General features: G+C 39.2%; 3 protein-coding genes across 3 annotated transcripts; 1 reads left to right on the forward strand and 2 right to left on the reverse strand.

Moving 5' to 3' along the window:
* Window positions 1–21297: 21297 nt before the first annotated feature.
* On the reverse strand, window positions 21298–57661 carry spred2b (sprouty related EVH1 domain containing 2b). The gene is made up of 6 exons (XM_084391158.1): window positions 57219–57661; window positions 35733–35910; window positions 35332–35500; window positions 34066–34130; window positions 22946–23086; window positions 21298–22179 (listed from the first exon to the last, which is right to left on the reverse strand). The coding sequence occupies exons 1-6, from the start codon at window positions 57242–57244 to the stop codon at window positions 21523–21525; spliced, it is 1236 nt and encodes a 411-aa protein (XP_084247284.1). The 5' UTR covers window positions 57245–57661; the 3' UTR covers window positions 21298–21522.
* A 4314-nt stretch (window positions 57662–61975) lies between these two features.
* On the reverse strand, window positions 61976–77024 carry actr2b (actin related protein 2b). The gene is made up of 9 exons (XM_084391159.1): window positions 76879–77024; window positions 73667–73777; window positions 69540–69755; window positions 69049–69121; window positions 68776–68912; window positions 67255–67404; window positions 65264–65409; window positions 64900–65032; window positions 61976–62791 (listed from the first exon to the last, which is right to left on the reverse strand). Exons 1-9 carry the CDS (start codon window positions 76924–76926, stop codon window positions 62621–62623), a joined length of 1185 nt encoding a protein of 394 aa, XP_084247285.1. The 5' UTR covers window positions 76927–77024; the 3' UTR covers window positions 61976–62620.
* An 866-nt stretch (window positions 77025–77890) lies between these two features.
* Window positions 77891–105479, forward strand: phf10 (PHD finger protein 10). The gene is made up of 13 exons (XM_084392284.1): window positions 77891–78013; window positions 78408–78514; window positions 79140–79253; window positions 80376–80506; window positions 80669–80752; window positions 81075–81217; window positions 83016–83165; window positions 85068–85177; window positions 85350–85500; window positions 97634–97777; window positions 102459–102567; window positions 102855–103043; window positions 105209–105479. The coding sequence occupies exons 1-13, from the start codon at window positions 77945–77947 to the stop codon at window positions 105292–105294; spliced, it is 1587 nt and encodes a 528-aa protein (XP_084248410.1). The 5' UTR covers window positions 77891–77944; the 3' UTR covers window positions 105295–105479.
* The last annotated feature ends 33392 nt before the right edge of the window (window positions 105480–138871 follow it).

Raw genomic sequence — 138871 nt, forward strand, 5'->3', positions numbered from 1 at the left:
TCTGCTGAATTAGCAAGGCAGCGCTGCTATTAAAATCAATTTTGTATCTTTAATATGTACTGACAACCAACCATATATATATAATATTATTATTATTACTATTATTGTTAATATATTATCAATTAATATTATTCAAATTATCAATGTTTATATTGTTCAAAAGTTTTAAGCTGGTAAGATTTTTTATGTTTTTGAAAGAATGATCTTCTGCTCCCCAAGGCTGCATTTATTTAAATTTATAGTTAAAACAGTAAATATTTCGAAATATTATTACATTTTAAATGAGCTGTTTTCTATTTTAATGTATTTCAAAATGTTTTTTTATTCCTGTGATCAAAGCTGAATTTTCAGCATCATTCTTCAGTGTCACATGATCCTTCAGAAATCATTCTAATATGATGATTTGCTGCTCAAGAAACATTTCTGATTATTATCAATGTTGAAAACAGTTGTGCTGCTTCATATTTTTGTGGAAATTGTGGAAATCGGTTTGTCATTTAAAAAGGGGGATTTTTCATCTTCCCATAGGCTACTCTTGATCCCATTAAATACGAAAGAAAGAAAGAAAGAAAGAAAGAAAGAAAGAAAGAAAGAAAGAAAGAAAGAAAGAAAGCCAAACGGTGGCCTATCAGATGGAGTATCTCTGGGTTTGTGGAGTGATTGAGGAAGTAAGCCTGGAGGTGCGTGTGTGTGTGTGTGTGTGTGTGTGTGTGTGTGTGTGTGTGTGTGCTCATTACTGAAGCTCTTTGATGTGGTGATCACTGTGGAGCTGCAGGAATTCCACACAGATGTTTCCTGGTCTCCACGGCAACAGCAGAGGTGGATCAGACCCAAGGACACCTCGCTGCTCACTGCCTGTCTTACGACAAAAACAAAACTTCTCAAATATAAGATTAGACGTAACATCCTTTGTGGTTACTATGCAATTCCTTTTTATTTGTGTAATTTCGTAGTTTTGAGGTCTTTAATAGTATTATAACATGAAAATAGTAATAGTAAAGACTGAGTAGGTGTGTCCAAACTTTTGACTGGTAGTGAAGATCAGTTGTTCATATCTTAGATTAGTTGTATCATTGACTGCAATGCTGAAAAGATCAAGAAAGAATGTAAATACACTCTTAAAAATAAAAGTTTTAAAAGGTTTTTGCAGCAATGCCATAGAAGAACCTTTTTTTTTTTTTTTTGGTTCCCCAAAGAACCAATCAGTGAATAGTTCTTAAAGGGGACCTATTTTACCCATTTTTACAAGTCTCAGGCGTCCCCAGAATGTTGTAAATGTCCATTTTTGAGTGGAAGGAAAAACGTGCTGTTTTCGTGCATGTATCTTTAAATGCAAATGAGCTGCTGCTCCCAGAAGAGGGCGGAGCTTTTGTGCCTTGGATACTCTGCCAAAAACTAAAATGTCTGTTTGGTTTTGATTATCATCTCTATCGCTGTCACTCTCGCGTGACATTGCAGTTCTTCATCATCATGAAAGTTTATTATCTGCATGTGTTTTAAAGCCACATCAGTCTAAACTTCTGGTTTTCTGAGCGCACACACATCCAAAGCATCCGCACAAAAAGCTGGCTGTCAGACGGAGCGTCCCGTGAGTATTTAACTAAGTTCTCTTTCACGTGTTATTGCACTTAAACTATCAAATACACACTAGGTCATGTCAAAAACACACAAAGTTCACATAAACACAGTCGGTTGTGTCTGTGAACGTAAACAGCAAGTAAAGAAATCACATGTGTATATTAGATCTGTGTATTAAAGTGACAGTAGAGTAATATGCAGTACCTACTGCTGTATATGCTGTTAATAAGAATCAAACAACTAAAGAAAACCAGAAGATCACTCACTGCTCTTGATGGAACAACTTTAGTAGCTTTAATAAAGCTGCTGTTAAATGCTCTGGCAAGGAGATAAACATGGCGGACTGTGTACAGCTCATTTAGGGGAGGGGCTAAGCTAATAGGGCAAAATCCATCAGCAGTCGTGGGCGGAGCCTGCTCCAATGTGACATCACATTGGAGCACATTCCTTAATGGATCATTTTTGAGACATTGTTTCAGATTTATGGGGAAAATAAACAGTTTTTTTTACCACAATAGGATGGTTGTGTACACACACTTTGGACACATAAATATGTTAAAAAAATATATATATATCAAAGTGAAATTTGCATAATAGGCCCCCTTTTTTCTTAGTGCGAAGAACCTTTAAATAATCTATAAAAAAAAAAAACTTTTTTCACTGTAAAGAACCTTTAGTGGTTCCATAGATGTTAAAGTTTCAATGCTAATAAAGAAGCTTTATTTTTAAGAGCATAAAGCTTTTTTAAGCGATTGACAAGCAACAGTGTGGAGCTCATTGAGTCTGAGATGAGAGAGAGATGAGAGACTGTCAAACACACCTCCCCTCGGCCTCAGGGGGTCCGCTTGTAAAGGAAGGAAGGAAGTCATTTTCAGAACAAAAACAGAAAAGGCCTCTGGGAAAAAAAGAGGCCATTTGTGCAAAAGAAAACAAAGGCAGATGGACAAAGAATAAGGAAATGTAAATGTGGCATGGGATAGAGGAACCGTCAGAGGAAGAGACACAATATCCGTGCCTGGAATAGAGACAGAGGGGAAACATTTGCTTTATGGGCTGCTGTCACACAATGCCTTCCTCGTGCCGGACCACCAACACATGGGCACAGCGGCCCGACTTAGACCAGTCCACTTCCTGATGGCCATAACGGAAAGGGGAACTTGCTTGCACATTTATTTGGCTCTCCAGAACTGTAATTAACCGTTACAGTGAACAAAACACAAGCTAAAATATATATATATATATATAGGAAATTATAAATAAATTAATACACATAAATTATACTGTTTTATTTATGATAAAATTATAAATGAAATACATTTTAATTTATTTAAATAATTTGTAATTATATATATTTTGTAACTTTTTTTTTAAAGATAATATAACAATATTTAGCTGATCAGTAGTACATGTACATTCAAATAAGGATATATGTGAAAATATATGAATCAAGGAATTTTTTAACTATTTGAATGTACATTAGCTAATGATTTCTTATGCATTAGCAATATAATAATGCTTGTTAATGTCTCTAATGAAAGTAATTTAAAAATGTGACCCATAATGTACTTACCAAGAAAAAAAAAAAAGTATATATATATATATATACACTCACCGCAGTTGCTTCAATGCATTTAGGGGTGTGGTCCTGGTCAAGACAATCTCCTGAACTCCAAACTGAATGTCAGAATGGGAAAGAAAGGTGATTTAAGCAATTTTGAGCGTGGCATGGTTGTTGGTGCCAGACGGGCCAGTCTGAGTATTTCACAATCTGCTCAGTTACTGGGATTTTCACGCACAACCATTTCTAGGGTTTACAAAGAATGGTGTGAAAAGGGAAAAACATCCAGTATGCGGGAGTCCTGTGGGCGAAAATGCCTTGTTGATGCTAGAGGTCAGAGGAGAATGGGCCGACTGATTCAAGCTGATAGAAGAGCAACTTTGACTGAAATAACCACTCGTTACAACCAAGGTATGCAGCAAAGCATTTGTGAAGCCACAACACGCACAACCTTGAGGCGGATGGGCTACAACAGCAGAAGACCCCACCGGGTACCACTCATCTCCACTACAAATAGGAAAAAGAGGCTACAATTTGCACGAGCTCACCAAAATTGGACAGTTGAAGACTGGAAAAATGTTGCCTGGTCTAATGAGTCTCGATTTCTGTTGAGACATTCAGATGGTAGAGTCAGAATTTGGCGTAAACAGAATGAGAACATGGATCCATCATGCCTTGTTACCACTGTGCAGGCTGGTGGTGGTGGTGTAATGGTGTGGGGGATGTTTTGTTTGCACACTTTAGGCCCCTTAGTGCCAATTGGGCATCGTTTAAATGCCAGTTATTTCAAATATTATTTCTCATTTTCATTTAATTTAAGTTGAAATACTAAAATAACTACGAAAAAAAGTAATAAAAAACGATATAGCCATATTTTAAAAAAATTATACAAATAACAAACAAACAAGCAACAAAATTACTACATCTGATTAAAAATAGTAACAAAAACTATAATAGTTTAATGATTATATAATATCAATATATGAATATGGATGCCCAATTTTTTTGTCTCAAAAGAAAATATATTACAACATGCACTTTCCTAAAAAGGGCATCATATCTTTCCTTCCAGAGATGTCAGGATCATTAGAGATGATTTTAGCTTTCCTGGTATTGTATAAATGCAGTAAGCATTCTGTCTGTAAGTGAGCTGAAGAGTATATTTGTAGACACTGACGATCAAGTACTGCAATCAAAACGACACAATGGATGCACATGTAAATACACACACGCTTCGAACTGTGCAAGAGAGGCTGAATGGAGCTGCGCAGAGGACGGGGAGTATCATGTTCACATTTGTTTCAGATTTCAGCCATGTAAACAAAGGGAGGCAGGCAGACACGCTGGGGCCCGTTTAAATTAGGCCCCAATAAGATCTGTCGATTCCACAAGCCCAGAGCCTCTCGCAAAGCTCAAATCGAATGACAAGCAGCCCTTTGATGGTCTCCGAGTTTGGTCTCTATAACAATTATTTTTGTTTTAATAATCATTCCCTGGTTTGGGGCTGGAAGACACAGCAAAACTTTGGTGGAAGGGAATGGAACCCTTACACACACACACACACACACACACATTAAGGGAATAGGGAGCAAGCGCTCAGATCCAGCAGGGTTTCTCCGGTCTCTTCTTGAGCCCAAGAATGATATCATGCATTCTAGGGAGTGTGGGAGAGAGTTAATGCAGCTCCGTCCTTGATTTGCTCCACTCAAAATGAATGACCTGAGAGGCACATCCATTAGTAAAGAATGTGTGGCTGTAAAGTTTGGTTTAAAGGGGTCGTACAATGGGGAATCCAGTCTTCATTGATCTTTTCGGAAAAGAGTTTCTGACTGTAACTTTCAGAAACAAAAACTTCCTCCTCTGTGAAAAATAATTAAGCTTTAAAAATGACATGTTCTGAACTTTCGCAGCAATGGTGAGTCATGGTGAGTCATGGTGAGGCGATGAGGAGAAAGTCAAATAGATCAAATTGTATAAGAGCATAGTATAAATATAAGAGAAAAGTCCATTAAATCTTGTGCTGATTTGTCTGTGTGTGTGTGTGTGTGTGTGTAGCACCTTCAGCTCTGCAGTTCCCTCCAAAGAATACAAATTAGAAAAGAGCAGTTGAAGTTTATTTTTAGTAATGTCTCTGATTATTTTATGTTGCAGCAATGACAAGAAAGAACAGTTTTGTGTTGCTTTCAGTGAACTGTTCTTGAAAGAACCATTTTTTCTTAGTGCGATTTTTAATAATCTGAATAACCTATTTCTTGGTGAGTAGCCTTGGTGAGCATAAGAGACGTCTTTAAAAACATAAGAAGACCTATTATGGTCTTCATTATGCGTATGTTTTTTGGGGCTCTACTAGAATAGGTTTTCATGCTTGAATGTTCAAAATAACACCTTGCGTTTTACATATTTGACACTGTTGCAGCTCCTCTCCTCAGTCTGTCAGTAAAGCTCTGGGTTGAGTTTCCCAAAAGCATTGTTTGCCAACTATGGTCACAAGTCCTGTTGTTACCAACATAGTTCATCGAGTCGATGTTTCCTCCCAGACAGCAACATAGTGTCCACATGTACCAGATGTGGGCCGGATCTGGGCTGACAATATGTTGCTGTCTGGGATCCAAAATTGCATACTGGCTGAGTACTACATTTTAATTTAAACTTACTTCACGACCGTTTAAAAAGTATGTTCTATATAGAATGAATGAGTGTAGCATCTGAATGTAATCTGGACTTACTACATTCGCCATGTTGTCATTATCATGTGAACGCTTGACCTCCATTAATAAATCCTCTCCCGTGGCCTCATGGGACAGTAAAGTGTTCCTCCCTGGAAGTAGCAAGTCATCCGAGTACTTTTCGAATACTATATAGTAGGGATGTGTACTAATTCGGACGCAGCGACAGTTCCAACTAAGATTCCCAAACACATCACAAAGTTGTTTGGTTGGAACGACAATTTTTTCGAACTGTGGTTAGATGCATAGTTTCTTGTTTGCATGACATGTGGACTCAATAAATTATTATCTTGAGCAAAATACTATGGGAGTTAAACAGCGAGTTACGTCGTTGTACGGGAAACGCACCCCTGTTTAGTTCCTGTCTCTATTAAGCCCCTCCTTCTGAAAAGCGTAATGTGCTCTGATTGGTCAGCTGTCAGTGTGTTGTGATTGGTCAACCGTTTTAAGCGTGTTTGGACATTTTGGTCACGCCTCTTACCATAACCCCCTTTATTTTTGACTATGCCTTGGATGGGATTTATTTAAATCAGGAATATAGTGACGTGTTCATTCGCGGAAGAAAACTCGAGACTACAATGGAGGCGTTTCAGGGAGTTCGGAAACAGTGCGCACTGATATAGGAGTGACTTTGTGCTTTGGAACTTTCCAGACCTTTTTCATGCTCAAACAGCAACATTACATACTAAAGAAAAAGTTTGAAACTTACAAGCCTGATAGTGTCCAGTGCATCTAACAAAGAGAGCGCTTACAGAGAGCTTATTAAATCAGCACATGGAGACAATTACTCCCTTTGGGCTGCAACTTTCATCAGGATCTGGACACTTTTCACTTCCTTTCCATGGCAACAGGCTGAGACGGGCCTCAGTAAACAATCCCAAAAGATCTTATTCAATGGCCTGTTTTTACAGCTCAGTGCACAGAAACAAAACACGACTGCCACAGAGTAACCTTATGTTGAGATGAACTTCGGATGTTATAACTTGAGCTGCCTAGCCACGCAAACTTGCTGTTGTACTCTGATCACTGGATATGTCTCGGGTCATGAAGCAGAGAGCTTTGTGTTCGTCCGACGTGTGACCCGGTGCCCAGTGGGAACGATAAGAGAGGCAGGCCACAGCGGAGACAATGCCCACTTTGGCTTTTCCTCAGCTGGCCGGTGTGAGAAAGTGGTCACCCCTCCCTGTCCAGGCAGAGGATGTGGAGAGTCAAAGCTGTTATCTGCTCACAATAACATCCTGGTACATGTACCACACTGTTCTGTCCAAGGGAAGTTGGATACAAATAAACCTTTTTTTTTTAAACGCCACAATCAAGGACTGGGGTGGAGGGTAGTGACCGTAAACATAAGAAATATTTACGAAGGTCAAAAGTACTTCCATAATTACTTCCAATCTCATCAGTATCTAGCCAAGACACATTTTATACGAAACTGTAGAAAATTGTGGCTAAAGAAAGAAATAAGATTTTTTTTTAAGACCATTAGGATTTTTCACTGTAACATTATTATATACAAAAAACAAATATACACTACATTTAAAAGTTTGGTGTTAGTTTATATATATATATATATATATATATATATATATGTATATATTTATATATATTAATTCATACTTTTGTTCAGCAAGTAAATTGATCAAATGTGACAAAGACATTTATAATGTTACAATATATATATATATTTTTTTAAATGTCGTTTTTTTTTACTTTATATTGATCAGAGAATTCACAAAAATATTAAGCAATCCAACAATTCAACATTGCTAATAACAATAAACGTTTCTTGAGCAGCAAATCATCATAAACTATGATTTCTAAAGAATCATGTGACACTAAAGAGTGGAGTAATGATGCTGAACATTCAGGTTTGATAACAGGAATAAATGACATTTAAAATATATTCCAATAGAATATAATAATATTACTGTTTTACTGTATAAATGCAGCCTTGGTGAGCAGAAGAGACTTCTTTCAAAACCATCAAAGTTTTAAACAGTAGTGTGTATAAAGATACTCAGTAGATTTTTAGGGGGGAAAATTGTGTTTCTTAAAAAAAGGCTTGGTTTTCTTCATTCAAATGATAATTTCCTATGTTTTATTCTTGTGCTTTTGGGGTGAACGTGGCACACGCATGTTTTCATGAGATTCACCGGACTGGGAAGTCGTCCATGCAGTGAAGCTGATGATTAGTGCACTGCCTGATGAGTCCAGACAAGACCAGCTGTATCTGCGCCTGAACGACTCTAAAAACAACACCTACAGCAGGAGACAAACAACAGGTGCAGAAACAAGCCCAAACAAGCAAACAGGAAAGAGAGAAGCAGCTGTGTGACTCTAACTCCAGACAGGAACCCAGAGTCCAGAGAGAGACACACTCGTCTTCAGACTGACTGCGGTCGCACAACAACAGGAAGGCACATTACTGGGGTTTGCAGCTCGACAGTAGCTTAAAGGGACACTTCACCCATTTGCATTAAGCTTTGTATTGTTAGAAACCCAGTCATATATTATAATAAATGTGGATTTTTCATCCATTTTTCCCTGAGATGGGAGAAATAAGGATTTAAGTGTTTTACTTCCTGCTTATTATGACGTAAAAATCATCATTTTGCGTCATAATAAGCAGGAAGTCACATTTCATTGAAAAGTGTAGAGACTACAGACACTCGTTCCTCATCTTTCCCAGGGGGCGGGAACCGCTCACGCTACAGGCCTATTACAGATCAGTGGGTGGGACTTGACTTTCTGAAACTAAAAGCAATATCCTCCATCTTGTTTGGAAGCTAAGCTAACAGGCGCTGTGGAGACAGATGTAAAGTTATGACAATAGCGGAGGAGAGTGCTCAATATGATATAGAGGAAGAGGATTTCGGAAGTCTGATGCTTGAATCAGGTGTTTGTGGCTACCTTTACAAGCCGCATTATAGCGAAGAGCAGCCGAGGCAGAAGACCTGCCTGCCGCGGACGAGGAGCCCGGACTGGCTCGGGTTAGGGCGGACTGGTGGCGCCGGTGATCTCACTATGCAACTACGAACCGCTACGAACACAGAGATAGAGTCCGACTGTGGCAAAGAATTTCAACAATGACAACTTCTCCTGGATGAAATCTCTGAATCAGACGAGGACACGGACGTTTGTGTTGTGAATCAGACGAGGACACGGACGTTTGTGTTGTGAACTATCCTAGTTTCGCACCGCATCTGACTGAACATCCAGGTAACGTTACAATGCAATAATTCACCACTTCGAAAGAAATACAAATGAAGAGTAATTCACTAATGAGTTCGCCAACTAACTAGACATTTTGTGTGAAATTAATTTCAAGCTCTGGTGGTAGCTAGCCTTGTAGACGGAAGAGTTATTTCTCTTAGGCAGATATGCGCTTTCTGGATTAGTGGGAGTGGCTTGCGCAGCTGTGCAATGTGGTGCATTGTGGGAGTTGGTGTCTTTCATACAAATGCGTCCTGAAGTTACTTTCTTTCTTTCCTCGGCCAAGAAGGCACCAAATTCAAAATTAATTTTACATTTCGACTACATATATGACCCACTTTCAATAAAGATCAATGTTCCCATGGGTGAAGTGTCCCTTTAAATGAATAATTCCCACAATTATAAAATTTACTCAAAGGCATATGACTGTTACAGATCTGCCAGGCTCTCTCACCAGCCAATCACAGCGCACTCTCTCACCTGAGTTCTAATCACACACACCTGCACCTCATCATCACCCTCAACACTACCACTACATAAACACACACTTCGCATTCATCATTTATACGACGCTGCATACGACAATACCATTGGCTTAGAACGTTTCATCCAACTATCCGTCCGTTTTGCCACTGGTATGCAGTTTTGAAGAACACCAGGGTCAAACACCAACCATCTTCCTCTGCCAACCAGAGCACCTCAGCACTCCAGAACCAGGCAACGAACCAACGCAGGTAGACTCTACCCAACTACCGTTTACAGAGGGGCAGAGGCGGCTGACCCTGGGGCTATGTCTGTATTGTGGTGCTGCGGGGCATATCATCACTGCATGCCCCATTCATCCTCCACATCCCATGGTGAGTGTATTGAATAATAAAAAAATAAAAAAAATGTGTGCACATCCCACCTTCTGGCAGGTGCAGGACAAAAGGAACTTACTGAAGTGAAAAAAATCTAATGTCCGCAACACTCCCATATTTAATATAAAGGCAATGCTGGGTCTTCTTCAGGCAAATGTATTGAAGAATCCCATCACCAATTTGAAACCACTCACTACCACTGTAATCCTTACTGCTTCAAATGTTTCTCTCCAATTTCATGCCCTCCTCGACTCTGGGTCAGCCGGGAATTTCATCTCCGGAAACCTCTGCCGCCAACTCAACTCGCCAACTCCTGACGACTGCTACCATCAGACGACCTCTGTGCCGCAAGCATGGTAAATGGACTGCATTTATATAGCGCTTTCAACAGACCCATGGCCTCCAAAGTGCTTTACATATTGCCTCACATTCACCCATTCACTCATTCATACATCGACGGTGGTGTCAGCCATGCAAGGCGCCATCCAGCTGGGGTTAGGTATCTTGCTCATAGACACCTCGACAGGTGGAACCGGGGATTGAACCACCAACCTTCCAGTTTGTAGACAACCTACATGAACCACTGAGCCACTGCCGCAAGCATGTTTGATATAACGCCGGTCCCATCAAGCTACAAGTAGGTCTGCTCCATGTAGTGTCCCTCCATCTCCTGGTTCTGGAAAATTCCACCGCTGAGGTGATCCTAGGGCGAGGCTAGTGTAGCATGATCCCATCATCTCGTGGAAGACCGCCGAAGTCCTGAAGTGGGGCAGGAAGTGCTTTCCCGACTGTTTCCCTCTGATTCCTTGCCCTATTCCAGCCCCGGTCGAGGTACTCCTGGTGAACTCCACCTCCATCGAAAGCCCTGTCGTGAAACAGTCAGTCGACATCCCAGCCTGTTATGCCCCCTTCTTCCAAGGTTCTTCCAAGGATGAGCAGACTGTGCCATGGCCAAGAGTCCTCGTCACCTACCATCTGGCACACTTCTACCGCTGCCCGTTCCCAACCGGCCATGGTCACACCTAGGAGTGGACTTCATGTCTGACCTCTCACCTTCTGACGGTAACGCATGCTCCTGGTGATAATTGACCGATTCTCCAAATCCTGTCGTCTTCTCCCCCCTCAAGGGACTACCCACAGCAATGGAAACAGCAGAAAAAGTAGCCATTTTCAAGAAACTGCTGAAGACACATCTTTTTCGGCAGCACTTGATCCATTAAACACTTTCTCTTCTATTCTATATCTATTTATAAAAAATGCATGTACTGTGTTAGATTAAACTGGGAAGGGTCATAGCACTTGCATATTGTTGTCCTGTTAGTTTAACTGCTTCTATTGTTTTCATTTGTAAGTCGCTTTGGATAAAAGCATCTGCTAAATGAATAAATGTAAATGTAAACTCCTCCAATCACGTTTTCTGATATTATGGACTCCCAGAAGACATAACTTCAGACTGTGGACTGCAGTTTATATCCAGGGTATGGAAAGTGTTCTTCTCTCTCTCCTGGGTGTGACCGTAAGCCTATCATCCGGGTACCATCCGCAGTTGACCGAGAAGGGCAGACCGAGAGGAAGATCCAGGAAATTGGCCGTTTCCTACGAACCTTCTGCAGGGCCACCAAAACTCTTGGAACCAATTCCTAGGCTGGGCCGAGTATACCCAGAACTCCCTACGTCAACCGACTACTGGACTCACTCCCTTCCAATGCATACTCGTCTTCCAGCCACCATTGTTCCCGTGGTCTGGGGAACTGTCCAACGTCCCAGCAGTCGACTACTGGTTCAGAGAGCGAGAGGGTCCAAGAGATCTTGGACTCTCTGCGTTGTGGTGGTATCGTGGAGTACCTGATAGATTGAGAAGGCTATGGACCTGAAGAATGATCATGGGTTCCCAGAGCCGACATCTTTGATCCCACTCTACTGCCTTCCACGCTGCTCATCCCAATCGTCCAGCACCCTGTTACAGATCTGCCAGGCTCTCCCACCAGCCAATCACAGCGCACTCCCTCACCTGAGTTCTAATCACATACACCTGGATCTCATCATCACCCTCATCACTACCACTACATAAACGCACACTTCACCACAGTTCACCATCCGGTCTCGTTCGTATGATGGGGAAAACTCACCTTACAACGACTTACCTGACTTCTCCAGCAATCTTTCTCCAGCCTCCACTCCAGTGTCATTCCCCAGCGTCTTGTCTCCATTCTTCTCCGTGTGATTCCCTCTGTCTCAAGTCTCCAGCGATCCTGCATTCCATCCTTTCACACCTTGATCTATTCATCCACATTCCTGTAAGAAGATACATTCCATTTACTGCCAGCACCACACTCTCCAATTCATCATTGCACTTCCCACTCACCTGCTTCCAGTTCACCTGCTTAGTTGTTGTCTAAATAAACTTCCTGATTGACTAATCTGTCTTGTGAGTCTGATTCCGTAACAATGACTTTTTGGGGTAACACTTTATTTGATTGTGTCTTTATTCCACATGTTACATGTAGGCTAGTTATGATAGTAATAACTATAAATTATGCATAATTGCATGCAACTAGCTCTAAACCAAACCCTTATCCTAATCCCAACCCTATAAGTACATGTAGTTAATTACTACTACTCCGTACCTAAATGTATAATTACACAGTAATACAGACACCTTAAAATAGGGTCACACTATATTAGGTATCTTTAACTACTCTGTACTTAGATTAATAATAATAATTGTTTGTTACAATGTACTTATTGTGTTCACGTATTGCAAAACACTTTTATACAGGTATGACGTCAGAACTTGACTATACTTTGACGTTTTGTTCTACAACCGAAATTACAAACACCCATAGTGATAAATTTTGAAGCAGTTATGTTCTTTTTTGAAAACATACGTTTTTAATGAGTAGATGAATAAGGCAGCTTGGAGTGTGAGTGTTTGCTGTGTACATTATTTGTGCTCTAATGTTTCTATTTACAACGTGTTTCTGCAGCAAGAAGCAATGTAGCCAATCACAGACATATCTGTTGATCTCTTGTACGCAGTGGCCAATCATTGCCTGGATTTAGTCAGAATCCACTCAGTTTTAATTCAGTGCTGAGTTCCGCACGCTCACGAATCCTTTATTAACAAAGTGTAGACGCAATGTAAATAAGAGATTCATTATGCAGTGTAGACAACTTCATTGATTATAAATGGAACTTTGTGAGATTGCGATAAACTGAGATGAGTGACAGCTTTTTAGTGATCATAATGGGAGCACTCACGCTTTTGAGGCTATATAACCCTTTGAATAAAAGTTTTGTTTTTCATTCTGCTAAGAGGACCGACGGTCAATTATATGCAGCAATGTTTTGGAAGTTACATCTAGGCTTACGTATAAATACAGATTCGCCTTTTGAAATTGACATGCAGTGATAACCATAGCACATAAATATGGCACGTCAAAATAGCTACGCACCAACCCTTAAACACATACCATGGGTCTTTCGTGACCCAGGACGTCTTTCACTTCCCTCCTCATTAATTTTTTTAAAGTTAGACATCAACCTTCTTAGTATTCTTCAATCAATTCATTATAAACAAAATAACAAGAAAAGAAAATGACAAAAGAATGCCTGTTTTCACATAAAAAAAATTTGTAAAAAATGTAGGCAACAAAAAATGTTGTTAATGTGTAACAGTGGAATTATATTTCTGCACAATACTTAAACAATAATTAAATCTTTGATGACAGTGCAATTCACCTTTATTCCAAAAGATGGCCATGTCTGATACACAATGATAAAGTGACGTTTCACTCATAGTTACTGCAGGTGGAAAACAAAAGAATAGGAAGTTTCATTAACAAAACTTGAAATGGCTCAGTGATTTACTGCAGAGCAAGTACTGAACACAATCAAATATTACAGTGTCACTGTTACTTAATTGATGGTGGATCTGGTGAAGCTGTCAGTAATAAAAATATTGATTTTGAAGATGATGAAAATGTTTGAAAATATGTTTGAGATTGCGAATATCAAATTGAACCCTTAAGAAAATATGCTTTATTTTATTCTTCTGTAATTGTTACTCTAATATCAGGAGAGTTTTATATTATTGCGACAGGTAGAGATCCATCCGTGTCCATCCATTTCATTCGGAATGATGAAAATTAGTGCATGTAAACTACCTAGGAACTTTTAGTGGGCCTCGTATCCTAATCAGAATGCCAAAAGCTGCAGGCAAAAGGGCCCTTAGCAGAAGTAAGGAATCGCTTCCTTTCTTTTAAAGCAAGAAAAAAGTGACCTCATTACGAGAAAATACGTCTTAAATGTTTGCACATGTGGAGGCTGATGCTATTTGCAGTCACCAAGCAGCAGCAGGCCAAGCCTTTGGGGACATTTCTCTCCCCCTCTTTTCTTGCCTGATAATCGTCCATATGCTTTTTCAGAAACATCCTGAGTGAAACAGCTTAATGTCCTGTATGGCTTTCACATGTTTGGGCCGCTCAAAGACTTCTGGGTCCAGATGCAAGCACTGCAGTCACGTCTGGCTAGAGGCGCATTAGGAGCCGGGGGGAAAAGCGTCACAATTTTGATTGATTACAGCTTACAGAGGGCCAATGGCTGATTCATATGGGTGAGCTGACGGATAAAGGCCCGTTCCCATCAATACGCATGGAGGTCAGCAGGATACACATGAGGTCAAAGTCTAACGCCTGCTACAGACTGTGCGATTTCGGCAATACTATAATAATAATAATAAGAAAAAATAAAAATAAAAATCACACTTTACGACATGGATCTAATCAACTTGTGTACGACTGTACGAAGATGACACCTACTGAATCGTAGGCTACGACGCCTGTCATCAATGTCATCAGCATGCGCTAGTGGTAAACAAATAGAGCAAGATGAATCGCACTTTGGCAATTGTGGTTTTAGTAAGCGTTGAAAGAAAGAGGATGAAAGCGAAAGAGGAGAATATGGACACAGTCATGGCTGTAGGAAAAGAAGCCAACTTGGCATGACAATTTTGCAAATTGCGCTTAAGGGAAGTACTTTTAGCACCATGTCGCGATGATCAATACGCCATTTTATGTTGCATTTTTACTGGCTAGTCAGTAGACGTACAGTAGGTCGTAGCAGCAAACACACTGTGAGATGATCATGTTAAAAAATATATATATTTTAAGCAAACAATTCACCCTTGGCAGGGAGTTTGATTGACAGTTGATCTGACCAATCATAATCTGCCATCCGCCATTTTGTCTGACAAAGCAATCAGGAGAGTTATTAGATTAACGTCGAAAAGCGGTGTGTACCGCCGTCTTTTCGCGGTTGAAACAACATTCCTTCTAATGTTTATTCATGTTTATTTTATGCTATAAATTAACTAGAAGAAAGAGATGATCGGTTTACGAGCAGCTTTAACTGAGGCTCTACAGCGATCTGTCACGACACATTAAAGAGCCACAAAACGGTGAAGGACCAAATTTGAAAGTTGAGACTGTTTCATAGCAAAAGTAAGCTGGTCTGTCCTGTCTAAATCCTCTCTTCTCCGCTCTGTATTTTTTCACTGCGTGAGAACATGTTGTGTTGCGTGAGGCTTGTCGGACATAGCAACAGTAACTAAAGGGGGCGGGTCTTTGCGAACGGTCAATTCCTTGGCAAACAGCACAAATGTAGGCCGATCACTGGTTTATTTTAATTTTTATTGGGACCTATGACAAACATGTAGAACTGACACCGGCAAGAACGCCATGTAGTTCTGATATGATCAACTGGTATTTACAAAGTACTTTCTTTTTTTCCCATCTTTTCCTAAAAGCAGGAGCTACATTGATCATACATGTTAGAAACGATTAAAAAAAATAGAAATAAAAATGTACATCATACACTTGATATAGATTTTTTTTTTTTTTTTTTTTTTTGCTTTTTACAGAGGTAAAAATGGGGATTGTAAAAAACAAAACTAATCAATACAATAGGTTTTATTTCATTTTCTTTTCTCTTTTTTAGTATACAAGGAGATAGATTAACATGATGCTTCAGGCACTTTTTAACAGGTAAATGTGTGTAGTAGCAAGACGTTGCACCAGGACAGACGTTCATACAGAATGCTTTTGGTTAACGTTCCATTACCACAGATAGAAAAATAAAACGTAGCTCTTCTCTAAGCTTGGATGACATCGGTATTGCAGAAGCTGACATATTGAGATACAGAAAGGACACGTGGTGAATGAAGGACACAGTGACAGCTGACACCTCTCTGCGGAGGTTAGCGTGAGGACTCCAGTGAACCGACAGGGGGGCTTCTCCTCGTTCCCCCGAAAGTTAGACCAAACCACACAGCATGACCCCCACTCTTAAAAATGAAGCCTTTTACAACCTGAACCTTCCTTTGGAAGAGGTTTACAAGTTTGTGACCACATTGAATGTTTGTTTGGTTTTCATTTAAACCTGGAAATTTTGATATTTTGGAAAAGTAAACACAAAGAAACAACAGGGCAAGTAAAAGGGGGACCAAATCTTAAACCTTCCACTTATTCTTAATTTGATTTGTAATGAAATGTATTCTCCTTTTGGACCCCACTGTATGCACCGTAAGAACACAAAACTGCTTCATTTTAACCACAGGATACAAAGACTATGTTCGGAATGGAACACTAGCATACTACTACTTGAACACTGTGCTGTATACAATGTCATTTTTAAAAATAGTGAGTGAAACAGCATGCATTACTCCACAATCTGCCACATGATTACATCACGTTTTAGTCAGCAAGTAATACATTTAAATTAAATTTAATCCAATTTTGTGTAAAAATACATTTACTTTTGACAATCAAACAAGAGATTGTTAAAAACAATTGTGACTGATTTTCTAGGCCCGTTCACACCAAAGACAATAACTAAAGTTTAAATAATTGTTCTAATTATATGAGAATTGAGAGCTGTTGGGTTCTGAGAGTAAAACGCTGCATTCATTTTCTCCATAGGGAAATTAATTTTGAACTATAACTTATAAGAGAGACCTCCTGTGAGCTACGAGGTTGTTAATCGATGGTATTTGCTTTTGCTAAAAATGATTTAAACTTATTTTTAAAATGATCGTGTTTAACAGCGGCATTCCTGGCAATGCTGTACAGAAAATTCCACCAAAAAGCTTGTATCTTCTGATTGGCTTGGTTCATGGCTTAAAGCGCTTTAACAAAGACTTTTTTGAAATCCCTACAGGAGAAATGAATGGAAAAAAAACAAGCGTTTCATTGTGTTTCCCCTGTGACCTAGTTTTCCCGTGTGTTTGATTTAGTCAGTAGATTCACCTGTTGCCCATCTATTAGCTCATTTTTTTACAGTGTTGTTTCCCGTCGCTTTTTTTTTTTTACTATGGATCTGCCTGCTGTCCAGCTGCATTGCCTGGAGCAGGGAGACCATCCGCTGGAAGAACACACATGGGACTTTATCCAGCTTGAATGCCAGAAACACAGCCCAGATCGCGAGCGGTCCAAGGCACGCCTTCCAGCGGACGGTCCGAGGGAAGACTTCGACCTGAGGAGAGGACAGAAGGAGTCGTCGCCCCCGGAGCTTGAACCACAAGGTGTGTCTGGCCAGGTGTGTGGGCCTCGTGCATCGATGAGGGAGGGTTTGTGGAGTACGAGGGCTGGGAGGAAAGCCCCGCCAACAACCTCGCTGTAGTGGATGTGTTCACTATGGTCACTGGAACATTTTATTAAAGGGGGGTATTTGGTGACATTATTCCCTGGTTTTCCCAGTCCCCGCTGGCTCTGCCCAATCCTGAACTGCTTGTTTCCCTGCTGGTTCTGTCCAGTCCTGTATCTCCTGCGATCCCTTCCAGCCTCCTCTAACAGCCAGTTCCTCAGCCCAGTCTCCTCTGGTACCCTTCTGCCCCTCTTCATCTCCTGCACTGAAGTGTGTGGATCCGCTTCGGTGCTTCAGGCCACCAGCTCCGCCTAAACAACCTAAACCGCTCCACCAGGCCTTGGCTCCTCCCTCCCCCGGCTCCACCGGAAACATTCAGCCTTACGACTCCACCGGACTCCCTCGTCCCACCGGGCTCCGCCTCAGTCTTCAGGTTCCCGTGTTCCACCTCGGATGCTTGTTGCCGAGGCTCCACCTCAGCCTCCAGTGCCGGCAGTGTCGCGTGGGCTCTTCGGCTCCACCTGGGTCTCCATCTCCAGTGGTGTCTCGATTGGCCGTCCCCATGGTGTTGCCTGTCAAGTCTCCATCACGGCTCCTTCCGTTTTCGACTCCACCCTGGGACCTCGTCATGGTTGGTCTCTGGACCAAAATTTGGTTCCTCCTGCTCCGGGCTCCCCCTTGGCTCCTCCCACCCTCCACTCACTCTTGGACTTGTGTTAGACTCTGCTTTCTTTCACCCCGCTCCAGTCCCTCATCCTCCTCCAGAGCTCCTTCCCTCCTCTGAACTCTTTACGGCATGAGGACACGCCTTTTTTGGGAGGGGGCGTACTGTTAGGGTTATGTTTCTATAGGCTTGTTCGACTTGAACCGGCGCTGCACAGACCAATCGGTTTAAGACATCAAAGCACCGCGAGAGCGACTGAAAAGCATACGGAGCATCTGCTCGCTCTCGCTCTCGGTCTGTGCAGCGCCGGTTCAAGTCGAACAAGCCTATTGTGTTTCCCCTGTGACCTAGTTTTCCTGTGTGTTTGATTTGGTCATTAGATTCACCTGTTGCCCATCTATTAGCTCTTCAGTTCCTTTTGTTAGCTCTGTGTATTTGTGCCCGGTGTTCTCCCTCATTCTCTTTCCATTCTTGTCTATGTTATGAGTTAATAATTTTCTGTATGATCTCCAGAGTTTGTCATTAAATACCATTATTACTATTCGGCTTCGTAACCCGTGACACAACTATAGTGATGTCCACACCAACACTTCAATGCTAATACAGAGGAACAATATTATTCCAGCCAATGAGAATACACCCAAATTTGAAGTAAGTTGGTGTGTGGACACTAATATAGATTTTATATTATAGTTATCGTTCTTGTTGTGAACAGGTCTTATTCCAATATCATCCATCACAGTGAAAATGGAAGGTCATATCAACCACATTGCATTGTGGGATACAGTAGTCTGTGCAGATGTATACAACAAATTCTGGGAAATGTATTCACAGCATACAAAAGAAAAAAGTAAAAGTACTGCAGCAATAGTAATGTAGTATGCTATTCCGAACCAATCTTTGAGCAAATGATGTGACATCAAGACCTTCTTTGAACCTTTATAACGAAAAAGAAATTGGTTCTTGTTGAGAAGAGGTTCTGCAACGAACCATTAAAGAACCTTTATTTTTAAGAGCACATTGTCATTTGAGAACACGCCACCATTGAGAACATGGTTTTGAGGCTAAACGTTTATATAACATGAAGCATTTGACGCACATAGACTGTACATTCTTTGACTGTTCACACACAGTTTGAATATCTATGAGAGCAATGCTCTGTCAGTCAATGATTTATTCAGACAAAGCATAAACGGGAAGGTGACTGGTTAACCACATAGTCCTTCACAGGGGTGGGTGAGGTGATGAGACGGACTCCACACATACGAGCCGCCTCACGGATTGTACCATGCCATCTGACTCCCGCAATAACTGGAGCACATTTTTTTTATTCAACAGAAAGGCCTATCTATTGGGGTGTTATTTAATATTTTTTTTTGTTTTGTTAATACAATAGAAAAATATCTATTCACTATTTTCTCTTCTTTGAGGAACTGAATTGATTCAAGTCCTCTCAAAAGTTCTTTGAGACAAAATTAAGGCGTTAAGTTATTGTCATGAAGAAACTGGAGAACGGTTTGGCAAATGTCCCTCTATAAAGCACCCTAAAAATCAAGCTTATTTTTCTGTTTCTTTTTGTTTTTCTTAGAGAAAAGAACTGCAGCTGGAAACATCTTTGAGACAACAATTCCTTCTTTTTTATCTAGAGACCATAGAGGCAAATTATGAACCATCTTTCAGTAAGGGGAAAAAAATAATAATAGCGGTTTAGTGTTTTCCCTCGGTAGAATATCTCAAATCAAATAGGCAGCAAAAATCATTTTATTAATTGATATTTTTATCTTGTATTCCAGTAAAATATCAAAACAGTCCTAAAACAAAAAAATGACATGAGAAGCAAAATTGCATAAAGGCCCGGGTATACTTCATTTTCCGCGTTTTGCTCCGTCTTCTGCCTTTCAGAGTTTACTCCTTTGGCCACGAGCGCGGAAAGATCTAGTGGACTTTGTTTTCAAGCGCTCAAGTCACTGAAACATGCGTGTTGTACGTGCAACAGGAACGGCTGAGGTATGCTTTGGGCTTATTTTGTATTGACTTGTTTTCCATTATTTTTCCTATCCCATTGGAAAAGTTTTTCTTTCTTGTTTTAAGCATAAATCTAAAAAAACTGTGAGGTTTATTTTTAAAATCTTAAATTTAAAAAAAAGGTGGTAAAATTCAGATTCATTCTCCAAAAAAGCCTTATTTTTCACAATTTTGCTTCTCAAGTAAATCAAGTAATTTGTTGTGAGGATATTTAGATAAACATTTTTATTAAAAGAATGATTTTTTTTTGCCATTTAAGTGGTGTGGGCTCGCTAGAAACTCCTCTTTCCCATCACGGCTGTGCTTTTTTGCCCACGGACCGATAATTTCTCTCTATTTATTTTTTTTCTCCCTTTGGCTGGTGATTCAATTGACCGCGAAAAAATAAATATGACAAAAATAATCTTTGGATATCAAATATGCATCAACTCAAGAGCCACCCTCGCATCCAAAATAAGTCAACTCTACAAGGAAAATGTCCGTTATCTGAAGCACAGCTGTGGCTGTCGAAGGTGATTACAATAATTCGATTTGAAACATATACATATGAGTATACAGTATTTACATATACTCTGGATGCAGCTTATGTAAATTTGGCTTAAATATAATAACAACAATACTATGCTGTGATACAATGTTATCATTCCTTTACAACACGCACGCAGGCATCGACACACGCTCTCCCACAGACGCACTACAAATGGACGCTTCCAACTACAGGTTTAGTGTCTCGAGCTAATCTCATTGTTATTGTTCTGAATGGGTTAAAGGGCTCGGGATACAAATGCCAGTTTATGTAAGGACCTGTTCAGGAAGAGTAAACAGCTAATTCCTCCCTTTGCTGGCCACGAACGCAAAAACCGAAACAAGCTATTCAAGTTCTTGAAAAGTCAAATCAGTGTAAAAAATATAAAGTACCTGCATAAGTAATGCATGAAATTGAAGGCTCCAGGAGCCACCTGACAAAAGAGCCATTTCTTTCACACGGAACTGAGAGAAACATCCACAACAAAAGGGAAAGAAAAGAACATATACATATATATATATTCATATTTATAAAATCAAACCAAAAGAGAAGAGAATGTTTTTCAAGCCAGTTAAATGCACCAATTGTTTTCTGGAACCAGGAGAGACCGTGAAGTAAAAGCGGTAAAAGCTCCAACCGGGCCGTGTCGGTTTTGTCCGCTCCTGCCCTCCTCAGTGCTAGCGTTCCGAGGGGCGTGTGTTTAGGGATTGTTCGGGACGGGCAGGGGGTTCTCATCCGACGGCCTTGTGCTTTCCTCCGCAGCAACCGCAGGCCACGCCGCAGCGGTGGCACATGTGCAGCGGCGGGTAGCAGCACAAACAGGGCGCCAGCATCGACAAGCCCAGCAGGGCCGTCCAGCGAAGGCAGAAACGTTCCTCGCTGGTGTCGCACGAGCACGGGTCCGAGTAGTCTCCTTCCGGGTCGGACATGCAGTGGTAGAGCATGCTGTCGGCGCACCACATGAAGCTCACCCGGTGGACGCAGGTCCGAATGGGGTCGGGCGCGTCGTGGCACTGCCCGCGTCGGTTCTCCTCGTGGTTGAACATGTCCCGGCAGTAGACGCAGCGCGACCGCTCTCCGTCCTCTTTCCTCCGCTTGCCCTTGAGCTTGAACACCCGAGGCTGGGTGGCCACCACTTCACCGTCGCAGTGGCTCTTGAGGTCGCACTGGCTGAAGTCGGAGCTGGGCACGTAGGGGTAGTTGTAGTCGTGCTTTAAGGGTTCGCTCTTGGCGATCTGAACGTACGAGTCCGAGTCCTCGGGCTGGATGAACTTGTCCGGCACGGAGGCGTATCGGTAGTCCTCGTAGCCTGTGATCAGCCAGCGCTCCCGGGGGTTGATTCGGACGATCTCCTCATCCTCGAAGGGGAAGGGGTTCCTGGAGAACTTCTAAAAGGCAAAGAAGAATACAAACGCATAAAAGAGATGACTCTGCCCCTGTGATCATACATTCAAATTGAAGTGAGATATTGATGAGTTGTGAATGCGAGTCATCTTTTTTAATTAGCAGAATTGTTGAATTTTGTATGGAAAAAAGATGACATTTTATAATTACATAATAAAATTACAATAATATATATATACATACACACTATCGTTCGAAACTTTGGGGTCAGCAAGATTCTTTGTGTGTTTGAAGGAAGTCTCTTAAGCTCACCAAGGCTGCATTTATTTGATTAAAAATAACAGTAATATTGTGACATTTGATTTCATTTTTTTGAATGTATTGTAAAATTGAATGTATTCCAGTGATCACAGCTGAATTTTCAGCATCATTACTCCAGTCTTCAGTCACGTAATCCTTCAGAAATCATTCTAATGTAATGATTTGCTGCTCAAGAAACATTTCAGATTATTATCAATGTTGAAAACAGTTGTGATGCTTAATATTTTTGTGGAAACCCTTATATTTTTATTCAGGATTCTTTGTTGACTAAGAAAACAGCATTTATTTGAAATAGAATTATTTTGTAACAATATAAATCTATTTACTGACACTTTTGATGGTTAATGCATGCTGAATCAACAATTTACAGACACCAAACTTTTGAACGGCAGTGTATTTTAGTCGTGATGTACAGTATTAGTAATATTCATTCTTTCATGCAAATATTTACTAGGCTCCAGTTTGTAGCTATGACTCCGCGTGACGCACCTGATCCAGGCTGTAGCGCTCGGGCGGTCGGTACTGCAGAATGCAGCGATGCGGGTGAGGCTCGTAGAAGGTGGAGGTGGCCACTAGTTGTGTAGCGTGCTCCTTCTTCTGAGATGAGTTTGAGGAGCTGTCGGTGGCAGTCTGAAGAACAACAACAAAAAAGACAAGTTCAGACTCAAGACATTTGAAAATGAAAAACCATCATCTCCTGAGAAACAAGAGCTGAACACAGTACACGTACTGTCCAGGAAACTGCGGTCAGTCTTGTCAAAAAGACAAGAAAACAATCCTGATCATAGACAGGTGTTTTGCAGAGTAAATGCAGTTTTCCATGACATCATGGGCAAGTGGCATTGATTCACAGCTAAACATTAATACACCACACATACGGTCATACACTGCACATAAACACACATGCACACGTCAGTGCAGTCAATCCGACGTGACGTGGCTCAACTTCAGTGTGCAATTAAACCAAAAAATCAGGCCTCAGGCCGCAGGATCTGTAAAAACCTCTGAAGTCTCCCTGTTATTAGAGGGACTCAAAATTATTCCAGCATGCTGGGATATAGGCCATCACACACAAAACCATCAGCTCTGGCCTACAGAACACCTCAGTGCTTGTTCTATGTACCAAAATCAAGCTATTCTCTTTTTGTTGCGAAAAAAAAAACAACGTAATTCTGAAGTGCACCACTGTATCTAATGTACAACGTATTTTACATGTAATGAATGATAATGTTTTACCAAATGAAAAGGAAGCTATGAACATCTAGCTTTGCAAAATGAGTGGTGGAGCAAAGGGAAAAGGAGTGTAGATTCGCTCAATCGTTGGAGTGAACTGAAACTCTGAAACAGCCTGTCAGTAGAGGTCAATGGAAGCGGCCACACGTCTACGAACGTATGAACAGAAATGCAGGACTGGATCTCTTTGTCTGGGTGAGCTCCAGTGAAAAGTTTCCAGCCTGGTCGTTCAACACAAAACATTAGAATGGTGCAGACAGACAGCTGCCAGCGGAGGTGGGCTGAATAGACAGACAGACAGACGGACGGACGGACAGGCAGACAGAACGACAGACAGACAGAACGACAGACAGACAGACAGGCAGACAGACAGACAGGCAGACAGACAGACAGACAGGCAGAACGACAGACAGGGCGGATGGGAAGTGATTAGTGGCTGAGAGTCTGGACGTGATCCTTCCTTTGGCTGAACCGGATGCCTTCAACAACCACCTGCCAGGTGGAGTGCGAGCACACACACACGCACGCACGCACGCACACACACGCACGCACGCACGCACGCACGCACACACCGAGCTTTAAAAAGATATATGTGGTTAGAAGAACTATATATCGTGGATGTATGCAGACTCTAATGAAAAGCCCTACTAGAAAGTAAAACCTACTTCATTGGAAATTATACATAGCCTGCAAATTCTCAAAATGAGATCGGTTAAACAATTATAATAATTAAAAAAAAAAAAAATTTAAATAAACTGTAATTTTGAATTATTTTTATTTCAAAAATATATATGCCAAATAAAATGAGGAATATCCGACACATAACGGAGTAGCTGAAAGCAAAAGATATATTTTTTATATAAAATATGGCAAATAATTATGAGAATGATAAGAAAATAAGCAAACAAGTATGCAACCCCTAACAGAAGCAGCTGAAAGTGAGAGAGGTTTTATTTCATTTTGCATTCATCCATTTTCCAAACCGCTATGAGGAGGTGCAGAGATGCTGGAGGGATGTAGGCAGGGAAACATCCTGGACAGATGGTAAGTCCATCAGTGTGCTTTTATTTGAATGTCTTTTTAATGGTCTATGTTTAGGTTTTTGTTGAAAAAAATTATAAACAATAAAAAACAAGTTATCTCTAGCAATAGCATCATTTCAGGGCTGTAACGAAACTAAACTCTACAGGTCATCAAAAAAAGCAATGTACTCTTCGATATGTCTCGCCTAAACTCTCTCGATTTTTAGGAAATATGTCAACGCAGGAAAGAAAACTGTGTTCATCAAGCCATTCATGGGGTCTGTAGAGTCACTGGGATCAGATAATGCCGAGTTTTTCTATGTTTGAGACTAAACTCCAGCTGGGCGAGAGGAACAAGGAGTCTCCGGTGGCTGGCCGTGCCCTTACACCCTGGTCAAAACTCTCTCTCTCTCTCTCTCTCTCTCTCTCTCTCTCTCTGTCTTAGTCCAGCCTGGCCGGGCCTTGGTTTCCCCTTCGTGTTCATACAAAGACCTCAGAACTGCTGGCCAAAAATAATACAGGCGTCCCTCAAATCACTGCCAAGACAGCCTGAGCCGACATGATTTAAAAATACGTTTAGGAGGATAGCTGGGGCCGGACTGCTGGAGATAATTAAAAACACAGACCTTCATGTTTACACTGCCGTTCTAAAACACACCGCTCAAAAGCACTCAAGCAGTATCAGGCCGACAGAGATATAAAAACTATTGAGCTGCCTCGCTGTCTACTGTCTTCTAAAGCCCCGTTCACACCGCCAGCGACACGCAGCGACATGCAGCGACTTTCGGCGACAAAATGTGGGCGTGTCTAAAGACGCGCGGCCAAAGTTCAGAAATTTCAACTTTATGCAAATGAGAAGCGAATTTCGCGAGCAACAACCAATAGGAGGGACTGTCAGTGGAGCTCACGTCACGGTCTCGACTGCAGGCAAGACAGAACAGAGTTCAGGAGTGATTCGGTTCACTGTTTTATATGATTTGACTGTAGTGTAACCACATATATGTACATGGATATAATAAAATTATGCACGGAAAACAAATTGTCAACAGTCAAAATGTATGTTTGATTCGTACATTGATCGTGTGTTGTAATTGTGTGATGCAAGTTTAGCACTGCTGCAGTTTCCCCTGCATTATGTTGATTATTAGGGACAAGAAAATGTATTATCTGTCAAATTTGAATGAAGTTTTAGTAACTGTTGACAGTATGAGCGAGTTTAATTTGTTGATTGACCGATCGTTAATCTAGTTAATGATTTACTGCACCGAGCACTGCTGTGGTTAATATAACAACACTCTCCAACAGCATAAGATTACTTTTAAATCTTTTAAGCCTAATTCCTAGTCAAATTAGAATGATATCTTAGTTTCATATATGACAGCAGCATCCTAAAGATCCGACTACACTACATTTTCCACGTTCTGCTCTGTCTCGCTCACAATTAAGTGCAATCTTTCAAAAAACACACCATTGACCCTGAGAGCGGACTACGTAGTGTACCTTGTTCTGAGCTCTTAATCAGTTGCACATGCACTGTTGTTTTGCACTTGAGTCCGTGTGGCCACAAAAACTTAAGAAGTACTTTCACCAAATTACTTTCGACTTAAGAAGTGATTGATTTAGAACGCTCTAGGTGAACTAAGTAACTTTTTTACCTTAACCAAACAGTTTCGGAGTCATTGGAATAGTTAAATGACTTTTTTCGGGTTGAATGGTGGTCGTCTCGCACCCCACAAGCGCCTGTGAGCCGAACAACCACCCTTGCAACTTTGGGCCGGCGGGAAGTAAGGAAGTATCGCGTGATATCAGGTCTTGCGATGTAACGAATTGCAAAAAAATCTGCTAAAATTCTGTCATTATTGCGCTCCCTCACGCTGTTCGAACCCGAATGAAGAAGACGTTTTAAAGAATGTCCCATCTGCTTTGATGTCGTTGATCTACTAGCCTCTGGTATCTGAGAGTCGCCAACGAGTTCTTCGACAGTGTTGTCAAATATCTATTCCGAAGCTGTAGGGGGAGCTCCATAGAGAAACCTGCGAGCAAAAAGCGAAGAAATTCCCGAAACTGCATAGCGCTGCTTTAACATTGTAGATCTGAGCATAGTTGGATTTGCAGTGCATCAAAAGCTTTCCCGCTGCTCAGGTCAACCGCAAGCAATCAGATTTGATCGCACCAAATGCCCGCCAACAAATACTTTCGACTTAAGAAGTGAACGCTCTAGAACGTGCAAAAAGAAGTTCAAAATACCTGAGCTATAGTATACTGTTAGCGAACATCCGGATGCAGAGAGCGGCGTTTAGATGAATATGGAGCGCCAAAGAAGGAAGCGTTTACCCGCTGAAACAATCTTTTTAGACAAACTTTTCTTGCTTTGGCAAACTGTTTCGAACTCCTAAAACAAACTCCTGACAAAATTCGTTTTGGCTGTTTTTTTGTTCAAGATTATACCAGTTTATTGTTTATCGTTACACCAGTTTGTTCTTTGATTTCAAAATCAAGCATATTGTAGGCTTTAGTTCATTTATTCCACTAGTTTGATGTCAGCATGTTGCAAAGATATTACAACACTATAAGCATAAAATACATATTTTGCAAGACATTTTGTTTGCTTCGTCTGTCATCTTGGACTTAACTTTTTGCCTGTGAAATGCAGCATAAAAATTTTGCCTTAGTAGGCAACATAATCATGCAGCCTAATTTTTAGAACAGTTTTCATGACAAAAATACGTCTAATATGTTGCCTACATAGGAAGCTCACTAGATTTTTGAACAGAAACGAAGAACAAAACAGAAAAAAAAAAAAAGAAAAAAAAATGGCGCACTAAACTAAATCTCTAACCCCCACCACAAAATCAACCGTCTTATCGAAAAGCTCTAAAGTGTGTGGCGTAGCGCAGATAACAAGAGAGTTCAAAGGCACATGTGGCCCAACTCTGACTCAAAGGCATACCTTCCCAGCAGCAGAGCCGATGCCGGCCCATTAATGACGCGCAATCAGTGGCGCGGTGGGGGAGGGCGGAAAGATAATGAGGGGGGAGCAAAACTGAAGGGGAACTGAAGTCTTTTGGGTAATTTCACAAATGGGCCCTCCTTTATTAAGTCTGAGGCTGGCCACCCTGTGGCACGAAACCACACCAGACCAATCCAAACTGTCTGAGCAATAAACTGGCTATAACCGGACATAGCTTAATGTGGCCCCATAGGACCTACTGAGAGAGAACCAGCATAAAGAGCGCAAGAAAATAGAAGCAGAGGTCAAAACCAGGCCCATACATGGACCACAACTGAGTACAGGGGTCAGAAACAATAATGCAAGCCTTTAAAAACATGTGGGAAGGACCAACTACATAAGCAACAACAAAGTTGTTTGCATTGAGACAGTATTGACAAAAACTTGTTTTTTTCTTGTAAAATTTGCTCAAATTATGCTAGAATTTTGTTTCAGGTTACCTGGGTGTTGCAAGATGGTTGCTAATGTTTTCTGAGTGTTTTTAGCATGTTGCTATCCGGATACTAGGATACGAAGTACTAGACAGTGGGGCCCAATCCTGTTCCTGTTCCATCTGCAGAGTTCAGATCCAACCCTCATCCAACAAACCTGTCTGTAATTATCAAGTGCTCCTGAAGATATTAATTAGCTGGTTTTTTGATCATGGTAGGAGCTGAACTTAGCAGGAAGGTAGATCCCCAGGAACAGGATTGTCTGTTATTCTGTTCTCTACATTTTCTGGTCTCTAGATGGCTCGGGTAAGTCAAAGGGATTTATTCGGTTCTTGCTTGACTTTTAAGTCCAACATATTTCGCACCAATGTGTTTGTCCAGAAGGTGTTCAACACTGGTTCGGGCCGTCAAAATGGAAACAGATGAGAAAACAAAATAAACAATAAACTACTGGACACCACAACAACAAAAGGTGCCTGAGCTGATGAACGCGTGTGTGATGGAAACGAGTACAAAGACATTTTAATCGGTCATAACTCCTGGAGAGAAATATCGCAATACTGGACAAGGATGACTCGAGGCCATGTATTTGCATCGAAACTGAAGAGGACTTGGGCTTTAGAGTCAGACTCTTCTAACAGCAGTTGACCTGGCCAGAGGAACATGTTTTGAGGAGCTGCATGCGTTACAGGTTAGCAGTTAACATTGTAGATCTGAGCATAGTTGGATTTGCTGTGCATCAAAAGCTTTCCCGCTGCTCAGGTCAACCGCAAGCAATCAGATTTGATCGCACCAAATGCCCGCCATCGCTAAACGTGTGTGCGGTCAGCGTGTGCTCAACGTGCATGATTGATGCTATCTGGAAAGTGTTTTATATTCTGTATAGAACTCCAAACCACTGACAACAAGGTTTTCAGCTATAATTTCTCATTAAGACAATCCAGGGAGTGAAAAATGTGCTGGAACTAATTGAGTTCCAAGTCAAATTGCCTGTAATCAGCCACCTTGAGTCTTGGAAGGGCACCGGTACCTTTTCCACTGCTATGATTAGTGCTGAGAGCCTTTACGTACACACACTCCACATGCAGATGCCCAATCCTGCTAAGGACCGGAGAGGATAACAGAATAAAGGTTCTCTACCTCTTGCATAAAGAAGCATTGATTCTTTCCACCTCATTTTTTTTCCCCCTCTTCCCAGAAATGTTAGTCTTCCACATCCCACTTCCTCTGAGCATCCTCCAGGGCCCTGGCTGTGAGCGCTCTATACAGCAAAGCCTTATCCTGCTCGACTGCTGCACAGGAAGTTGTTTTTTGTCATTTATATATTTCCTCCCAACACACACACTACACAGCCCAAATTGTCAGAAACCCCACCATACTCTATTTAAGTATAAAGTTAAGAGTGTATTCATGCAATATGCAAGTCAAATACACACCTGAAACAAGGAAAAGCTCAAATTAGAAATAATTGGATTGTTCAACTAAAATAGTGCATGTGACTACACTATTACTTTAGTATCATTGATATACTATTCTAGTTTTTGTTAATATTTTGAATTAATATTGTCTGGTTTCATTTTAAGTATAACAATTTCCTATTGTTTCTTAACATTTTTATTAGCTTTGTTAAATATGTCTATATAGTTTTTATGAAGTTTACCGAGTGCACTTTTGGCACACATCCATGTTCGATTGACATTAGTTTACTTTGTTTGGATGATGTGAACGCTGTTCTTCGAACTCGGGTGTGCATTCACGAACTGAACCCGAATCCAACGAAAAATGGTGGTCTGGGGGATGGTTCATGTGAACTCCGGTACGGTTCGCTTCTTATATGAATGCAATAGTTTTACCGGATAGTTCACCCAAAAATTACAATTCTGTCATCCCTCATGTCGTTTAAAACCTGTAAGACTTTAATTCATCTTCACAACACAAATGAAGATCTTTTTGACGAAATCTGAGAGCTTTCTGCCCCTCCGTTGACCCTCTCGTAAAACTAATCCATATAAATTCAGCGGTTTAGTCCAAATTTTCTGAAGAGACACAATCGCTTTATATGATGAAAAGACTGAATTTATGGATTAGTTTCATATGGATTAGTTTTACAATCTCTTTATGAATATTTTGAAGCGTCAAAGTGGTAGTTGCGCAGCTGTCAATCAAAAATACTAATTTCCCTTCATGACTGATGACTCATCGTAGACATTATGACAATTTTGTCATGATGTAGGGTGATGCATTATGACCTTTGGAGCACTTTGTGCTCTCTACTTTGCCAATCAGTTCAATGTATGTGGTGACCTGGAAAGGCAAGTATTATAATTTTTTTTCATTTAAATAGTATTTTAATTCAAAAGTGTTCAAAAGGTAATTTACATTTTAGCATGAGGCATTGGTAGCATGTAACAAAGTGTTGCTAGCATGTTTTGGCAGGTTACTAGCATGATGCCAACCCCAATCTAGTGAATGTTTAACTGTAAAATGTTTGACAGGGAGTAGAAGAGTTTTTGCCCATATGAGCATACGTAGATGCCACATCCGACCACTCCAGACACGTCGACGCGCCGCCATCTTGGAACAGTCAGCATGTCATAACTCACAGTGAGAATCAATGATGCCACAACATTGGGATAACCTTTCACAGGTGAAAATGTGTTGGTTTGGTTTTATATGTACTAACTCAATATTACAAATTTTACTACTGAGATTTGCTAAAAAAAATTTGAAAAGAATGTTTAAAAATATTTTATTTGGAGCCATTCACCATGATAGTGTAAAAAAAAAAGGTTGCAACTTCCAAAATGTTTTCCATCTAATCCTGCTTAATATATCCAATTTTCAAAAGATACTGTTGTTTATCTGGTGAAATAAAATGAATCAACAATGCAATCATTTTTCTGCAGTATTATATATGTATATGTAATGCTGTGTATAATATTTGTGTGTATTGTTAAATATGTGCATAAATAAATACAAATAATTACATATTCTTTCTTTAGTTCATGTATTGAAAAAAAAAAAAAAATTACTACAATTTACTTCTTCAAAAGTTTTGAATCTGCTTTGTTACATTGGCAGTTTGGTTGAACTGACTCCATTTCAGAGCAAATATGCATTAGGTAAAAATGTCATTTCTGATCAGTTCTAGACTGACGTGCTGTGAGCACAAGCATCTCAAAACCATGCGTCTCAGAGCACACGGAAGACACACCCTGCTAAATGCCCAGCATTCAGAGACGCGAGTCCATTCCCTGATCTGAATGAGCTAAAACGAGCTGAGGTTAAGTATAGGTTAGCTCACGAGGAACCATCAGGAGGAATGTGCATCCCAGCAGAGGAACAACTCCCCTCGACATAATCGCCCCGAGCTGTAAATCCAGACCCGCATTTCTGCTGTCTGCGGCCACTTGCCTCGCACGGCAATATATGGAAAGGTCATCAACACCAGCCCCCCAACCCAACGACTGCGCCAACGACCTCACGTGGAAGTGCGAGTCCACTCGCTTCCGACGGCCGCAGAATGTGTGTGTCCTGCAAAACAGGTAGGTTTTTTAAAAAGGAACTGGCGCACGGCAGTAAATCTGGTTCTGCTTTCCGACGCGCACAAGAAGAGCATAAATTCCAGGACGGAAAGAAGCGTTGGATTAAGTTTCCTTTCAAGCTCGGGGTCCTTGGCTTAGCAGTCTACCCTTTTGGCCTGAAAGCGAGACAGACAGCGAGTGAAAGAGGAGCCATGAGGCTTCCCCTGTGCGTGCCCCCCCCTCCCTCCACCCAGGGCGACAGTAAATCAGGATGGCAGTTAGCTAGGAAGCAGCTGCTAATGATAGTTTTACTGGGGAGAGCAGGAAGTCTTCTCCTGACCCCGCCTGCTGCTCCTGGTCTCCTGTGACTGTGACAGTAAGTGGGCAAAAGGCAAGCGTCGGAACAGAAATCGCCACAGGAAACCGGCCTGCGCCGCTATCACGTCCACCATCTCACAAAACAAAGGCCCGTCTCTTCCACAGTGGGAAAAAATATCACAAGGCCTTTTCTGGGACACAAAACACACACACACACACACACACACACACACACACAAGCTGAAGGGAAGAGGAAGCTACTGAATATTACTTTTTAAAAACAAATATATGTCCTTAGTGGACAATGGCGTGAAACAACACGCTGATGCGTTTGGATGAGGAAAGCATGTCAAGAACATGTCTGGATCACACATGACATGAGGTGAAGAAAACACCACGAGCTAAGAGTTCATTCCCACACATTCATTTGTTCCCTCGTTTTAGCTGTACTATTTGCTCGCTCAATTTTGTTCAATCGTATATGCAGCTAAATTAAAGCAAGGAAACACATTAATACAATGTCCACAATTTAACAAAAAAATTTAAATAATGGAATAAATATATAAAGTTTTTTGCAATATATAAATATTTTTTTTTCTTCTGAATGTCTTATAAGGGGCTTTGTAATATTTCACTCCAAAATCAGAAGAAAGAAATACAAAATGTTATTTAGCTGAAAGAGAAGGAAGCCTGAAAATAATTTTTCACATTTAACACTTTTGCCCCAAAACCTTATTAAAGTTATGCAATAAATCTCAATCTCATTACTGTAATGCAGAAAAAAATATTTGTTATTATATCATATTTAAGTTGTTAAATACATTTAAATAATGTATGATTTAAATTGAGTATATTATTGAAGTATTTACCACTAACATTCATATTCGTTACTCTCTTTATTCTATGTAGTATACGCTCTTTATTGTTTTGTAGTATTTAAAAGAAACGATTACTGAAATGAGGATCTAACTAGAATAATGGGAATCATCCAACATTTATTAAAACATTGAATTTATTAAACATTTATTAAAAATGTCTTGACACATTATGATAATAGGAATATGATAAAGTAATAATACAGTAATAAGTGTCATGAAAACCCTATTACAACGAGACTTCTACTATCATCAACAAATCAAATACGTTTTGATTAAAAAAATAATAATAATAATTTCAACAAATCAGCATTAAACTTGCAGAAAAATAAGGAAGAACATTTAACAGGTCTAATAATATTTTCATTACGAATACGGGCACGATCTTAGAACCAATGACACACATCAGTTTAAAAGAAATAATAAAGGCATAGTTGCTTTTTTGCCCATTCTTCTTTTAAGTTTTAGTCTACATCATTGTCTTCTGTGTATCAGAATAATTCCTAGTGTCATCGCGTTCATGATCAGACGTACCGCTGTATCAGTGTCCTTATTTGCACATATATATATTTGATTTGAAGAAGACGGGATGAAAAATGTGTGCATACACGGTGCTGGTTCATGTTTGGAGTATATGAATTATGTCCGATACATGCTTGCTCTGGATATGAATCGTGATCCACGTTGTGAGTGTTGTTAAAGAAACCGCTCTCATGAACACTCATATGTTTCACGTGTTGGTAGTCAAACTCCAGCTCCACACTTGTGTTACTGTACTGAGGGAAGATACACCTATGAGACGTGTTCGACCTCCGAACGCAGCGCTCAAACGGTCTTCTGTGACATTTGAATTCTCCGCTGTAATGCGATCTCGTGCATAATACAACACTGTGATTGGATTAAAAGAGTTAATTCTCATGAATAATGCGGCAAAAAGCTCAGAAACTCAAGACATAGACGCGCACTTGCAGCCAATCACCACTCCACTTTTCATGAGGCTGGTTCCACTTTGCTTTTCAAACCGAAAGAACGAAATGGCTCCAATAAATGAAAAAATAACCACCTTTCCCTTAATAATAAACATAATGAGTGCTATTGTGGTTTTCATTGGTGTGCAACAGATCTGTTAACATCACAAAAAATGTGTTAGGGTTTCATGACCTTTTAAATAATCATTATACAACAAAGGCTCTTACTGTGAACACATCATCATCTCCAAGTTCAGCCTCATTTTGAAGTGTTGAAGAGGAAGTTGTGGAACCTAAAATAAAACACACAAACAGGAGACATGAGCCGACAGACCTTCACATATCCTGTCGGTTAATGGTGGTGTTTGAGGTTGGAGAGAGAAAGAAACTGACGAGACGACAGTGAAAGATTGACTGATGGATGAAACACAACTCCAGCCAGAAGTCCTAGAGCGTATCACTGACGCGTTTAGCCTATTTTTCTTTAACGCAGATGGTTGTAGTTTATTCAAAGTCTTGCAGCACATTTAAGAATATGCTTAAGTATTTGTTTCTGTTGTTCTAAAAAAAAAACACAATATGCTTCTGAAATAGTAAAAGTGGTGCACGGTTTAAACTTCTGTTTCTTTTAAAGTCCCCCCTGTGGTGAAAATCAAGCTTTTAATGTTGTTTATATAAACTATGAGGTATATAAACTATGTCTATGTGGTGTTTTTGATATGAATTTACACATGTTTTGTCTTTAATCATAAGTCAACACCATTGCAGAGTATTTTCTCTTTAAAACGGCAGTGAACCAAAGACAGTCTCAAAAACACGCTTTGAAATCTCTGGTGTTTCTGACGTCACAAACTACCTTGTTGACCAATCAGGTCAACGTGTGATCGTCAACGAGTGGATCTCTGAGCTGCTGTGAGTGAGTGGAGGCGGGGCTCATTTGCATATTCATAGAACCGCGTGTACTTAATGAGGCAAGGGTGTAGAGTTACATTCAAGCTATTTTAAGGCATGAATTATTTATTTTTCAAGGAAAAACATTGAAATGTCATTTCGTTTATCAAATTGACTAAAGGGGGACTTTAATAAATATTCATGTTTTGATGTTTTGAATAAGCAATGCTTTTTTGTTGTTTTTTCTAGCTAATACAACAGTGGTCTTAGACTTTCCTACTGACACCTACTGGTGTGGATGCAGCATCACACACACACTTTTTTTTTAATTGATGCAATTGCGGATATACCCTATTCATTGATGTAGTTGTCACCCAAGAAAAGAAAGCGTCTAATAATAAGGGTGAAACTAAGATAAAGCGAGTAGTCAGCAGATCATGTGATCTCAACATGGCTGCCACCATGAGGGGAGACCCCTCTTATATGCCTAGAGTCTTCCTCATTCGTGAGTGCATAGCATTTTATTTCCAATATGTACGCAACTTTTTTTGCATTTTTAAGTCTGGAAACATGCAAGTGTTTTTCTACTTTCAATGTTCTCACCCTCCGTTATGTCCTCCAAGGCTTTCCGCACACCTCTGTCGAAGGCACGGGCATCGGCGGGGCTCTGGAACGTCAAGCCGCATTTTTTGTTTTCGACCTTCCAGTGGTGAAATGTGGGCGTGGCCTTCGTGTAGATCAGATCCTTCCTCACGAAACATTCCAAAATCACCTGCCAGCCAAAACAAGCGAGACATATCTGAGACTGAGCCCACAAGCCTTCTGCTGCTGCTGCATTGCTAGAGGTCATTGTCTGAGAAAAGTCTTGCAAATCACATAACAAATGGATTTGTAACCAGATTTGTCTTGGAAAAGAACCCAGCATGCAAAACTCCCCAGGTTGTAAATCAGCTTGATTTCCCAGAAGCCCCTAGGGAGGAAGACTATGAATATTGGTGCCACACCTGCTTGTCTTTGAGGCGCTCGCCATGGATGAGGAAGTCGCTGTGTCCGGTCAGCTCAGCGGGCATCACCTTACAGACGCCCACCCTGCTGAGGCCCCCCCCCTCCTGTGCCAGCCATCCCCCACTCGAGTCATCTCGGGTCATGACCACCGCTTTCACGCGCACAATGTAACTGTCACTGAGAAAGAGAGAGAGAAAGACACATGAATGGGACATCATTCAAATTAGGGATTAGCTAATATTTGCAACAAATTGAATTTATATGTCATAAAAGACAATCATGATTCAATTCAATTCACATTTATTTGTATAGCGCTTTTCACAATACATATTGTTTCAAAGCAGCTTTGCAGAAAATGCATGTTTACAATTTAGAGTGATCTGTTATCAGAGGTGACTGTGTCCAAGTTATGCATTTTCAGAAATGTACATATACAAATCACACAGTTAACTAATAATGTAGGCTATTAGTTTAAACAATGTATTAATTTAAGGCAGACACAATGAGCTCATTGAAGTAATGAATGCATTTTTGTTAACAAATTATTAGGATATGAAGACAAATGTAACATTGGTGATGATTTTAATGCCATTTATGTTTGTCTCTTATAATATTGGTTTTGATTTAAATGTCAGTAGCATAAATGGTAACGTAACGGTATAACATTACGTAACATTAAGTAACATAATGGTAAAGTAACATTAAAGTGAATTTCAAAACATGATTTTTGATTATCAAATATTCACAGTAGTCCCCATGTGGCATTAAATATTGTAGTAAACATATCCGGGGAAATATTGTCTTCATGAACTGTAATGTTAAATTATATATCATTATTTTTTATGTTCAATACATTTTTACTACGTTTTTATTGTATTTTACTTCTTATTGTGGAATATTATTATAATATAAAATAACAGTTTTCTATGTAAATTTTTTTAAATGTAATTTATTTCTGTGATGCAATCTTCAGTGTCACATGATCCTTCAGAAATCATTCTAATATGCTGATTTGCTGCTCAGGAAACATTTCTGATTATTTTAAATGAATAATTTTGTGGAAACTGTGATATTTATTTCTCAGGATTCTTTGATGAATAGAAAGTTCAAAAGCAATTATTTTGTAACATTCTACACAGTTTTCACTCTTTTACACTTTTAAACAATTTAATGCTTCCTTGCTGAATAAAACTATTAATTTCATTTTAATCTTATGGAGACCAACTTTTTGAATGGTAGTGCAATTTCAATAAATAAATACATTTATTGATCTTACCATTAAAACTAGGGATGCACTGATATGAACATTTTGGCCGATACTGATAATTCTTTATATTTGAAAGCCAATAACCGATATTTTGGCCGATAAATCTAAATCCAAATCCAAATTTGTATATACATTTTGACAGCCTGATTATAAAAACCAAAGTCTCACTATTAAAAGCCATGTCCCAAGCACACAATTATAATGTTCTCATTATAATTTTATGTAGCCTATATAACAGAGTTATATATCTGCACATGTTGCACATTACTGTATTTTCCTTTTTTGAAGTGATTTCAATCATATTTCAAGCCATTCAAAACCACCATGGTGAACAGTTCGCATCTGAAGCGTCTCAGCTGAAGGAAATAATACATTATTTTTTCGGCTTTAATATATCGGCCAAATTTTCGTATCAGGCCAATAACGATAACATTAAAAATGATCATATATCGGCTGATAGTGATATGGTGGCCGATATATCGTGACATATAAAACAAATTTTATTTTATTTTATTTTAGCCATATCCTACCCCAGTAATACTCTAAATCCAGCTGTGTGTTTTCCATTCATCTGCGGCTTTACACAATGATGTCAGACATAGCAATGGGGAAATCAAGCATCAACACCTTAGGCCAAACCAAGGCGGCCTGTCAGTATGAAATCCACAACATTCACAGTGTTACACACACAGCCAGAGGACAAGGCAGCAAAATTAAAACCAAATTTAAAAAGTCATCCAAAAAGGCACCTGCACTCACAGTGGTCCGGGAGCCCGAGCCAGGTATCCTTTCAAACTAACCCAACCGTTCTTCCCCTGTAATGCTGTGAAAGCCAGCAGTCAGCCTTATATGGTAACCTGAGCTGGCGCGTTCAATAATTAACCAGAGAAGGAGAGCGGACGGGTGAGGAGGTGAGGGCACGTCTCAAGACCAGAGAGCAACTAAAATCAATAGACTGAGCCAGAGGAAGGAAACGGCCTCGTGTACGTGTGAACGCTCACAATCTACATGAAGACCTCAAACCTCTGACTCACAAATAACCAGGAGGAAAGACAAGAAACCGTTTAATATCTCAGTTGTTTCCCACCAGATAGTAGTGAGATTACGTTGAGAGCAAATGAAGACTTCTAAGGTTCTTCACGTAGGAAAAAACCCTAGTAATCTCCTCTAGTATTTCTCAACAATGTCTCAAACTGTGCTCAGACAGATGCTGTAAAAGCAGGAGGAAGTGACTGGGAGAAACCACAACACTCAATATAGTAAAGTCCCACCTATCAGATAAAAGAGCCAGTTGCTTTTGGGTGAAGGCAACGCTTTAGCAGGACCTGAAAAATACATCAGCTAAAGCAGCAAAATGTATGATACCATTTTTATCAGATAATAATTGGTGATTTGCCATGTTTTTGAAACACAGGATTAGCCAAAGGTTTGACATAATGGAGCACCGAGGCTGCATTTATTTGATCAAAAATACTGCAAAAACATACAGTAAATATCATGAAATATTATTACAATTGAAAATAATTATGATACGGTTTAAAATGTAATATATTCATGCGATCAAAGCTGAATTTTCAGCATTACATGATCACATGATCCTTCAGAAATCAAAATATGCGGATTCGGTTATTATTATTATCATTTTTATTTTTTTATTTTTTTGGGAAATCATGATTTATTACTTTTTAGGATTTGCTGGCAAAAGAGAACATGACAAAGCTCGTAATAAAAGAGATGATGGCGTTTTCATTACACAACAGGTGAGTAAGGTATTTTATTGAACAGATAAATTGTCCTCTAACAGAGTTCACTGTAAAGCATTTTCTATTCTGAAGTGTCATTTCATTATTTTTGTAGCGCTGTAACATCTTGAGATCCTTTCCATCTAAACTTGTTCTCTCTCTTAAGCCTAGTAGAGAGTGTTTCATGAGCAGTAGGATAATAATATTCATCTGCACAATCACGCAGAGCCGAAGCACAACCAAAACAATGTTCTTCCGCAAAATGCATGCAGTTTTGTTTCTTTATCACTAGAGGGCAAAAAGTTGCATAGTGTACCTTTATCAAAATGAAATTTAACTATTATTTTTTTGAAAGGGTATACGATTACTGCATGAGACCAACTCATTAATTTGTATGACTTTTAGGAGAAACATCTGAGACCAGGCTTATGCTTCAGTGAAATATACTGAAACAATAAAATGTTCATCTGGGATGTGAAGTCCCTTTGAAGAGCATCTCTGAGATGAAAGAGGATACGACAGGATCTACCAAACACGTCGTGGCACGCAGACCACAGCAGCCACATGAGCGGGTATTACGATCATCCATTTGTAATTATTATCCACAGAGACTACGTAGATGTGGCTCCTCTAGTGGAAAGAAATAGAGAAATGATGCTGTCTGTGGGATTAGAATTAATGAGGGAGGAAGTCCTGTGGGAGCAGCACCGTCTAATGTACTTACACTTAGAGAGCCAGGCCAGGGGATTGTCTCTATGCCAGAGTCATTCAATATCAGCAGCTAATTAAAATCAAATCAAATGTAACTCCTCATAAAACTAGGTGTTTTTCATAATTGAACGAGCGGAGGGCTGGTGATTCCTCTCTAAGCTGCAGCTGTCGGTGCGATTCACACCACACGTCCTTCATGTGCCGCTGGGTGTCTGGGGCACTGGGTCCAAAGGGGGTGTGTGTGTGTGTGCGCTTTTTGTTTTTAGATGCTAGTGTTATTAATTATGTACTTTTATAGTATTTATTAATATTTTGAATTAGCGGCTCTATTTTTTTATTTTAAGTTCACCTTAAGTTTTAGTACGTTTGTTAGGCCTGTGCTTTTGCCATTTTTATTAGTTAAAAAAAAAATCTATTTAGACTTTTTAGATTTAATTTTATTAGTAATTTGTTTCAGTTTTAGTAATTTAAGGTAATACTAAACTTGTTTATTTCTCCATTTAAGTTTCTTAAGTTTTTCCATCTAATATTTGTATTTTATTTTAGCTATAAACATGTTAAGCTTTTGTATGACAAATAAGCACATTCTCCCTTATTATTGTAATGCAAAACACACACAAAATTATCATTTAAATGTAAAAATGACTATATTAAAAAAAAAAAAAAAAAAAGACATATTGGTCCTTAATTTTTTTTGTTTAAGCAAAAGACAATTTATAATCTTGCCGATGAAATGAGCCCTAGAAATGTATCGAAATGTACTAATTAAATTGACCAAATTACATATTTTGCACAATACTTAATGAAAACCCAGACAAATAATTAAACCATAAATGGGGAAACTACCATGTCTGTTCTGCCAAAATGCCAGACAAATGATCCTAGTAGTCAATGTCAGTCAATTAGTTCACTGGTGGATATCTCTGATTAAAAGCAATGCTAATATTACCGATAAGCTCTCTCACGACGGATCTAAAAGAGGACGCATGATAAAACCTGGATGTTAAATGCAGAAAGGCGAGTGAAAATGTCACTGAAGTATGTGTGAGTGTTTATGTCTGTGTGTGTGTGAGAGAGTGAGTCATTCTATCCATCTGTGATGTGGAAATTTACAAAAAAAAAACTCCTTTTTCCTCGCTTTTCCCCTCGTACGGTTTGAAAGATCGTACCCCTTTACTCTCCGGTGAGTGCAGGAGGGCACGAGAGGGTAAAGCGGCGAGATATAACATTACAAATGATTGTCAATCGGAACATGTGCACTCATTTTTATGCGAAAGCATTACCTCTTAACCACACTGAAATCTTCCCTTACATTTCGAACACACTCTTATTAGTCACTGAAAGTAACGTCTGATTAAAATTAGAGACTGCCGTTTCCTTTCTGTGATGTCATTGTTGCTTCCTGTTGTTTATCTCCTTTGTCCTTCCAAGGACACTAGACATTTATAACAGAAGACTTTTTTGGGGGGGGGGGCATTTTAAGTCATCAACATTTTAGAATTCCTTGCATTACATAGTCTTTCTTTACTTGATACAGACGAACAAAGACATCACAATCACGGTATAGGCTACTGAAAAAAAAAAAAAAAAAAAAAAAAACAGTATACTGAAAGTCTCGGAACCCCAAAATATTCCTGTACTGTTTGAGCAATGGATTCCCATGATGACCTATCCCAACATGACATCATGACTTTGCGTAAACATACACGCCACTTTCAAGTCAAGTGGCGTGTTATCTATACGCATTTTGAGCTATCCGCGTGTATGTCCACGCCGTCATCTTCCGCGTGTATGTCTACGCCCTTAAATGTCCGAGTGATTCCGCGTGTATGTCTACGCCGTTAAATGTCCGAGCGAAACGAAGCAAAATGTAAATCTACATATGGGGAGCGATATTTTTTTACTAGGATGGTATTAACCCCAGTGACGGGTAGGTTTAGGGACGGGGTTGGGGTAAGTCATATATATTTATATAGAGAGTAATGTAACGTTAAGTCAACGGCGTTGATAAACACGCTGAAAAGCGATTATGCGTGTTGATAGCACGCCAAAAATGGAAATACGAATTGGCGTGTCATACATACGCCATTTCATGAGATCAGTCTGCCTATCCAGTTGTTCATCATCACTGTATAAGGAGTTATATTTAAGACCCTTTTTACAGAGGAGGATTTAGGAATATAATTTAAAGCAAAAAGTCCAGTCTGATCCTCACGTGAAGCTTCGAGTGTGTTCGATCTTTCTTGAATAGGAAAGATTTGTGTGATGATTCAAAGCTTCACCTTTTGTGATCCACAAAAAAAAAAAAAATGACAGCACTTTTACACTTTTATTCAACCAAGACTTCTTAGCAAAACTCCAAAACACAGCCGTCTAATCGGCAGTCATTGCTGTAGTTTAACATTATTACGAGGACATAAAAGATCACAATCTCCACGAATCACTTGAGAAGTAGATCGTGGATGTCTTTAAGATCAATCCTGATATAAATCATCAGATCGCACACCCCTACAGCAACGCTTAATCCATTTCACAAAAATTATGATTATGGGGCAGATTGTCAATTAATAAAGACTTTTTTTTTTTTTGCGCTGTTCCACAATATGACCTCAAAACGAAGTAATGTAATATATGAAGAAAAGAAGCAATGTAATATAATTGTGCCGAAATGTTGCCACAGACACGGTTTTCCCAATGAGCCTGGGTTGGGTTTGAAACAACATGAGGGTGAGTTAATGATGACAACATTTTCATTTCAGATGAAGGGTGTTATCAGACTTTTTTTTTCTAAGATCAACAACTAGTCATTGAAACGAAACAAAACAAGAACGAAAACCACACATATTTAGTCACGACAAAATTTCCATGACCCTGGAAACCCAAAAACCTGTATGACTCAAATGCTTCTGCAATTTTCACTCCAGTCATCCAATGCAGTTGTTTTACCAGTGATAGTTAGCTGGTCATCTTTTCCAAGTAAATAACTGAGAATATTTAGCATGTCTCTTTAGCATGCTGGGACATCGACCATCTGGCTTCTCGGGGGGGGGAAATAGGGTCATAGAATTACAGGCATTTAACAGACATAATGTGAAGCGTGCGCGTATACACACACACACACACCAGAATGTACGAAGGCGGCGAAAGCCACGACTCCCTCTGCTCGCTGCCGTCCCAGGCTGGAAGGTGTCTCAGTTCGGCCTCTCTCCCATCTGTGCGCCAGTGGGCGTCAGGCCAGCGTCACACCCCGGCGTAACCAGCCAACAAACAACTCTCTGAGCGCCACACAGGTGACACTCCATCAACCGCAACACAACCATCCTTCCTATTCCAGATCCTTTCAGACATGACACAAACGCTCATTCAATTATAATGGAGGAAAACAAAATGGTAACACTTTATTTTAGTGTCATTGTTCACAGTGATACATATGCGTAAATACATGCAACTAACCCTAAACCAAACCTAATCCTAACCCTATAGAGCTGGTAAGTCCCGCCCCTTCCGCTAACCCCACTGGACCTCTAGGTTGAAAAATCGTCAATGCAAGTGAATGTGAGAAAATAATTATTTTCTGGTGCCGTTTGAATTTTGCCATGAATGTGAACATATGTTGTCCGTGAATTTTTTATATAATTTTTCGTGTTAAGAATGCTACAATTTAGCGGGTAGAAGTTTGATACGGTTAGACTTTGTGTGAGAGCACTTTGTGGACTACAACTCTTCGCTGCCTAGCTTTTACATCAGACGGGAATCTGAAGAAAGAACAGCCCATTTTGTTTGAATGGTGACATTTGGGTACAAAACACACAGGCATCTCGATCTGTCTCCATAGATTATCGCAGCATTAGCACCGTGATTTGACAAGTGGAGGGAAAATGTGTTATGGGGTGACGTCACATAAGCGACATGATGTCTTTTCCACAACTGCTAGCCAAAGAATCATACAATATACTGTCAAACATGACAAATTATATAAAAAATTCACAGACAACATATGTTCACATTCATGGCACAATTCAAACGGGACCAGACAATAATTATTTTCTCACATTCACTTGCATTGACGATTTTTCAACCTAGAGGTCCACTTGGGGTTTTACGGATGGGCGGGACTTACCAGCTCTATAGTAAGTACATGTATTAATACTCAGTACTTAAATGTATAATTACACTGTAACAAGGACACTTTAAAATAAATAACCAAAAATAAATAAGTAAAGCAACAACCCCCATCCGCTTTCGTCTTGCACTCACCCATGAACACAAGTGTCCGACTTGTATTGACTAACAACAACAAAAGAAGTGAAGATGTGTGCAGTTCAATCATGGCAAACTCACAGGGTAGCATGGCTCAATAAATACTGGTTCAGCAACACTGATATATATATATATATAATTTGCATTGCTAGACTCTATTTAGGGGGTTTTCAAAGATTTCCAGTGAATAATATCTTAAAGAGTTTTAAGGTTTCAACATTTCCTCACTCATGTTGTTCCAAACCCATGAGACTTTTGTTCATCTTCGAAACACAAATGAAGAGATTTTTAATGAAACCTGAGAGATTTCTGTCCCTCCATTGAAAGTCCATGCAACCAAATCTTTGATGCTTCAAAAACTTCATAAAGACAAAATGGTAAACATAAACTTGCTTGACGCATATAAGAACAAACTTATTTTGTTTTGAGGAAACTCAAACATGCTTGTGTGACATGCAAGAACAAACCTCATTGGTTCTTGTGCTCTATGTTGATCAATGTGAATGTTTATATGTGATATAAAAGCCTAAATTAAACCGGTTCATCATGTAAAGCGATTAGCCTATGTCTCTCAGAAGACTTGGATTAAACCACTTGATTCATTTGCATTACAACTTTTGATTGTGTTGACATTGAGGTTTAGAAATCTCTCTCTTAAAATATTTTAATTTGTGTTTCGAATAATAAGTCTTATAGATTTGGAACGACATGAGGGTGAGTAAATGGTGACAATTTTCTTTTCTTTTTTTGAGAGAACTAACCCTTTAAATTTCATTCTGTTCCTCAAACTTCAAATTTCTGAAAATGTCATTTTTATGATACTTTCAAGGTGTGTTTTGTCTTTTTTTTTAGAGCTTGACAGCCACTGTTCACTGTATGCTTTCATAGTACGGAAAAGAGTAAAAGACAGAAACTCAAACAGGTTTGGAACAACATATGGGTGAGTAAATGATGACAGAATTTTAATTTTAATGTAAACTAACATTATAAATGATCCTTTAAAATAAATGGTCTTGCATTTAACTTCACAAAGGGTTCACAAGATTCCCCAGGTTGTCCACACAATGAAACCCATCCTCCATTGCAGGAAGACTTGCCTCAAACTCACTTGTTTTATGGTCAGTCCAGTCACACAGACAGAAATGACATTTCCCCTTGAGATGGATGTGAGTAAAGGACAAACCTAAATGACCTTGACACAAAACAACACAAAGTACAAATATATTTCCAAGCTACCCATATTAAAAGGTCATAGAAAGCCACTGGGATTCTTTAGGTGGCTTCCGAAGGGCCGGCAAAAACACCCATTCAGGGGTTTCCTCGAAGATAAAAGGTCTACAAGTTCCAGTTTACAGAAGGAACAATGACAAAACTTCTTGCAGAATTTCTGTGGCTGGGTATTTTAGTGTACGTGCAGGTCGTCAGGCCACAGAGGAACTGTGGCGAAGTCAGGAGAGAGTGACGGATAGACGGATGTCTCAACATAGTTTAGTCTATTTGATTACAATCAGGGGCACCGGCGTTACAATAGGGCACAATGGCTTCCGTACAATGCGGAATTGTCCACGCTTTAAATGATATGTCGCCACCTCTTCCCAGAGTCTCAATGAGATCAACAATGGACGACTCAGGGAATTATGACAGCGTGGCCACAAATTAATTCAATCCGCAATCTTCTCCTGTGAGGCCAAATATAGGGTGGTCGTATCCGCGTGAGGTGCTGGAAACATTATTCCCAAATATTCCCAAATTACCAGAGACTGATGAAGGGTACCACCCATCCATAACGCTTGTGCTTCCAAGAAGGTTTATAACTCAAACAGACAACTTCTTCCTTTCCTTAAACCAATTTAAACTCCTTTAACCATTTGTTTAATTCAAACAAATCAGACTAAAGCGGATCCAAAAACACTGTGCATACAACTACACAATTTGTGGGTTTGTTTTTGGCTGCCACAAAGGCCTGCTGGATATTTGCCATTTAGCTACTGTGCATTTCAAGACTGAACACCATAAACACAGAGCTTGTGTCAAACCATTTCCATTTCTCAGATAATATCAGTTAATATCGTCGAACACGAACAGTCGATAAACTGACAACATCGAGTCTTAAGCAGCATACAGTAAAAACATTACTTGGTGGAAGAATAGTTTATTATTATTATTCATTAGGCTAAATATTGTATTAATATATTAAACTACTAATTAACCATTGGTATCTCTTATGATATTATGTATATAAAAACAATAAGGAAGTCAAGTCTGTGTGTATTACCCTTACCCATGTTAAAAATTCACGTCCGCAAGGCTTGATGGTTCATTATTCAACAGCCAAAATCTCTTCATATCTGATTCATAATATCAAAGACACTAGAGGTGGGGGACAGAAATTGATTCGCAAATGCATCACGATTCTCTTTCAAATTATTCCACATCGATCCACAAACAATTATAACTGAAATTTGAAATACATTTTTAGTATTTCAGGGTATTGGAAAGCTTAGGATAAAACATTAATAAGTGGCAACGCTGCAAAATCGTTCCAGCATCATCATAAAGAAAACCAACCAATGAACTCATCGCAAGACATAGTTCATCATCACACAAAAAAACATCACTTTAAAAGTTGATCATGCTCATGCACATCCATAAACAATCCACATTAACGATCAAGCTTAAGGCGGCTCTGATGCGGCATTTCATCTACACAGAATGAGCTTCCTCTGGTTTTATTACAGCCGCTTATTCGATTCCTATTGGCCAGTCAGCGCAGACATATTTCAGGATGGCGTTTACATCGAATCTTCATGATCAGCTCACCACAAATTTGCATCCCTGCACTCACTGTCGCTGAAAAACCGAGATGCACTGAGAATCAGATTGTGATCGAAACGGTGCGGACGCCACATGGACCCCACGACCGCCACCTTTGCAATCCAAAGCAGCGCCTCGCGTTTTAAACCTGCAAAGATACGGCAGCACTGACAGACAAACACAGAGCAAGAACGGCACATGACACAACAGAACGATCTGGAAAAACCTGCCTGGACCGGGCTTACCGGCTGCTCTCCGTCATCTCTGTGTATCTAGCGGCGGCGCTCACGGCATCGGCGGGGCGAGCGCTCAGAAGGACGGGGACCGAGCATGTCTGCGTCCAGAAAGCTCCAGCCTCCTCTTCACACACTGTATGATTCAGTCTCCTTGACAAACACTCGGAGAGCTGGAGTATGAGTCATCCGCAAGCAGCCATTTCTGCCTTGAGCCGGCGGCCTACAGCACAGCTTTCTCTCTCTCTCGCAGTCTAACGTGCAGAGAATATAATCTCCGAGCAGCGTAAGCTCCAACTCGCCTACACCTCCAGCTAAAGCTACGACCAACAACACCCACACATGCACAGGGTGTGGGCTCAACCGAACATGAACCAGTGCAGTTGGTTACTGTGCCCCTCTACATCAAACAACACACCTACACGCACGCAACGCAACGCACACGAGAGCTGACTTGGAGCCTATGCGCTGTGTAAACACCTACATCTTAACCATCAATCACTGGTGCGAACGGGAGAGCTGGTCCTGGTCGTTTGAGTGTTTGAGAAGAGAGAGAGAACGATGATGGCTGTTAATAGAGAAAGATGCTTTCTGAAGGCAGATGGTGTAGTTTTGGCATCTGCTAGCAAAGGCTAAACCTTGACCCACACTGGTTTCTCCATCGGAGGCCTTTCAGAAGTAGCCATGCTTTATGCCTAAAAATGTTTTGGTACACCGAAAATATGTCATTTTCTCCCAGGGGATCTTGCAGCATCTGAGCACATTTAGATAAATGGGACGTTTCACCAAAATAAAATGAAAGTTCTGTCATCATTTAATCACCAGTGGGAGTCAATGGTCAACCAAAACGGTTTGGTTACCAACATTCTTCACGATAATGACAGAATATAATTTCTTTTTGACTGAACGGCCCTTTAAGGCATTGCATTGTGCCATTTTAGTTACACACAACCATCTCTACAAGGCTGGATTCATTTGATGAAATACATTATGAAATATTATCACAATTTAAAATAACTTTACTATTTGAATGTAGGTTCAAATGTAATTTATTCTTGTGACACAAAGCTGAATATTCAGCATCATTACTCCAGTCTTCAGTGTCACATGATCGTTCAGAAATCAATCTTATATGCTGATTTGCTGCTCAAGAAACATTATTATTATTATCATCATCATCATAGTTGAAATCCGTTGTGCTAATCAATACTTCTATGGAAAAAAGCTAAATAAATAAATAAAAATATATAAAAGTATATCTAAAAAATAAATATATCTAAATGCATATAAAACAGGAAAACAAAGGCCGGATGCCAGTCACCACCTCTTTCTATAAAGCAATATTTTTTTTTGCTGAAATGATTATGAATACAAGTAATTTAATGAAAAGATGATAATAGATACATGTGGAATCTCACATATGAAATGCACTCCAACCAGTTTGGCCAGATACTGTTGCTATTTCATCAACATTTACATTTTTTAAAGGCATACGCAGCACGTCTGAGCTTCAGCAAGAACCACTGAGCTTTGTTCAGGCAAGTACAGCTTCTTTTCATGTTGATTAATGTTTATATGTGAATAAAAGCCTAAATTAAATCTGTTCATCATATAAAGCGAACGAGTCTCTTCAGAAAATTTTGCCTAAACTGCTCAATTCATATGGATTAGTTTTACAATATCTTTGTGGACTTTTTGAAGCATCAAAGTGGTAGTTGCGTAGCTGTCAATGGAGGGACAGAAAGTTCTCAGATCTCATCAAAATGATCTTCATTTGTGTTCTGAAGATGAACGAAAGTCTTGAGGGTTTGGAACAACATGAGGGTGAGTAAATGATGACAGAATTTAAAATTTTGGGTGAACTATCCCTTTAAGACTCATAGACTTTGTCTATTTGTCTGTATTTTTTCTCCTTTGCATCTTTGCTGATGTAAAGAGGAAAAACAAAACCTTGCAGGCACCAAATTGCATCATAGTTCTGTACAAGAGCAGAATTTGGACAGGAATACAGGACACCCTCGCTACTGAGTCCAGTGGTGCAGCGGACATTCAGTAGACATGTGAACACATGACATTTATCACATGAGTGTTGCAAGTTCAGTCAGTAGAGTCTCTCTCTCTCTAACACTCAAACACGTGAATTCTGGGGGATGGGACACAATCATTTTGCCAAACCTATCAGCTACAGTGTGCTCTGCTTATGAATATCTCAATTCCAGCTCAATTTGCTTAAATTAATATTAGAAAAAAAAAAGGTACAAAAAACCCAAACAACAAGTGTTTACCTAGTACATGCATTCATGAATTAAAGTGATTTGATCAGGTGTGAGGGGTGTACATGGGTCCTACCTTATGTGGCTAAACGTTAAATAAATGGTTTCATTTGATTAAAGACACCATGAAATCTAAATTGACCCTAGTTACTTGATTAATACATGTTTACGACCTTATTTTGCCATGGCAAAACTCAAAACTCAAAAAAAAAAAAAAAAGAGGGGTCTGATTTGACATTAGTAACAATTAATTTTAATATCTGTGAGCGTGAATGAGATTTAAAAAAAACCTGAGGGAAAGCTTTTCGGTGATTAATGGGGCCAAAGGGGCTTTTTAATGTTTTCCATTTCCTTTAGTGTGTCATGTATCTGTGCATGTATAAGATCTGAAAGTTAGAGAGCTCTATCACACAAGAGGGATTTATTCTATCTAACAGAGAACCCTGATCCAGACCCGCCATCCACGTCACAAAGTGAAATATTAGCATGATGCCCACCGAAGGCATACGCAAAGAAGGAAGGTGAGGTTGGAGTGAATCGTAGCGTTGTCGTGCATCAACTGTATTTTATGTAGTCACTAAAGGACATGAAGTTGCTACAGTGAAGAAGACAGATTACACAGTTATAACATCATATCTGAAAGGTCAGAGAGCTACAAAAGACGATTTTATATTGTGATCGATCTTGAAGACATCCACGATATACTTTAAGCGAATCGTAGCGATTGTACGTTTTTATGTCCTCGTAATAATGTTAAAATACAGTGACTGTCTACTAGATGGCTGTGCTGACGGGCCAAATTACATCATGTGACTTTAATGCGTGGTGAAATCGGATGCGTATCATTATATTAGATCCATGCATTCGGTCTTAAAGCCTGATGCAAATACCTCCTGCTGTCTGCGTCATTAAATTTAAACAAAAGAAAGACTAAAATAACTTTAGTAGCTTTAGTAAGAATCAATGTATATTTAATTCACTCAGTGAAGAGTATGCAGCGTTTTAAAGTTTAAATCAGGGTTTAAATTACTATTTTGACAACTGATTGTTTAATGCAATTCTGTGTTTTAAATTGTGAGTCCATAGGCTTGTTCCAGTCTGGATATTCTCCATATTACATCTTAAATTTGGGAAGATTGCGTGGATTGTGATTGTTTGTTATAGGATCTTAAACTGATTTGGAATTTTGGGAAGATCGCCCGCCACTAGTTTCCGATTACAACAACATTATTAACCGTTTGTGACACACTCTTGAGGTGTTTGGCCAATCACAATGCACTGGACCAGCTGGCCAATCAGATCGAGGGGCTTTGTAGAAACCGGCGCTCAATCAGAGCGTTTCAGACAGATCGGGAATAGAGGTGCCGCAAAAATGTGCAGTGTGTGAAAATAATTAGTGTTCTGAACATTAAAGCACGTTTATCTATTATAGTACACCCAATAAACAAAATATTGACCTTTTAAAAATACTATAGTATCATATGGCCCCTTTAAATTTAAGCGTGTTCCTCACAGAAAGAGCTCAGAGTCATTTTGTTTAACCGTCCCCCACTGAACGAGAAATCTGGCACAGGGCGCACACATAAAAATAAACAAACAAAAAACCTGAGCAAGTCATGAAAAACCGATATTTAAATGTGGGGCGGAGTGGTTTCCGCCCCTTTTGGCAGGTGGGCTAAACAGTTGCACCACACCTGATAAGAGGAAGGGCAGAGAGTGTTACTTTCTGAGATAAGGTCTGTGTAACCCTGCCCGGCCCGACTCTACAGGAGACAGAGAAAGGGGAAACACAAGACTCTCTTTTTAAAAGCAAGTCTATTTTATCATGCATTACAATGAATGAACTTCAATGTTGAAAAGGCATTAAATGACAAAGTTATGTGCAAATTCTGTGCTCACCGCTACAGGCTTAAGTTTATTATTACTAATGTCAATTTCTAATAAGCTCAAAATGGTTATCCCAACATTAGATCAATGACTGGTCCATTGTCATGAACTGATATTGATCCACGTGCCAAAAGCAGAACTATTATCAACTTGACATTGTGTCTAAAAAACACAAAGCTCATAGAGCAAGACATCACACACAGTAGCCAGAAACAGATATCTGACACACATTTATACTATACCGTTCAAAGATTTGGGGTCAGTACCTTTGTTTTAAATTAAGTTAATACTTTTATTCAGCAAGGACATATTAAATAAATGCTGTTCTTTTTAATCCTGAAAGAAAATGCATGATGGTTTCCACAAACATATCAGGCCTAGCCTAACGGTTCTCCACATTGATAATAATAAGAAATGTTTCTTGAGCAGCAAATTAACATATTACAATGATTTCTGAAGAGTCATGTGACACTGAAGACTGGAGTGATGACCACAGGAATACATTACATTATTAAAATATAAGATAAAAAGATAAAAATCTTTACAACCAGAGATGTACCCTTCATCCATGTTCCCTTACCCTTTTTATTTGAAACACCTTTACACCACTTTGAACAAAGGTTTTGATTAGCAATGTCAAGTGGTATAACTGTCAAATATGTGGTATAAACCATGGCATTATCTTACCCCTACACATCTATAATGAGTGTACACATTTCAATTGTTTTGAAAATGTCTTATCATAATGTTCAAGTAAAAACTGCTTTACAAATATCATTAACTTCCAAATCTAATGGTCATAACGTTTGACAACCTGAAATAACCTTGATAACAAATATTGATATTTAAAAAAAAATATATATATATATATATATATAATTAAAATATAGCTTTAGAGGGTATTTCAAGGTCTTTTGTGTGAAGAAAAAACAACTTCCTGAATTACGTGTCCCACACACACACACACGGTTCACAATCTTTGTGGGGACTCTCCAGGGACGTAATGGTTTTTATAGTGTACAAACTGTATATTCTCTCCTCTTACACTAAACCTACCCATCACACAAAACTGCATGTTTACATGTTCAAAAACATAATTCTGTATGATTCATGAGCTTGTTTCCCGACAGTGACACGAGTCCCCATGAGTCAGTTTGCATTCAGGTTGAAGTCCCCACCGGGATAGAAAACACACACACGACTAAACTTGACACCTAAAACATATGGTTACAAGCAGAATAAAGTGCTATTCAGCCATAGATCAGTGTCATATCAACTACATCCTCAACCTGAGAAGGGGGAAAACCAACCCTTAAGGCCAGAAAGGACACAAAGAGAGCTAAATAATAGTGGCAAGTAATACCAAAGCCATTGTTCGTGTCCAGGTGTCCCGTTGCGTTTGATATTCAATTCAGTCTGAATCCTGATTTAGAGTTAACAAACTTGGGAGCAGTGGCGCTCTGACATTTGGCCGCGTCTTTCTGCTGGCTTGGGAACGCGTTGGCAAAAAGTCTCCTCGTTATCGTGCTTTACTACTGAATGACCAGTCACTGGGCTGCGGAAGCACACTGGATGAAAGAGCTCGTGCAGTCGACTGGACTTCCAGTGGACATATGCGCATTTCCATATGAGAGCACTGAATTTCACAAGACCTCATTTGGCTCTGCAATGGTTTTCGGGAGGGGGGAAGGGATGGGCTGATTGAATGAAAAAGAACAACAGGTTCAATAAAGCGCAGATAATGGCTTCCTGTCTGGGCCGTGACAGAAGAGCTATCTGTGTTCCCTTCTCAGCAGGACCACAGAGGGGGTGAGAAGCTGACAACGCTCTCATTCTCCGGAGGACTGGGAGCTATGTTTGGACAGGCCGCTTTACAACAGCAGAGTGGCCTTCACAAACAAACCATCACATTTTACTACTTGGCTTGACCAAGAAAACCTTTAAGGAAACAATCAAATAAAAAATTAACAGCCTGGAAGATTGGGCAGGAGCATTTGGCCCTTGCGTCTTTTCCACAGGATGTAAAACACATTCATAAGAAGCGCAGGACGTCTGATAGCGGGGAATAAGAAAAGCACTTCTTGAAATCCTAAATGGAAATAAACGCCATCTGTAATTCTCCACTTTTCCATGATAGTTTGACAATTGTATTTAAATATACATAGGGCTGCATATTATTGAAGAAAAACTTTTTTTAAATAATGTGATATGCAATACAATATTGCTTTAAGTGTATCATTTAGGCTAATATACGTACGTTTCACATTCTTGTGTCCGGCTTGTTGATTGTCTCGCTGCTATCTGGACCTAAAAACATTGACTTTTCGGAAGTTATTGAAGTATTAAAATAAGTTATTGCGGCTCATTTGCGATCTTCCGATATCTCGCAGCCCTAATATTTACTAAAAGAGCCATTATTATCACCTCTGTTGCTGTATTGTTGCTCAATCATATATTTAGAGTCTTAAGGAGGACAAAAACTCACTTAACTTATGCAGATATGTGAAGCACAGCCTTGCCAGCTTCGATATTCATTTATTGGTTACATAACCTGAGCATGACTCTTACTAAGGAAGGACCAAAACTAAAGTATAGTGCATTTCGTGGACCTTGACTTGTGTTAACTGGTCTCTTTTTTTATTATTATCTTGTAATGTAGTGCAAGATGTGAAAAAAATGTGAGCGTGACTGAGATCATCGCCGGTTTCAAACATAATAACGATGATATAATGTTTAAGGACTTTTGTTGCATTCAAACAAAACACATTTTTTTACATATTTACTCACAGAATATGAATTCAAAAGCTCAGCCCAAGTACATAAGCATCCCATTAACGATAAATAAATATATAAATACACTTGAGGTCAAAGTAGCATAACAGTCAATCCTCGGTTTATAACACTTCAAAAAACACAACCCGATCAGAATATAAGCAGATTTAAGTAAAGCTCTTTTTTTTTTTTTTTTTTACAAAAGCCAGGAAAAGCAATGCAGTCCAACATCCTCTTAAAGGGAATTAAATGGCTAACATTACCAATATTAAATCAAATTAAAAGAAAGAGAGACGTAAGGCTCTAAAACCGCTGAGCTTGCTAGTGTAAAATTGAGGACTCATCGTTTTAAGACATTACGGTTAATTATTGCTGCAGATCAAGCGAGCATGTCAAAAATATCCGAAAGGTTGGGAAAAGAAGGAGCTAAGTGCTGTCATGATGATTTTTATGTTCAAAAATTGTGTAAAACATCTAACAATATTGTAATCTAGACCATGTAAGACAGAATATGCATTGACGCGTAGCTATGAGGATTATCATACACTGACATACACAAAGTAATACTTTAGTTTACGGCACACACAGTCTGTGCCGAGGCTGTTCGTATGAGTCAGAGTGAAAATGAGGATCTGAAATCGATTTTTCCTGCAATCCTGCAGGGGATTGGGAATGGTCGGGGACCGGGTGACCTTTTCTCAAAGTCATTTTGCACTGTTGTCTTCTATACGGTTTACAGGCAGAGTCAAACGTTAGTTTGGGAACATTTTTACAGAGATCAATACGATTGGTCTGCCAGTGTTTGTGTGTTTGTTTGAGTGCTGTATCACATTCATCCCACTGGGTAACAAGCTCCTCAACCTGCTAGTCCCTAAATAACATCGTAGACGAGTATATAATGTGCAAAAATTTTAAAAGAATTGGGTAACACTTTATTTTACAGTGTTACATGTAATTACTGCAATAATAACAGCAAATGATGCATAACCACATGCAACTTACCTTAAACCAAACCCTAAAGCAATGTTTTAATTAATATTACCTTAAGTATATACTTATACTGTAACAAGGACACCTTAAAATAAAGGGTTACACTTTATTTTGAGGTGTCATTGTTACGGTGTAATTATATATTTAAGTACTGAGTAATATGAATTAACAACATGTGCTTAATATAGGGTTAGGCTAGGGTTCAGTTGAGGGTTAGTTGCATGTAATTATGCATAATTTACTGTTATTATTATGGTAAGTAGCTACATGCAAGAAACAAGGACACTAAAATAAAGTGTTCACAAAGAAAGTGTAACGAAAAATTGTTAGGTATAATGAAACTATATGCGAGCGAGGTTAGGGACGGGTTTTGTGGTCTGGTTTATGGGTGGGTTAGGGTTAGGTTATGGGGTTTTTAATAGATAAGTACAAACATTTTATCAATTTATTGGTTTACATGTTAGAACATAAAGACATTTAAAGTAATTCCCATTGTAGTAAGTAGCAGGAACTATGATTACCACAGTAACTTTGGTAAGGGTATAACTTATATAACCTGACCTTAACTACCAACGTAAGCAACCTTAGTTAGTTTAACCCACCTGCATACTTAATATTGATGAACGTTAATAAACATTTATCATAGTAACAAGCCTTGAAATAATGGTATTTTGGAGGAAATATGGTTACTGTTGTCCAGCGTAATGTGTAATAACAGGACAGTAATTAATGTGCAAGTAAGCTTGGTTTTCATTTGGTAACTCAGCTTTTAGTTGCACCTGCCTGTTTATGTATCACGTACACTATTTGCAAAAAGTCATTTTAAGGCGAGACACTACAGGCAAAAATACTGTTTTTTCATGTATCTGTTGATTTTGAGATTTTTGGGGGCTTTTTGGCTGTTCATAAAGTGTTTGTTTTTTTCAGACTAGTGAAAAGAATACAATCAAAAATACACTTTTAAATGCATCTTGTATAGTACTTTATCTATTTGCGTCTGTAGATTTAAATTACAGTAGGCTTAGCTACCTGTAAAGGCCGAGTTCAGCAGCGCATTCGTCCAAACTTTACAGTTTTATTCCCATCTATATTCTGAAGGGTCTGAAATTGGTGAATTTTTTTTTTTTTTTTGACAGCGTTTTCTGATTTATGGAAAGATTTAAAAAAAAATCCCCTCTGTAAAAAACCCTGACTCTAATATGTCAGAAAAATGAGAATTCTGAACCTTACTTCCTCCAATGTTCAGATTTTTTCGTCTTCTCAAAATGTAAGCAAAATAAGTGCCTATGTAATTAGACAATGCCTCATTTGCATATTTAAACATTTCGGGAAACGTGTGATACAAACAATGTTTGCAATTCTTAATGCAAGCAATCGACCAGGGAAATATGCTGATATGTATTAGTATTGTTTACCCTCTTCTATCCTCCCGGGGTGTGTGTTGCCTCGCCTTGATCGTGTGTTTTCGACGCACGCCGATCGCGCTTATCGCTGGAGCGATCTCTGCAGTCATGAATGGAGCGGCTGAAGGTTACAGCTTTTATGAATGAGTGCAAACAACAACTCCTCTGCCCTTCGCCCTTCCGTTTGACAAGCGCTGGCAGACTGACTCCAATTCATCCGTGAGGCCACTATTGTTAACGTGTGACAGCAATTCTGTCACGGAAGGGCAGAATATTAGGAAACGCGGCTGAAGACATGACATATATAATGCAAGGCCTATTAGAGCCAACCGTCGAGTCGGTGAAAAACAAACAAATAGCGCGTGGAGGCGAAGAAACGAGAAAATATGTCGGCCAACCATAACATTAAAAAGCTCTGGCCTGTCATATTATTAAGGGGTTAAACGAGGTAAATGAACATTCTTGAGTTAAGATAGTTCAAGCACATTGTTTACAGGCCCAGTGTAAGTGACTAAACAGCCCGAGCAGCAAACCTGCCTCGCATATAACGCATTGTCACCGAGCCAACAAAGTCAAATGGTGTTTTTATGAATGAAGCACTGTATGCAAATGAGAGCGATTCAAAGCGCCTGAGAAGAAAACAAATGGCGGATATATCCGACCACTGCAACTGACTTTCCAGAACATAAAACCACTTCGGTTTTTATGACTGTAGTCAATATTTAAACGCGCTCAATTGTTCAAAAAACAAACAAACAAAATGGCTCTGCTGCGCTAAGCAACGCGAGGCGTGCAAATACACATAGGAATGTTTAAGGAAGGGCCTTTTAAAACATCAAATCCCTTTACCAAATATTTCCGATCCACCCCTACTCCATCTCCCCTCCCTCCCTCCTTCAGACTATCAGTGGGAGAGGGCCCGATCCCCCCTTTCCACTGACAATACCACTCAACATTTCAACGTTAAATAGTTTACCAAACTTTTACAGCACCATCCTCAGATGCTCGCTGACTTACTGTAACCATAAAAGATGTGACATGAGAACAAACGTCCATAACAAAGACAAATCCTACATTAAAAAAAAAAAAAGAAAAGAAAAGAAAAAAAAAGACATTTCTTTCCAGGTACTTACTCGTTTGGGTGTGTTTCTTCAATCATTTTTCTTGTTTCACCTACAAAAAAATCCCACAATGGGTGCACTCTGTTCGTTCGTCATTTTTTATCCCACTCTTTTCCAAATAATCCCTCACATTTCGTTCGTCTAAAGTGTCTTCTTGTTGCTCTCTCTCCTCTCCTCGTCTCCGTCTTGATGGGTTTTTTCTTTTTTTCTCTCTCTCTCTCTCTATTTTTTTTTTTTTTTTTTCTTTCACTGGATCTAACCAGTTGCTGATGAAAACCTTGAAGGATCTCGGACTAAAGAGACCTAAATCAGATCTTCCCGAATAATTTCCCAGAGTTTTGAGTGCTTGAGTGTATTCCCGAAAATCCCTTAGATGAAAATGCGTTGATGTTGCTGAGGGTGGCCCCGACGAGCCCCATCTCTGATTACTCCATGTTGGATTATTGTGCAGCAACAGCGCGAGCCCAGCGCGAGCACCAGCAGCAGCGCGAGGGGGAGGGGGGAGAGACCGGAAGCGATGACGTCACACTGCAGGCCGAGCGCCTTTCAAATCAGTGGGATTCGTTTTACGGATCGAAGAACGTGGAAGAACGTCTGGCTGGAGCCGAGATCACGATAGCAAACACCTTAAAGGGATAGTTACCCCAAAAAAGTACACTTTTTATTTTTACATTTACTCACCTTATTTTTGTTCCAAGCCTGTATGCGGTTCTTTCTTCTGTTGAACAAAAAAGAAGATATTTCGAAGAATGTTGCTAACCAGACAGTTGACGGTAGCCATAGTAGGAAAACAATACTATGGAAGAAGTCAATGGCTACAAAATATCTTCGTTTGTGTTCAACAGAAGAAAGAAACTCATACAGGTTTAGACAAAATCAAAGGAGAGTAAATGACAGATTTTTTTTTTTTTTTGGCGAACTATCCCTTTAAAGAAAAGTTATGCTTATGGCTTTATGTCACATTCATACATAAGAAACTGAGCTTTATTTAATCTCTAATGTTCTCTTTAAAAACAAAACAACTCTATTTTCAACTCTCCTGATATATTTTTTAAAATGCATCTTTCATGCATTCATGGTTTGAATAGATCTGTTACATCCATGATTTTACTGTGATAATAAAAGTTTATTTAGCATTAAGGAGCCAGAAACAATGTCTAAATTGTATTGATTTTAGAATTATCCGACTAAATTATTCATTGTCCTCTAGTCATGTTGCACTTTCTTTCTTATTTCATATACAAAACCAAAAGGATATTTGGCAAATCTAATAATTATTATTGTTTTTTTTTTTATATATATATAACTTTGTTATTACTAATGATTAAGAATTTGAAAAATATGTTTTTAATACTCATTTCAGTCTTTTTTTTAATTTTATTATTATTTAACTGGAATTGGAACTCCAATAAATTATGTCATTTGATATGGATGTCCTGATCTTCAGTAAAATGAATAAAAGAAAAAAATCATATAACACAAAATGAAAAACCATGTCTTTTGGTGTTTCTCTTGGTGAATTCATATAAATATCACTTAACTGTTGAAACCCCTCTTCAAATAAGCCATAGGTAGTTATAACAAAACTTACATACACAGGTTATCTATGACCTCAATATCTGATTGAATGTTTTTTTTTTTTTTGTATTTAAAGAATTCGCCTGTGGAAAAACCCATCTTTCTTCATGTTTTTTTTTTTTTTTTTTTTTTTCAACTAATATGAGCGGTGATGTATAACATTACACAACAACAAAGGCTTTTTAAGTGCTACTTTAGAGCACCACTTCCTCCAAAAAGTGTAATCAGGGTCAAAGGTGGACAGCACAAACTCCTTATCTGTGTAACTTCTGACTCGGAGGGAAAGGGGAGGATTAGACACGCTTTGATCAAGGGACCAGCGAGGTATTTTGAGAACTGAGGGGAACGTTCACCAGTGACAGTCCAAATTCCTTATTGATCACTTCAAATCAGGACGCCCTCAGAAGCATTCCTCATTAAATCTGTTTACTACACCCTAGTGAGAGCTGCCAGTGTTGGTCTATAACCACCATTTGCAAATCTCATCAAAGTATCTCAGATGCCATAAAGTAATCAGGAAGCTGCTTTTTTCAGGCTATACACACTCAAGAAAGCTTCCAACACTTGACAATAGTTAACTACCCTGGCTATCACAATCAACAACTACAGTGATTTTAGACGTACTTCAAGATAAGAACACCATTGTGATGCCCCCCCTCCTCACAGCCCCATTATCATGTGACATTTTATTCATTGGCAGCTAGGGCAAATGTTTGATCATAGAAGAAATTGGGAAAACATTTACAGAAACTGTAGTACACTATGTAACTTGTGGCCCTCTAGCGGTTTAAAAAAAAACTGCATGGATTTTGCGGAAGAATATTGTTTGGTTGTGCTTCGGCTCTGCGTGACTGTGTGGAATATGATCCTTCACAATAGGACTAATGCTTTACAATGACATATGACTACATATGGTAATTTATGGGTTCAATAAAATACCTTACTCACCTGTTGAGTAATAAAAACGCCATCATCTCCACGTCGCTTCGACAACATTTCAAATCCCTCAGTTCTCGGCATCTCTGAAAAGCCAAGCCAATGTTGATTCTAGTTTTCTGTTCGGCGTTTGTTTAAAACGGGTGATTCCCGGAGTTAGGAGATTTAGCTGCTCCATGTCAACCTTTCTCACTCTGCTACTCTCTCATCAAAGCAGCCGGAGGCCCGGAGCAACTTTTCTCTATTTACGGATATGACGAGACACGCACGCGATGACGCATGTACGCAATTTCCCGGGAAAACCATCCCGACGACAGGTCTGAAATATAAACACTTATATTAGGCGTACCATAGTGAATCTGGGTAGGACAATTGGATGAAGGATTGATGATATAATGACTATTAATTTTGAACAAAATCAAGTCACCTTGAGTATGATATTGAGGTAAAAAAAAAAAAAAGTAACTGCAGAAAAAATATAAATCACATTCTTTATTTAAATCAGAATTAGGCAGTTACACTACCATACAAATAAAATAAAATAAAATAAAAAAGAGGGGGAAATAAGATCCAGTTACATAAATTGGAATTGGCACCGGACAAGGATATATTAAAAATAATATTGGACAAATATATGGTGTCTCTAATATATGCATGAGACAATATGAGGCAGAACAACTACCAATGTTTTTGTTATGTATGAATGTCCATAAACAATCGGTCTGAAACAATATTATCCATATCAGATTTGTTCTCTAACCTTTCTTAAAAATAGCATCCCAGCGTTATCAATTCAGGGAATAAATTGACGCAACTGTCAGATTTCAGAATATTTTTTTTATTATACACAGCACTGCATGTGAAAAAAAAAAACTTATAAAAAACAAAAAAACAAAAGGACAGCTAAGAGAATAATGGAAAAAAAAAAATTCTTAATATATATATATATATATAGAGAGAGAGAGAGATGCAAAAGCCTCTAAGTGCCATCTGAAATTTTCTTCTAGAATGATAATTTTGATCAAGCTTGTATACTTAAGTTCAATAATTTCACTTAAATGGCAATGCAAATTACCTATTAATTGTCATTTAAGTTAAATTACTGAACTTAAATACACAAGCTTTATAAAAATGATCATTCTAGAAGAAAATTTCAGATGGCACTTAGAGGCTTTTGCATCTGAACTCTTCATATATAATTATTGTATTTTTTGGGGGATATAAGCAACATAAAACTTCAGTTGCAACTGTTGAACGTATGTTGAAGTGTGCTTAAACTATTTCTAAAGGCAGACAAAGCAGAAGACTGGCCCGCCTGATAAATACATTAGCAAAAAATCCCACAGACTCTCAGTTCAATTTCTCAAAATGCAAAAAAAAAAAGAAAAAAAAAAAAACACCACACACTTCGCAGTAACTCGAGTCCCTCTTATTATTCTGGACAAGCACATGACACAGTAACAGGGAAACAGCACAGAATGGACAGACAGAAACAGCAGAAAGCTTCCCTACAGCTACACGACTAAAGCTTCATGGCCACACTGGAATTAAAACGACCGCAATAAGTTTTGGTTGCTCGGTTTCATTTATCGTAACACTGGCAAAGAAGTAATTTCCCCTGGAAAAAATGCATTTTATTCCTGCCCTCACATTCCAGGCAGACGATAACGCATTTGTCTCTCTGTCACCGGACTGACATACAGAACAACGCATCCAGTCGTGAACGGGGCTCATCACAGCTCATATTAGTCTTTGCAGTAATACAGAAGTGATGATGGTGGCTGTCATAACCACTTGTAAGCTTTGGTGTTGCATATTGCTATTGCTCATCACTGATTGGGTCATTCCTGTCACGCACTACTCTCACTCGCTCACTGAAATTGATATGCTTGTGTTGTAGTTTAAGGAAGCGTTTCTGTAAGAGTTTGTAGAAACACATTCTAGCTAAGATCAATTTAAAATTACAACATTATTTAGACAACGATGCCTAATTGGATGGAAATAAAAATTTAAAGTTGGCCATTACTCAGAGAGGAACTGACACTTCAGAATAATTGTTAATTTTTCATAATAACGATAATATTATAATTTTCTGTAATTTTATCAAATTTATCAGAAGTGTTTTAGAGTAACACAAACCAACTAATTCATTGCTAATACTTAAAGATGCTTGTGCTCGTTTTTTCCCCACCCAAAATAATGTCACTTCCTGGAGGAGGGTGACAGTAATGAATAATATTGATGATACAGGAACAATAAACTATAAAATATTTAATAATAAAAAAAATCATTCCCAAAAAAAACATGTTTGGTTCAAAACATTTCAAGTTACAGAAAAACAAAGTGATGAAATCATTTAAAAGTTTCATATTTCATTCAATATATTAAGACATATTTATAATTTGTCATACACTATCGTTCAAAGGTTTGGGTTCAGTAAGAATGATCATGTGACACTGAAGACTGGAGTTATGATGATGAAAATACAGCTTTGATCACAGGAATAAATTACATTTAAAATATATTCAAATAGAAAACAGTTATGTTAAATTGTAATAATATTTCACAATATTAACTTTAAGTACAATCATTTACTTCTTTCAAAAACATAAAAAGATCTTACCGACCACAAACCTTTGAACAGTAGTATATATAGATTATTATTATTATTATATAATTCATATATTCTATATTACGTGAAGGGGACAAGAAAACGCACTGCGAAGTAGGAATGAAGCGATCGCCACTCGTACATCAGTGCAGTGACAGAAGACCAAATAAAGCATAATACAAAACCTCCTCAGTACCATTCATAATTCAAACCCATACATCCACACCTGGTGACATGATTGCCTGAACAAAGGAGATGTAAAATAGATGCAGGGGTCGTTTATCCGTGTTTATCTGACGGTGACGCCGAGCTTCTCCAGAACGCGCACGCCCTTTTCCTGATACTCTTCCCGCGTCAGCCAGAAGTTGTCCTTGTCTTTCATGATGTCAGCCAGCACCGCTCCACCCAGGAACACCATGTGCTTGCGGCGGGGAGGGTCCTCGATCCGGATCTTGAATTTCTACGGGGGTATTAAATAGACAGCGTGACGAGAATTTCAGGGGAGTGGAATAGCATGGACACTGACCCACATACCAGAAAACGGTTTGAATGGATCTCTTTAATGCATATAAAAAGCACACTGTCCGGTTGGGAATCGAGCGGCCAACCCAAATGGGAGAATAATGAGGTGTACAGTGTATGTGGAGCCGTTCTGTGTTCGTCCGGCTATAAACAGGTGGGCTGAAAGGGTCTCACGGAGGCCTTCGCGTAAAGTCGATTGCTTTTTAATTTGCCTTAAACGCAGTTTCGGGATAGGCGGACAGACACGTCGCTCGGGCGTATCGGCATGCCATCTGAAATTGATCATCTATATATAGCGGCCTGACACGCGGCCCACTCTGAGGCTCCCCAAAATGCTTTTCCAGGCCAATGGCCAGGTTTTAAATGTGATGGAGCTCAGCTGGGCAGTGTGCGTGTGACTGTGTTTAGCGGGACAGGAGCAGGTGACGCAGCCCCACCTGCTGGTGCACAGGAGGCATTACCACACATCTGTGTGCGTTTCAAAAGCTCAAAGACTTTCTTTATCCCAGCTTAACCCTAATCAAATATTTGATATGTACATTTCTAACATGCGTGATTAAAACTGCTGTACACAATCTAGTTCATGGCTTCTGTTGTCTGACTGATAGTTTTACATACTTGTTTAGCAAGTAAATGGGCCCTTTAGTACAATTGTAAAAATGTCCCCTTTCAGGTCGTGATGCACTTGAGTTTTTGCTGTGTATTCTGTACTGATTTGTATAAAGTAAACATGAGAATAACTTTTATAATATTAGTCATATTTCAAGATGAACATTTACTGAAGCAATAAGGTTTACTTGATTATCCACATCAGTTTTCATCCATCAGGCTTTTGAGGAACATCTACTTGTTCACCGCTCAATCATCATTGTATTGCATTGCATTATATGTTTCGCCCCACAATAAAAACTACAGAGCTTTGATAAAAAAACTAAACATTTAAATATCACCTTACAAAGAAATATTATTAGAAGATATAGAGTGAAAACTGATATTCATATGCAAGTAGTCCGTTATAAAAATCACATTTACATTACAAGCTATCAGAATTTCATCTCACTTTTTGGCAATAGAAATATCAGCAAATGGACCAAATTACATATTTTTGCTCAGTTTGGGTCTTTGGGTGTTTTTTCCTCCTCAATATGAGCTCTGTGTTCTCACTATATCACACGTTATGAGCCATAAAAGCCTGATATATCAAATATAATATTACACACACAAAAAAAAGACTTAAAAAAAAATATTTTGTCTAAAGTTTCTGTTCCGGACTATTATTTTTTATGTAAGACTTTACAAAGTGAACTATAAGAACCACTTGATTTAAACACTGACTCTGTGGCACTATTACCCTGGTAATCCAGAGTTCTCGCGAGAGCACAAGTTGAATTTGCTCAGCGAGTTACTCTGGTGTCTAGTAATGATGCTCATTAAATATGCCCCTCTATCTGAGCTGCACCAATCACATCGAGTTATCTGATATAGGCGGGCCAGAGGCGAGCTAAACAGATGACGACAGCGCTGCGACGTCGAAGTCATTAGTAAACATTGCAAGATGGCTATGGATGAACACCAGTTGTTTGAAACGGCTTTGGCCGCTACAATGAACGAGTTAGACTTGGCTTTTTATCTAAAACAGGAACAGAAGACGCCGCTCGAATCCTTCCTTTGCAAGAAGGGCGTTTTTGCTGTTTTGCCGACCGGATACGGTAAGAGTCTAATCTACCAGTTAGCTCCGCTGGTAGCAAAGCGATAACTTGTTGTGATTGGTCATAGTGTTATCCAATTGTGTGCAGTGAGATTTTCAAAAGCATGCTTGGTGCCGCCCCTCGAGCTGGCCGATTTTCATTAGTCGACGCCAGACCATTAATCTTTCAGATTTAGGTCTGGATTTCCAGGCTATGGCACTATCACAAAGTTGGTAAATCATTCACTCTATCGTCCAGCCTTACTTAAACCTGTCAAAACTCAGATGCAAATGGGCTACTGTTGAACTCATGTTTGATGGATGACACATTTACACACGCGCTGATTGGGCAAACTTACCGAGAGCTTGTCAACGTCACCCTTCAGTACCCGCTCTAGATAAAGCTGCTTAAGTTCCCTCTCTAGTCGAGAGGGCAGACCAGGGTACATGGTGGATCCTCCCGACAGAACAATGTGTTTATAGAACTCAGCCCTGAGGAAGAGAGAGCATGATACAAACATACAGTGAGGTTCATTGATACTGGAAGGGTAAAGGGTGAAGTTAATAAAAATGACGGGAAGACAAAACCAAGTGTTCATTTTTAGGTTATCATGTTAATGCTTGGTTTGTTTATTTTAGTGTCACATTATGACACATAACTTATTGTTATATTGAAGGGAGGATCAGATCAGCAACTATAGGAAGAGTGGAATAAGAGCTCACCTTGTGTCAATGTCTGCCGCTTGAATGGTGTTGAAGAGCAGTTCGGCCACTCCGACTCCTTCCACATTGATGAGGTGAGGCTGAAACAGAGCCTCCGGGGCCTCGAACCTCTCGCCTCCAACCTTAATAACCCGGCCATCAGGGAGCTGGAGGCACAGAGAACATACAACCGTTTAGGGTTTTAAATAAGTCAATATAAAGAGGGTGTTCACACTTGTAGTTCGGTTTGCTTGACACAACGAAAGTCCCGGTCCGCTTCATGTTCACAATGGCATTTTTAACACCGAACCTAAAGATACTGAACCTACACAGCACAAAATGCTTATTTTACTTTGTATTTTTGTCTTGTTTCCTTGTTAATCAAGAACATCAAGTCGTTTTTGCTTAAAATAAGCTAAATTATCTTCCAATGGGGGAAGAAACAAGCAGGTAATTTTGCTTGTTTTAAGCAAAAACTGGGTGTCAGAAAACAAGGTATAATAGCTTGCATCATTTTACTTATCTAGTAAATCCTTCTTGATTTAAGAATTTTTAGATATTTGGACTGGAAACAAGACAAAAATACACACATATATATATATATGTGTGTGTGTGTGTGTGTGTGTGTGTGTGTGTGTGTGTGTGTGTGTGTGTGTGTGTGTGTGTGTGTGATGCTTTTGCTGTTGATATAAAATGACTACTTCCCTAAAGATGTAATTAGACAAGATTTGATATGTAAAAAATATTTAATTTGATAAACATGTATGTATGTATATGTATGTATGTATATACACATATATAATCATCTATATAGTAGTCATTTAATATCAGCAGCAAAAGCATCACACACACACACACACATATATATATATATATATATATATATATATATATATATATATGTATTTTTGTCTTGTTTCCAGTCCAAATATCTAAAAATTCTTAAATCAAAAAGGATTTACTATATATATATATATATAAAAATCACAATATATTTGTGATGCTTTTGCTGCTGATATAAAATGACTACTTCCCTAAAGATGTAATAAGACAAGATTTGCATCTTAGAGTTGGGGGAAAAAAAGCTTACAGAGCTCAAAGTTAAACAATATTAAACTGTCTCCAGAGGCAACAGGACTGTAAGTGTATATGTTTTATGATAAGTAACCCGGCTGATAAATACTGTGGTACATGACCACTCCTAGTGTCAACATTCGGCTGCTTTCTTATCACATGCCCCGGTACTTCAAATTGGCCTTGATAATAAGATGTTCCTGTTAGACTGAGCGAAGTTCTCAGGTCTGAAGGGTAACCCACAGCGAGCCTAACTGTGATGACTAATGAGAAAATGGCGACAGGGTGCGTGGGAGTATATAAAGAGCCCATTGAGGACTGTCCAGAGGTCGGAAATGCAGAGCTTCCCAGCTGGGGAAGGATTGTGGCCACGCAGGAAATGATGTTACATGCTGGTTAGGCAACTTCAACACCACACAGCCTTCCTTGTTTCAAAACTTGTTCTTTTGATGCCCTCTAAAAGAAAAAGTTCAGAAATGAAATCAAAAGAAAAATACCACACCCATACCTACAAAAACTCAAAGAAAAGAAGGAACTCGGCCCAGTTTATGTGACAAGTAAAACTCTGACCAACTGTTGCCCCCTTGAGGCCACTCTGCTTAATTACACATCCAGCAGCCAATCAGAATCCAGCAGTGTGTGGCGTCTCACAGACAGGATGTCAAAGTGTAGACTGAAGAATTTCCCTCTACTGCTAAATCCAATCCAAAGGGCCATATTACCATGGAAACGCAGAACACTTACGTGTCCCAGTGGGAAGTCTGTGAAACCACATACTAAAAACTCCAGCCAGAAAAACTTCTGCCTCACAAACTGTAACTTTCGAACGTCTCGGCAAGAAGGATACTTTCACGCTGCAGGCTGTTAACACCTTTTTAGAATGCAACCTTGCGTTAAAACGGTTCATGAAATTCTTCCCAGAGTCACATAAAACTGACCGTGTAGGTCTCCACCAATACGGTGGTCTCCAGGGCGAGCTTCTGTTCCTGCTCGATGTTGTATCCCACGTAGCAGAGATTCTCCTTCATCATGCGCACCGTCTCGAAGTCTGCCGAATGGTTGAAGGCGTAACCTCGCAGCAAGAGCAACTGTGTGATGCCAAAAAACAAACAAACATGTCGGAATGTAAGTCACGTCTCTTTTAATCATCTGACGCGACTTGCGACGTTTTCCAAAGCGGGGCTCTGGACGTGTTCAAGGAACGAAAACAAAAACGAAATCAAGTTTAATCATTCTGAACAGAAATGCATATTTGAAATTACCTTTCACTGGTTAATACATTTATTTAATCTTTCCGTTTAACATTTTGCTTCAGCAGTCGATTTACCAATCATTGTTCAAGCTCATTTCACATCTTTTGGATCTCAGGAATTGTTTAAGAGGATATGACACCAACCGTTAAAGCATTACATTTAAGTGAAAATGAATGGCAGGTAATATCCAGCCTGGTGTGTCTTCTTAAACCAGCGAAAATTGCAGGTTATTGTAGAACTGCTGCTTTAAAATAAGCAAACCATGTTTTTTAAGGTAGTATTGTGACTTTAAGTACAGGCAAACACTCGCATGTGTCGTTAGATTATTAACATTTGACCATAATCAAGGTTTTCCACCAGCGAATGTCTGAGATTTGTGTTGAGACAACGGCCGCATCTGAGGCAGTAAGTGCATCCCGTTACGTTTCACAGCTTACAAAGGTTATTGTAGCTATGTATGTGAGCGGGCGCTCAGTTTTTCTTGTACATTTGGCCAAAATCTTGTGTTATAAAAGGTGAAGTGCTATGCATAGGCTGTATTGGCTATGACTAGATGGCAAATAGCAAACTAAGACTCTTCTCTGCTCCTCATATACATAAAACATTAGCCTTTACACACATCGTGGTTTTTTGCTGTACTTGTGCAAACAACTAGTTCTTTATTTACCCTTGCACTGCAAACAAGCAGAGACCATAATGTGTGCAGGACTTCATTCCCGATTGAGGCGGGTGGAGCTTCTGTATGCGGTTTTGCCGACAGTTTGAGGATAATTTTACAACGGTAATGTAAAAAATGTATTGTAAAATACTGACTCGGAGTGAACCGATTGATTTCCCCCCCCCCCCCAGTGTTTAAGCCTTGTTCCAAAATGACTTAATTATCGTCAAGCACTGTTCTTTTAGTTTCGCTTGAAATAAATGAATTTAGGATTGGTGTTCATAATGAATGCCACTATAAATTATGTTTGTTTTATACTTATATTTCTCATTCCTTCTAAATACTGTTAAATTTAAAGGATTTGTCGAAGAGTGACGTGAACTATACTTTTAAACACAAAAACTTGCTCTGTTTGAATGGCCCCTAAGACTGAATAAGGTAGGTAGTTGCTTTAACATGTTATTAAGGCAATTTAGGGAATCGTGGGACATCTAAATGAGGAAGTGAAATGACGTACTTCACATTATTTTAAGTTAAATATTCCATACCTTAATGAGATAGCGCGTAATGTCTCGTCCCGCAATGTCCAGTCTCCTGGTGAGATGGGGCAGAGAGAAGCCCTCGTACACGGGACAAATGTGGGTTACTCCGTCGCCCGAATCCACCACCACCCCTGTCAGAAGGCCTGGGTGTCGCACACAGACAAATATTGAACGAATGTCCGAAACAAGCGACGCACTGATCGCAATAAAATGTTTGCCAATTCAACACTGAGCAATAATGTCATGCACAAGGTTAATACAGTGCATGGTATAACTCACCTTGAGCATAAAGTGTTAGCACAGCCTGGATGGCGATGTAAACACCTGCAAACTGGTATGTCTCAAACATGACCTAAAGGGCAGTGGGACAAACAAAGACAAATTAAACCGTGATATATTTATTCATCTTAACAGCATTTATTTAAAATAGAAATGTAACAATGTAAAAATGTTGACTTTCACTTGACTTAAAATTAAAACTTTTGAACAGGAGTGTATATTCATAATTAAGGGCATCAAAACTCTCATCTGTGCATGTTCTCACACTTAATTTTAGGATATATTTAACACTAAAAGTTATCTCATGAAATTTAACAGTAATAAGAAACTTACGAAATTTACCATTACAAACAAGAATTATAGCAATATAATAACTCAGATTAGGGGGGTGGGTAGGCTTCATTTGTCTTTATGGAAAGAATAATTTCTTAATTGTTTTCTTTGGATTACGGTGTGAAATGTGACTTCACAGGAATGGTCTGACTACACACCTCTATGATCTTCTCACGGTTCTTGGTCGGGTTCATGGGAGGTTCTGTGAGGAGGATCTTGCAGTTGCGCGATTCGATATTGAGCTTCTCCGGGCCGAAGGTGTAATCCCATAAGTGCTTCATATCATCCCAGTTCCTGACGATGCCGTTCTCCATCGGATAGTTCACCTCCAGCATTGAGCGCAGTTCACTCGCTTCATCTCCCACCATCAGATCCTGAGCGATCATAAGACAAAGGTTAGGAAAACCATCTCGGCTCATAGCTATGATGACGAAACCAGAGGTCAGTGATACAGTATATCCGCCAAAAACACTTCAACGTGGCAGCTTCAATCTCATGTGCCACAGCTCATCCACTTTGGTGCAGTTAGGGTTCGGGTCACGAGGAAGCCTTCGTTACGGCTCAAGCACAGTAAACACAGCCGCTGAGATGAGATGGGCGTACGGACAGATGTTGCACTCGTTCACTAGAACCAACATGCACAGAACAGCAGATCTCCATGCACAACAACATGTTAGTAATTTGCATTGACCACCCTTTACCCCAGATAAACCCTCACATGTTTCCTAAGGTGCACTTTTAATGTTAATAAGATTTTTACATTAAAAATTGTCATTATTTAGAAATAAAAGGCATTTTTCCTAGCCTGATTGTAGCCCTCTGATTTGAACGCTCTGTTTGAAGGGGCGTGTCTGTGTGAGACTGCTGTGTAAACTCCCACTGCTGTGATTGGCTAACGCAGTGGTTCCCAATTCCAGTCCTCATGACCCACTGCTCTGCACATTTTGTATGTCTCCCTTATTTAACACACCTGAACCAGATCATCAGCTCATTAGGAGAGACTCCATGAACTGAACTGAGTGTGTCAGATAAGAGAGACCTACAAAATGTGCAGAGCAGTGGGTCACGAGGACTGGAATTGGGAACCACTGGGCTAACGTAAGTATTACATGTGAAACTCTCTCGAAAACTTTTCGCACGTTTTTACTATTACAGCTGTCGAGATTAACCAATTGTGAAAAGAGTTTAGAATTATATTTTGATCTATTCCCATCACATGAAATGTTGCAGTGATGAGCATTGAGCAGATGACAGACAGTCGGTTGATCGCGTGAATGAAGTGATCTTATCATTGCATTGTGATTTCTGCACTCTCACGAATGCTTTCACCATAAATAACAATGCAAACACGATGTAAATACAGTAAGAGCTTCTTTGTGCAGTGTAACAGCGTCATTGATTACATAACAGGAGTTTTGACAAGTGTCCAGATAAAGTCACGCTGTGTGATTGACAGCTTCAGCGATTGTAAAGGGAGTGTTCTTTTTTTAAATCGCTATTTGTATATAATTTAATCACAGTTTAAATAACAGACACAAATAAAGAAAAAAAGTGAAGTTGATCGTTTAGTCAATGGCTTGATTTACTGATGCATTAACAGCACTGAACGATTTTGAGAAAGAAAATCTGTCTGAACTTGAATAATTACACATCAGAAATCATGTTTGTGACGTTTCTGATGGATCCATATCGTAAAGGTCTGTTTGCAAAGCCTGCGCTGAAATTGAGACTGAATTACCAAATAATCCACAGTGAAATGTACCGAATACAAACAAATAATGCCCTGCTGAGACTTTCACATAGTAAAAAACACATTCCTAGCATCAGCATCCATCAGAAGGTAACGATATTGATCCTGTGTCGATCTTTTCTCGTTCTCGTGTCACCATTCACTAACACGCCAGTAGGCGGCGCCAAAGATGCAGTGATGTAGACGTAGGCGTTGATATTCAAAGGCGGTCTTTCACGCCACTATTACATCATAATTCCACACTTTTCAGATCATATCGTGTTCTGGCCTTGGTTTCAATAAAAGCTGTTTTTGAAATAACAAGGAAGTTTTGAGTTTTGAAACGTACATGATATTTTTATAGTATAGCGACCTCGTAATCAAGGAAATTTTAATTCTCAGTTCATGACCCCTTTAATACCTGTTCACACCAAAGAAGTTTTATTAATCGTTCTAATTCTATGAGAATAGGGAAGTCCACACCATAACTATAACGACTATAACGTTCTTTTAACCCTGATTGATGGAGTGTGTAGCTTTTCATTTCTTAAACAACCATGTAGGAAGAAACATCATTCCAGTAGACTTTACAGAGAGCTTGACTCTTGCAAAAATGTATGCACCTCTTGATGGAAATTACAACATGTTATTTCCATCAAGAGGTGCATCAGTGTTTGGTCAAGATCTTGTATTGACAATGCAAGAGTCCAGCACTCTTGTAAAGCCTCCTCCAGCACATCCCAAACACTTTCAATGAAGGTAGGAGCCAACTGTGTGAAAATGATTATTCATGCTCCTCACAACCATTATTTCACCATTTAAACATGATGAATCCTGACATTGTCATCCTGGAATATGGCCATTATTCCACGCTTCTTCATACATGGTTGTTTAAGAAATAAAAAGCTACACACTCCCTCAATTATGGTTAGAAGAACTGTTGCCAAATATATAACATGCTAGAAACATAATAATCACTGCAATAATGATCCAGTCATAGACTCTTCAGCATGTGCCTATTTAAATCCAAAGAGTGGCTTTTTTTTATAAACACACTTTGGTAATAGAGATGCTTGTCTGAGAGAACATCTCTAATAACTAGGAAGGCTTTGAGTATTGAATGAATCACTGAATGTTAATTGTATGGATTATCACGTCGTGCACGGGTACAGTGTGTTCTTTGGCACCGGCACAGGATGTGTCTGCTAGTGCCATGTGTTTTCAATGGAGCCCCGCTGTCCTTAAATTTCATCTGTCTGACTAACTTCCTGGGTACAGCACACCTTCAGTAACATTTAGTTTCTCTGAAAAGGCATATTCAGCGTTGTCTACAAGTGTTTTGAAAAAAAGGAGCTCTGCGTGTACAATATCTTGTGAACACTGCTACCAATGCATCTTTTGTGGCACTCAGGATCTATTAAGAGCTTACTGGTTTTCTTCTAGTTCCTCAAACATTATTCTAGAGGCCAGAGGACACTGAACAGACAGACAGGATGATGGGCCGCTACACAAAGTGCAGAGACATCAACATTTCCCTCCATCTTGAGGCCGACTTCTGCTAAATCTATTTCGGACCGGAGAAGGAAATTAAGCTATAATGTCTGATGGGGATATGAATAGATGCCAAGTTCTGTGAAAGACATTTGCAGCTTTGAAACAGAAGACAAAGTGCAGTGTAAGAGCACTTGCACTGTGGCAATTTAGATAATACAATACACAAAATAAAGGGCCGGGCAATGATATAAACTTCAGTAAAAGAAACTGTGATTTTCTATAAGGAATGAGAAACTGTACAAAATAAATCAAGAACAAATAGAAATCGAAGGTCAATAATCTGCAACACCACTGTAACACTGCATGGTGCAACACACTCTCCTCAGCAGGCGATAAGTGTGTTAAACAGAGCAAACGTCGGGCTGCACTTACCATTTTTTTGCTATTCTACTTTACCATGTGAAGAACAAGAAGGAAAGAGTGTAAGTATTAAAAGAAGGTCAAACAGGACAGAATGAAGGCTTTAAAGTCCCCCTGTGGTCACAATCAAGTATTTAATGTTGTTTATATGTCTATGTGGTGTTTTTAATGTGCTTGCAGACAAACCATGTGCAAATTCATAAGTCGACACCATTGCTGAGTATTTTCTCCTTAAAACTGCAGCGAACCAAAGACAGTCTCAAAAACACGCTTTGAAATCTCTGGTTTTTCTGACGTCACAAACTACCTTGTAACCAATCAGATCAACGTGTGAGCGAGCTTTAGCATATCATTAACAGCAAACTAGCAGGGGAGTCTCGAGAGATGCAAGGTTATCCTGGTATATTGTACTGTTGATATGAAATATCGGAAGATTTAGCAATATAGAGGGTATATGATGCGGGTGTATTATGATGCTATGACGAATGATATGCCTTGACTACAGGGGGACTTTAAAACAACAAAGCTAAAAGTTTTGAACATTACTTTTGAGAATCCTTCAATACACCGTATTCTCTAACAAACTCCAAATTGATCATCTGACCAGGCAGAGAGTAGACTGAGTGCGAGTGCGGACCTCACCTTAATCTCAATGTTGCCCACTTTAGTTGTGGATCGGATGATGGGCCTGCCCACCAGTGCTGGGAAGATGTGCTCTGGGAAGTTGGATCCGGCATAGCCACACTTGACAAACTGAGAGAGAGAGAGAGAGAGAGAGAGAGAGAGAGAGAGAGAGAGAGAGAGAGAGAGAGAGAGAGAGAGAGAGAGAGAGAGAGAGAGAGAGAGAGAGAGAGAGAGAGAGAGAGAGAGAGAGAGAGAGAGAGAGAGAGAGAGAGAGAGAGAGAGAGAGAGAGAGAGAAAAGTAATGAAGAAGACTGTGCTCATCCTCTACTTGTTTAAACAGGAGAGACAACACGACAGCAAAACAAAACTGAATTTGATGCCTTTAACACATCTTGATGATTGGCCGTTGTTATGGTCCGCAGGTGCAGAGGTCATGTGCTACGTGCAACAAAGAAAAAAATTAATATATATACTTTTTTTCTTTTCTTTTTTTGCATTTAGCATATAACCTCACCACCTGCAGACCATAACAATGGCAAATATTATTATTATTATCACAGTCACTACAATATTTGACCAACTAGGTTTTTGTGATTACAGGATAAAAGTATCCATTTCATAGAGATTTGCACTCAAAAATAGCAATTTCTAGCAAGATGAGCATAATTAGAAAAAATATATTTAATTGTATAGAATTTTTCCTGAATTTCCAATGACAAAAGGCCTGGTTTTAATGCTACAACACATATGTTTTATAAAATACTGCAACAGAGTGCCACAAGAATGACATAATTGTGTAGGCCAATCAGGAAGTTAGCGTCACACTGGTTCCCTCGACTGCATTTTCCATTGGGTTTTGGACTTTTGCAGAAAATAATCTCTGTTAACCAACAAAAATGTATGATTCTTCATGTTTTGTTCATCATGATAATCTTCACAAATGAACACAACTTTTATGATCTAAATGCAATCACCGGAAATAAAAGCCAAAGCTATAAAGAACTACACCACAGGAACATGACTTCAACGTCACGATGGCTGTCTCCGAAAACTCTTTCAATCTAAACCAAAACAGTTTGATGTGATGCCGTTTAATGTCCTGATATACGCTTTATCATAGATATGTATACGTAGATGCCGCATTCGAAAGCTCCAAACACGGTCAACTTACAGTAAGAATTAATGATGCCACAACATTACACAGCTTCCCACATAAATTGGGATAAACTTTCACAAGTGTGAGAATGTGTTGGTTTGTGTTTTTATTAGGGGTGTAACGATACCCTCATGTCACGATTCGATACATATCACGATACTGAACTCACGATACGATATTATTGCGATACTCCAAGACATATGTCTTAAATGTTAACGAAAAATTAACTGTTGATTAAAATGCTAAATTTGGTATTATATTGTAGGTGTGAATGAATACGCTTGGACTTGGTGCTGGAAACCCAAATGCAATAATAAAAATATTAAATTATTAAATATTAAAATATTTTAAATAATGTAGGCCACTTTTTACTGGTAACATCAGACATTTGGCATTATCAGGACCCACAAATATTCCCCCATTGCATTATTATACATTAGATTCAACATTATATCTAGTAGTTTAATGTAGTACTGACACGAAAACTCTGTAAACTTAAATTTTATCACGCAGTAATTTTTCATTTTGGGTGAACTAGCTACGATACATATTGTTGCATTTTTGTATCGCGATATATTGTGAAACGATATATTGTTACACCCCTAGTTTTTATATGTATTAACTTTTACATTTTATACTTTGGTAACTTTTTATTGTCATGTTAGCGGACACCTTCATCTTGTTGTATTGTGTTAGTTTAGCAAAATCATCTGCTGAAGTCTGTTGAAGATATAAAGAATCATACATGTGTCTAACTACGGTTGCATGTGTGTGTGTGTGTGTGTGTAGTTCCATTGAGCCACTGTTTAGCAACTGCTTTCCACACGACACATAAAAATGACCACAGACCTTATTTCAGGCATTTAACCAACAAAAAAAAAACAGGTTTCCAGGTTTTAGGGCTAACTCCTGCTGCACTTTATAGTTCATACAGCATGTGATGATCTGTACATTTTTATAACAACAACTGCTCTGTGAATCATCACCAACAAATAAGTTTGCATAAAACTCACTAAAAATGTCACTTGTTTCTCATGGTAACACGATTCCAAAAATGGTGTGAAGGCTTTCAGGCTCGTTTATTGGTCAAGCAAACACTTGCTTTCTCTGTGCATGCTGTGGTTTTAACAGGTGACATCACTTCCTTCTGACTCATCACGGCTCTTTGTTTCATTGGCGCAACCACTTTTAGCATTTACTAAAAATATACTACTAAAATATTCCTTGATCACATTATTCCCAGATCTCACTGTTTGCATTCTGATCACGTCACTCCCCCGGCCAACTATGACGTCAAAATATATGACCACGCCCCCAAAATCCCAGGGTAAATTATACCAGGCATCAATTATATTATGTATGATGTCCTGAATTTATGATCTACCAACACAGATCTTCCCCAACATTAGTGAAACTCGATTTGTCTTACACAGCAATCCGCCGAAAGGCGCGAGAGGAAGTAGCTAACATCACCCGGTGCTTGCATTATGCAAAACGTTATCAAAGCAAGTGGATGATCCATAAAAGGCAACATTCATAGTGGATGGGAACAGCATGTTTTAACTGTAGCCACTGTAAAGCAAAATTAATCTCAATGATGTAACGTTATTATGACAGCAATGACAGGAGCAAGCTAGCAGGCTGAGATAACGCTGCTAGCTGCAGGATTGAGCCCAAGGGGGTTTGATCACGCAACCGACCCACAAACGAAAACACCAAATGATCATTTGTGTGCCATTGTGTTTATATTATTATGTATGCAGCGATATATCAGGATCATATACCCAAATCTCCCCACATTTCACAGCAATTATGCTGCTAGCATCTAATGCGGACTGTATTGAGCTGGCTTTATCTTAAATATGAGAAATAAAGAACATGAATCGCTTCACAGCAGGATAACACCGAGTTCTCGGCAGAGATGAATATAAGTGCAGCTGTCACACATTCCTTATATATGCGCTAAGCTTTCATGACTTCCTGTTAGGGTTCTGTCTTCCTCACTCTCATTTAACTTTAGTCAAAAGCTAAACGAGCCGAAAATAAATGACAGGTGTTAGAGTTGCGAACGTACCCCTGTTCCGTTATCACAAACCACCACTTTTCTTCCTTGGCTGTCCATCTTTCAAAGCACCGGAGCCGTCAGAGGCAGCCGAAGTTTCTGAAGAAAGTGCCTGTGCTTCACTCACTTAGCAGCAGCCGCTTCCACTTCCTGTTCCTGACACTCGCGCGAGGAGATCTGCCTGTTTTTTTTTTTTTATGCCCCGCCTCCTGCGTCCCGATTGGCTACTAAGACTTTTCAAGCGGTCTACGATTGGACAGCTGAGGTGTCATTCATATAGCCTTCACTGAAGTAAACACATTTTCGATGTGTTTTCACTTTTTCCCCCCTGTAATATCTTGTAATTAATAAATTATGCCGTTAGGTTGCAATAATTTATCATTTGTCTCCTACTCTAGGGATACAGTAAAGAAACACACACACACACACACACACACACACACACACACACACACATTGTATTATTTAAGAACATAACAGACGTCACATTAATAGTAATAATAATAATAATAATTTATTATCTCAAATTGTCACAAATCAAATGACAAGGGGTCATAAGGAAATTGAGCGCAAACAGTATTTAAAAGAATAGTATTTCATAAAAACAATAAGACCAGTTTAACACAAATGTTATATGGTCAAGGAAGGTACTCAACTCTTAACATAAATTAAAACGTTTGTATCATTATTATTATTCATTACATATTTTATTAATTAATTTAGATTTTACCCCCGCTGTAAGGTCAAAGTGTATTGTACTTTAAATTTTAATGCATCAAATAAAGCTACGGGCAAATGCTGAAACGTTGTGGAGAGATAATCAAAGTAATCTAGCCTTTTGTGGTTTTAAACGATGTCCATTCAATTAATAATAAAAAAGCATAGCGAATATTGCTTGTAAATTAAGTATAAACTATTCCAATGAAAAGTGTATAAAATATAAATTAAAAAATTTGTAAAAATAAAATTCAACATAAAATATTTGCACGGTTCTTTTTGCGTGTTGAGGTCAGAACACTTCCTCGTGTTCCTAGTTTCCAGTCGGAATGCGACACTCTTTCATTAGCAGAACATCAACATGGCGGCTGTTCTGTCGCCGAGACCGTGCGATAGCAATCCCGCGACTCCTGGGACGCAGTCCGTGAAGGTCTGTGGGTGTTTACGGCTACATCTTGTAGCACAGACTGCACTTATAACATTGTAGATTATGAGGCACACATACATGCTATTACTGCGTCGGTAAAAACTTGAATGCGAGCCAAAGTCGCCTTTGTTTATTTACTATTAGCCTGCTAGCCGAGAGCGAGCTAAAGACATAGATGATGCTCAGGGTGAAACTTCTTGTCTAAAAGAAATTAAAACGCATGAAAGGACCCCACGTGTATTATTTAGATGGTTTTGGACAGACACTGATAGCTTATTACGGCAATATAGTATGGTTTTAGATCTAGGTAGCGCTGCTAAACATTATCTCTCAATTCCTCCCAATGGGGAACGTTGAAATTTCCTTGAAGGAATCTTATTTATGTCTCTTGAAACAGGATGACATTGAGGAGAATTCCAGTGATGGTAGTCAAGCCCTCAAGAGACGCAGGATGGGTTCAGGGGACAGTTCCCGGAGCTGTGACACGACCAACCAAGAGCTGGGGTGAGCAGCACATCTGACACACACACACACACAGGTGTTTTTATTAAAGGGTTAATAAAAAAGAATCATACATGTACTGTTCCAGCAGCAGTCAGTTCTCTTCTCACCACAGTTTTGAAAATGCTGCAAAAGTGTGCATGATGAGCTGCGGAGTGGAGAGACCCGCAACACAGATGCACACTGCAATGTACACCTACACAATATACTTGTGGTTTTGTAAGATCACTGTAAATTACACAAATACATACAGTACATATCCTGTGACTGCTATAATTTCATGCACATCATTTCTTCTCTGCATCGAAAATATATATGAACATGCATCTGTTGCATCTTTGATGACTTTTGAGGCTTCTTTTGCTGTGTTTTTATAAGGCGTTTACTGGTTGACGGGCCGTAAAGACCGGTCACACTAACAGTGTGGATGAATCGGATTTGTGTCGAAGATTCAGGATCTATTGAAGAGAACTTATGTGACACAGAAACTCTTACAAAGCTAAAAAAAAAAAAACACTAGTTTTTGATCCATTAATGCATCTCTCACTTACTGTATGTGATCATCTCACTGTTTGAAGCGCCTGTCATAGGAAATCAACACGTGCTGTCGTGAATAATCTTTTCATAGGTTGAGGACATGCAGTCTTATGAATAATTATGAGACACCGATGAGTCATCAATCCACTATAGTGCAAGAAAACGAGACGTCCTGTGATGCTGACATGAAGACGAATTTAAACCCGTAAGTTGGAAATAGCGTTTCCTTGTTTTTTCACAAATTTCTCCTACAATCAAAACTAACAGATGGTAAAATTTACTTCTATGATGTTCAACACACATAACTCTGTTAAAATCTCAGAACATTTGGTTTAGAGTCTCATGGCCCTTTAAACCTTGCCAGTGAATTAAGGCTGAATTATTTTTATTTTTTTATTATTATTATTATTATTTTGGCCGGTGATGCAATGATATCCAGGCAGTCAAGCAGTGATTATGTTCAATTTGAATAGGGAATTACAAATTTAAGTACAATTATAGACAAACAAATTAATCAAGTAAACATTAAAATTGTAATAGCAAATAAGTTTAAACAAATATAAGATCTATCTTATTCTATAGTTTATTATAAACTCCAAAGTGTTGTATTTAACAGGTGAAGATTGTGAAGATCAGACTATAGAGAAAGAAGTATCCAAAAGAAGTAAGATAGTTGTGGAATGACAGTAGAGGTAAAAGAGAAGTGGAAGTGAAGAGCAACTAATATATCCAGGAAACTTACATCCTCCTAAACTTATGTTTTGGTCTGATAAGAAAAGGTCAAACTGACGTATTCATAATGTCATAGTTGGTGTAACGGCTAGGTTGGCGTGACCGTATGCTAAAATAAAATAAAACAAGTTGACACAAAGTTTGAACCAAATATTTGGCAAAGACATAGCGTAACGAGAGATTTATAATGCGTTTTTTTGTAGGCCGGTCATTTTTGAGGGGGGAAAAATCCCCCAAAAACTATACAAATTATTAAAAAAAAGTTGTAATACCCTTTGTGAGGAAGTTTTCGTCCAGTGCGATAGCATTAACTAGCATATTTGGGGAAAAGAAAATCCTCTCTGGGTCAAAATGACCAGAACACAATGTGTGGGTTAAGAGAATTTATGTAGAAATATTTCTTACGAGCCATAATTATTTTACTATTAAAATATATTCCTTCACTATGACAGTGGAACTATTTAGCAGTTTTTCTTGCACCATCATATTATATTTATTTCTATGAAACTGCACCCGTTTGTGGCGTTTCAATTTTTCCTCCTCATTCTGGCCCAGTGTCACTGTCTGTGTACTGAGCCTTGCTGTTTCATTACAGACCAACATACTTCCCTGCTGAAAATCTGACAGAATACAAATGGCCTCCGGATGACACAGGGGAGTATTATATGTTACAAGAACAAGTGAGCGAGTACTTGGGAGTCACGTCATTCAAACGGAAATATCCAGGTATGAGCGACAAGCCTCTGACTATCAGCAGGGAAAATTGAATTGAATGGTTTTCATGTTATCGGTCCAATAGTGGTTTTATTTTCAGATTCAGTTACTGATGATAGAGATGAAGTTTTGTGTTTTGCTGTCAACACGTTTTAATTTTCAACTTAATACCAGATATGGAAAGAAGAGACCTGTCTCACAAAGAAAAACTTTATCTGAGAGAGCAAAATGTCATTACGGAAACGCAGTGCACACTGGGTAAGATTTTAATAATTCAGTCTTTCTCGCTTCCATTTCTTTTATTATCTTGAATTTGCTTAACAGAAAAAAAAATGACGTTGTAAAATTGACAACAGGTGACTTTCGTCTTACCCTGAAATTAACTGATTGATTGTCTCATAATGAGATGGTTTACTTTTCCGACACAGTGATTTCATTAATAATTTGCTCAACAGCTTTTCAGCCTTGATGTGTAGCTTAATGTGATGTACTAATAATAGTATTAATAATTCACTGTATCAGCCTAGTCTAAGACTTAATGTGAGGATCCTATATTGACGTTCCACCCGTCTTCCTTTAGGTCTCACTGCTTTGCGGAGTGATGAAGTTATTGATTTGATGATTAAGGAGTACCCAGCCAAACATGCCGAGTACTCAGTCATTCTGCAGGAGCGAGAGCGGCAGAGGATAACTAAGGAGTACTCTGTGAGCACTCTTAGTGCAGTGAGTAACACACTCTTTTATTCGTTATATAAATTATATGGTACTCTTATATTTATTTCAATGAATTAATCCTTTTATTCAGGAAGGATGCCTTACATTGATCACAATTAACATTGAATAGGTATACATTGTTACAATAAAAAATCTATTTCAATGAACTACTTGCACTGGGTTTAGTTTTCAAAGTATGGCTCGCTGGCTTCCGCTTATGTATATTTTCAGTGTGCTGGAGCTGGAGCCACCTACTTGACTAAACGCCACTTAAAATGAGAAGGTAACACTTTACTTGAAGGGGTGTGCATAAGACTGACATGACACCGTCATAATCATGACATGGCAGATGTCATAAATATGAAGGAGGTTTTATGCATGTTTATGACAACTGTCATTAAGTGTCATTCGCTCAATTATGACATTTTTAATGCAAATATGACATTGTTTGAGATGTCTTTATGACAATTTGACATAAACTAATACATCATAACCTGTCAGTGTCTTTGTCATGACAACTTGACATTACCAAGACAACATAAATTGTCATAAATATGTCATAAACATGACACAGCAGATTAATTATCAAACTTAAGAAACCACTTAGCTTTATGGGTTAACATTTCATTAAACTGTCAGGTGGTTGGTTTTGACATTGGCTGTCATGAGGCCATTATAACTGTGTCATGAATGTTTTTCTTGACCTCAACTACAGTGGCACAAATTTAATTTGTCATTAAAAATGTTATAATGTCTTCATGACAGCCAATGTCAAAAGCAACCACATGACAGTTTAATGAAATGTTAACCCATAAAGCTAAGTGGTTTCTTAAGTTTGATAATTAATCTGCTATGTCATGTTTATGACATATTTATGACAGGTTGTGTTGTCTTAGTAATGTCAAGTTGCCATAACAAAAACATCTCACACAATGTCATATTTACATTAAAAATGTCATAATTGAGCGAATGACACTTAATGACAGTTGTCATAAACATGCATAAAACCTCCTTCATATTCATGACGTGTCATGTCATGATTATGACGGTGTCATGTCAGTCTTACCCCTTCAAGTAAAGTGTTACCGCGCATTCATTCAAACTATTTTAAATAACTGGAATCAGAGCACAACAAGCACAACACAAGCAAATCCTGTTTACCAGTCAAATTCATTTATAAATGGAAACTCAACAGGTATGAAATATGATCAGTATGTGAAAAACACTGTAAACGAGTACTACACTGCTGCAGGTTAGTAGGGAGATATATGTATTTATTATACACAATGCACATTTGGAAACGATAATACATTTATAGGAAAATTTCTGCAGGTTCAATATAATTCATGTTAATGCAGAGAACATGATTCATTGTTTTAATCAACTGACAGCCCTAAAATCTAGGAATAATCTGTGTTCTCATGAGTAAAGTTACTTTTGTTTATTCATTAAAAAAAAATCCTGATATACTGAAATATCACAGTTTCCACAAAAATACTACGCAGCACAACTGATATTGAATTGATGATAACCAGAAATGTTTCTTGAGCAACAAATCATCATATTAGAATGATTTCTGAAGGATCATGTGATGCTAAATACTGGACTAATGCTGAAAATTCAGCTTTACTATCACAGTAATAAATTGCATATTAAATATATTCAGTAGAAAATAATTTTAAATTCGAATAATTTTTGGTGAGCATAAGTGACTTTTTTCAAAAACGTGTAAACTGTTATATCCTTGTTTGCATATAATTTAATAATGAAGTATGTGAGTGCTAATGGTCTGACTTTTTCTTTTTAGCAAATGCAGCAACAGAATCCTCAAAAAGTTGAAGCCAGTAAAGTGCCGGAGTACATAAAGAAAGCAGCTAAAAAAGCTGCTGAATTCAACAGTAATTTCAACCGAGAGCGGATGGAAGAGAGAAGGGCTTATTTTGACCTTCAAACACATGTAAGATATGCTTATGTTCTTTGATAATCTGATTGTGGTCTACAGTGTGTAAAATTCATATAAAACAGCTTCATTTAGATACACAAATGAAAGCATCTAGCACTCCACTTTTAGACGTACACTTCTCTAAGCACTTCCCCTCAGTTATAGAGAAATTTGACTTAAACTTATAGTCTAATTATAGTCAGCCAGAATACCCTGATAACCACATAACATTATCCTAGTAACCACCCAGAAAACTTATGGTTCGTATAATGTTGCACTTTTTGAGTCGCAGATCCGATCATTTTTCGGATCGTCAAAGAAAAAAAAGTGTGTGTTGGCGGGGACAAATATAACTTTTCTTTCTATTTCTTGTTTAAATAACACTTTACTTTGATACCACAGCAAAAGCTTCTAGCCCTAACTAATAGATCAAATGTTATTAAAGACAACTGAACAGTCAGTAATAGGGATTTTCTGTCTTTTTTTGTTTGATAAACATTGACACAGAGTAGAGCCCTGCACGGGCCTCATATCTAGGCCCGAGCCCGGCCCTGGCCCGAGACGCTCAGGCCCTAGCCCGACCTGTGTCCGACAGCTCATCAGAATTATCAGCCCGAGTCCGACCCGAGCCCGTTTTTTTAATTTTTTTTCATTACACAGCGGCAGCCTGCCCTATTTGCAGCCATTAATATAGGTCAGTTTTGTTAGTTATGTTTCTTTTCATTTCTTTATTAAGTTAATTTAGACAAAGGTTTGGAGCATTTAAAAAAAAAAATTACGACCAAGCAGCAGAGACAGCGAGTAAAACATGTGATCAGTTTAGCCTTTCAAATCAACGCTAATACTTTACTTGGCTACAATAAAATCCATAGATATAGCCTAAAACATTTCAAGCATATCACACAGACAGTAAGTTTAATAAACCACAGTGAGTAAAACAACATTTTTGAAATACTGAGGCAGGCTCAGGCTGCTCGCAACAGCGCTCGCAAATGAAATGAGCAACAGCCTACAATCTAAACAAATTAAATTAAATAAATTAAAAACAAACTTGCCGGTTATCTTACCTCAAAAATCCACCACAGAACATGGCCATTCTTTTTTCCAGTAGCTAGTTTCAACAGTTAAACGAAAATAAAGCCCAATCAAACGAAAAGTTAGAACGGTCTCTTAGAGAGCATCGTGGAAAAAGAATAGCATCCACAGGAGATTTTAACCCAGTCCTCTTCTCTTCTATCACTCTTCCCGCTGCGTTTTAAGTTGGCCATTTGCGATTTTTCTCTTAATATTCTCCATTATTTGCACATGAGGTGAATCGTGGGTCGCGCTGATGGGAAACCTTCTGTGTGCGTGCGTGCGTGAGACTTTCATGTCAGTCATATGTCAGTGTAAGATTATGAGGTTATGAAATGTCTTTCTATGTTTGTTTTTCTATCGTCGACGTCAACTTCTCATATTTTTTTTTTAATAAATGTCTAAAAATATAAAAAGAAGGATAACCCAAAAAAAGCCAGAGGCCCGGCCCGCATGTGAACTATGACGTTAAAATTGGCCCGAAGCCCGGCCCCAGGGGCGTAAATAAGTCGGGGCCTGTCGGGCTCTGGCTGAAATGCAGGGCTCTAACACAGAGAGCAACATGAATATTAGGCTGCTGTCACTCTAAGACCGAAGGCATGGATCCAATATACTGATACGCATCCGTTTTCTTTCTCATCTGTTTACATTCACTTAAGACGTAACTGACTGTGTTAGTAAGGATACTTGTCGAGACAGGCATATTAACAAAATTCTGTGTAGAAAACGTATGAAAAGTATGTGTAGAAAACCATAGGACCTACAACACCCTAGCAATGGCTCTGAACACCTATGTAAACATTTATTAACTTATTTGTTTCGCGCTTTCTCTTTTACCTGTAGATTATTCAGGTACCTCAAGGAAAATACAAAGTCCTCCCTCCAGAAAGAACCAAGACCGGTCCTTACCCAGTTGCACTCATTCCTGGCCAGTTCCAAGAGTACTACAAAAGGTGAATTGTGTAATAAATTGTTGCTTCTTTTTTTGCAAATCCTGCTGAGCTTCTGATTTTCCTGTTGATGAGTCACTGTAATCTCCATTGTACTTGAGAACGATGCTGGAATGTTGTCCTAAAATGTAGCCACTGTTTAGCTTTCTGACTGAGCTTTTCTTGCCTCATCAAGGTACTCTCCAAATGAGCTCCGCTACTTGCCCTTGAACACAGCTCTGTATGAGCCTCCGCTGGACCCAGAGCTGCCTGCCCTGGACAGTGATGGCGACTCTGATGATGCTGAAGATGGGAAAGAAGATGGAAAAAAACATAAAGGTTCCTCTGTAAGTTGTTTTCATGTGTCCGTGACTATAAATGCACAGTTGGTTTAGTTATAGTCTCGCGTAGCCAGACCTTCAGACTGACGGTAGAAGGTCTGGAGTCCTTTTATTGGCCAAGGACTGCCCTGACTGACCGTCTGACTGACATGTAAAGCAGCCAATCACAGTTTGTTTTGTTCCGTGTCATGTTTAGGGGCATGAAAATGTAACTTCGATGTCCCTACAATAACAGTGTAAAAAAAAAAAAACCTCTTGGACTTATTTTAAAGAGTCTATAACACGAACTTTACATACTTTTGAAAATCCAACGTTTAGTTGATCCTGATAAGCGCTTATTATCACAGTTGTAAACACGACAGCTTTCTTTTTTCCATGAGGGGGTTTGGCACTACGGCATCTTTGTTTCCAGGCGGAACGTTAATGAATGCGACACACACGTCTCCCTGAAGTCCTGTAGAATTCAACCAATCAGATGACGAATTCGAAACTCCTGTTTGTGTGCCTTATGCATCTGACGTTCAGCCAACAGTCTGTGGCCGTGACGTCTGAGGCTGAGACTAGTTTAGTTATAAGCCGCTTTCCGACCGGAGGAACCTTTTCACAGTTCCTAGAACTATTGGCTAAAGTACCCGGATGTCGGCGTGTTCGCACCGCAGGAACTAGGAACGATTTTAGTTCTAGGAACTCCATTTAGAGGAACTAATTTAGGTCCTACTTGAGAGTAGGGTCTAAACCAGCACTATAGGAACCACCCGTGACGTTAGTGTACGCTGATGACCGAACGCACGCGGAACACCAGCACCCTCCATTTTTAAAACAGCTATAATGTAAACACACAGATTATAGCTAATATATTTACTCCAGAAACTAACTATACAAACATGGAAAACAGTGATAGATGGGTCTCTAAACCTTTATGCTGAAGAGAAAATCCAATGCAACTTTGAGGGGACCAAGCCAAACATGATTATGTTTATCTGCCCAGCTAGCAACACTGGACATCAACAACACGGCATAGGCTATACTTTCTGTGTATATACTGTGTACTTTCTATAACAATTCTATCTAATAACATATTAAACAGTACTGTTAGACAGATCGCTAACTAATAAACACAGAGAATGCGAGCATTGTTTGCTCTGGCGTTCTCAGCGCCGCCAAAATAAAGGTCCGTCGCGCCGTCAAAATAAGTCACCGTGCTTGCGTCACTCCCTTACCCCTCCTACCAGTTCCTATGGCCACTTGGCCAGTGCGAACGCAAACAGCAAAACCGAGTTTGGGGGAGAGTAGTTCATAGAACTGTTTAGAAGTGGGCAGTTCCTATAACTAAGTTCCTGTAACTACTTGGTCGGAAAGCGGCTATTGTTAACCCTCTGGGGTCCACGAACGCGCCAAAGCATTTTGCTGCATTTTTTCCTGTCCATACAGATAACTGTAAGACATCATTTCAAACTATTCTTCAAGGTCTATTTTTATTTCAGTGCTCTCATAATTACAAAAAAAAAAAACCACTCAGCAAACAGGGTGCGCTTTCTGCTGTTTCAATCTCCATGAACTTCTTTCTGAAAATCTTCGAATACTTGCCACACAGACTTGAGAAATGTGAATAGAGAGCTTGAAATGTCTACTTTTAAATGAACCAATTGAAATCAAATCTTCGCTGATTATGTAATTCTTATGAAACAAATGAGCGGTACAATCTTTCCTGTCTGAGCTCGTTATTTGTAGTGTGGTCACACCCACGCGCAGCACAGGCTATTCATACGGTAATTGTCCACCTGAGTGAAACGAACCTGTAAACGCCCATATCACCTGGATAAACAAACCATCAAGCTGCGTCAGGTTACTCTACGTTTCATCATTTTTGGAAGAAGACACGATATGTGGAATAAGCCTTGAATTTACCTCAGAAGGAAGATCCAGCGGAGGATATCATTTACTGTTGAGTAAGTCATTAATTCTATGATAATACAAACAGCATATGTGTGTCATGACTACGAAAAGGACTCTTTTTCACACAAAAAAACTGTTTTATCTGTGGGCAATATTAGTAAGCTATTAGTGATTTCTAGTGTAATAATATCATTGCTCCTGACATCATGTTTACAGTTGTTGGCTTCTTTTTTTTTTTTTCTCCTTTTTTACTTCTTTTTTTTTATACAGTGATCAGATACCTGCACCACTGATGAGTCCTTCTGACTCAAACTTTCACGAGTGTCTTCAAACTGTTTGTCTCGTGCTGTACCGTCAGCAAGCTGTTTAACTACATTGGACTGATATGATCATGGTAAAATGTGACCCTGGACCACAAAACCAGTCACATTGGTCAATTTTTTTAAATTGAGATTTATAAATTGTCTGAAAGCTGAATAAGCTTTCCATTGACGTATGGTTTGTTAGGATATGACAATATTTGGCCGAGATACATCTATTTGAAAGTCTGGAATCTGAGGGTGCAAACAAATCGAAACATTGAGAAAATCTCCTTTAAAGTTGTCCATTTATGTTCGTGATTGTGCTGCATTAACTCACAAAAATAAATGTTTTTTATATGTACGGTAGGAAATGTACAAAATATCGTCATGGAACATGATCTTTACTTCATATCCTAATGATTTTTGGCATAAAGGAAAAATCTATAATTTTGACCCATACAATGTATTTTTGGCTATTGCCACGAATATACCCGTGCGATTTGTGACTGGTTTTGTGATCCAGGGTCACAAATAAGCTCCATAACCAACTACTGATGTTGGGGCAGTGTTTGTTCTTCAGTGCATGGCAAAAGCAGCAGCAGACACATTGGAAATGCCAGGTATGGTTCACTTGTTTCTACAGTTGAACAGGAACTCTTTTCTGGAATGGCAAAGGTGCATATGTTTAGGTCAATATGCTCAATATTGTGCCTTTGACCTTCATTATGTGTATTTTGATTATGTTGTGCACTACGTTGAAAATAAACTACGAAAAAACTCACATTCTTTTGTTTCCCTTCACCCTGATAGGCCCATTATGGGGGGTGTCTTCGCAGGGTTCATACAAGGTGCTTAAAGTACTTGAATTTGACTTTTTGAAATTTAAGTCCTGGAAAACAGCCATATTTACGAAGAGGTACTTGAAAAGTGCTTGACTTATTTAAATACAATAAAAATAAAATAAAAAATAAACTCAAATACAATCTTTTCACGCAAAATTAACAGCCCATCTGATAAACCCCCATCAGACCGTTTCTGGATATGAAGCACGCCAACATTATAATATAAAATATTATTTATTGAGCAATAATATCCATTATAAACTTTGTATTTAATATATATTTTAAAATGCGTTGTAAGTTGTATTTTGGATACCATATATCTCTAATTTGAGTTTAAAAAATACTTTAAAAATACTAAAAATATTGTTTGATAAGTGCAATCTCTGATTATAGTCCTTGAAAACCAAAAAAGTAGTGCTGGAAAAGTCCTTGAAAGTCCTGGAATTTCTTTTTACAGTATCTGAACGAACCCTGTCTTTGTGTCCCCAGGTGTGAATCACATCAATATGCATGGCTCTTACAATATGCTCTTGCGTACAGCCTTTCTAACACAAATAGTGTCTTACAAAATTTAAATCAATCTATTGTTGTATGTGAATAAGTGGTTAGGATGATTTTCACATCATTTTGTAGTAAAAAACTAAATCTAGGCTACAAGATCCAGTACTCAAAAGTATTGTGAACACAGTATTTGTTTTATGGCCTTATTTCAGTTAAAGTTTGTTTTTTCACTAACAACACATAAACATAATTTGCTAAAAAAGAGAAACTTTTACATGCATGCTGCTCACATATAATTGTAGCAGAGTTTGTGCTGAGTACAGTGTAAGCAGACTTTTTAATTAAAATTTTATAAGTAATTGAAATAATCTCAAATGTGAGGGCATATCAAAACATCTCTAGGGCCCCAAAACCCCTTCAGACCCCAATTAGAAGGCAATTAGATTTTCATTCCCTTATATTAAGACAACTATAAAGCCAGGTGTTTGATTTAAAGATGTCTAACGTAATGTAGTGATTCTTAATAGTCTTAATGAGTCATTCAACCGATTCATTCAAACGGCTCATTCATTCAGGAACGAAGCAAGTGACCGTCTTTATGAATGAGTCAGTAACTCAGTGGCTCACTTGTTTAGTTAAAAAAACACAAATTCATTCAGTAATGAAACACAGCTGTGTGTTGCTCAGAGATCAGATCTGCTGTGGCTTTGTTTAGAACTTTTTTCATTGGTGAAATTGAGCAAAATCAGACTTAAAATCTTAACTTCTTGATTATTAAACTGTTGAATAAAATCAATATCACATTTGAAATTGTGCAGATATTTGGGAAAAATAGCACTTTTACTTGTGTGTGATATATTTATATCATATTTATATCATTATATCATATAGTTTAGAAATAATACCCATACAGGGGATTTTTTTTGCCCTCATATCTTTTTTTGGGGGGCATTTTAACTGTATTCTAATACGCTTTATCACGCGCACAGTCATTGCCCTGTGTTATGGTTGTAACTTGTAAGATGACGTACAGGTCTGGACCGGGGCGGGGTGCATTAAAATAGGGCTGTTGTGGTAAAGGAATTTCCCTTGCGGTGGTTTTGAGTGGCATGATATTGTGATATAGCAACGTTATTTCATTATTATTGTTATTATTATTATTAATAGGCTATATAAATTAGCTTGTTGGGTTATATTTATAACAGTTAGTCACTTAGTTCTTTTAGAAGTATCAGCACTGGCAGATCTCTGCGCTCTCAAGCTGTCAGTTAGTTCAGTTACATTGTTATGCCAGTAGGTGGCAACAAGTGACTGTCTATGAGTGAGTCATCAGTAAACCATTCATAATATGCTTAAAAACGTTCTTCTTTTTTTTTTTTTTTTTTTTTTGAATGAATCAAGGTGTTGAAATGAATTTAACTTTGAGTTCCACTTTACAAGGCACAATCAATAATCAACACATCACCTGGGGTAATGCTAAAGCTGATGTTTCACTTCATAGAGATCAATGGCATTGATTCTATGCATTGAACAGTGTGACGCCAAACATGGAAAAGCCATTTAATGTTGAAAGCATACTATGACAAAGATATTCCTTTTATTTTCTGACAACTGATGGCAAACTGATTTTTTTTTTCACAAATATATGACTTGACCTAAAGGAGGACAGACGTGTGTGTGTGTGTGTGTGTGTGTGTGTGTGTGTGTGTGTGTGTGGGTGTGGGTGTGGGTGTGGGTGTGTGTGGGGGGGTGTGTGTGGGGGGGTGTGTGTGGGGGGGTGTGTGTGTGGGGGTGTGTGTGGGGCTGCCTGAGCCCCGCCTCAGACAGAGCAGACCAGATGACAGATGCAGCACGATATGCTAAATGTTTGTGAAATTCTTTATGTAAAAAATGGGCAATATATTGCGTCACCAAAATGTATTGGGCTCATGTCCTTATATCGAATGATATATGAGTCGCTAAAGTAATTATCGCAACAGGCCTACATTAAAAGCGTTCATTTTAACGCATAATTTTTTTTTCCATAAATGCACCAATTTTACACGGAAAATTGACATCATCAATTTATTTTATTTTATTTATTTATTTATTTATTTTACTTCTACAATCTGACGTGTCCAAGTGAAACCCAGGTGGTTCGAAGGGTTGACAAATTTGAAGTTGAAATAAAAAAATTCAGGGGCAAAAAAATAATTACATTCTATGGAATAACATGCACAGATGACCAGTGTTGGTTAAGTTACTTGGAAAAAGTAATTAGTTACTGATTACTGATTACTTCTCCAAGAAAGTAATCCAGTTACTTTACTGATTACTTATTTTCAAAAGTAATTAGTTACTTTACTAGTTACTTTACTAGTTACTTTTCAAAAACATGATGCACGAAATGAATACGCTATAAAGCAATAGACCTTTCTGCTTAATTCTTATTCTTTCTGCATATTCCATCATCTAAAATTGAATCAAATGAAACATTCTTTTTAAAACTTGTTTTATTAGTTTCTGTATTTTAACTTTATGCACATTGCATCAATGACTCACTCATTAAGATGGTTGCCTGCCGCCTCCTACTGGCGGTTTATAAATATTATTTCTATGCACAAATAATATTTCTTATTTGTATATTAAAAAAATATTTTTAATAATCTCATTACATTATTTAATGCAGTTTATTTGATTGGTAACAGCCCTTTAGCATCTTATTGTTCTATTGTAATTTATTGATCAAATTTAAGAATTTTAAATGAAAGATGAAGCAAACGATTAGGGAAAAATGTTTTATTAGTTTCTGTATTTTAACTTTATGCACATTGCATCAATGACTCACTCATTAAGATGGTTGCCTGCCGCCTCCTACTGGCGGTTTATAAATATTATTTCTATGCACAAATAATATTTCTTATTTGTATATTAAAAAAATATTTTTAATAATCTCATTACATTATTTAATGCAGTTTATTTGATTGGTAACAGCCCTTTAGCATCTTATTGTTCTATTGTAATTTATTGATCAAATTTAAGAATTTTAAATGAAAGATGAAGCAAACGATTAGGGAAAAATGCCCTTTATAAAGCTTAAAATATCATAAATATGCCGATTTATATATGTTAAAGCTGACTGAACTGATGAGAATACTGATTCGGAATAAATTATATTTACAACAATTTACACAAAAAAAATCATTTTTTTTTCCTGTTCTAACAAATATTTTTACTCGGACAAGTGAATGACCGACCGAAGGACAAATGAAAAGGCTTAAATGTTGAGCCCTGGTATATATTTTTAATTATTATTCATTTATTTACCCATAAACCTGTCTTTAGGAAGCCATAAGTTACAGTGGCAAGAATACCTTTGTGAAACCTTACAAACCTGACAAATCATGACATAAGACTGACATCACTCACATCGCACTAATGCATTATCCCTCATGAACAAATATAACGTCTGATGTTTGCACGTGCATACCAGTTTACCATTACGAAATCGTTCATGAATAAACATGACATCTGAACACGGACAAACGGTGCGTGTTGACCAGGTGTTGACGCGTCAAAATTCACGCGTTTCGTTCAACGACTTTTTGACTTCGCGGCGCTCATGTCATTGTCACTCACGAGTCACGGCTCACGTCGCGAGACATGTCTCGCAGTGTAACGCAGCCTGCTTACAGGGAAGTAACAGTAATCTAATTACTGTTTTTGCAATTGTAATCCCTTACTTTACTCGTTACTTGAAAAAACTAATCGGATTACAGTAACGCGTTACTTCTAACGCGTTACTGCCCATCAGTGCAGATGACCAGGAAAAAGTGTATTAAGAAAAAAAATGTCAACCCGAAACCATGTTCACAACACATTCTACTTTCACAATCCAACATACACCATATTGCCAAAAGTTTTGGGATGTCTGCCTTTACATTCACATGAACTTTAATAACATCCCATTCCTGATCTGTAGGGTTTAACATGGGGTTGGCCCACTCTTTGCAGCTACAACAGCTACGACTCTTCTGGGAAGCTTTCCTTAAGGTTTAGGAGTGTGTTTATGAAAAAATTGACCATTCTTCTAGAAGTGCATTTGTGAGGTCAGGCACTGATGTTGGACGAGAAGGCCTGGCTCGCAGTCTCTGCTCTAACTCATCCCAAAGGTGCTCTATGGGGTTGAGGTCAGGACTCAAGTCCAGGCCAGTCAAGTTCCTCCGCACCAAACTCGTTCATCCATGTCTTTATGGACCTTGCTTTGTGCACTGGTGCGCAGTCATGTTGGAACAGAAAGGGGCCATCCTCAAACTGTTCCCACAAAGTTGGGAGCATGAAATTGTCCAAAATATCTTGGTAGGCTGAAGCATTAAGAGTTCCTTTCACTGGAACTAGGGGGCCAAGCCCAACCCCTGAAAAACAACCCCACACCATAATCTCCCCTCCACCTAACTTTACACTTGGCACAATGCAGTCAGGCAAGTACCGTTCTCCTGGCAACCGCCAAACCCAGACTCATCCACCGGATCGCCAGACAGAGAAGCGTGATTTGTCACTCCAGAGAACACGTCTCCACTGCTCTAGAGTCCACTGGTGGCGTGCTTTACACCACTGCACCCCACACTTTACACCACTGCACCCCACACTTTACACCACTGCACCCCACACTTTACACCACTGCACCCCACGCTTTACACCACTGCACCCCACTCTTTACACCACTGCATCCCACACTTTACACCACTGCACCCCACTCTTTACAACCACTGCACCCCACACTTTACACCACGCTTTACACCACTGCATCCCACGCTTTACACCACTGCATCCCACGCTTTACACCACTGCATCCCACGCTCTACACCACTGCACCCCACGCTCTACACCACTGCATCCCACACTTTACACCACTGCATCCCACACTTTACACCACTGCATCCCACACTTTACACCACTGCATCCCACGCTTTACACCACTGCATCCCACGCTTTACACCAGGGCTGTAGTACTCGAGTCCGGTCTTGGACTCGAGTCCGAACTCGAGACCGCTTTTCTATGGTCTCGGACTTGTCTCGGACTCGCTGGTATTCGGACTCGGACTTGTCTCGGTCTCGGCCACTGGTCTTGCCAAATATGGCTTTTGGTCTCGACCGAGTCCAGGTTTCTTTATGATGTTCCCAGTAATCACACATACGTCGCCGCGATATTAAAATAATTGTATTATTGGAGGGAAAGTGAAACACTGGCCACCTAATAACTATGGGCATTTCGGCTCTTTTTCGTGAGCCGGCTCGTTTCACTCAGCTCACTGAAAGAGCCGGCTCTTTTGACTCACAAACGGCTCTTTAAAAAATAAATGTTTAAATAAACTCGCTGAAAGTCCACCGCTAGTGCAACGTGAATATTTATATTTTTAATTGTTCACAACACCCCGAAAACTAGCCTGCTTGCCTTGCACATCTAATTAATGGGCAAAGTTTTCCGACTTTTTTTCTTACCTTTCTGTCTTTACCTCCACGAGTGGTAGGCGCAATGACTGGCTGTTTTAAAATATAGCTAATATCGAAACAAAATAACCCATAAGCTCATAACTTGCAGGTTTGCTTATTGGCTAACTTTTTTCATTTGATTGCTTCAGCCGCCACCCGCCCGAATTTAATTAAAATATTATTTTTCGTCACGTCATCCGCCCGATCCGCGGTTTATCCGCATCTCTTGTGTGTGTATGTGTGTGTGTGTGTGTGAGTTGTCTCGGTCGGTCCTCCCTCATGCAGTTTAATTGGTTGACATCGCGTGTATGATTGACAGGAACAGAATGTAAGGCTGATCAGACAGTCGAAACGAATGTGTAGTGCTCCTTTAGGCCTGTATAATTATAATTTTGTTGTTGTTCTTTGAATTAGTCAATTATTTTAAATAAAATTAAAATTATTCATTATTACATAATTATTTAATTTCTATAGGATAGCCTATATTTTTTAGCAGACTTTTTTTTCCCTGTCCTGGACTCGGTCTTGACTCGGACTCGAACCTTTTTGGACTCGGTCTTGACTCGGACTCGAACCTCTTTGGACTCGGTCTTGACTTGGACTCGACTAGTCCTGGTCTTGGACTTGTCTTGGACTCGACAAAGGTGGTCTTGACTACAGCCCTACTTTACACCACTGCACCCCACGCTTTACACCACTGCACCCCACACTTTACACCACTGCATCCCACACTTTACACCACTGCACCCCACACTTTACAACCCCGGCATCCCACACTTTACACCACTGCATCCCACGCTTTACACCACTGCACCCCACACTTTACACCACGCTTTACACCACTGCATCCCACACTTTACACCACTGCACCCCACACTTTACAACCCCGGCATCCCACACTTTACACCACTGCACCCCACACTTTACACCACGCTTTACACCACTGCATCCCACGCTTTACAACCCTGGCATCCCACACTTTACACCCCGGCATCCCACACTTTACACCACGCTTTACACCACTGCACCCCACACTTTACAACCCTGGCATCCCACACTTTACACCACTGCATCCCACACTTTACACCACTGCACCCCACACTTTACACCACGCTTTACACCACTGCATCCCACGCTTTACAACCCCGGCATCCCACACTTTACACCCCGGCATCCCACACTTTACACCCCGGCATCCCACGCTCTACACCCCGGCATCCCACACTTTACACCCCGGAATCCCACACTTTACACCCCGGCATCCCACGCTCTACACCCCGGCATCCCACACTTTACACCACGCTTTACACCACTGCACCCCACGCTTTACACCACTGCACCCCACGCTTTACACCACTGCATCCCACGCTTTACACCACTGCACCCCACGCTTTACACCACTGCACCCCACGCTTTACACCACTGCACCCCACGCTTTACACCACTGCACCCCACGCTTTACACCACTGCACCCCACGCTTTACACCACTGCACCCCACGCTTTACACCACTGCACCCCACGCTTTACACCACTGCACCCCACGCTTTACACCACTGCACCCCACTCTTTACACCACTGCATCCCACACTTTACACCACTGCACCCCACACTTTACAACCCCGGCATCCCACACTTTACACCACTGCATCCCACGCTTTACACCACTGCACCCCACACTTTACACCACGCTTTACACCACTGCATCCCACACTTTACACCACTGCACCCCACACTTTACAACCCCGGCATCCCACACTTTACACCACTGCACCCCACACTTTACACCACGCTTTACACCACTGCATCCCACGCTTTACAACCCTGGCATCCCACACTTTACACCCCGGCATCCCACACTTTACACCACGCTTTACACCACTGCACCCCACGCTTTACACCACTGCACCCCACACTTTACAACCCCGGCATCCCACACTTTACACCACTGCATCCCACACTTTACACCACTGCACCCCACACTTTACACCACGCTTTACACCACTGCATCCCACGCTTTACAACCCCGGCATCCCACACTTTACACCCCGGCATCCCACGCTCTACACCCCGGCATCCCACACTTTACACCCCGGAATCCCACACTTTACACCCCGGCATCCCACGCTCTACACCCCGGCATCCCACACTTTACACCACGCTTTACACCACTGCACCCCACGCTTTACACCACTGCACCCCACGCTTTACACCACTGCATCCCACGCTTTACACCACTGCACCCCACGCTTTACACCACTGCACCCCACGCTTTACACCACTGCACCCCACGCTTTACACCACTGCACCCCACGCTTTACACCACTGCACCCCACGCTTTACACCACTGCACCCCACGCTTTACACCACTGCACCCCACGCTCTACACCACTGCATCCCACGCTTTACACCACTGCATCCCACGTTTTGCATTGCACTTGGTGATGTAAGGCTTTGATGCAGCGGCTCGGCCACAATCTGAAGGCCACATGAAGTTTGGAGGTCTGTAGCTATTGACTCTGCAGAAAGTTGGCGACTTCTGCGCACTGTGAGCCTCAGCATGCGCTGACCCCGCTCTGTGATTTTACGTGGCCTACCACTTCATGGCTGAGTTGCTGTTGTTCCCAATTGCTTCCACTTTGTTATAATACCACTGACAGTTGACCGTGGTATTTAGTTGTGAGGAAATTTCACGAATGGACTTAGCACAGGTTGCAACCTTTCATGGTACCACGCTTGAATTCACTGAGCTCCTGAGAGCGACCCAGTCTTTCACACATGTTTGTAGAAGCGTCTGCATGCCTAGGTGCTTGTTTTTACACAACTGTGGCCATGGAAGTGATTGGAACACCTGAATTCAATGATTTTGAGGGGTGTCCCAATACTTCTGCCAATATAGTGTATTTCTGATTGAAGTGGTTAAAAAATCAACTAATCTCACCAAAATCTGGGATCAATGTTGTTATTGTTACCTAAATAATACATTGGATTGAGAAAAGTGGTCTCTATATGAAAGGAGACATCCAAAAAGGCCCTTTTTTGCATTTGAATAACGTGCAGCAATGAAGCGTGGATGACAGGAAGTGTGTTAAATAAAGTGGGTCAATTTATTTCCTGTTGACTTGCAGGACAGTTCATCAGGAAACACTTCAGATGGAGACAGCCAAGACAGCGGAATTCAATCCAAAGTCAAGAGCAAAGACCGACCTGGCACCCAGGGCAAAGACGCCACTCCTCGCAGCATCCAACACAAATCTGTCCCTGGGTACAAGGTAGAAGAAAAAAGCCCCTGATCTTTTTTTTTTTTTTTTTATAACCCAACAACTCTCTTCTCCCCTTTTCGCCACCCCTCTTTTCCAGCACTTTCAGCAGAGAAGTCCTCTTTCCTCTGACTTGATCATCAGTACCTTGTCCAAACACTCTCATGCACTCACACACACTCTCCCTGGTGGTCGTAGATTGGGACTTCACGTGTCAATGGAACTTATTTTCCTTTTTAAGTGTGGCACTCATTTTCTTCAGTGCCAGGAAAACCCAGTGACAGTTTCTGTGTTCTGCACAGACCTTTTGAGCAATAACGTTTTTGTGTGGTACTGCTGTTAGTTTAGGGCTTTTTTTTTTTTTTTTGCTGTGATGCACTTGTGAAGGTAAATACCCTTATAAAGTGAACAGTACTTCATATAGCTTAAAATACCTCTATTTATCTATCAATATTTATCTTATCTATCTTACATGCCTGTCAGTTATACTGAAGGCCACGTTCACAGTTTTCTTTGGCTGCTAAACTCTGAAAAGTGTTAATCCATAGATATAAAATGGTTGAAGAAATATTAAGAGTGCACTCAGTAATGCTTTCCCTGATTTATACAAATATAATCGTAAGAAACAAAGATTTGAATAGCACTTTTGGATGAGGACTCCAATCATATGACAAGTTATTGTTTTGAAATCACATGGCCAGCTGTTGCAACCCAACCAAGTTACTAGTAATAATAACAAAAATAGCAATAATAAGTATGTTTCATGTTTCCAACATGTGTTTTTAAAGCTCTTTTCCATTTAGCTGAAAAAATTAATAAAGATGAAAAAATAGGTTAAATTCACAAATTAAAAAATATTTCATTTTATCGTATTTGTGAATTGTATTCTCTTTTTTTTTATGGATCTCATTCTGTATGTTTGTACGTTGGTTTATTTTTTTGTCAAATCTCTTTTGTGGATCATAATCTATTTACCCCCCCTCCCCCCTCATTAAAGGCAACATAGAAGAACCATACAAAGTTATCATATGACTACAGAAGAAATATAGCTATTCCAACTTTCATAAATTTGTATTCATCCACGCTGATAGTCGTAAAGGGATAGTTCAACCAAACTATGACTGACTTTTGCAAATCATAAAAATTGTGAAGAATGTTGGTAACCAAACAGTTTTGGTTACCATTGACATCCATTGTATGGATAAAAAAAAAACGGACATTTCTTAAAATATATATTTTTTCCACTGAAGAAAGGAATTCATATTTTAGTTCTTAATATATTATTTTATGTTCCACAGAAGAAAGTCATACAGGTTTGGAGCCACGTGATTAGTAAATGATGACAGTTTGCATTTTTGTATATATTGTCTCTTTAAAGATGCTAGATGAAGAAGAGCCAGTGAAACAAACTGAGTGCACTTTTAAACTGAGCTTTATTTATCCTTTATTTGTCATGCTCGTGATGCATAACATATCTTTCAGGCATGAAATGGTTATCAAACTACTGTTTGGTATAACATTGTTGAAGTCAGTTGTTTTCTATACTGACTCTGGGCACCTTAAATATGCTTGATATCAGTGTTTCCTTTGATTTACTCTGTTTAAATTGTGTACGTTTTTTGTTTTTTTTGTCAAAATGCTTGGTGGATCAACAAAAGGTTTACCTTAACGCATTACTAATACAACATTTCACTCTTTTTGTACAAAACATTTATACAAAGTGAATATATAACAAACAGTAATTTGGCAGTGTCATAATACCAAAAATAGAAGAAAAAAAAAATGTGTAGCTTGCCCACATATGGATTTTTATCCATATTGCAAAGGTTTGTTCTTATCAAACCTTTTCTTGTGGAAATGTTTGCATATCTTTTTATTGGACAGTTTGATTCAATTTTGACATTACAACTTAGCTAAAGGCTTATTTGACGACCTGTCTTAATTATTAGTCTCCCCTGTAGTTCCGTTATCTCAAGAAGTGTATAAACTGGCGCAGGATATTCCCAGAATAGTGTACTTCTCAGAGTAGATTTTCAGTATCCAGAGAGTACCTGAATGATCTGCTACGTTTGTCAGAGTAGTCTGCCAGTATACTGCAGTGCATACTGTATCCCACAATGCACTGCCTTCTAGTCTGATGGAATTCCAGAATTAAATGAAAAATGATAATTAAAAAAATTACAAATGTAATTTAGAAAGGCATAATAACCAATTTACAATATGAGAACACATGCAACATGACATCATGTGACCACAATGTAGCATACTGCTCGTCAAAAGGTTTATTTTTATTTTTATATTGCATACTGCCCATTCTTTTAAGAAAATTAAATGGTATGCAGTGTATATTACATTTATATATTTAGTAAACCGCTAGTATTTCATAGTTATCAGCCCCAGTTCATCTCCACCTCTTAAACATTGGATAATCAATATTAAAGGGCGGTTCACAGCACTAAGAATGACAACCATAAACACAACTATATTTGCATCCACACCAATGGATGATAACAGTGTTTGTTATAATATGCTGCTGCAGTTATGCCCTCTGCTGGATTCTGATTGGCTGCCAGTGTTTTATCATCTAGCAGCGGAGACCAACAATACTCGTTATAGCTGTGGTGCGAACTTGGTTATTAAAACTTTAGTTATCATCTTTGGTGTGAACGGCGCATTAAAGTGTGCTTTTTTTTCTTCAGTAATTCATAATCTGGGTTTATTTGCCCATATACATCAACTAAGAGAGGCTTCCTTAAGTGTGTTTTGGACATTTTAAAAACATTAGTTACACTTTAAACAAAATGAACATGTTAATCTGATGTGATTGTGGAGTTTCAGTCACGAGTCACTGCAGTACTTTATTAAAACAGTAGGTACAGCTTCTGTTGATCCTCTCACTCTCAGTGTGTTTTTGGCTTGTTTGTTTCCATCCCTCTTTTATTCAATCTCTTGAGTCTTGTTAAAAGTGTTTGTAGTTAAACATTAAATGTTCTTGTTCCTGTTATGTGAATTATTATTTTTTTTTTTTTAAATGTAATAATCTTAGTTCGGCTAGTACTTTTCCTACTGTGACAGAATGAAGGCGTTTGTCCTTCCGTTAACATAACTGTGAGCTTCACTAACATCTAAATGTGTCTTTAACCTGTTAGCTCGGCCTGCCTCTTTCGGTTCCCCAGCACAATGTTGTCACTGCTCTTTTAAGTTTAACAGTTTTTATGGTAGGGCCTTTGACATGTCCGTATTTAGAGTAACCTTTTGAATAAAGAGGTTTTAAAGAAATTAGACTGTAGAGAGATTTATTAATGGCTGTGAGCACTGAATGAAAGTGTCAATTCTGCGTTGTTATTAGTAGCACAAGAAAATTCTGTTGTGACCTTTTTATACACTTATGTTACGCTTTACAATTGGCTTCTGCGACCACGTATTTGTTTATTGGGGTGAAACGCCTTTCTTGAGCTCAACTATTAATAATAACTATTCATAATATAGCAAATATGTATTTTTTTTTTGTAGCTTCCTCTACGGTTTCCTCTATTCTAATTTTGAATATCGCAATATTTTATGCATTGCTAAAAATGTTTTCCTGCATGTTTTTGTTACTGAAACAATCATTCAAATGGTCACATTGTATATCAGTCTTGATATACTCTAAATCATATACACAACCAATCAAAAGTTTGGGCTCTAAGGTTTTTTTTTAGTTTTTTTTTTGCTCACCAAGGCTGCATTTATTTGATTAAAAATACAGTAAAACAGTGATCTATGTGCACAATTTAAAATAAATATTTTCTATTTGAATATATTGTAAAATGTAATTTATTCCTGTGATCAAAGCTGAATTTTCAGCATCAATACTCCAGTCTTCAGTGTCACATGATCCTTCAGAAATCATTCTAATAGGACGATTTGATGATCAAGAAACATTTCTCATTATTATTATCAATGCTTAATATTTCGGGGGACATTGTGACACTTTTTTCATGTTTCTGTGATGAACAAAAAGTTAAAAAGAAAAGCATTTATTTGTAATAATAGAAATTGTTAAATTATAAATGTCTTTAATCTCGCTTTTGACCAGTTTAATGCACCCTTGCTGAGTAAAAGTATCAATTTCTTTAAAACATCTTTGCAACCCCAAACTTTTTAATGGTAGTGTATGTCTTATCCTGATTTATGTGCTATACAGATGTTGGTCTTTTTTTTTTTTTTTTTGCTTGTGTACATATTTTGTGCTTCTTAAAATTTTAATATTAGGCAATTCCAATTAATTTTAAGATCCTGCACCCAGATTATTCTGGCATTTTTGCTCATTCAAAGGGATAGTTCACCCAAAAATGAACTTCTACAACAACGATACTTTTACAAAAGAAGATATTTTGAAGAATGTTGGTAACCAGAGTTGATGGACCCCATTGACTTATAAAAAAATACTATGGAAGTCAATGGGTGCCGTCAACGGTTTGATTACCAACAATTTGATTCTTCAAAATATCTTTTGTGTTCAACAGAAGAAAGAAACTCATACAGGTTTGGAACATCATGAGGGTGAGTAAATGGTGACAAAATGTTCATTTTTGGGTGATCTATCCCTTTCATTTTGAAAAATCATAGTGGTTTTGGTTCAAGCGTAATATCACATGGTGTGTATGACCTTGGTTGCCATGGCGTTTATAGCATTACTCTGCCCTTGCAGCCTAAGGTCATTCCCAATGCTATATGTGGCATATGCCAGAAGGGTAAGGAGGCCAACAAGAAAGGCAAACCAGAGGCTCTCATCCACTGCTCCCAGTGCCAAAACAGCGGTAAGTCAAAACCATCTCTTCCTGATGTAGTGTTCTTCAGTGTCTACCACACTGCTAGTGTTCATTCCTTTAAACATTTCTCTTCAATGTAATAGTAGGACAGCACTCATCTTAAAACTGTTACCTGGAAGCCGCAGGGTCAAAATTGTCTTCTTGATGATTGAACATGCTGTTTTATGAAATCTTAAGTATCATTTCCTAAGTGTCAGCATCCTGTTGGATCGGCCTGAGGGTTTATACATTGGCGAGAATAGCGGAGATGATGAGAAGCCTCACTTTGTGTTCAGGTCACCCGTCCTGCTTGGATATGAGTGTGGCGTTGGTGTCCCAGATCAAGAGTTATCCCTGGCAGTGCATGGAGTGCAAGACCTGCACCGTCTGTGAGCAGCCCCACCATGAGGAGGAGATGATGTTCTGTGACAAGTGCGATCGAGGCTACCACACCTTCTGTGTGGGCATGGACTCCATTCCTCTGGGTGAGTCTTTAGCTGACGCGCTCTCTCAGATGTGCATGCGCGAATACAGAAACACAGTATTGAGCTAATGTTGTCATGGTAATGTAATGCTGAATTTGAGCTGTCGAATGTTGAAATCTTACTTCACCTCACAAGCTTTTTAGAAGCCAAAGTTAGTAATAGGCTTTGGTTGCATCAAACCCATGATCAGATATTTAGGGAAAGATTTTTGTTTACTTGTAATAAATCAAGTTTTATATATACAGTGCAATGCATAAGTGAATACACCCATGCTAAAGTTGACTAAAAAGAGGAATAAAAAATCATATTTTGGAAATTGACCTTAATGCCTTAATTTAAAAAAATAGGAAAAATCCAACCTTTAAGGACACCAATTTTCTTTGTGAATGAATAATGTATCGTAAATAAATAAATGTTCTTCCTTAAAATACATGGTGCATAAGTCTGGACACCCCTATGTTAAATTCCCATAGAGGCAGGCAGATTTTTATTTTTAAGTATTTAAAAAAAAAAAAATTTAGGATACTATGCATCCTGATAAAGTTCCCTTGGCCTTTGGAATTAAAATAGCCCCACATCATCACATAGCCTTCACCATACCTAGAGATTGGCATGGGGTACTTTCCATAAGATCATCTCTCAATGCAAATCAAACCAGCTATTAGGCTAACTGAAATAAAACCATGCCAATCTCTAGGTATGGTGAAGGCTATGTGATGATGTGGGGCTATTTTAATTCCGAAGGCCAAGGGAACTTTATCAGGATGCATAGTATCCTAAAAAAAAATATATCTATATATAAATGTATATATATCAATTTGTACACAAACACACACACAGGGCTTGACATTAACTTTTTTCTTACGAGCCACTGTGGCTAGTGGTTTTCCAACGTTACAAGCCACTCTGCATTTTCAATGACCACAGTTTTGACATCGATACGGAAAACTGCCTTTTAGATGTTTTTAATATTATCTCATAATTTGGCAGCAGGGATATTAGGCTGCTGTCACTTTAAGACCTGATGCACAGAAAAGTAAAAAATACTCTGATAAAGTAGCTACAGATACTTGAAAAAATTTACTTTAGTACAGTAACAAAGTAAAAATGCATTACTGTCCACCGCTGAGACTGTGGCCTTCGTAGACAAAGAAAAAGCTAACTATAAATATGGGGGAAAAATTAGGCCAGTGTAAGCAGTTATCCTATAACAGGCATTTATGAAGGAGAAAACACTTGAAGGGATACTCCACTTTTTTTGGAAATAGGCTCATTTTACAACTCCCCCAGAGTTAAACAGTTGAGTTTTACCGTTTTCGAATCCATTCAGCCGATCTCCAGGTCTGGCGGTACCACATTTAGCCTAGCTTAGCATAGATCATTGAATCGGACAAGACCATTAGCATCTCTCTCAAACAAATGACCAAAGAGTTTCGATATTTTTCCTATTTAAAACTTGACTCTTCTGTAGTTACACCATGTACTAAGACCGACGGAAAATGAAAAGTTGCGATTTTCTAGGCTGATATGACTAGGAACTATACTCTCATTCCTGCGTAATAATCAAGAAACTTTGCTGCCGTACCATGAGTGCAGCAGGCGTAATGATATGACGCAGCGCCTGAAAATAGGTCTAATAAGTTAGACAAACTTAGTCCCGGTCATGTTGGAAGTTACCGAGCTGGGGACTATTTTCAGGCGTTGCTTGATGATCTTGTTTCTTGATTATTACGCAGGAATGAGAGTAGTTCCTAGCCATATCAGCCTAGAAAATCGCAACTTTTCATTTTCCGTCGGTCTTAGTACGCGATGTAACTACAGAAGAGTCAAGTTTTAAATAGGAAAAATATCGAAACTCTTTGGTCATTTTTTTGAGAGAGATGCTAATGGTCTTGTCCGATTCAGTGATCTATGCTAAGCTATGCTAAAAGTGGTACCGCCAGACCCGGAGATCGGCTGAATGGATTCGAAAACGGTAAAACTCAACTGTTTAACTCTGGGGGAGTTGTAAAATGAGCCTATTTCCAAAAAAAGTGGAGTATCCCTTTAACATAAAAAATATTGGAAATGTAATTTTGAAAAAATGTCCCATCAAAGAGATATTTTTGAACAGTCCAAAAGACCAATATTCAATTTTTCTCTCTCTCTCTCTCTCTCAACAACAGGTTGCTGGGTCTGTGATTTATGTAACAAAGAGATACCTACACCTCAGAAGAAAGGAACAATAAAAACACCCAAAAAATCTAAATAAGCTCCAAAAAGTTGACCAATTTTTACAACACTTTTGATATTATTTTTTTATTTTTCTATTATTTGAATAAGTCCATATATGTTTGATATGTTGCATTAATTTTGTTACATTTTGTAGCTGATTTTTTCATATAATTCATTTGTAGATGATGTTTTTGTATTGTTTAAAATAAAGTTCAAAACTGATTGTTTGTGTCTTGCTTTTGTCTTGGTCATTTTGGATTGGTCTTAAACATTGCTCACTCCAGTGTTTAATAATTCTTTCTTAGTGACGCTCATAATTCAGACTTTGGTGTCCCGATGCAGTCATTACATGTTTTAACTGAGCAGCAGGAGGACGCACGGCACAGGGTGTTTTAACCACACCAGAACGACACAAGTCAGTCGTCTCAACTTTCACTGACTAGTGAATGGGAACTGTATTTGTGTGTTGTATTGTGCTTTGTAGCAGATGCCACGTGGAGGTCAATGGTAAAACAGCAGGTAACAGGTGTGTGTGTGTGTGTGTGTGACGGCTGCTCTGACACCTGATATGTGTGTATGCAACACAATAAACATGCCAACCTGCTCCTTGGAAAGCCTCGTCACAAAGGATCCATCTTTCCATTGAGCAGTCGGGCTCTGTTTTGACCGAGCCACAGGTGATGTCTGGCTGTGTTGTGTAACCGGATCTGGCCAGCGTCAGGTAACTGTTCAAAAGATCCTTTTGGATGAAAATGATATGCCAGTCTTAAAGAAAAGTAGACATGTATGCCACCAGGGGTTAGTGTACGCAGTCTTTGACTCTTCTGATCTATATTATCAAACCGTTATTATAATCAAATCAGTGTATTTGATTATATTTCTAAGTTTTGTTGACTTCGCAAAGTTTAAACTTAAACTGATCATGCATCTAATAATGATACAGTCATATATGTAGATATCCATGGTTATATTACAGTAGCTACTTTTATGGGAGAAATTGCATTGCCTTAGACAAAGGATCAAAAAGACTTTAAAAACTAATATTGTGAAATACTTTTACACTATTTTCATGTAAATGTCAAAAATTATTCATCTCTGTAATGGTTAACAGCCATTACTCCAGTCTTCATTGTCACATGATCCTTCAGAAATCATTCTAATATGCTGATTTGCTGCTCAAGAAACATCTCTTACTATTATCAATGTTAAAAACTTTGTGATTGAAAAAAAATTGGAGAATGATTTAAAAAATAATGATATAACGGTAAAATTTTCTTAGGGTTTTTTTGTTTCTGAAGTGACTGTTTTTGCTAGTTTTTAGTGGAGTAAGTAAGTTCACGCAGGTGTGGACCATCACATTGTTACAGTGACGTTTGGCAGCCAACAAACTTCCATTTTGTTCATTTATTCATTAAAATAAATGCAACTTCGTTTGGTATTTTATCTGATGACGTTTTTTAATGGTGGTTTTACGCTTCTTTGACGAATCTGCGGTTTCAAACATGCAGTCACAGTAATGTAAGAAATACGCTCAGAATAGTTAGGACTATTTTAATGTTTACACGCAAGATGATTGACGTGTTCCGAAAAGTAACATTCATGAGGGGGAACTGGATGGATGGATGCCACTTTAATGGTGAGGAAACAGCAGGTATGTAAGTTATAGAGCTTAAACTTCAAGAGTTTATTTACATTTAAGTTTACTCTTGTAGCCTATTATTTTCGATGGTTTAGAGTTACTATGGTTGATCATGCATGTCTGTGTTCAGAAGCCTTTGAAAACCACACGAGGGCGCAGTTACTCCGTTTTCATGTGTCCCTCAGTCAGTAGTAAAGCAGGAACACTGGCTCCTCTACAGTATTTGATTTAATGTCCCCTTAATAGAGGCCAGTGTTTCCCAACCATGTCCCTCCAGGCGAGCTGATGACATGAATCAAGTGTGTTTGATTAGGAAGAGTTCAAATGTGTTGTGTTGGTGGGATACAAAAAATACCAAACTCGCCATTTTTTTTGCTTTGTCTTTTCTTTTATCTTATTACAATAAAGTTAACACATAGATTAATTTTAAATCATTTTGCTACTTTAGTTTGAGTGGATGTTTGCCTTTTTGGCTGGCTTCTAACATATAAAACTTTAAGAAATAATCCAGGTATTTCTTCATATATATATATTTATTTTTTACTCTGATGAAGCTCCATGCAAAACATGTTTTCTTAGTAATATTGTTTTAATTGGTGATCAATATTTATTTTATATATTTTTTTTCTGGTGTCTTCAATTTCACTTTAAATCCTATTTGGGATGAAACAGTTTTTTTGTGGGTTTTCTGAAACATCACATCCTAGTTGGTTAGATAAGAATCTTTCAATAGATTGTCAAAAATATCAAATTGAACGTCAGGTTGACATCCTTGTGTAAGACCCTACCTTACCTAACTGAGCAATGGATAACTCTTTATTTCCAGCATAAACTAGTTTTGTCATAATCAAGGTACAAGTTGAAGTGCCTGAGCATGCATAGGCATATATGCAAAATTATAATTATATGTACATTATATATATACAGTATGTGTGTGTGCGCATATGTATATATGTACATATCCTCCTTAAATTACAACACAAACATATTCGGTTTAAGGAGTCACAGAGTTCAAATTCAGAGCTGGCAAACTTTTATATAATTCTTCTTCACAAATAGAGCTATTTAACCCTCCACACAAATTCCCAGTGTAATCGGTGGGTTTATAAGCAATTATGGCTTTAGGAAAGGCCAAATTATGTTAAACCATCAGTCAAGCCATAATATCCTGTGGTCAAAAATATTATACATGCTACAACTTCAAATGCATCTGTAATGTATTATCAGCTAATGTTAGCTTATTAGCTTAGCCTACATAATAACATGATTAGAAATGTTTGCTAAGGCAAGCATAGTGTGCCCATGCATTGAAATATGAATAAACCCCCAACCCTTAGAATTAGCAATTTAGGTCAGTAAGTTACCACCTAGAAATTTTATAGCAATGTGCAAAAACCATTCAGGACATTTTAGCAATAATAACATATAATTCTGATGATGATAATAATAATAGCAATAAGGATTTAAGTTGATACTTGATGGAATTTTGAATTGTGTGTTGTTGTAATCCAGAGCTGTACAGACCTATCTTAAAGTCGTGATGTAACAGAAGTACTGTAGTAGGCGACAGATCTTATCTTCTTTATTGTGATGTACATCCGAGTGTAACGGATTACTGAAGAGAAACAAAAGTAGGGATGGACTCTTGTGAAAAAAGATGTACACTAGCATACTTTTAAATAAATAGCTAATATACTTAAGTGTAAACTGATTGTTAAGGTTGGACTAACTGCATATTATTTACAAATAAATGAAAATGTATTTGTTTACATATATATTAAATGCAATTAGTGGAATTTAAAGGGATAGTTCACCCAAAAATTCTAATTATGCCATTAATTACTCATCTGTTCCTCAATTATCAATCATGTTGTTTTTTTCTTAAATATATACTTTTAAGTTTTGAAGTAAACTACAAGTGCACTCAATACCAATTATTGCAGAAGTCCGACATACATTACTATGTAATTTCAGTGGAAGATTGAGTTATGACATTTTGAAAAAATAAGGTACAAAAAATAAATGAATAAAAACATATGCATGGATGAATAATTTACAATAACATCTATAACCGGGATGGGCAACTTTAGTCCTGCAGAGTTTTGCTGCAACCCTGAGAAAAGCTCACCTACCTTTAGCTTTTAGTAGAGCTGCAAGATCCTGAATGAATTGAAAATAATGATTTTACCACGATTCTGAAGAGAGAACTAAACAAAATAACATTTAAAAAATACAAATTTCAAAATAACATTAAAAAAACATTTCATTAATTTGTATGAATGATTCATTCGACTCGACTATAAGTGTGTTCGACTTGAAGCTGCGCTGTGCAGACCGATCAGTGTATGGCATCAAATTATCTCTAGAGCATCTTGAATGATTCAATGACAAATACATTTTTCAACAGTCACATGTCGCCACCTACTGGTACATGTGTGTTTGAATGGGGTTGAGCTAAACTCTTCAGGACAGTTGCCCTCCAGGACCAAAGTTACCCATCCCTGATCTATAACATGCATTTAGAAAATAGATAGGGTGACTTTCCATTTAATGCAGACTTTAAAGCTACACTGTGTGATATTTTCCCCCATCTAGCGGTGAAATTGTATATGACTACCCAGTGAATATTAGTTTCTGTTCCTTTCAATTTCGAGGGCGTTTTAACTCCTACGGTGGCCGTATTATTCCAAGATTAACATGGCTTCCGGTTCGACTTCGTCCAATTGCGCCTTTAAAACTATCACCTGTGATCCGTCGCAGCACAGATTTATGTTACAAGGTAAACAATACTTTTTCACCATTGACGCGAGGAAAAGTAACGCAAGGTATACTAGAGGTCGTTCTGGCGTTATGCACAACCATGCTATGGTTAGACAAGCAACTATAAAACTTCGAATTTACACAAATAGGCTGAATTACCTGTCGAGAAGACCGTTTTAAAATCTTTGCTCCTCATGAGCTCTTTCCATTTGGGAAAAGTTACTCCAGTATTGACTTTGGTCTTGCTGATTTGCCTGTCGCGTTGACGTTTTAATTCTCTCTTTCGCTTCCTTGCCAACTCTGCTACATGTCCTCGAAAATAGGCCATGATCCTCCATCAGCAATCTTTCAAATCTGCCGGCAGTCGCGAGTAATCTCCCCCTCGCATTCGTCTCTGTGTCACTGAGTGTAAAGCGCGAAAGGCGAAGCTTGAATTTACAGGCATGTCCCTCTTTGGCTAATGTAGTTTCAAGATGGAGGGGCAACATGGCGACCGGCATTCGAACCCCTCACCCGTATGTACTTTCAATGGCAGATTATAAACTTACGAGAATACTTTATTACTTGAAAGAAGTAAATATACATTGAGCACATATATTTTTGATAGTGTTTTTTGCTAAGAATCAACAAAAAAAAATTACACAGTGTAGCTTTAAGGAAACGCAACACTTTGGGTTACTCACACTCTGTGAGTACAACTGTGCGACCTGTGTCCAAACAAATGAGTAGTGGTTGTATTACCATATAGAGAATCAATATTTAAACAGCTAACCACATGGAATAGAAAACCCCATTACAAGCTTTAAATGAAAGGTTTTTCTCCTTGCATTCTGAGTGGACGATCATGTAACAAATACCCTCATACTTTCCCCCGTTTTCTGTTTTCATGCCTCTAAAACTGCTGCAACCGCAAAACAGCAGTGAAGCAACGGAGAGACTCATTCATATTTGAGCAGCGGCTTCGGCGCTCGAGCACCTGCCTCACACCTGTTATCCCGTCACAATAGAAATGGCTCGGCCTCTTTGCTTTCGGGACGTTGACACTGAGGTCAGTTTGTGCTGTTAAAAGCTGACACCAAGATGAACAAGCTAGTTATACCCAGTTGTTGATAGAATTGAATAAAGGCTATTTTTTTCATTCTTTATGCATTTGGACTAACAATAACGAAGAGCAAACCCTCTAGGGAGCAATATTGGTCGGTGAGGAGTGATGCTGCAGTTGTTCATGGCTGAAGTGGAACGCCGGCTGTTGCTTTAGGCCAAAACAAGGACTTGGAGAAGCCTCAATTGGAAAAAAAGTTGCTACAGATGCTCACTCTGATAGGATGGCCAGTGGCCACTAACTGTCCTGGGCTCCGTTCCAATATCTAGTGAGCTCCCTATATAGACACCAGTCTAAAGCCCAAAATATACTTTATTTTTTACGTTGAAGTTGTACGCATGTATACTCCTTTTGACGTGTATGTGTACGCGGGATAGACAACTTTTACTCATTCGCCACTGCATATTTGTAGCCCTGACATATCTGTTGTGAAGATATTCACGCATCTTTAGAAACTTTTAGGCTAGAGTTGTACAAATCTGGGTACTTTCTAACCTCTTTGCACAATCTCTCATCCATGTAACCATTCATTGTTGTTGTTGTTGCTTGTGTGTGTTTCTGTCTCTTCCACTTATTCAGTTTTTTTCACTGTTGCCACCCTGTGGACAAACTAATTAGTGCAAAAAAATTCAATGTGCATGTGCAACCTGTGCATACATAGTAAAAATCAGGTTGCGTGTGTACTGTGCTGATGACGAAATTCGTGCCACGCGCACTGTACACGGACCCTAGTGTACGTGTAGGAAGTGAAGTAGTTTACTTTGGGCTTAAGGTGTTTTCAGTGTCGCTCCATAGACAAAGGCTGTTCCAAAAGATAACAAGATACCATTTGGGCCAGATACCAAGTTTTGCAGAGAAGGCATTCCCAGATTGCATTGCTATGAACTCATTTGATCTAGTTATTACTTATCGCAGAATCTTGATGATACATTAGCCATGAATCTGCAGAGAAATCTCCACCAATCAGATAATCATGATCAAGAATCATGCTAAATATCTGTGTATATACACTCCATGGCCACTTTATAGGTACACCTGTTCAACTGCTCGTTAACACAAATATCTAATCAGCCAATCACATGGCAGCAACTCAATGCATTTAGGCATGTAGACACGATCAGTGTTCAAACTGAGCATCAGAATGGAGAAGAAAGGCGATTTAAGTGACTTTGAACGTGGGATGGTTGTTGGTAGACGGTCTGAGTATTTCAGAAACTGCTGATCTGGGATTTTCAAGCACAAACATCTCTAGAGTTTACAGAGAATGGTGCGTAAAAGAGAAAGTATCCAGAGAGCGGCAGTTCTGTGGGTGAAAATGCCTTGTTGATGTCAGAAGTCAGAGGAGAATGACCAGACTGGTTCAGCTGATAGAGAGGCAACACTAACTCAGATAACCACTTGTTAAAACCGAGGTCTGCAGAAGAGCGTCTCTGAACACACAACATGTGTGAACATGTTCCAACAACACGAACCTTGAAGCAAGAGCTACAGCAGCAGAACACACACTGGTGTCATTCCTGTCAGATGAGAACAGCAAACTGATGCTGAAGTTCACACAGACTCACCAAAATTGGACAATAGAAGATTGGAGAAATGTTGCCTGGTCTGATGAGTCTCGGTTTCTGCTGCAACATTCAGATGGTCGGGTCAGAATTTGGCGTAAACAACATGAAAGCATGGATCCATCCTGCCTTGAATCAGCGGTTCAGACTGTGGCTGGTGGTGTAATGGTTTAATGGTATTCTCTTGGCACACTTTTAGTGTATTGTTGCTGATCATGTCCATCCCTTCATGATCACAGTGCATCTGATGTCTTCCAGCAGGATAACAGGCCATCACAAAGCTCAAATCATCTCACACTGGTTTCTTGAACATGTTCACTAAACTCAAATGGCCTCCACAGTCGCCAGATCTCAATCCACTAGAGCAGCTTTGGGATGTGGAGGAACGGGAGATTCACATCATGGATGTGCAGCGACAAATCTGATACGATCATGTCAATATGGACTAAAATCTCTGAGGAATGTTTCCAGCACCTTGTTGAATCTGTGCCATGAAGAATTAAGGGGGTCCAACACGGTACTAGCGAGGTGTACCTATAGAGTGGCCAGTGAGTGAATGCATATTTTGCAATAAATGTAAAATACATCTTTAAATCAATATATTTATATGCATCTGTCATTTTTAATTTGTCATTTGCAATGCTTGTAGTTCTTTTCTTCACTAACAGTCTTGGAACCTAAAATAAAATAAAAAATTCAAAGTTTGTAATGTTGTGATTTATATTTTAGCTGTTTGGTTTTGTTCATGGCTTATGACACTTTTGGAACAGAGACCAAATTTTTCCTGATTTTGGGTGTTGAACCAACATATGGATATTTATTGGAGCTCCACTGCCAAGTTTATCCCTTAGGATACAATGTTTGACAACATAATATCATATCTCATTTAACTTTCCCTAAAAGGTATGGATTCATACACCTCGCAGTTCTTAACTTAACGTCACAGCCTAACAGGTCTGTGCCCTGTGATTGAAGACAGCATATGGACAATGCCCTCCCTTCCTGTTTCAAGGGAATGTTGTTCTGGCTGGGTGGACTCCTGGGAAGGGGAGCGTTACCTTTGACCTCTGGGAGAACTCATTTACTCTGACCCACAGTGAGAAGATGATGGGATCTGCAGAAAAGGATGCAGCTAACCAGCTGTCTCTGGCAACACACCGTAGTGCTATAGGAGGCCAATGATGGAGCGTTCCCCCTTCTGAGAGGAGCGAAAGAGACACATCCATTATCACCGCTCCTACTTTTATCCCACACCATTATACACTGAGATTCGCCACAAAAGCTCAGTTATTGATCGGTTCGGCTCTAAAGGAAACATCTGAAGAGCTGTAGGAAACTTTCACATGAAAAACTGGAGTGAATACTTGTCAAGTTTGGGCCTAGCACTGGGTGGAATGACGTTAAACAAAAATGTGTGTCAGCTGGTAGAGATGTTTCTAAACACACACACACACAGTAAATTAAAATGATGTCTTTTTAAAAAAAAAAATATGAGCCTCCCTAACAGTATAAGGACATTCAAGTCACATCACAAATGATTATATTATATTTCAATACTTTTGTTAAGCTTTCATGAGTAATCAGTACTTAAATGAGATAAGAACCTTTCATTTTTGTTAAGTATGTCTTTGGATTATATAAAAAATAACTATTACTTTCATTGATTTCATTAAATTTTCCACTAATTTTCCAATATATGCTACCATTACTTTAATATAAAATGACTCATGATTGAAGATTTTGCATGGGCCTGTTCGGGCGAATCCTCCATCATTGCCTGTTTTCCTCCATTTGATGCATCAAAAGGCTTTTAATGAGGTAATGTTACCCCCGTATGCCGTCGCCCCGTGCTTTACTGCTCCCTTTTGCTCGGGCATGACAGCTGTGGGACTGACATCACTTCCCAGCCCAGGTTAATGTGCTGAAGATGTAATTCAAGTAGCCAGTATTTACAGACTCAGGCACATCTTCCTGACCCGACACACATCCTGTGGGATCTCACCCTGCCTGATGTGTCAATAGGAAAAGGTGTTTGTAGAAATTTGAACTGTTTATGTAGAGTTGTGCCAAAATGGTCCTCTTGCTCAAAGTATGCATGTTATTGTTCGTCATGATTTATAAAAGTACGTCTTTGCCAGACGTTGCAGGGATAATAAATATTCATGGCAAAGTAAATATTTAAAAGATACAACATAACCTTATATGGCATATCTGAAAACAGAGGGTTTTTTAGAAGCAGATTATTTGGGAAGCGGTCTGGGATGTGAAGCCGTTTTGGCGCTCACTTCATCAAGTGCGTTCCAAACGGCTAACGTTACATAATGGCCCACAAGTGCCCTGCTCCCTCCAAAGTGCCCACTTCAAGGGCTCTGCCGTCTGCCCTTCGAAGGGAGTATGGCATAGGGGTCCCCTGGAAACATTTACGTTTTGTAAATTTGCAGCGCGTTTCTGTATTTGGTTGTGTTGTGAGTATTTGGAGCACACATGTGTTGTGAAGCTGATGAAGATGTTTTCGTAATTTGCGCGTGTTTTCTTCAGTTGCAGCGAGTTGAGCTCTCTTGGCCACTGTACACAACACTATTTTGTTAAAGCTACACTGTGGATTTTCTCCCATCTAGCGGTGAAATTGTTTATGACTACCAACTGAATATTACTTTCTAGCCCCTCCCATTCCGAGGGCGTTTTAACTCCTACGGCAGTCGCGAGTAATCTCCCCCTCGCATTCGTCACGGCGCCACTGAGTGTCAAAACGCGAAAGGCGAAGCTTGAATTTCCAGGTATGTCCCTCTTTGGCGAATGTATTTTCAAGATGGAGGTGCAACATGGCTGCCGCCATTCGAGCGACTCGCTCGTATGTATTCTAAATGGCAGATTCTACGCTTACGAGAATACTTGATTAGTTGGTAGAAGTAATTACACATTAATGAGCACATATCATTTTGAAAGAACAAAGTGTTTTTTGCAGAGTATCAACTTAAAAAATGACACAGTGTAGCTTTAAGTGACTAACATGACATAATCAGAGAGAGCTTTATTTGTAGTAACAGTAATGCACCATTTTCTCCACCATACAATGTTTTAAAATGAATTGCATGCCATTTAGCAACACAAGCTTTTATCAATATGATATTCTAATATCGATCTAGCTTACTGCAGTTTGCAACAAGTGTCTCATACAAGCCACCAAGTAACAGCACAGAGTAACATTAATGGTAACGTTAATATAACTCTCTGGTGCTCTTCGCAAATTTTACGTTTATTTTTATTTATTTTTATTTATTTTTACTTCATCGGAATCGTACAAAAACCTGGTAAAGGTTTTGGCACTTGCTATGTGAACACACACACACACACACAAAAAAAAAAAAAAAAAATGACGAATTTCATCTATCTAACTTTTGGTACTGTGGCCAAACAAAATCTTACTGAAAGCTCATTTATTGAGATATCAAGCTCAAATTTGGAACACAAATTGTTTAGATTTATGACTTTGATTTTCTTGTATTTTTAGAGTAAAATTTGTTTTTGAAAAAATGTATATTTCATATAAAAATTGAAAATAGTATTTTTGTGCATTTTTCATAAAAAATAAACATTTACACTTTATTTTATTTTATTCTACTTGCAGTGTAGTTACCCAAGAAAGCAGTGGTAATGGGCTTAGGTTAGGTTCAGGGTTAGGACCTAGTTATTACCCAGTTATTGCAATTGCTATAATAAGTACATAGTATGTACATGCAGAACAGGACTGTAAAATAAAGTGCTACCCAATAAGCATAAAATTCAGTCTTTTTTTTTTTCATCAAAAAGATCTTAATTTGTGTTCCAAAGATGAACGAAAGTCTTATAGGTTTTTTTTGTTTGTTTTGTTTGTTTTTCTCACTTTCACACTTATATTGTTTGAGCTCCTCTCTTCTAAATAATTCCACTCACTCTGCAAACCTCAGCAAGTATCTAAAGACAAGCAGCAAACACTTGCCAAAGAAAACACTTATGCCATTTAGTCCAATTACCCAATTTACCTTGCAAACAGCAATCCATCTTTCTCAATCACAGGTGTCAGACGTAACAGACTAAACACACTGATTCACACTGTTTTCTCTGAAATGTTTCAACCTTTTGAATTCAAGAACCACAGTGTGAGGTCAACCATAGGGTGCACATATTTGACTTAAATTATTTAAATTAAAATGTTTTAAAATAAGAAATTAAGCTATTATACTATATTTTACAATAGGTAATATATGTTATGGCACAAATATATAGTGAATTTCCCTTGTGAAATTCCCTTAGTTGGGGACACTTAATATTCAACAACATTATTGATCTGTCTGTACTGACAGTATTGGATGAGAGCTGAAATGAGCTGGACAATGACTTAATTTTTTTGCTTTAGAGATAAAATGAACTCATTTAATAATTGATGATCTTTACAAAAGAACTGAATCAACAGCCGAAATGCATAATTTTCCTGTTATCACTGTAAAGCTGCTTTGAAACTATCTGTATTGTATAAAGCGCTATAGAAATAAAGGTGACTTGACTTGAAAAAGAAGTACGCTTTAGCATAATTATACTTTTTACAGTAACAATATATTTAACTGAAAAATTAATGTAATATTTTTGGACAATTGCTTAATTAATGTTATTTACAATCAAATGAAAATGCATTTTTATTTACATTTATATTAAATGCAATTAGTTGAAATTAAACATTTTTTTTTTTAGTAGGACTTAAGTACATTTATATGCAATTTCATAATTACTTATATTGCCTTTGAAAGATGCTTACATATTTCAGTTAAAAAGTATAATCTAGTACATATGCTTTAGTATGATAGTCAACAGATGAAAATAAGTGTACTTCTTTAGAGCACGACAAATATTATAATTAAAATGTTTAAAATGTACTTTAAAGTAAAACTTTTTAATTTGACATTATTACAAAGTGCACTTTTTAAAAGTGTATTTAAGTGTGTTAAAACAGTCATGCAAATATATTATCTTTTGACTTTTATTACAATAATATTATCATATTGTCAAGTACAGTATTTTTAATGCACTTTTAGGATTTGAAATTTACTACAAGTTCACATTCAAAATATGTTAGCACATTTCTTTTTCACGGGGATCAGCACATCTGGAACGATGAACATCACTATCTTTGATCTGTTAGATGGATGGATGGATGGATGGATGGATGGATGGATGGATGGGTGGGTGGGTGGGTGGATGGATGGATGGATGGATGGATGGATGGATGGATGGATGGATGGATGGATGGATGGATGGATGGATGGATGGATGGATAGATAGATAGATAGATAGATAGATAGATAGATAGATAGATAGATAGATAGATAGATAGATAGATAGATAGATAGATAGATTGTATTTGCAGTATGCTGGTAACAGTATCAATATTAGTCATATTATGAGAACTGATTCATCAAGTTCATAATGAACTGAGGAACACGAGGCATCTAATCCCCGGCACATTTACAAAGGGCTCCCAGAACAGGCTCCCAGGGCCACTGCATGGATCGTGAGGGGCCATAGACAAGAGCTGGAGACCCACTGGGAGGAGAGAAAACATCGGCTGGCCCTGTCTGACACCAGGGGTCAGGAGGTCAACCTCAGCCACTGTAGGCAGCTTAGAAGAGCCCCCCCACAACACCCCCCACCCCCCCGCACCAGCGTGTTGAAGAGCGGGCAGCTGGCAGGTGTCAGGAGTTACAAAGGGCCATCTGTGCTCAGAGAACTGTCCCCACCGTTCCCTCGCCTGCTACTTCATTAAACTTTACACTTTATAAACCCAGCGAGCTGGCCAGAGCAAACTGACCAGAGTGTGGGACATATTCCAAAAGATCTTTTCCCCGGCATGCCCCACTTTGTCAGCCACTCACAAAACGTTTTTGTACTTTCGGTCGACAGCAGCAACCTAGTTAAAGTCCCCATGAAATCAAAATTGAAGTTTTTTTTTCGGCTTTTAGGATGCATATGTTAGCCTTAAGGTTATCTAAGATAGTGAGCTCCAAAACAATAGTAATGTTCACATTTAGAAGATATAAGCATTCAAAACTTACAGTCTCACTTTCGCTATTAAATGATTTTGATGACATCACTCTGCACTTCAGCTTCTCATCAGATTTTCTGTCCAATCAAATGCTCTCTAGAATCTGAAGCCCCTCCCCCTACATTATAAACAGACGCTGAAATCAGTCACTCTTCACACGTTTACTGTTTTCTACACGGTGAATGGCACATAGTGCACTATATAGGGGATAGGGAATGATTCAGACCGTGTAAATATGCTTTCCACTGGGGTGAATGAAGTCTGGTTTCACGTTAGTGTCACGCGAGACTGGGAGGAGAAACGGTTAGAGATTAGGAGGAAACGCGGCTTTATCAAGCTCAACAGCTCTTACCGAGCTGTGATAGAAATGAAACGCTATTGGCTGTTTTAAAAAAGGGGAGGAGCTGTTGGTTATGTCCTACCGTCACGGTCTTAATGCATTACGTAACTAGATTACTTTTAAATTTAAACATTAATATTTGAGTTACTTTTTTTTTTTTTTAAGTAATTACTTTTCAGTTTAATAAATTTGCTTTTTAAATAAATTTCTTCAAATTAAATTTAATTGTTTTTAAACTACTGAATTACAATTCTCTCCTCGATAACGTAGTCACTTAGACTCACGCACTCGTGTGTGTGCGGGAACAGTCAAAAACTACAAAAGATTACTTTCGGATTACTTTCGGGTTACTTTCGGATTACTTTCAACTTTAAATAAAAAGAGTTGCGCAGTAGGTAATACAACCTGTAATGTTAAGAGATATTTTGTATGTCATAAATAGCTCTAGGTAAAAAAGAAAAAAACACCCGTGAGGTCTGGAAGAGAGCAAGCCTGAGCCAGGTGAGAAAACGTAACGCAAAACTAACGTAACACTTTCCATAAAAAGTAACTAAGTAACCTTTTTTTTAAACTTTTTTAGGGAGTAACACAAAAGTGTAACATTACTTTAAAAGGAGCTTTTTCCAACATTGCTACTTTTTATAAATTCTTTTTAGATATGCCATCAAAGAAAAGATGTCAATATGCTCGCGATAGCTCCGGTGATATTATCACAGTGGCTTTCTCTAGTCTAGTTCAACACGGCGACTTCAGGCACGGTGCAAATTAGTGCAGGGAGACATTCATAATCACATAGAAAGGTGATAAAAATCACACGATTTCCTTTTGGTTGATTGAGCTGTTTACATGATGAGTCATCAATCCGAGATTTTGATGCATGTAAATTTAGGTTTCAAGATGAGGTTTGGTCGTTTTTTTTCAAAAACATAATTAGCTAATTCACTGTTCATACTGCTTAATTAGTTGATTAATTCAAAGTATTTTTGTCATTTATAATTTATTATTATTATTTTTATCAGCCGATCAATTTGTGGGCCACTTGAAAGTTTGAGAAACACTGATGTACAATATGAAAAATTAACATCCATTTTGAGATTTGCTAAAGATTCAGTTTAACAGTGTTATTAAATTATAAGTGTTTTTACAGTTTTCAGTAAAATGTTTACAGTTTTACATACAACTGTAGATTTTGGAAAAATAATGTAAATGTAGAAATACTGAATATAAGCATGCACAATTAAATATCCAATATCGACCAATATATTGACATCACTAGTATTGTTGTGAATAAATTGACTTTTTTGAACTGAAAGAATTAAAATTACAGACTTTTTGGAGCTGCCTGGATTTTTTTTTTTTAGGAGGGAGTTGAAACAGTTAAAAACAAGCCTGGATGGAAAGGGTGGTCTCAGGATATGAGAGGGAAATGGCCACAGTAAGGAAAGGCTCATTCTTTGCATTGTCAAATAGGAAATGGGCACAGATTCCAAGGAAACTGTCTTGTTCCTGACTAATAATTTGGGCAGACCCTCCTGTAATGGTGAAAATCCTTGTGCTGCTGTCTTCATATATAACAGTACATCCATGCACATCTTTGAGAGGTGACTGCATGCTGATCGTGTGTTTAGTGTGCATCTGTTTGTGAAAATGATCCAGAAAGGCTATTTTAGCAGCTTACAGGATGCCAATGACTTTCTAGGAAACTGCCTTGATGACCTACTAAACTGTAAAAAAAACAACAACATATTTTTGGTTTAACTTAAAAAAGTAAGTAACCTGGTTGCCTTAAATATTTTAAGTTCATTCAAATAAAATAAAAATTGAGTTAATACAATGAAGGAGATTGGTTTAATCACCACAGTGTTTAACAGTGTAATTATCTGCTTGATTAACCTGCATTAACCTACAATTTGACATACGGTTTTACTTTGTATCGCTTTATTATTCTTTTGTTCCCCTTTTGCCATGTATAAAAAAAAGAAAAGAAAAAAAGAGTGAAAAAAATATATAAAAACAGGTATAGACCTGACCCTGTAACTGAGATTGTAAACTCATTCATGATGTGCTTCCTCTCAGTAGAGTCTCAGTCAGAGATCTTGGAACGGTCTTGTTTGTCCCAGAGATTGGTAATAGTGGGAGTGTTCCTGTACAATTCCTCATTATCAAAGTCACAACATAGCCTACTTTTGTTTTCAGTTTTATTAAAAGCCAGTCTGTTCACTGAACTGAAAAAAAAAAGAAAAAAAAAAATCTTTAGACATAAAGGCCCTTGCACACTGAGTCTGAAATTCGCATCCAAAATTTTCGCACGTTAAAAAATAAATACGACCTCACGTTATGTCAATCACGCTTGCACACTGCCTCCGAAACTTTCGTCCGTCATAAACAATTCGGATCAGGTTCGATTTTCTGCGTTTTTCACATCCGTAGCAAGCATTTTGAATGGTGTTGCCACCGAATCACGAATATTCACGAATACGAAAATTTCGCAAATTTACTAAATGTAGATCAATACTCAGACAGCAACATAGTGTCGGCCCAGATCTGGCCCACATCTGGCTCACATCTGGTACGTGTGGAATGTTGCTGTCTGGGTATAACATTTCGAAGCTTTTTACAACTTAATATCACCATAAACATTTTTACTTAAGATTAAGGCTGTGCGATATGGACAAAAAAATGATTTAATGATTTTTTTAATCAATATTGCGATTCCAATTTTAATCACAGGTTTGAAACAATATTTTCTTTCACACTTATATCGATGGCATTTGCGGGCAACATTTCTTGTGTTTTCAACTGCAAAAACGCATTCTGCGTGAATGTTTTGCCGCAGCGATAGTTTGACAGTTCTTGCAAATTACCTGGCTCTGTGATACATCATCTCTCCTGTATCCCAAATATTCCCAAACCCCAGATTTTGATTTGTGTGTGTGTGTAGCATCCTTATCCTGCCCTGAATTCTCCTTCCCTGTTTCTGTGCTTTCTTCCATGTCGTAACCGTAAACCCACTCATTTTATTGCGATTTTGATCTAATTTATTTAGATTTTGTGAGCAGGATTGCTGAATAATTTTCAGACAGAACTCAATAGAGCGCAATACTGTTCTGCTTCATACAGTTCTGAGTATCTTTTAAAGTTTTGATGCCACTGGTCTGTAGGCTACTGCTGGAAAAAAAAATAGCAAACTGTCGGAAAGCTTATTATGTGTTGGCCCTCCTGACTAATGCCTTGGAATTTAGGAATTGGGTCTTTTCTTTAAAGTAAACCCATTTTTCAACCCATTTTCAACATGCATTTTACCAGTAGTCACATTAGCTTCAGTGAGCTTTCCGGTGGTAAATAGCTTTGAAAGCTCACATACCATCAGAGAAAGGGAAGTTCCTCTTAAATGTGACAGATGCTTCTGAGACACAACACTGATTCTATAGGCTACTTCACTCTTCACTCTTAAAATAAAAAACAGCAGTTTCGTATAGCAGTAAAATAACCATTTTTGGTTCCCCAAAGAACTTTCGGTTCCTAAAAGATTCACATTTTGAAAATCTAAAGAACATTTTTCCACTATAAAGAACCTATTAAAGTTCCATTGATGTTAAAGGCTCTTCTTGGAACTATCAATGCCAATAAAGCCATACAGACGCTATTACAGTTCAACATCCATAGTCTACACATTCTGCTAGCATGCCCTTGTGAAAATGAAGTACATTTTAGCACACTTTAGCAAAAAAAAAGAGTACTTATTATAAAAGCAGTTAAGTTACTCTAAAAAGTAATTAATTAGCTATAGCTACATCTCAAACGGTGTAATTAGATGACTGTACTAGTCACTCTCTCTAAAAAGTATTGCATGACTTATTACTATACTTTCTAAATCCCATTTCAACTTCGACCAGTTAAACAATACAAGTGAGCTGAGTTGTTCAAAGTGTTTTAGAGGATTGTTAGAAGGCAGACTGAGATGGCGAACGGTAACATATAGTTTGTGTAACATTAGCAACAGATTATTAGCTGTTTGATAACATAATCAAGCTAAAGGCTAATCATATTAATTACCGTTATGTGTCCGACGTAAAAGCGATGTAAAGAGCGACACCATTGTGCAGCGTTTACTTCAGTAAGTTGGGCGAGTGAATGCTGAGCTGGTGTCAGTGAGTGGAGGCGGGGCTAATTAGCATATTCATGAATCCGCGTATACTAAATGAAGCAAGGGTGTGGATTTGCATTCAAGCTATTTTAAAGCATGAAGAATTTTTTTCACAGGAAAATGTCGTTTCGGTGATCAAAGATGAGTTTTAAGGGATAAAATGATTGACTATGGGGACTTTAATCTAATCGTCTCTCTCGGCAGTGTGGACGGTGTCTGGATGTTTGTTAACAGTTTATCGCTGCAAAGGTATTTCCAACTTTTTTACTTCTAAGTGAAGAACAAAAAAGAGCTTTGCCATGAGTATATCAGGGCCTTGAATCACACTCAGTCTCCTGTACATTACATGTGTATGAGTACGAGCACGAGTAATGAGTTGCTGGCTGCAGTTCACTTAACGGCCACCGGTGTCGCTAACAACAAGGGTTTCTGAATTCTACATACAGCCCCTTTAAAAGTGAACGTTTTAATTTGACATTATTACAGCACTTTAAAAAGTGTACTTAAGTGTGTTAAAAATATAGTCAGGAAAGTGTACTCTCTTTAAGTGCACTTAAGTGACCTTTCATTTCATTGATATTATATTATCTGCAAGCACAGTTTCAAAAAAACTTCATTTGAAGAACACTAGTGCACATTCAATAGTATTAAGTGTACTTCTTTTTCACAAATGTGTAGCATCTGTGATTTTAAGCATCTGTGACATGTTTAAGTAACACCTAGTTTGAATCACCTTATAATTTATAGTGAAAACAAGTAAAAAGTTTTGCGACAAAGCAGCCCAATATGCCTGTCCATAATGCGGAAACCACAGAAGACGTTTTATACGTTTATATATGTGCGGTTTAATATCAGTTTTGCCTTGTTTTGGTTCTGTAAGAAAAAGAGGCAGTTTCTTGACATTAAAATTATGTTTAAGGATTAATTTATTCATTTGGCTTTATACTTCACTGCACAACTTCTACGACAATCATGAGCAAGCAGAAATCTTCCCTTGAAAATCATACATGTAGCTGTGTGTTCAGTAGACTTTTCTGCTTTTAAGCTTTTACTCAGTCATTTTGGATAATTCTTTTCTCTTCCCAGCCCCCCCATTTCTTTCTTTTTTCCCCTTTTTTTGACATTGCTGACAATACTGGCACACACTGTTGGCACGGCTAGTTGCACCCCGCGGTGAAGTAAGCCTGCCGAACACTACCAGCAGCGAGACCTCTAAAAGTCCTGATAGCGTTTCAGATCCTCTTTCATTGTTTTGAGTTTTGAAGTCACGGTTGAAATGATTTTCTGATTCAAAAAACATTTGTTTCAGACCATTTGAGCAACTGCAGGAAAAAAAAAAAAATGTCATTAAAGCAAATAAAAATCAATCAACATACAAGAGTGAAAGGTAAACACTCTCTACATTGTGTCAGGTTGAATCAGACAGTTTATGGCTGTGCTTCTGTTTATATTAGCGTTTCTTTTTCCCCTTCCCTTCGCAGTAGATAGAGGGCGGATACTGGCAAGGGCTTCCTTTAGGTCCTGATGCACTTCCTCAGTAAAACTTTTAGCCAGACCTCATCAGGGTGAACAATATCAGAAGCATTCCACTGGAACAAATGTACACATGTTCCCCCTGATATAAACATTTCAGCAAAAAAAAAAAACATTAACTAATTAAGGCTCATTAGTTAACATTAGTTCACTACATTAGTTTAGCATGAACTAATAATGAACTGCACTTATACAGCATTTATTAATCTGTTGTAATGTTAATTTCAACATTTACTAATACTTATATTAAAATCTTGTTAGTTAATGCACTGTGAACTACCATGAACAAATAATGAAAAGCTGTATTTTTATTAACTAACGTTAACAAGGATTAACAAATACAGTAACAAATGTATTGCTCATTGTTAGTTCATGTTAGTTAATAATGTTAACTAATGAAGTGTTACAAACATTGCAATCATTTAACAATACATTCACATGTTCACAGTTGTCTAATGTCAGTTCATTTTAAGTAAGTGTTTTATTTTGATTGCTTTGATTTTAAAAATAAATTTTTATGATTTAATTAATAATTATCTTTTCATCCGCTAACGAGCGCTGCTTAAGAGCAAAATTAAGCTAGTTTTAATATTTTTTTTGCATTGAGACATTATTGTTGCAAACTTCTCATTATCCTCATTTTTGATTTCTATTATTGTAATAAATTTGTTTACTATATTACAGTAAGTATAAGTATATAGCATATTAAAGTATAATTACTTAGCATAAATTATATCATTCTCAATAATGATGATTTCTATAACGGTAATACAGTAATTTTTTACCACATTACAGTAAAAAAAAAAAAAATTACGTTTTTATTTATATCATTGTAAGCGAAAGTATTTATTCATTATTTATAAAAAAAAAATCTTCAGATTTTAGGGTCGAAATGTTCTTAGCAGGTTTTGTGAGATCCGCTCATAACTCTACATGGAACACATTCGAAGTGTTTGATGACTTGGTTTCACTGCTGCCCTCGGCTCAATTGCCGCCTGCCTGTTAGTAATGGTCAGTAGCCAAAGAAAACATGCTAAACCGAAATAGTGAGTGGGCAAGTGGAAAATGAAGGACACACATAAAAGGGGGACCCTGCTCATGCCCGTCAGTGACAATGCTGCAACCCAAGTGGAAAGAGCCACAAAATCGATGACGCCCGCTGCAGCGTGAGCTGCCATGCGTGCAAAGAGTGAAAAGTAAGTGTGTATGACTTGCGCTGAAAAAGCATGAGTGTGACGTTCCATGAATAGAGTCCTCCGGTGCTGAGTGCAGGAGGAAATGCGAGTCCGAGGGACTGGTGTTATTGATTCCAGTCAACAAATGAGTCCATGTAATCCGTCTGCCTTTGTTCCGTTCACTTGGCCGAGCGCTCTCATTAGCCCCCCGTGAACGGTCAACCTGTCAGCAGGTCGGCTCTCCAACCGACTGACCTCTGACTCCGGCTCATTCTTGGACAAATTAAATCTCACAAATGACAAATCCGGGCATGCAGCGCTCCCTGTGCCGCGGACTCGCTCCAGCTCCAGTGCCCATTAGGCAGGGCAGGCAGAAACCCCCTGTCACTGGCACTCGCTGGACCTCTGTGAGCGTTAACGTTCATCCCTCCTGACAGCCAACAGAGGTCTCAGAGAACAAACGCCCGGGCCCGGGAACGTGGCGGCCTGATCTGCTCTGACAGTGTTGCTTTGTGACGGGACTTAGAGCAAGTGCGCTCTGTTTGTTTTTGTCCTGGTGGAGAATGTCACTGCATAACAAAAGGAGCCCTGCCATTGGTGAACGCTTGCTGCTTTTGCGGCATGTTCCTTGCTCTTTAAACTATTGCTATTACTGATGTGCATAAAGCTACGATATACTCATGGTGAAGTTCTTTTCCGTTCTTCGCTTAGGGGTAAAAAGAAGCTCGAAATACCTTTGCAGCGACATCGCCCACACTGCTGAGAGCAGCTTTTAGGTGAATGTGGAAATAAACACACAACGAAAATGACAGAGGTGAGAAAACAGCAGTTTAGAAAGCATCTGATTATAGTGATGTGGATGTTTGCACAACCTCTGCAATTGACCGTTCGCAAAGACCGATCATCACTTCCTTCTAGTTCATTTATTGCATCAAAGACGTCAATACACACCGTTTTTCAAGTTCAGGTCCACCGACGTTAATCTACTAACTCTCCTGACTGCTTTGTCGGACAAAATGGCGGATGGCGGATTATGATTGGTCAATCAAACTCCCTGTGAAGGATGAATACGGCACCGCAGTAAAGTCACGTTTATTTATATACCACTTTGCACAATAGATAGCTTAGTGATTAGCAAGTATAGTATTAAACATGAAAAAGCAGTTTCAGCGTATCTTTTGATTAGAAGTACAACTTTAATTTTTACTACAAAGCAGCTCTCCAGTTCATGTTTTTACTCATGGACGTCTGACCTCAAAGGATTTAACTGAAAAAATGAACCGTAGAAGATTTCCACCTCAAAGAAGGCGGAGCCTCAGAGCCACACCTACCTATTATGTGATCGCCATGGACCAATGGTACTTCAAAGGTGTTTACCAGCCAGAGCAAACTTTTCCAGGAATTTTCACTTTGGCAAGATCCAAACAAACATGTTCAAAATTATGTAAAAAAAAAAAAAAATCATTCTTTGCTTTCACTTGAAGTATATTGGGGCCTTAATTTGTCCCATGCAGGCATGATACCTCAAATCAAGCAGCTTGTTGAGAAGAGATGTGCTATTACTATTCTAAATGATCTCAATTGTGATTTTCACCCGTATGATGAAGATGATGATGATAAACTGGCAAAAAAAGCCAGATCTAGAGACATCATAATAGCTTTTCAGACTTGAACTAGATAGCCCTTGGTCATTGTAGGGTAAGCAGAATCCTGGGTTATCTTGTTTTGCCTTTCACATTGCTTATAATTAACCTGGGGTTAACAATTAATCCTGGGTATTCATGAGAGGACATTTCACTCTGTAAGTTCCTAAACCCTGGGTTAGCAAACTTATTTGGATATTTGCAGTATCAGTGTCATTATCAGTGTCATTGACCGTACAAACACAGCATGCAACCAGCTTACATGGCTCCAGCATTGCACATGCTTATTATAGATTGCCGAATGGACTAAAAGGTAAGAATGAAACGGTCTCTTCTTTATTCCAATTAACACGTTTTCCGTCACCATTTTGAAACTACTGTTTATACAACATGCAGTGTTTCAGTGACTGTCCAAAGCTGACCATGGTGGGAAATGTTCCCTTACCCGGAGTTAAAATCAGGGTATAGAACAACGAAAACATGTGGTTAAGCAAAGTGTGGAAAAGCCGTTAAGACTCTGAGATGGGCTCTTTTGATTTTGGCTAGTAACCCTAGCAACACCTTGGCAACCACCCACAACACTGTTTTGTTGTCATTGGGTGAGTTTTGCACTAGCAAGTACTGTCGCATTATCTTCAGAAAATGTAAAAAAAATCTTCTCTGTCATAATGCTATTTTAACAGGAGAAGTAATATTAAAAAAGAAGACTTACTTTGTGTTTGGGTGTAAAATGGTGATCTTCTAATCCATACACAAATCAATCGTTTTGTTTTTACTCTGTTTCTGGGACTCCAGGGAGGAAACAGGCAGAGTTTCCTGCAGCAGTAACACTGGTTGTCTGCTATCACTTCTCAGCATAACCCATCTTAATCAGCAACTCTCTGTTATTCTACCACAAGAGGAAGCATTGCTGTTTGCCTGGAAGGTTGTTCTATCACCCGGCAAGGGGTGGAACACTTCAATATGAAACATGCTGGTCACCAGAAAAAAATAAAATGTATTTTCCAAAAGTGTTTTCTATATTACTTTGGGATTTTAAGAGCATAGGCCTGCTCATCCTTTGAAATGACAAAAAGTTAAAAATAAAGTTCATCATTTTAAGAAATAGTTTTACCTACTTTTGTGATGCCTCTAGATTTGTGTTCCAAGACCAAAAGAGGAACTATTGATCTAATTAACAAACAACAGGTGAACTGAATGAAACTGACAGAAACTAGGACACACAGGCAAAACACAATGAAACATAGCATACATGTTACACATATAATCCCAATTTTATCACCTCTACACTGTTTACCTCTTAAGTTCCGTATCGATTACAAAGTATTGCTACTGACCTATAAGGCCTATAATGGTTTAGCTCCTGTGTATTTAACTGATCTTCTATCGCCCTACAATCCATCACACTCTTTAAGGTCACAAAACTCTGGGCATTTTGGTGGTACCTATGTAATGGTCGTAGGCCAGTAAGAGCTGTGCGTGTAAACCTCACTCCCCTGACGGCAGACTTGACCCGCTCCGAGTGGGTCAAGTAGGACCGGTTATATTTGGTTCCATGATCCGGATGGGAGTGAGGTTTAGGGGGGTGAGTGTAACAGACGCAGGCCAGTATGTGCTGTGTGTGTAAACCTCACTCCCCTGACCTTAAGAGGTGCGCTAGCGACTGATGAAAGCGGCTGCTGTCTTTAGCGTCCTTGTTAGTGCGTATGCCTCCTACGCCGGAGCCCCCGGTTCGAATCCCACTCGGAGCGGGTCGAGTAGGACCGGTTACACCTAGGATTTTTAAGTCCATAAGGAGGGAAAGCGTTTTCGCATTTGGCTCCTAAACTCTGGAATAGCCTTCCTGATAATGTTCGGGGCTCAGACTCACTCTCCAAGTTGAAATCTAGATTAAAGACACATCTTTTTAGCCAAGCATTCACATAATGCATCTCATAACCTTGGACTCCAGTTATATCAGATCAAATGCACATGATCTTTTGGATCCAGCCTCTTATGAAGTCTTCAGATGACCCAACCCCTGCGAGGACTTCAATGATGCCAATTGCCAACTCTGAATCAACACACACCACTGCCAAATTTTCTATATATTGTAATCATTATGATCACAACTTGTAATTGCTTTAATGAGCTCATTGTTTCTGCCTAAATGAATTGATGATGTTAGCATACAGCATGATCTGTATTATCTTAGAACTGTGCATTTCTGACATATGGACATTACTTTGACACAGTCACCTCTGATAACAGATTATTCTAATCTGTAATGTAGACACATGCATTTTTGTGTAAAGCTGCTTTGAAATGATATTCAAATAAATGTGAACTGAAATTAATTGAATCGATTTTTGACCTGAGTTCCGATCCCAATCTTTTCCCTTTTCCCATCGCATATCAGCTCAGAGAGGCGTTTATTTTACCTAGAAATGAAGAAAATATTTCTAAAGTTTAAATAAAGTGCCTTACGGGTATTTAATAGATCTATTATTGAAAATAGATGTGGTGTTCTTGGAAACCAAAACTAGAGCTGTAGTTATACAAACCGTAAACAAAGCAGCTTACTATTCAATCAATCACGCTGATCACTTTCTTCATTCCAGTTGGCTCATGTTATTATGAAAAATTATGAACATTTTCGTGCATTCAGCCTTCTGCCTGTGCCATCTTGACTTCTTTGCTCGCTTTCATCACTTTCGCTTTTATTCTTATGCACTGATTCGTTCACTAAGCTAAACAGCCAATCAGAGTTCTCCATCTCACCGACGGCCCGACGCCGATTCAACATGCTGAACAGACAGACAGCGTCTGACTAGAGCCAACACAGGAAGACACCAAAAAAACTAATTCGACCGACCCTCAAAAACGTCTGGCATTGCCCGACGACCTTAACATTTATAGTTACACTGTTGACCTTTCCCTTACCCCTTAACCCACCCTTAAACCTAACCAGACCACAAAACCTGTCCCTAACCTTACTCGTATCCCACCTCAATAGGCAATTCAACATGCAAAAGTGTTCTGAAATACAGCAGCAACACAAGAAGTACATCTCTTCAACGCTTTCCACTGTGAGGTGAGTTGACTAATTGGTTGTGTCATTGTGTAATATCAATTCTGCATTATGAATTCTTGGAAGTAAGACATTATATCTTAGGCGTTTGGTTTCTGTCACGGTTGTTGAATGCATTGTTTCCTTCTTGTCTCGTGTCATTGTTGTTATGTGTGTGAGTGGGCGTTGTCCCGCTCACGTGTCTGTCAGCGCTCCAGCTGATCATCATCATCTCAATCACTGTTCACAGCTGCTGTTCATTCCCATTGCCTACATATACTCACACCATTATCTGTTCCAGTGTCGGATTGTTTGTTGAGGTCCTGTGTTGCTGTTCCGTGTTCCTGTGAAATCGCCGTCCTGTGAAGTTGCCGTGTCTGTGTCTCGCCTGCCTTGTCTTCTTGCCGTCCTGTTCCTTGTCTCTGGATTCACCGCACTTCACCGGGATCGGGATTCTGCACATCACAGCACCAGAGCACCACAGACCATCTTAAGTCCCTGCACGAGCCTGAGTCGTCGCCCTTCTTTGTTCCTGAACTGTTTCCTGACCATTTGAGATATTAAACGTTTTTGAGCACCTGCAAACTGTTTCCTGTCTGTTCTATCATGACAGAACAATCCGACCAGTTGATGGAAGCAGCAGGTGGCGCCGCAGCTACAATGGATGACTTTGTTCGTGCAAGTATTCAAAGGATGGACGCCCAAGACCGTCAGCAAGGGGAGGCGGCGCGCGCGATTCAGGCTCTCGTCACGCAGGTGTCCGAGCTGACCCAGCGTTTTCAACAGCTGCAACCTCCCGCTGCGCCAGCCGCACCGCCCGTCCCTCCCACACCACCGATGACCGCCTCCCAGTCGGAGCCACGCCTTCCTACGCCTGAGCCCTATTCTGGTGAGCCTAACTTTTGCCGGCCGTTTTTGACTCGATGCAGCATGCACTTTGCTCTCCAGCCACGGACATTTGAGAGGGAAGAGACGAAGGTGGCCTTCGTTCTCACATTATTGACTGGGAGAGCGGCACTATGGGGGACGGCGGTGTGGGAAAATCGAGAACCATGCTGTTCCTCGTTCCAGGAGCTCTCCTCGGAGATGAGGAGAGTTTTTGACCGCGCGGTCGCGGGAAGAGAGGCTGCCAGGGTCTTATCAGAGCTACGCCAGCAAGAGCGTTCGGTATCTGATTATGCCATCGAGTTTAAGACCCTGGCGGCCGAGTGTCGCTGGAACGAGGAAGCGCAGTGGGATAGGTTCCTGCATGGGTTGGCTGACCGCGTCCAGAGGGAGATCTACGCCCTGGATCTACCCCCCTCACTGAATGGACTTATCGATCTGGCTCTGAGGGTGGACGCTCGACTAGCCCGGGTCGGACCACGCGCTCCACCCAGCCTGCCTCGTGGGGGGGGGGAACATCAGCGATCCAGCGGCATGGACGCGGTCGGTCCCTCCGATCCCGAGCCCATGCAGGTGGGTCGAGCTCGGCTTTCCCGGGAGGAGAGGGAGAGGCGGAGATCCCTTGGCCTTTGCCTGTACTGCGGGGGAGCAGGACACTTTGCCAACAACTGCCCGGTAAAAGGTCAAGCCCGATAGTAAGTATGAGGCTACTATCGGGTGGGATCTCCGCCGAAAAGTCCTCATCTACATCCACCATCCTCCCGGGGAGACTTAGATGGTCTGTCCACGATCATCACTGCACCGCACTGGTGGACTCCGGGGCAGAAGGTAATTTTATGGATCGCACCTTTGCACTTCAGCTTCAGATCCCACTCAGAACACTTCCCCAGAGCATCACCGTACATGCACTCAATGGACAGTCACTACCCACCATCTCCCAGGCCACCGAGAACATTACACTCATCATCTCAGGAAATCACGCAGAGACAATATCATTCTACATCACGGACTCCCATCACACCCCCATTGTATTGGGTCACCCCTGGCTCAAGAAACACAACCCCCGCATTGACTGGAAACAAAGAACCATATCAGCCTGGAGCACTGAATGTCATAGTTCTTGTCTTGTGTCTGCCTGTTCTGTTGTCTCTGTTCCTGTATTGCAGGAGGAAGCAGTGGATTTATCAAACGTGCCCGCGGAGTACCGTGACCTGAGGGAAGTGTTCAGTAAGTCAAGGGCTGCTTCTCTTCCTCCGCACCGTCCCTACGACTGTGCTATAGATTTACTGTCAGGTAAGTCTCCGCCTAAAGGCAAGATTTATTCACTCTCGGTTCCGGAGAGGGAGGCTATGGAGAAATATATTTCTGATTCTCTAGCATCCGGGTTCATCCAACCTTCCTCATCTCCAGCGGGGGCGGGGTTCTTTTTTGTGGGGAAGAAGGATGGATCGCTGCGACCTTGTATTGATTACCGGGGGTTGAACAACATCACGGTAAAGAATACTTATCCTTTGCCGTTGATGTCTTCAGCCTTCGAGAGGTTGCAGGGAGCATCCATCTTCACAAAACTGGACTTACGTAATGCTTATCATTTGGTTCGTATCAGGAAGGGGGATGAGTGGAAGACTGCCTTCAACACCCCTAGGGGGCACTTTGAATACTTGGTCATGCCTTTCGGTTTGTCCAACAGTCCCGCAGTCTTCCAAGCACTCGTCAATGACGTGCTGCGAGACATGATCGATCAGTTTATTTATGTTTACCTGGATGACATTCTGATTTTTTCCTCGTCTCTCCAGGAACACGTGCAGCACGTCCGACGAGTTCTCCAAAGGTTGCTAGAGAATGGGCTTTTTGTCAAGGCGGAGAAATGCGCTTTTCATGCACAGTCGGTCCCTTTCTTAGGACACATCGTGTCGGCTGAGGGTATGCGTATGGATCCTGACAAAGTTAAGGCTGTGGTAGAGTGGCCAAACCCAGATTCCCGTAAGGCCCTACAGAGGTTTCTGGGGTTCGCCAATTTCTACCGGCGTTTTATTCGCAACTTTAGCCAACTAGCCGCACCTCTGACTGCCTTGACCTCCCCCCGAACTGCGTTCAGGTGGTCGGAAGCAGCCGAGACTGCTTTTACCAACCTCAAGAGCCGCTTCGTTTCGGCTCCCATCTTAATCGCCCCTGATTCCTCACGTCAGTTTGTGGTGGAGGTCGACGCGTCAGAGGTGGGGGTAGGCGCAGTTCTTTCCCAACGCTCACCTTCAGACAACAAGATGCATCCATGCGCGTTTTTATCCCATCGCTTATCACCAGCTGAACAAAATTACGACATTGGCAACAGGGAGTTGTTGGCGGTCAAGTTAGCCTTGGAAGAATGGCGTCATTGGTTAGAAGGGTCCGGGGTACCCTTTATCGTCTGGACGGATCATAAGAATCTGGAGTACATTAGATCCGCTAAAAGGTTGAACTCCAGGCAGGCGCGGTGGGCACTTTTTTTCGGCCGATTTGATTTTACTCTCTCGTATCGTCCGGGTTCCAAAAACATCAAACCCGATTCTTTGTCCCGTATTTTTGATGGATCCGAACACGCACCTACTCCCGAGCGTATTTTTCCTGAGACCCTAATTATCTCTACGCTCACTTGGGAGGTCGAATCGAGAGTCAAGAAGGCTCTAGAAGGGGTAACGCCTCCGATCCGGTGCCCACCGAACCGCTTATTTGTGCCGGAGAAACTACGTCCAGACGTTATTCGATGGGGCCATTGTTCTAGTCTAGCCTGTCATCCAGGAGTTACTCGCACCCTTTATTTGGTCAGACAACGATTCTGGTGGCCGCTTATGGCTCGCGACGTTCACGATTTTGTTTTGGCTTGCTCAGTTTGTGCTATTGGTAAGTCTTCCAATCGACCCCCAGATGGGTTACTCCAACCGCTGTCGGTGCCTTCGAGACCCTGGTCCCATATCGCTCTAGATTTTGTTACCGCCCTCCCACCCTCCCAGGGTAACACGGTAGTTTTAACCGTGGTGGACCGATTCTCGAAGGCAGCCCACTTTGTTCCCTTGCCCAAATTACCCTCAGCCAAGGAGACAGCGGTTGCAGTCGTTAATCACGTCTTTCGGTTACATGGCCTCCCGACAGACGTGGTTTCTGACAGGGGTCCCCAATTTGTGTCCAAATTTTGGCGAGAGTTTTGTAAGTTACTGGGGGCGACGGTCAGTCTGTCTTCCGGGTTTCACCCTCAGAGCAATGGTCAAACTGAGAGAGCCAACCAAGACCTGGAGAGAACCTTGCGATGTACGGCTGCCAGGAATCCTTCCTCCTGGAGTCAGCAACTGCCTATGGTGGAGTACGCCCACAATTCGTTGCCAGTGTCAGCTACGGGCCTATCTCCTTTTGAGTGTAGTATAGGATACCAGCCACCGGTCTTTTCTAGTCTGGAATCCGAAGTCGCGGTCCCCTCCGCTCACGCCTTCGTCCAGAGGTGTCACCGCACATGGACAAGAGCCCGTGAGACTCTCCTCCGTGTGCGGGCGCGCACCAAGGCCAAAGCCGATCGCCACCGGTCTAGGCCTCCTGTATATGTCGTCGGTTCCAAAGTGTGGCTTTCTACTAAGAACATTCCGCTCCGCTCCGTATCCAATAAACTGGCTCCTAAATTCATTGGCCCGTTTTCTGTCACCAAAATTGTTAGTCCAGTGGCAGTCCGCCTCAACCTCCCTCCAGTGTACAGGAGAATTCATCCGGTATTCCACGTGTCCAAAATTAAACCCGTTTTTTTTTCCCGCATTAATCCGCCTGTCCCGGTTCCCCCACCGCCGCGACTCGTAGATGGGGAACCATCCTATTCGGTCCGTCGCATTATGGACTCTAGGCGGAGGGGACGCGGATTCCAGTACCTGGTGGACTGGGAAGGTTACGGTCCGGAGGAGAGAAGTTGGGTTCCGGCTCGTGACATCCTGGATCACTCTCTTATCGATGATTACAATCGACAGGTAAGGGAGTCTGGGAACGCCGTGAGGCGTTCCTAGAGGAGGGGGTACTGTCACGGTTGTTGAATGCATTGTTTCCTTCTTGTCTCGTGTCATTGTTGTTATGTGTGTGAGTGGGCGTTGTCCCGCTCACGTGTCTGTCAGCGCTCCAGCTGATCATCATCATCTCAATCACTGTTCACAGCTGCTGTTCATTCCCATTGCCTACATATACTCACACCATTATCTGTTCCAGTGTCGGATTGTTTGTTGAGGTCCTGTGTTGCTGTTCCGTGTTCCTGTGAAATCGCCGTCCTGTGAAGTTGCCGTGTCTGTGTCTCGCCTGCCTTGTCTTCTTGCCGTCCTGTTCCTTGTCTCTGGATTCACCGCACTTCACCGGGATCGGGATTCTGCACATCACAGCACCAGAGCACCACAGACCATCTTAAGTCCCTGCACGAGCCTGAGTCGTCGCCCTTCTTTGTTCCTGAACTGTTTCCTGACCATTTGAGATATTAAACGTTTTTGAGCACCTGCAAACTGTTTCCTGTCTGTTCTATCATGACAGTTTCATCGCAACATTACACTAAACGCGCAGAGATACAACTTTTGGCGAACAACTGTAAATATATGTCATTGATTTAATGTGTTTGTGTCTCGTCCAAGTCTATGTTTTCACAATGAAGTCTGTAGGGAGGAGTAGAGATTGGGCCCTGCCCCCCTTTCGCACTTCTGTCTCCCTCTGAGCGGCCTCCTCTCATTCTATTCATATTTAGATGAAAGCAGGCCTTCTCTGTCTGCTTATTTACATACTCGAGAAGTGAGAGAGCTAAGAGCTGCCATCACTGTTGGGGAGGGGGTTGAGGATGAGAAAATGCCAGCACAGGCCAGCAGTTACCAGGGCAAGGACGGTGCAATGCTAGTCATCCCATTATTGTGCGGTGCTCACCATCTGTTCTCTGCGGTGCTGGAGCAGCCTGTAGACCCGAGGCTCGGACTGAGGAGTAGGCAGTCTGGAGCCAAAGCGCTCTGCTTGTTCTTTCACTAGTTGCTCACTAACACGTACACAGAGGCTGGGATACCTGGGGACCAAGAGGAAAGGCCCATGAGCTAACCTGTGTCTTTACACCGCTGAGGTTGAGGCTGCTATGAAATTCAGTGTAAAGACGCAATGCTGCATAAGTTTAGCTGGACTAATTAATCCTAGCTCAAGCCCAAGCATCAAAGTATACCGTTGCAAGTGCTGTGTAAATGCATTTATAGCACCTCTGAGCAGCAATACACAGTCTCTGTAAAGACCGCTAAATTCCACATAAGAAGCACTTCTGTGCCAGTTTGCAGTGCAAATTCGGCACTAGTCGAGTGCTTTTCTGCATTGTAAGGGAGCATCTTAACTGAAATATAATCTCATGAGTAACAGATTCGAAAGAATATACACAGGCGGCAACTTTGAGAGATTTTTAAAAAAGAACTAGCGTTAGCATGTTGCTATGCTAACAGACAGCATGATACTCTGATTATTAAAAGATACATAATGTCCTTCAATATTAAGTAAATAGTATAATTTGAATTTGATTAGATTAATTAATACTATTTTTATACATTTTCTATACAGATTTTTTAACTCATAATTAATCACTTTTTTAGAGTAACTTAACCAACATATGTGTGTGTGTGTGTGTGTGTGATTACATCGTTGGTTGGATTGTTGATTAATTATGAGTTAAAAAATCTATAAAAATAGTGTATATATATATATATATATATATCCTAAATGCCACATATTTAGGGGTCATATATATGATTGGTCAGATATTTTCAAAGAAATTAATAGTTTTATTCTGCAAGTAATACATTAAATTGATCAAACGTTACAGCAAATATACTTATATTGTTAGAAAAGATTTCTATTTCAAATAAATGCTGTCCTTTTGAACTTTTGATCAAAGAATCCTGAAAAAAATGCATTACTAACATTTAATAATAAGAAATGCTTATTAGCATTTTAGAATTATTTCTGAAGGATCATGTGAGACTGAAGACGAGAAATGATGCTGAAAATACAGCTTTGTCATGGTGAGAATAAAGTACATTATATTCAAATAGAAAACAGTTATTTAAAATTTTTATAATATCGGTATTTTTGATCAAATTAATGCAACCTTCGTGAGCAGAAACATTTTTTGATTGAATGATTGATTGATTGATTGATTGATTCTATAGAAGTTTATTTTTAATTACCATAGTTTGTTTCTCTCACCATCTTGAATGGATGTTTTCACTGATAACAATTCATCATAGGATACATGTGAAAGAAGGCATTTTTGTTTCAATAAATGAAATAGTTTTACTGCCCAGATTATACACAGGGTAACAAGACGCCAACCTCCGAAAACAACATTTTACACATATTCTTTTTGTTTAATGCTTTGTGGCCAGGAACCAACCCCCACTCCCATCATTCTCGTGTTATGGCTTCTGTCCACTCAAATATTTATTCATAAGCACAACAAGAATTCAAACAACGTCTGTGTAAAGAGGATCACAGCGAGATGTTGCTAAAATGCCATTTTCTGTAAACACAAAGCTTCCACCCATTTCATCCAAGAGTTGTGCAAGAGCCTGTTAGCTGGCTTCCCTCCTTTGTCCCTCGGTCTAAAGAATTGTCATTCATTGTCCTGAAAGTTACAAACCTCAACTTTCCCCATCTGGCATTGGAAATGATTATCATGTGAAGAGAGCACAGCATTCAGTGTTTGCGGTCATTAATCAGGCGTCAGTCCACTTGTCCATTCCCACTGATCACACTTGATGCCGTCTCAAAAGAGCCATGCACCGCTACTCCCCTCTCAACAGCCAATCGGAAGCCACGCATGGACCGACGCTTATTGGGAGCCGAAAAGCCAAAGTGCTTCAGTCGTACAGTGGACTTCCTGTGTTTCCATGACACTTGGATGCCATCGGATGAGCTTTGAGAGTTATATGTCGATTGAAGTCTCTTTAAGTCATTATCCTGTGACCTTCACAGGTCACTGATGGTTCTTCTTATTGAAGACCAGCAGCTGCTTGTGACTCTTGAGTTTGGTTCACACAGGCCAAATGTCAACATATAACAACCATAAAGAATAAATAGCTATTAAATCTTTGTGACAACATTTCACATTCTCCGAATTTGCATTTGTTGGTGTCTCTGAGCATTTTCTGCATGGCTTTTGTGCTCTTTTTGAAGAACGCATAGCGCATATGCATATACATATTGTGTGCACTGGTGAACTCATTGAATTGCTCTTCTTAAATTCATTATTGGGTGGATTCACCTGTATTTTTTTTCTTGATCCATGAAAATCTTTTAAATAGAGATGTCACCAAGCACAATTTAACATGACCTGGGATTGGTATCAGTTTCTCTCTTCCTGTTTAATATATATGAGCTTTGTTTAGCCAATGTTTGTCATTCTTTAGTTCTGATTTTGACATCTGTTTTTTGTCATTCAATTTTGATTTAGATGGTTATAATAATAAAAAAAGAGTTGCACTACATACTCACAACGAACAAAAACATTATAACCAGACCCATATGGAACACAAGAATGCTTAAAACATTAAATATTACACACTACAGGCAGTGGAATATATATATTTTTTTTAAACATACATACAGGTAAATAAAAATAGATGGATGGATGGATGGATGGATAGATGGTAGGAAAGATTGGTGGATGGATGGATAGATGGATGGAAGGA

This window comes from Rutilus rutilus (assembly GCF_951802725.1).
Source record: "Rutilus rutilus genome assembly, chromosome: 20".
In the NCBI taxonomy this organism is placed as follows: domain Eukaryota; kingdom Metazoa; phylum Chordata; class Actinopteri; order Cypriniformes; family Leuciscidae; genus Rutilus; species Rutilus rutilus.

Excerpts from the sequence above, each read along its gene's own strand:
- spred2b (XM_084391158.1), bottom strand. The coding sequence starts at position 57,244 with ATGATTGAAGAAACACACCCAAACGA. Across the intron at positions 35,911-57,218 it reads GAAGAAACACACCCAAACGA|TGACAGTTACATTGTGCGCG; the intron begins GTAAGTACCTGG and ends TCTCTTTCTCAG. Across the intron at positions 34,131-35,331 it reads CTTGGAGGACATAACGGAGG|GTTCCACAACTTCCTCTTCA; the intron begins GTGAGAACATTG and ends GTTTTATTTTAG.
- actr2b (XM_084391159.1), bottom strand. The coding sequence starts at position 76,926 with ATGGACAGCCAAGGAAGAAAAGTGGTGGTTTGTGATAACGGAACAGGG. Across the intron at positions 69,122-69,539 it reads ACCGTGAGAAGATCATAGAG|GTCATGTTTGAGACATACCA; the intron begins GTGTGTAGTCAG and ends ACTGCCCTTTAG. Across the intron at positions 67,405-68,775 it reads TTACGCGCTATCTCATTAAG|TTGCTCTTGCTGCGAGGTTA; the intron begins GTATGGAATATT and ends GGCATCACACAG.
- phf10 (XM_084392284.1), top strand. The coding sequence starts at position 77,945 with ATGGCGGCTGTTCTGTCGCCGAGACCGTGCGATAGCAATCCCGCGACT. Across the intron at positions 80,507-80,668 it reads ATTCAAACGGAAATATCCAG|ATATGGAAAGAAGAGACCTG; the intron begins GTATGAGCGACA and ends ACTTAATACCAG. Across the intron at positions 103,044-105,208 it reads CATGGACTCCATTCCTCTGG|GTTGCTGGGTCTGTGATTTA; the intron begins GTGAGTCTTTAG and ends TCTCAACAACAG.